Source organism: Carcharhinus amblyrhynchos, unplaced genomic scaffold, assembly GCF_965287045.1.
Source record: "Carcharhinus amblyrhynchos unplaced genomic scaffold, sCarAmb.v2.hapA scaffold_454, whole genome shotgun sequence".
In the NCBI taxonomy this organism is placed as follows: Eukaryota; Metazoa; Chordata; class Chondrichthyes; order Carcharhiniformes; family Carcharhinidae; genus Carcharhinus; species Carcharhinus amblyrhynchos.
In genome coordinates this window covers 1-140,165 of record NW_027650194.1, presented here as the reverse complement: position 1 = coordinate 140,165, position 140,165 = coordinate 1, and the positions used below count along the sequence as shown (strand labels likewise).

The 140,165-nt window shown below is 50.1% G+C and overlaps 2 protein-coding genes and 1 non-coding gene across 3 annotated transcripts; 2 read left to right on the top strand and 1 right to left on the bottom strand.

Annotated features, from left to right (window-relative positions):
• The first annotated feature begins 25,139 nt into the window (after nucleotides 1-25,139).
• lclat1 (lysocardiolipin acyltransferase 1) lies at nucleotides 25,140-80,289 on the top strand. Its single transcript, XM_080183873.1, has 6 exons — nucleotides 25,140-25,265; nucleotides 35,913-36,078; nucleotides 36,209-36,407; nucleotides 52,618-52,764; nucleotides 63,586-63,702; nucleotides 78,854-80,289. The coding sequence occupies exons 2-6, from the start codon at nucleotides 35,914-35,916 to the stop codon at nucleotides 79,591-79,593; spliced, it is 1,368 nt and encodes a 455-aa protein (XP_080039999.1). The 5' UTR covers nucleotides 25,140-25,265; nucleotide 35,913; the 3' UTR covers nucleotides 79,594-80,289.
• trnac-gca (transfer RNA cysteine (anticodon GCA)) lies at nucleotides 65,016-65,087 on the bottom strand. Its single transcript has one exon. It is a non-coding gene; the product is annotated as a tRNA-Cys (tRNA).
• Nucleotides 80,290-127,018: 46,729 nt separating the features above from the next.
• On the top strand, nucleotides 127,019-138,635 carry LOC145339417 (DNA polymerase eta-like; the record flags this gene model as incomplete). The annotated part of the gene is given in 5 exon segments (XM_080183874.1): nucleotides 127,019-127,093; nucleotides 127,095-127,159; nucleotides 128,410-128,544; nucleotides 138,146-138,372; nucleotides 138,463-138,635. Coding segments are annotated over 5 exon segments (675 nt in total), but the record flags the coding sequence as incomplete, so codon positions are not given.
• Nucleotides 138,636-140,165: the final 1,530 nt, after the last annotated feature.

Genomic DNA, 140,165 nt, shown 5'->3' with positions numbered 1-140,165 from the left:
ACCAACATTTCGAGCACCAATTAAATTATTTGGAAAAAATGTATAAAATCTTACCTTCACTTTCACCGTCTCACAGTGGCCTTTTTATTGGTTAAAGGAGGAGGGAGAGAGGGAAACACTCATGTCGTGTTTCCTTGGTACCAGATCTTCTGCTTCCCACTTCTTGGTAAATGTTACTGGTCTGACTTCCCCCAGAGGCACCAGTGAAATCCCTCAACTGTTTCCACCAGATCGAATCACATTAATGATGTGGATGAGGGAACAAAATGTAACATCTCAAGCTGGGTGGGAGGGTGAACTGTGACCAGAGATCCTTCAGAATGATCTGGACAGTTGGGTGAGTGGGTAAATCAATGGCAGATTGCAGTATAATTTGGATAGAACATAGAACACTACAGCACAAACAGGCCCTTCGGCCCACGAGTTGTGCCGATCACATCAACACCTATCTATAACCCCCAATCCCATAAAACCCCATATACTCATCCAGAAGTCTTTTAAAAGACCCCAGCGAGTTCGCCTCCACCACCACTGACGGCAGCCGATTCCATTCACTCACCACCCTCTGAGTGAAAAACTTACCCCTAACATCACTTCTGTACTTTCCTCCCCGCACCTTAAATCTGTGTCCTCTCGTAGCGACCATTTCAACCTGGGGAAATAGCCTCTGAGAATCCACCCTATCCATTCCTCTCAACATTTTATAAACCTCTATCAGGTCGCCTCTCAACCTTCGTCTCTCCAGGGAAAAGAGTCCCAGCTCCCTCAACCTAACTTCATAAGGCATGCCTCCCAGTCCAGGCAACATCCTTGTAAATCTCCTCTGTACCCTTTCAATAGCTTCTACGTCTTTCCTATAGTGAGGCGACCAGAACTGCGCACAGTACTCCAAATGAGGCCTGACAAGGGTCTTATAAAGTTGCAGCATTACCTCCCGACTCCTAAACTCAATCCCTCAATTAATGAAGGCCAGTACACCATACGCCTTCTTGACCACCTCTTCCACCTGCAAGGCCGATTTAAGAGTCCTGTGGACCCGGACCCCAAGATCCTTCTGCTCCTCAACAATACCAAGACTCCTGCCCTTGATAGTGTACTCGTTCATCCCGTTGGTTCTGCCAAAATGGACGACTACGCATTTATCCGCGTTGAAGTCCATCTGCCACTTCTGTGATGGTTCTGTGATGCCACTAATGTGAGGTTATTCACTTTGGGAGCAGGCAGCAGATTACTACCTGAATGGGTGTAAATTGGGAGAGGGGAGTGTGCAGAGGGATCTGGGTGTCCTTGTGCACCAGTCACTGAAGGTAAGCAGGCAGGTACAGCAGGCGGTAAAGAAGGTAAATGGTATGTTGGCTTTCATCGTGAGAGGTTTTGAGTACAGGAGCAGGGATGTGTTGTTGCAATTATACAGGGGCCTTGGTGAGGCCACACCTAGAGTATTGTGTACAGTTTCAGTCTCCTTTTCTGAGGCAGGATGTTCTTGCTTTCAGAGGGAGTGCAGCGAAAGTTTACCAGGCGGATTCCAGGGATGGTGGGACTGATATATGAGGAGGGATTGTTGAGGTTAAGAAAGTTTTCGCTGGAGTTCAAATGAATGAGGGGGGAATCTCATAGAGATTTATAAAATTCTAACAGGACTAGACAGGGTAGATGCAGGAAGGATGTCCCGATGGTGGGGGGAGTCCAGAACCAGGGGGTCACAGTCTGAGGATTGGGGTAGACCATTTAGGACGGAGATGAGGAGACATTTCTTCACCCGGTGAGCCTGTGGAATTCATTCCCACAGGAAGCAGTTGATGCCAAAACATTGAATGTATTCAAGAGGTGGCTGGATATAGAACTTGGGGCAAATGGGATCAAAGGTATGGGGAGAAAGCAGGATTAGGCTAATGAGTTGAATGATCAGCCATGATGTTGATGAATGGGGTAGCAGGCTAGAAGGGCCAAGTGGCCTCCTCCTGCTCCTATCCTGTATGTTTCAATAAGAAGATATTAAATCTAAAACTGAAAGCTCAGATTGGTTTTACAGAGAGTCTTAAGGAAGAAAGTGAGGTTGGGAGAGTTTGGCGTGGAGAGAATTCCAGAACCAGGGGTCCAGCTCACAGGTGGAGCAGTGATGTGGATGGATGTTACTGCTGGTTTGGTGGGGGAGTTTGTCTGGGTTGGGCTCAGGGGGTGAGTTTGTGTGGGTGAGGGGGGGAGTTTGTGTGGGTTGGGTTGGGGTGGGGGGGTGTTTGTGTGGGTTGGGGTGAGGGGGTTTGTGTGGGTTGGGGTGAGGGGGGAGTTTGTGTGGGTTGGGGTGGGGGGGGGGTTTGTGTGGGTGAGGGGGGGAGTTTGTGTGGGTTGGGGTGGGGGGGGGGTTTGTGTGGGTTGGGGTGAGGGGGTTTGTGTGGGTTGGGGTGAGGGGGGAGTTTGTGTGGGTTGGGGTGGGGGGGGGTTTGTGTGGGTGAGGGGGGGAGTTTGTGTGGGTTGGGGTGGGGGGGGTTTGTGTGGGTTGGGGTGGGGGGGGGGTTTGTGTGGGTTGGGGTGAGGGGGGGGTTTGTGTGGGTTGGGGTGGGGGGTTTGTGTGGGTTGGGGTGGGGGGAGTTTGTGTGGGTTGGGGTGGGGGGGGTTTGTGTGGGTTGAGGTGGGGGGGGGTTTGTGTGGGTTGGGGTGGGGGGGGGTTGTTTGGGTTGGGGTGAGGGGGGGGTTTGTGTGGGTTGGGGTGGGGGGGTTGTTTGGGTTGGGTGAGGGGGGGGTTTGTGTGGGTTGGGGTGGGGGGGGGGGGTTTGTGTGGGTTGGGGTGGGGGGGGTTGTTTGGGTTGGGGTGAGGGGGGGGTTGTGTGGGTTGGGGTGGGGGGGGGGTTTGTGTGGGTTGGGGTGGGGGGGTTGTTTGGGTTGGGGGGAGGGGGGGGTTTGTGTGGGTTGGGGTGGGGGGGGTTGTTTGGGTTGGGGTGAGGGGGGGGTTTGTGTGGGTTGGGGTGGGGGGGTTGTTTGGGTTGGGGTGAGGTGGGGGTTTGTGTGGGTTGGGGTGGGGGGGGGTTTGTGTGGGTTGGGGTGGGGGGGGGTTTGTGTGGGTTGGGGTGGGGGGGGGTTTGTGTGGGTTGGGGTGGGGGGGGGTTTGTGTGGGTTGGGGTGGGGGGGGTTTGTGTGGGTTGGGGTGAGGGGGGGTTTGTTTGGGTTGGGGTGGGGGGGGTTTGTTTGGGTTGGGGTGGGGGGGGTTGTTTGGGTTGGGGTGAGGGGGGGGTTTGTGTGGGTTGGGGTGGGGGGGGGTTGTTTGGGTTGGGGTGGGGGGGTTTGTGTGGGTTGGGGTGGGGGGGGTTTGTGTGGGTTGGGGTGGGGGGGGTTTTGTGTGGGTTGGGGGGGGGGGGTTTGTGTGGGTTGGGTGGGGGGGTTTGTGTGGGTTGGGGTGGGGGGGGAGTTTGTGGTTTGGGGTGAGGGGGGGAGTTTGTGTGGGTTGGGGTGGGGGGGGGTTTGTGTGGGTTGGGGTGAGGGGGGGGGTTTGTGTGGGTTGGGTTGGGGGGGGTTGTTTGGGTTGGGGTGGGGGGGGGTTTGTGTGGGTTGGGGGTGGGGGGGGTATTTGGGTTGGGGTGGGGGGGTATTTGGGTTGGGGTGGGGGGGGTTTGTGTGGGTTGGGGTGGGGGGGGGTTTGTGTGGGTGGGGTGGGGGGTTTGTTGGGTTGGGGTGGGGGGGGTTTGTGTGGTTTGGGGTGGGGGGGTTTGTTTGGGTTGGGGTGGGGGGGGTTTGTGTGGTTTGGGGTGGGGGTGGGTTTGTTTGGGTTGGGGTGGGGGGGTTTGTGTGGGTTGGGGTGGGGGGGTTTGTGTGGGTTGGGGTGGGGGGGGGGTTTGTGTGGGTTGGGGTGGGGGGGGTATTTGGGTTGGGGTGGGGGGGGGTTTGTGTGGGTTGGGGTGGGGGGGGGGGTTGTGTGGGTTGGGGTGGGGGGGGGTTTGTGTGGGTTGGGGTGGGGGGGTATTTGGGTTGGGGTGGGGGGGGGGTTTGTGTGGGTTGGGGTGGGGGGGTTTGTGTGGGTTGGGGTGGGGGGGGGTTGTTTGGGGCCCCGGATTCTGCACTAACAGGAAGCTGCCACAAACACTGCTCGATTCTCAGAGACTCGGAGAGAGATTGCAGAGCCGAGAGAGAGCACAGTCACCAAAGCCCATCCTTCACCACCCCCCCCCAACCAGGAACCCCCTGCAGGATCCACCCCCACCCCCGCTCAGGAACACCCCCACCCCCAGGACCCATCACTGACTCTCCCTCCCCATCACTGACTCTCCCCCCCATCACTGACTCTCCACCCCCATCACTGACTCTCCACCCCCATCACTGACTCTCCCCCATCACTGACTCTCCCCCCCATCACTGACTCTCCCCCCCCATCACTGACTCTCCCCAGCCCCCATCACTGACTCTCCACCCCCATCACTGACTCTCCCCCCATCACTGACTCTCCCCCCCATCACTGACTCTCCCCCCCATCACTGACTCTCCCAGCCCCCCATCACTGACTCTCCACCCCATCACTGACTCTCCCCCCCATCACTGACTCTCCCCCCCCATCACTGACTCTCCCAGCCCCCATCACTGACTCTCCACCCCCATCACTGACTCTCCCTCCCCATCACTGACTCTCCCCCCCATCACTGACTCTCCCCCCCATCACTGACTCTCCACCCCATCACTGACTCTCCCAGCCCCCCATCACTGACTCTCCCCCCCATCACTGACTCTCCACCCCCATCACTGACTCTCCCCCCCCATCACTGACTCTCCCTCCCCATCACTGACTCTCCCCCCCATCACTGACTCTCCACCCCCATCACTGACTCTCCCCCCCCCATCACTGACTCTCCCCCCGATCACTGACTCTCCCCCCCCCATCACTGACTCTCCCCCCGATCACTGACTCTCCCCCCGATCACTGACTCTCCCCCCATCACTGACTCTCCCCCCCATCACTGACTCTCCCCCCCATCACTGACTCTCCCAGCCCCCCATCACTGACTCTCCCCCCCATCACTGACTCTCCCTCCCCATCACTGACTCTCCCCCCCATCACTGACTCTCCCCCCCATCACTGACTCTCCACCCCCATCACTGACTCTCCCCCCCATCACTGACTCTCCCCCCCATCACTGACTCTCCCAGCCCCCCATCACTGACTCTCCACCCCCATCACTGACTCTCCCCCCGATCACTGACTCTCCCCCCCCATCACTGACTCTCCCCCCGATCACTGACTCTTCCCACACCCCCCATCACTGACTCTCCAACCCACAACCGCGGCCCCCTCCATCGCTGACTCCCCAAACAGCCCTCCATCATTACTGAATCTCCAAACTCACTGACTCAACAAGGGTTCACAGAACAAAGATTACAAACTGATATTTACCATCTGGAACAGGCAAGGTGCAGACAGTGAGAGGCTCAGAGCTGGAAACATACCCAAAAGTGTCTAATCCACACTCTATACACTGAGAGAATGCAGTACCAATGTCCCCATTCAAACACTCCCAGGACAGGTTCAGCATGGGGTTAGATACAGAGTAAAACTCCCTCTACACTGTCTCCCCATCAAACACTCCCAGGTCAGGGACAGCACGGGGTTAGATACAGAGTAAAGCTCCCTCTACACTGTCTCCCCATCAAACACTCCCAGGTCAGGGACAGCACGGGGTTAGATACAGAGTAAAGCTCCCTCTACACTGTCCCCCCCATCAAACACTCCCAGGACAGGTACAGCACGGGGTTAGATACAGAGTAAAGCTCCCTCTACACTGTCTCCATCAAACACTCCCAGGTCAGGGACAGCACGGGGTTAGATACAGAGTAAAGCTCCCTCTACACTGTCCCCCCCATCAAACACTCCCAGGACAGGTACAGCACGGGGTTAGATACAGAGTAAAGCTCCCTCTACACTGTCCCCCCCATCAAACACTCCCAGGACAGGGACAGCACGGGGTTAGATACAGAGTAAAGCTCCCTCTACACTGTCCCCCAGCAAACACTTCCAGGACAGGTACAGCACGGGGTTAGATACAGAGTAAAGCTCCCTCTACACTGTCCCCACCAAACACTCCCAGGACAGGTACAGCACGGGGTTAGATACAGAGTAAAGCTCCCTCCACACTGTCCCCCCATCAAACACTCCCAGGACAGGTACAGCACGGGGTTAGATACAGAGTAAAGCTCCCTCTACACTGTCCCCACCAAACACTCCCAGGACAGGTACAGCACAGGGTTAGATACAGAGTAAAGCTCCCTCTACACTGTCCCCCATCAAACACTCCCAGGACAGGTACAGCACGGGGTTTGATACAGAGAACATAAGAACATAAGAAATAGGAGCAGGAGTAGGCCATCTAGCCCTTCGAGCCTGCCCCGCCATTCAATAAGATCATGGCTGATCTGTCGTGGCTCAGTTCCACATTCCCGCCCTCTCCCCATAACCCTTAATCCCCTCTCTTATCAAAAACCCATCAACCCGCTTCTTAAAAATATTTAGCGAGGCAGCCTCCACCACTTCAACGGGCAGAGAATTCCAGAGATTCACCACCCTTTGAGTGAAGAAGTTCCTCCTCAACTCCATTCTAAACCACCCCCCCCTTTATCTTGAGGCTGTGCCCCCTAGTCCTACTGTCCTTTCTGAGCGGGAAGAGTCTCTCCACCTCTATCCTATCCATCCCATTCATCATCTTATATGTCTCAATGAGATCTCCCCTCATTCTTCTAAACTCTAACGAGTACAAGCCTAGTTTATTCAGCCTCTCCTCATAGCTCAACCCCCTCAACTCCGGTATCAGCCTAGTGAACCTCCTCTGCACTCCCTCCAAGGCCAAAATATCCTTGCGTAAGTACGGCACCCAAAACTGCACACAGTACTCCAGCTGCGGCCTCACCAGTTCCCTATACAGCTGCAGCAAGACCTCCCTACTTTTATAATTCAATCCCCCTCGCTATGAAGGCCAGCATCCCATTCGCCTTCCTGACCACCTGCTGCACCTGCAAGCTGGGTTTTTGCGACTCATGCACAAGGACCCCGAGGTCCCTCTGCACCGTCGCCTGCTGCAGTTTTTCGCCACGTAAGTAATAGTCCTTCCTACCATTATTCCTACCAAAGTGGACCACCTCACACTTGCCAACATTAAATTCCATTTGCCATTTCCTGGCCCATTCGCCCAGCCTATCTAGATCCTTCTGCAGACTCTCCACACCCTCCGCATAATTTGCTGTTCCACCAATCTTGGTGTCATCAGCAAATTTCGACACCATACACTTGGTTCCCTCCTCCAGATCATCTATATAAATGGTAAATAGCTGAGGCCCCAGCACCGACTCCTGGGGCACTCCACTAGTCACCATCCGCCAATCCGAATAGCACCCATTGACCCCCACTCTCTGCCTCCTATTTGACAACCAATCCTCTATCCACGCTAACACCCTACCCCCTACTCCATGTCCCGTGACCTTCTGCAATAACCTCTTGTGAGGTACCTTGTCAAACGCCTTCTGAAAATCAAGAAAGACCACATCCACCGGCTCTCCTCTATCCACCGCCCTAGACACATCCTCATAGAACTCCAGTACATTTGTCAGACACGACTTCCCTTTAACGAAACTGTGCTGCGTCTGCTCTATCAAGCAATTCCCCTCAAGATGCCTCGCTATTTCCTCCTTGATGACGGATTCTAACATTTTACCTACAATAGATGTTAAACTAACCGGCCTATAATTCCCTGCCTTTTGCCTGGCACCCTTCTTAAACAACGGCGTAACATTAGCCTCTCTAGTAACAGTAATGTCATTGAGACCCTCCAGTCCTACCACCTTTCCATCTCTAACACCCGGCAAATTATTCACGTCCTCCTCCGTGAAGACCGAAACAAAAAAGTTATTCAAGACCTCAGCCATATCCCCATTCCCTACCACTAAGTCCCCCTTCTCATCCTCTAAGGGTCCAACGTTCACCCTAGCCAGCCTCTTCCTTTTTATATATTTATAAAAACTCTTGCTATCCCTTTTTATATTAAGCGCTAGCCCAGCTTCATAGTTTCTCCTACCCTTCTTTATCAACTTCTTTGTCATTCTTTGTTCACATTTAAACCTCTCCCAATCCTCTTCTCGCCCACTACTTTTAGCTACTCTAAACGCCTCCGCTTTTAATTTAACACTTTCCTTCACCTCCTTCGTTATCCACGGCTTATAAAGCTCCCTCTACACTGTCCCCCCATCAAACACTCCCAGGACAGGTACAGCACAGGGTTAGATACAGAGTAAAGCTCCTTCTACACTGTCCCCCCATCAAACACTCCCAGGACAGGTACAGCACAGGGTTGGATACAGAGTAAAGCTCTCTCTACACTGTCCCCCCCATCAAACACTCCCAGGACAGGTACAGCACAGGGTTAGATACAGAGTAAAGCTCTCTCTACACTGTCCCCCATCAAACACTCCCAGGACAGGGACAGCACGGGGTTAGATACAGAGTAAAGCTCCCTCTACACTGTCCCCCCATCAAACACTCCCAGGACAGGTACAGCACAGGGTTAGATACAGAGTAAAGCTCTCTCTACACTGTCCCCCCCCATCAAACACTCCCAGGACAGGTACAGCACAGGGTTAGATACAGAGTAAAGCTCTCTCTACACTACCATTCCTTAAATGTGAAGATTAAAACTGCACACAATAATCTAGCTTTGGTCTCTCTAAAATTCCACAGATCCTGCACTGCAGCTGAATAGGAGGGCTAAGAAGTTATATGGGATACTTGTGTTCGCCAGTTGTGGTATCGCTCAGGGAGGTAATGTTTCAGCTGTACAGAAGCCACAGCTGGAGTTCTGCACGCAGTTCTGGTCACCTCACTACAGGAAGGATGTGATAGTCTGAGAGGGGGTACAGAGGAGGTTCACCAGGATGCTGCCTGGGATGGAGCACTTGAGCTGTAAGGAAAGAATAGGCTTGGATTGTTTTGTCTGGAGCAGACAAGCCTGAGGGGGGATATGATTGAGATGTATAAGTTTAGGAGGGACACTGGCAGAGTGAGTAGGGAGCTTAGTTGAAGGGTCAGTAACCTGGGAGAATTATTTCAGGGTGAGGGGCAGGAAGTTTAGAGGGGACTTGAAGAGGATTTTTTCATTCACAGGGCGGTGACAGTCTGGAATGCGATGCCTGGGAGGGTGGTAGAAGCAGGAAGCTTCACAACCTTTAAAAAATATTTGGCTGAGCACTCGAAATGTCATATCATTGAAGGCCATGTGGGTTATGTAGATTTAGTTGTGTTTTGTTGGTGCAGACTCAATGGGCCAAAGGTTTGTGAATGGTGCTGAACATTGTACGGTCAAAAGTGAACATCCTCACTGCTGAACTTCTGATGGAGGGAAGGTCATTGATAAGCAGCTGAAGATTGTTGGGCCTGGGACACTATCCCGAGGGATTCCTGCAGAGGCATCCTGGAGCTGAGATGACTGACCTCCAATCACCACAACCATTTTCCTTTGTACCAGTATAACTCCCGAGCTTTTCCCGATTTCCATTGACTCCAGTTTCACTCGGGCTCCTTGATGCCACACTTGATCGAGTGCAGCCTTGAGGTCAAGGGCTGTCACTCTCACCTCACCTCTGGAGTTTAGCCTGTTTGCCCCATGGAGGCTGAGCTGCAGACACTGTGACATATCAGAGAAGGTCAGAGTCCTCTGGATGCTTTGTAACAGGAGGCAGTCACAGTGCTTAGGATAGGGTCTTCTGGTTTGGGAAGTGGTCAGGGTGTAATTGCAGCTGAGATAGGTAAGGGGAGCCAGAAGGCACGACACTCTGCCTCTGTGATTATCCAACAGGTTTGAGTTTCTTTCAGTTTGTCTGGGAATGGGGGCTGCAGGATGGAGGAGCCAACTGACTGTGGCACAGGGAGCTGGAGCGGGACAAGGAGCACAATGAAATGTTTTGGGAATAGGGGACAGTATAGTGAAGGGGAGAGGCACTGTTCATATAATAACTCCAGGGGTCAGCTGTGAAAGAACTGTGCTTTTATTGCACAAAATGGAAATAAACAATGACCACAAACACAAAAGGTCTCAACCAGGGCTAAGAGGATCATGGACTCACTCTGGGTCTTGCTTTATACTTGGCTTGGTATACGAGCTGCACCTAGTTGGCTAATTACCAATCGCCAGGGAGCTCGTATTCAACAAACCCAACTGGGAGCTCAGTCAGTGATTGGCCACGCAGCTCATGGGGGTTATTGCACTCCTCGCACCTGGGCTGTTTTCACCTTTTGGCCTGCGGCCTTTTTCCTATTTGCTACTCTGCCTGGTTAGGCGGGGTATAGCGTGTTGGCCAGTGTCTCTTTCTTGATGATTGAAGAAGTATTATTGGAGGGCTTCTGGCTGGGATGTTGCTGTTTCAGCCTCCATTTTACCTGGTATTTTGGGGTGCTCTGTTGGTGGTGTTTTTTTCCTTCCTCTGTATACTTCGCTGGCATATTTACTGAGTTGGCTGCTTCTGTTGACAGCTCCTGATGTTTTACGTGACCCACATGTTTTCTTTGTACTGAGTCTCTAACATTTACCAGACAGAACATTAGTCCTGTTTCGAAGAGAATTGTTCCTGGTATCCAGCAGGATGTTACTCCCCTAAACTTTCACACTAAAACCATGTCTCCCTTCAAAAAAGACTCTATCTGCTTCTTTTTATCATGGCCACATTTTTTTGGTTTTTTGCTTTTCTTCCACTCTTCTGTTTAGGTTTGGGAATACAAGGCCTAGCCTGGTCAGGAGGTGCCTGCCCATTAGTGTAACCCTCAGCTGGGGTTATACCTGTCCTCACATGTGGCATCATTCTATAACGGAACAGGAAGCATGCCAGTTTAGTGTCTATAGATCCCCTGGTCTGTTTTTAATAAGAACATAAGAACAAGGAGCAGGAGCAGGCCATTCAGCCCCTCGAGCCTGTTCCGTCATTCAATAAGATCATGGCTGATTGTGGATTCAGCTCCACTTACCCACCCGATCACCATAACCCTTAATTCCTTTACTGTTCAAAAATCTATCCATCCTTGCCTTAAAAACATTCAATGAGGGAGCCTCAACTGGACAGGGAATTCCACAGATTCACAACCCTTTGTGTGAAGAAGTTCCTCCTCAACTCAGTCCTAAATCTGCTCCCCCTTATTTTGAGGCCATGCCCCCTAGTTCTAGTTTCACCCGCCAGTGGAAACAACTTCCCTGCTTCTATCTTATCGATTCCCTTCATAATCTTATATGTTTCTATAAGATCACCCCTCATTCTTCTGAATTCCAATGAGTATAACCCCAGTCTACTCAGTCTATCCTCATAAGCCGACCCTCTCAACTCTGGAATCAACCTATTGAATCTCCTCTGCACCCCCTCCAGTGCCAGTATATCCTTTCTCAAGTAAGGAGACCAAAACTGTACACAGTAACTCCAGATGTGGTCTCACCAGCACCTTATACAGCTGCAACATAACCTCACTGTTTTTAAACTCCATCCCTCCAGCAATGAAGGACAAAATTCCATTTGCCTTCTTCATTACCTGCTGCACCTACAAACCAACTCCTTGTGATTCCTACACAAGGACACCCAGGTCCCTCTGCACAGCAGCATGCCGCAATATTTTACCATTTAGATAATAGTCCATTTTGCTGTTATTCCTACCAAAATGGATGACTTCACATTTCCCAACATTGTACTCCATCTGCCAGACCCTCACCCACTCACTTAGACTATCTATATCCCTTTGCAGATTTCCAGTGTCCTCTGCACACTTTGCTCTGCCACCCATCTTAGTGTCATCTGTGAATTTTGACACACTACACTTGATCCCCAACTCCAAATCATCTATGTAAATTGTAAACAATTGCAGTCCCAACACTGATCCCTGAGGCACATCACTAGTCACTGATCGCCAACCAGAAAAACCCATTTAACCCCATTCTTTGCTTTCTGTTAGTTACCCAATCCTCTATCCATGCTAATTAATACATTACCCGTAACACTGTGCACCTTTTTCTTATGCAGCAGTCTTTGGTGTGGCACCTTGTCAAATGCCTTCTGGAAATCCAGATACACCACATCCACAGGTTCCCCATTGTCCACTGTACATGGAATGTTCTCAAAGAATTCCACCAAATTAATCAAACATGACCTGCCCTTCATGAACCCATGCTGTGTCTTACCAATGGGGCAAGTTATATCCAGATGTCTCGCTATTTCTTCCTTGATGATAGATTCAAACGTTTTCCCTACTACAGAAGTTAAGCTAACTGGCCTATAGTTACCTGCCTTTTGTCTACCTCCTTTTTTAAACAGTGGCATCACATTTGCTGTTTTACAATACAAAGAACAAAGAACAATACAGCACAGGAACAGGCCCTTCAGCCCTCCAAGCCTGCACTGCTCATGCGCCCATCTAGACCATTTGTTTGTATCCCTCCATTCTCAGTCTGTTCATGTGGCTATCTGGATAAGTCTTAAACGATCCCAGCGTGTCCGCCTCCACCACCCTGCTTGGCAGTGCATCCCAGGCCCCCACCATTCTCTGTGTAAAATACATCCCTCTGACATCTGTGTTGAACCTTGCCCCCTCACCTTGAACTTGTGACTCCTTGCGTTCATCACCTCCAACCTGGGAAAAAGCTTCCCACTGTTCACCTTATCCATACCCCTCATAATTTTGTACACCTCTATTAGGTCTCCCCTCATTCTCCGTCTTTCCAGGGAGAACAACCCCAGTTTACCCAATCTCTCCTCATAGCTAAGACCCTCCATACCAGGCAACATCCTGGTAAACCTTCTCTGCACTCTCTCTAAAGCCTCCACGTCCTTCTGGTAGTGTGGCAACCAGAACTGGACGCAGTATTCCAAATGTGGCCTAACCAGCATTCTACACAGCTGTAACATCAGACTCCAGCTTTTATACTCTATACCCCTTCCTATAAAGGCAAGCATACCATATGCCTTCTTCACCACCCTCTCCACGTGTGCTGCCACCTTTAAGGATCTGTGGCAATCTGCGGGAACCACCCCAGAATCTAGTAAATTACCACTGCTGCATTTGCTATTTCTCCCGCCATCTCTTTTAATACCCTGGGATACATTCCATCAGGACCAGGAGACTTAAACATAAGAACATAAGAAATAGGAGCAGGAGTAGGCCATCTAGCCCCTCGAGCCTGCCCCGCCATTCAATAAGATCATGGCTGATCTGTTGTGGCTCAGTTCCACATTCCCGCCCTCTCCCCATAACTCTTAATCCCCTCTCTTATCAAAAACCCATCAACCCGCGTCTTAAAAATCTTTAGCGAGGCAGCCTCCACCACTTCAACGGGCAGAGAATTCCAGAGATTCACCACCCTTTGAGTGAAGAAGTTCCTCCTCAACTCTGTTCTAAACCGCCCCCCCTTTATCTTGAGGCTGTGCCCCCTAGTCCTACTTTTAGTCCCATTAACTTGCCCAACACTACCTCTTGTGATAATGATAGTTTCTCAGTCCTCACCTGCCATAGACCTTCCTGTCATCAATTTTTGGAATGTTATTTGTGTTTTCCACTGACATGAAATATCTGTTCAATGCCTCAGCCATTTCCTCATTTCCAGTTATTACATCCCCCTTCTCATCCTCTAACGGACCAATGTTTACTTTAGCTACTCTTGAATTTTCATTCCCTTTTGAAAGTTTGGACAGCTCGTTCTGCTGGTCCGTTTGATGATGGACGGTAAGGAACTGTGCCAACATGTCATATTCCATTTGTTTTAATAAACATCTTAAATTCCCAGTTGGTAAATGGGTTCTATTGTCATAAGAACATAAGAAATAGGATCAGGAGTAGGCCATCTGGCCCTTCGAGCCTGCCCCGCCATTCAATAAGATCATGGCTGATCTGTCGTGGCTCAGTTCCACTTTCCCGCCCTCTCCCCATAACCCTTAATCCCCTCTCTTATCAAAAACCCATCAACCCGCTTCTTAAAAATATTTAGCGAGGCAGCCTCCACCACTTCAACGGGCAGAGAATTCCAGAGATTCACCACCCTTTGAGTGAAGAAGTTCCTCCTCAACTCCGTTCTGAACCGCCCCCCCTTTATCTTGAGGCTGTGCCCCCTAGTCCTACTGTCTTTTTTGAGCGGGAAGAGTCTTTCCACCTCTATCCTATCCATCCCATTCATCATCTTATACGTCTCAATGAGATCTCCCCTCATTCTTCTAAACTCTAACGAGTACAAGCCTAGTTTATTCAGCCTCTCCTCATAGCTCAACCCCCTCAACTCCGGTATCAGCCTAGTAAACCTCCTCTGCACTCCCTCCAGGGCCAAAATATCCTTGCGCAGGTGCGGCGCCCAAAACTGCACACAGTACTCCAGCTGCGGCCTCACCAATGCCCTATACAGCTGCAGCAAGACCTCCCTACTTTTATATTCAATCCCCCTCGCTATGAAGGCCAGCATCCCATTCGCCTTCCTGACCACCTGCTGCACTTGCAGGCTGGGTTTTTGCGACTCATGCACAAGGACCCCGAGGTCCCTCTGCACCGTCGCCTGCTGCAGTTTTTCGCCACGTAAGTAATAGTCCTTCCTACCATTCTTCCTACCAAAGTGGACCACCTCACACTTGCCAACATTAAATTCCATTTGCCATTTCCTGGCCCATTCGCCCAGCCTATCTAGATCCTTCTGCAGACTCTCCACACCCTCCGCACAATTTGCCTTTCCCCCAATCTTAGTGTCATCAGCAAATTTCGACACCCTACACTCGGTTCCCTCCTCCAGATCATCTATATAAATGTCCATCACTAAAACTGCTGGGATTCCATGGGTATGAAGGGATTGCTGTCGTTTCTCTGTCAGGTTTTGCGATGTGGTGGATATTGTTTGATGTGCCTCCAACCAGTTAGAATGAGCGTCAATTAACAATGAAAACACAATTTCACGAATGGTCCTGCAAAGTCCACATGTATCCTAACCCATGGCTTTCTTGGTCATTCCCAGGGAGTAGGCAAGAAACCGGGAGTGCCTTCTGGCTTCCCTGGCACATTCTACATGTTTTTACCATTTCCTCTATGTCCCCAAGTGAAGGGGTGACTTGATTGAAATATATAAAATCCTGAACAGTATTGACCAGGTAGGTGGGTGTGGAAAAGATGGTTCACCTTGTGGGTGAGTCTAGAACTTTGTAAAATTAGGAATCACCCTCTTAGGACAGAGATGTGGAGAATGTATTTCTCTCGGTGGGTTCAGAGAGTTTGGAACACTTGGTGCCTCAGAAGGCAGTGGTGACAGAGTCACTGAATATTATTAAGGTGACATAGACACATTCCTGTAAGGCAGAGGGGGTCAGAGGTTATCGTGGGAGATGGGAATGTGGAATTAGAAGCATAAACAGATCTTATTGGAGGGAGAAGAACAGGCTCAAGGGGCTGAATTAGAAATAGGAGAGGAGAGGTCACCCTGTTGGGAGTCTTTTATAGACCTCCTAAAAGTTCTAGAGAGGTTGAGGAAAGGATTGCGGAGACGATCCTGGTTAGGAGTGAAAGTAATAGGGTAATTGTTATGGGGGATTTTAACTTTACTAATATTGATTGGAATTGTTATAGCTCTAGCTCGTTAGAGGGGTCAGTTTTTGTGCAAAGTGTGCAGGAAGGTTTTTTGACTCAGTATGTAGATAGGCCAACTAGAGGTGAGGCTATATTGGATTTGGTGCTGGGAAATGAGCCAGACCAGGTGTTAGACTTGGAAGTTGGTGTGCATTTTGGTGATAGTGACCACAATTCGGTTACGTTCACCTTAGTGATGGAAAGGGATAGGCATGAACCTCGGGCCAGTGGTTTTAGCTGGGGGAAGGGTAATTATGAGGCCATTAGGAGAGAATTAGGAAACATAGGGTGGACTAGGAGATTACAGGGATTGGGAACGTCCGAAATGTGGAGTTTTTTCAAGGAGCAGCTACTGCGAGTCTGTGATAGGTATGTCCCTGTCAGGCAAGGAGGAATTGGTAAGGCTAGGGAACCGTGGTGCACCAAAAAAGTTGATTCGTTGGTTAAAAAGAAAAAGGAGGCTTATGTTCGGATGAGACGTGAGCACTCGGATAGTGCACTAGAGAGCTTTAGATTGGTTAGGAGGGAGTTGAAGAGCGAGCTAAGAAGGGCTAAAAGAGGACATGAGAAGACTTTGGCTGATAGGGTTAAGGAGAATCCTAAGGCGTTCTATAGGTATGTCAAGAACAGAAGGTTGGTTAGGGCAAGGTTAGGGCCAGTTATAGACGGAAGAGGGAAGTTATGTGTGGAACCGGAGGAGATTGGTGAAGCATTGAACCAACATTTCTCTTCGGTGTTCACACAGGGGGACATGGATATAGCTGAGGAGGACACTGGGTTGCAGGGGAGTAGAATTGACAGTGTTACAGTTGATAAGGAGGATGTGCTGGATATTCTGGAGGGTCTGAAAATAGATAAGTCCCCTGGTCCGGATGGGATTTACCCCAGGATTCTCTGGGAGGCAAGAGAAGTGATTGCAGAGCCTCTGGCTCTGATCTTCAGGTCGTCGTTGGCCTCTGGTATAGTACCAGATGATTGGAGGTTAGCGAATGTTGTCCCATTGTTTAAGAAGGGGAACAGAGACTTCCCCGGGAATTATAGACCGGTGAGTCTCACTTCTGTTGTGGGCAAGGTTTTGGAAAAAATTATTAGGGATAGGATTTATAGTTATTTGGAGAGTAATGAGTTGATTGGAGATAGTCAGCATGGTTTTGTGGCGGGTAGGTCGTGCCTTACTAACCTTATTGAGTTTTTTGAGAAAGTGACCAAAGAGGTGGATGGGGGTAAGGCAGTGGACGTGGTGTATATGGATTTTAGTAAGGCGTTTGATAAGGTTCACCATGGTAGGCTTCTGCACAAAATGCAGATGTATGGGATTGGGGGTGATCTAAGGAACTGGATTAGGAATTGGCTAGCGGATAGGAGACAGAGGGTAGTGGTTGACGGTAAATATTCATCATGGAGTTCGGTTACAAGTGGTGTGCCTCAGGGATCTGTGTTGGGGCCACTGCTATTTGTGATTTTTATTAATGATCTGGATGAGGGTATAGTTGGGTGGATCAGTAAATTTGCTGATGACACCAAAGTCGGAGGTGTGGTAGATTGTGAGGAAGGGTGTCATAGTTTGCAGGAAGACTTAGACAGGTTGCAGAGCTGGGCCGCGAGGTGGCGGATGGAGTTTAATGCAGAGAAATGTGAGGTAATTCACTTTGGTAGGAATAACAGATGTGTTGAGTATAGGGCTAACGGGAAGACTTTGAATAGTGTGGAGGAGCAGAGGGATCTAGGTGTATGTGTACATAGATCCCTGAAAGTTGGGAATCAAGTAGATAAGGTTGTTAAGAAGGCATACAGTGTCTTGGCGTTTATTGGTAGGGGGATTGAATTTAGGAGTCGTAGCGTTATGTTGCAACTGTACACAACTCTGGTGCGGCCGCACTTGGAGTATTGTGTGCAGTTCTGGTCCCCACATTACAGGAAGGATGTGGAGGCTTTGGAGAGGGTGCAGAGGAGGTTTACCAGGATGTTGCCTGGTATGGAGGGGAGATCCTATGAGGAGAGGCTGAGGGATTTGGGGTTGTTTTCGCTGGAAAGAAGGCGGCTAAGAGGGGATCTTATTGAAACATATAAGATGATTAGAGGTTTAGATAGGGTGGATAGTGATAGCCTTTTTCCTCTGATGGAAAAATCTAGCACGAGGGGGCATGGCTTTAAACTAAGGGGGGGTAGTTATAGGACAGATGTCAGGGGTAGGTTCTTTACCCAGAGGGTGGTGAGGGATTGGAATGCCCTGCCTGCTGCAGTTGTAAATGCGCCTAGTTTGGGGGCGTTTAAGAGGTCTGTGGACAGGTTTATGGACGAAAAGGGATTGGTTTAGGTTAGTGGGTCATTGTTGTTGTTTTTCTTTTAACTGGTCGGCGCAACATCGTGGGCTGAAGGGCCTGTTCTGCGCTGTAATGTTCTATGTTCTATGTTCTATGAATGGCCTGTTTTTGCTCCTATTTCATATGATTGTAATTTTCCAAAATTCCCTGGATACTGGGAAGATGCCATCAGATTGGAAAATAATGAATGTGACTTCTCTATTCAAGAAAGAATGGAGAAGAAAGCAGGAAGTTACAGGTCAGTTAGCTTCATATGTGTCACTGGGATATTGCTGGAATCTATTATTAAAGAGGTTTTAGCAGAGCACTTAGAAAATCTCAATGCAACCAGGCAGAGTCAACATGGTTTTGTGAAAGGAAAATTGTGTTTTACTAATTTTCAGTTCTTTGAGAAAGTAACAAAGTAGACAAAGGGGAACCTGTAGATGTGGTGTACTTAGATTTGCAGAAGGCATTTGTCAAGGTACCACATCAAAGGTTGCTATCCAAAATAAGTGCTCATGATGTAGGAGTAACATATTAGCATGAGTAGAGAATTGGTGAACTAACAGGAAGCAGAGAGGACAGAGAAATGGGTCTTTTTTTTTGGATTAACAACGTGCAGCAAGTGGAAGGCCACAGGGATCATCATATTTCAATGACTTGGATGAAGGGACCAAATATATAGTTGCAAAGTTTGGAAAAGAACAAACATACATTGGAAAGTGACTTTTTTTATTCATTTGTGGGACATGGGCGTCACCAGCTTCCCAGTATTTATTGCCCATCCCTAGTTGCCCTTGAGAAGGTGGTGGTGAGCTGCCTTCTTGAATCGCTGCAGTCCACATTCTTAGGTTGACCCACAATGCCGTTAGGGAGGGAATTCCAGGATTTTGACCCAGCCATGATACATTTCCAAGTCAGGATGGTGAGTGGCTTGGAGAGGAACTTGCAGGTGGTGGTATTCTCTGGTACCTGCTGCCCTTGTCCTTCTAGATGGAAGTGATCGTGGATTTGGAAGGTGCTGTCTAAGGATCTTTGGTGAATTACTGCCCCATCCTGTAGATAGCACACACTGCCGCTACTGAGCGTCGGTGGTGGAGGGATTGAATGTTTATAGATGTGGTACCAATCAAGCAGGGCTGCTTTGTCCTGGATGGTGTCAAGGTTTTTGAGTGTTGTTGGAGCTGCACCCATCCAGGCAAGTGGGGAGTATTCCATCACACTCCTGACTTGTGCCTTTTAGATGGTGGAGTCACTGGGGAGTCAGGAGGTGAGTTACTCACCACCGCATTCATAGAATCATAGGATCCTACAATGCAGAAGGAGGGCATTAGGCCCATCGAGTCTGCAGTGACCACAATCCCATCCAGGCCCTCTCCCCATAACCCCATACGTTTACCCTAGATAGTCCCCTGACACTAAGGGGCAATTTAGTGTGGCCAATCCACCTAACACGCACATCTTTGGACTGTGGGACGAAACTCATGCAGACACAGGGAGAACATGCAAACTCCACACAGTGATCTGAGTCCAAAGATGTGCAGGCCAGGTTGATTGGCCGTGCTAAAAATTGCCCCTTAGAGCTGTGAGATGCGTGGGTTATAGGGATTAGCAGTTAAATATGTAGGGATATGGGAATAGGGCCTGGGTGGGTTTATGGTCGGTGCAGACTCGATGGGTCGAATGGCCTCCTTCTGCACTGTAGGGTTTCTATGATTTCTACCTATGCTGGGAATTGAACCTGGGTCCCTGGCACTTTGAGACAGCAATGCAACCACTGTGCCATCAGCCTCTGACCTGTTCTTGGAACCACTGTGTGTACGTGGCAAGTCCAGCTGAGTTTTCTGGTCAATGGTAACCCCAGGATGTTGACAGTGGGGGATTCAGTGATGGTTACACTACTGAATGTCAAGGGGTGGTTAGAGTGTCTCTTATTGGTGATGGTCATTGCCGCTTGTCAGCCCAAACCCGGATACTGTCCAGATCTTGTTGTATTTGAACAGGGACTGCTTCAGTCTCTGAGGAGTGGGGAATGGTGCTGAACATTGTGCATTCATCAGCGAACATCCCCACTCTGACCTTACGATGGAGGGAAGGTCATTGATGAAGCAGCTGAAGATTGTTGGGCCTTGGATACTATCCTGAGGGACTCCTGCAGAGATGTCCTGGAGCTGGGATGACTGACCCTCCAGAACCACAACCATCTTCCTATGTACCAGGTATGACTCCACCCAGCGGAGAGGTTTCCCCCGATACCCAATGATTCCAGTTTCGCTCGGGCTCCTTGATGTCACAGTCGGTTGAGTGTGGCCCTAATGGAAAAGGCTCATTGTCTCACCTCATTGTGAAGAGGACACAAGGAGTCAGCAAATGGACACAGATAAGTGAATGGGCAGAAATGTGGGACATGGAGCATTATGTGGGAAAATGTGAACCTGCCAGTCTGGCAGGATGAGTAACAACGCAAATTATTTAAATAGAGCCTGCAGAACCCTGAGCTACTGAGGGATCTGGGCATACTGTTAGATAAATCAGGAAAAGTTAGTCCACAGGTACACGAAGTGATTAGGAAGATAAATGGAATGTTGTTCATTTTAAGGAGAACTGCTACCTGGGATGGGGGAGGTTATCTTTTGAGACAAGGTTGCACAGCCTGGGCCTGTCTCCATCAGAGTTTAGAAGATTGAGATGAATGTGATCCAAGGATTCAATAGGGTGGTTGCTGAAAGAATGTTTCCCCTGATGGGAGAGACGAGAACCAGGAAACACTGATTAAAATTAGGGGTTCCCCATCGAAGATGGAGATGAGAAGATTGTTTTCTCTCAGAGAGTTGTGAATCTTTGGAACTCTCTTCCTCAGGGAGTGGTGGAGGCAGGGTCAATTAATATTTGTGAGGAAAATGTAGGCAGCTCTTTAACAAACAAGGATGGAGGGATTAAGTAGAATGTGGAGTCGAGGCCACAGTCAAATCACCAATCAGCTTATCGAATGTAGAGCAAGCTCAAGGGGTTGAAAGGCTGACTCCTGATTCAAATATTTGGATTATTGGTTGGTACAAAATAACTCATAAAATCCATCTGGTTCACTAATGTCCTTTAGGGAAGGTTGTCCTTACCTGGTCTGGCCTACATGTAACTCCTGAGCCACTGCAATGTGGTTGATCCTCAATTGCTCTCTGAAATATCCGAGTGAGACACTCAGTTCAAGGACAATTAGAGATGGACTTCAAATACCATCCTTGCCAGCAACGCCTGCATCTCACCAAAGAATTAAAAAATAGGAAACAAGGCATCACCTGACAGGAAGTCACTCAGGTCCCTCTGAGCATCAATATTTAAACATTCCATTCCTTGTTAAAAGAAAATGAATAATCTTGTATTTCCCCACACCTATGTCTCTTTGTTGCTCTCTGAATGTAACCTGTCTATATCTCTTTGCAGCCTCTGTGTCCTCCTCACAGCTTACCTTCCCACCTAGCTTGGTATCATCAGCAAACTTGGATACATTACTCTCTGCCTCTTCTTCTAAATCATTCATATAAATTGTAAATAGTTGAGGTTCCAACACAGATCTTTGCAAGTCACAGCTTGCCAATTCAAAAACAACCAATTTATCTATACTTCCATTAACCAATCCTTATCCATGTTTTAAAGTTTATTTATGAGTCACAAGTAGGCTTACATTAACACTGCAATGAAGTTGTGAAATTCCCCTAGTTGCCACACCCTGGTGCCTGTTCGGGTACACTGAGGGAGAATTCTGCATGGCTAATGCATTTAACCAGCACATCTTTCCAACCATGGGAGGAAACCAGAGCACCCGGAGGAAACCCACGTAAACTCTGGGAGAACGTGTAAACTCTGCACAGACAGTGACCCAAGCCGGGAATTGAACCCAGGTCCCTGGCACTGTGCCACCATCACCATATCCTCAATCCCCTCCCCACCCCCAATGAGCTCTTAATTTGTGTATTAACCTTTGATGTGGCACCTAAACAAATTCAGTTATACTACATCTATTGGTCCCACTTTATCTGCTTTCATCACTGAATCACACAGTACAGAAGAGGCCCTTTGGCCCATTAAGCCTGCACTGAATGTTATGATGTGCCAAGTTCTCATCCAGGTACTTTTTAAAAGATGTGAGGCATCTTTCCCAGGCAGCACATTCCACACCATCACCTCCAGGTAAAAATGTTTTTCCTCACATTCTCCCTAAACCTCCTGCCCCTCACCTTGAGCTATCTCCTTTTGTGACCTTTCAACTGCTCCTTGTCCATTCTGTCCATGACTCTCATAATCTTGTACACCTGAATCTGAGGCCCCTCAGTCTTCTCTGCTCAGTGGCGGCACGGTGGCACAGTGGTTAGCACTGCTGCTTCACAGTTCCTGGGACCCGGGTTCAATTCCAGCCTTGGTTCACTGTCTGTGTGGAGTTTGCAATGTTCTCCCCGTGTCTGAATGGATTTTCTCTCACTGCTCCAGCTTCTTCCCACAGTCCAAAGGTGTGTGGGTTAGGGTGGATTGGCCATGCTAAATTGCCCCTTAATTCCCCAAGATGCCTAGATTAGATGGATTATTCATGCTAAATGTGTGGGGTTATGGGTAGAGTTTGGTGGGGGAGGCCTATACAAGATATTCTGTCAGAGTCAGTGTAGAATTGATGGGCTGAATGGCTTCTTCTGCACTATCAGTCTTCTCTGCTCCAATGAAAACAATACAAACCTATCCAACATCTCTTCGTAATTTAAATGTTCCATCTCAGGCAGCATCCTGGTGAATCTCCTCTGCACCCTCTCCAGTGCAATCACATCCTTCTGATAATGTGGCGACCAAAACTACACATAGTACTCCAGCTGTGGCCTCACCAAAGTTCTAGACAATTCCAACATAACTTCCAACATGAGGAAAGGCTGAGGGACTTGAGGTTGTTTTCACTGGAGAGAAGGTTAAGAGAACATAAGAACATAAGAACATAAGAAATAGGAGCAGGAGTAGGCCATCTAGCCCTTCGAGCCTGCCCCGCCATTCAATAAGATCATGGCTGATCTGTCGTGGCTCAGTTCCACTTTCCCGCCCTCTCCCCATAACCCTTAATCCCCTCTCTTATCAAGAACCCATCAACCCGCTTCTTAAAAATATTTAGCGAGGCAGCCTCCACCACTTCAACGGGCAGAGAATTCCAGAGATTTACGTGGCGAAAAACTGCAGCATGCGACGGTGCAGAGGGACCTCGGGGTCCTTGTGCATGAGTCGCAAAAACCCAGCCTGCAGGTGCAGCAGGTGGTCAGGAAGGCGAATGGGATGCTGGCCTTCATAGCGAGGGGGATTGAATATAAAAGTAGGGAGGTCTTGCTGCAGCTGTATAGGGCATTGGTGAGGCCGCAGCTGGAGCACTGTGTGCAGTTTTGGGCGCCGCACCTGCGCAAGGATATTTTGGCCTTGGAAGGAGTGCAGAGGAGGTTTACTAGGCTGATACTGGAGTTGAGGGGATTGAGCTATGAGGAGAGGCTGAATAAACTAGGCTTGTACTCGTTAGAGTTTAGAAGAATGAGGGGAGATCTCATTGAGACGTATAAGATGATGAATGGGATGGATAGGATAGAGGTGGAGAGACTCTTCCCGCTCAAAAAAGACAGTAGGACTAGGGGGCACAGCCTCAAGATAAAGGGGAGGCGGTTTAGAACGGAGTTGACCTATTTGAGGCATACAAGATGTTCAGAGGGTTAGATAGGGTGGACAGTGGGAGCCTTTTTCCTCAGATGGTGACGGCTAACATGAGGGGACATAGCTTTAAATTGAGAGATGGTAATTATAGGATGGATGTCAGAGGTAGGTTCTTTACTCAGAGGGTAGTAAGGGCGTGGAATGCCCTGCCTGCGGCAGTTGTGGACTCGCCAACTTTAAGGGCGTTCAAATGGTCAGTGGATAGGCATATGGATAACATTGGAATAGTTTAGGTTAGAGGGTCATTAGATTGGTTCCACTGGTCGGCGCAACATCGAGGGCCGAAGGGCCTGTACTGCACTGGAATGTTCTATGTTCCCTGCTTTTGTAACCTATACCCCGATTGATAAAGGCCCATCCACCTTTTTCAGCACCCTATTAACCTGCCCTTCTGCCTTCAGAGATCTGTGGACAAACACACCAAGGTCCCTTTGTTTCACAGAACTTTCTATGTCCTACCATTCACTGAGTACTTTCTTATCAAATTACTTCTTCCAAAGTGTCATCCATCTAACCCTAACCCTAACCTCACACTTTTCAGGGTTAAATTCCATCTACCAGTTATCTGCCCATTTGATCATTCTGTCTATATCTTCTTGCAACCCAAGACACTCGCCTCACTGTTAACCACTTGGCCAATCTTTGTGTCATCCGCAAAGTTACTAATCCCAACCCCCACATAGTCACCAATGTGATTTATATAAATGATGAATAACAGGGGGCCCAGATCCCTGTGGTACACCACTGGATTCCAGTCACTAAAGCAGCATTCTGTCACCACCCTCTGTCTCCCATTATGAACCCTCTTCCCCCAATGACCCTGTATCCCATTGGGAATTTACCCCCTTTCCCAGTCTCCCATCTGGGACCTTGTGAAAGGCTTTGCTGAAATCTATATAAACTACATGGTCTGCACCCCCCTCATCCACACAGCTGGTCACCTCTTCAAAACACTCACTCAGATCTGGGGGGCGGGGGTCAGGGGTCCAGTGGTTTCCCTGGGGACGGGGTCAGGGGTCCTGGGTTGGGTCACAGAGGTGAAAGTTCAGGCTCCCTCACCCGGTCACCATGGTGACGGCTCCTGGTTTCCAGCCGGAACCTTTTTCCGGGCGGACCCGCAGCGGCGGCGGAGCCGGAACACCGGAACACCGGGACAGGAAGAGCCCGGGACAGCGGGACGGGAACACCGGGATACCGGGACAGGGGAACACGGAGCCCGGGACAGGGACACCGGCACCGGGAGTGTGGGGCAGACGGGGCCCGGCCTGAGCCAGAGAGCAGCGGCCGCGGGAGAACGCCCCCCCCCCCACCCCGGGAGTGAGACACCCCCCCCCCCCCCCCGGGAGTGAGACACCCCCCCCCCCCCCCCCCCGCGAGTGAGACCCCCCCCCCCCCCGCGAGTGAGACCCCCCCCCCCCCCCCGGGAGTGAGACACCCCCCGCCCCCCCCCCCCGGGAGTGAGTGCCCCCCCCCCCGGGAGTGAGAGCCCCCCCCCCCCCCCGCGAGTGAGACCCCCCCCCCCTCCCCCCCCGGTAACAGGGGTCGGTGAAGAGAGAGCTCCTTTGCTGTGAGAGGAGAGTGAGGATCACACAGTGGACACGGCTCAGTTACCGGACTGTCCAAAGCCGGTGGGATCAGCCAGGCAGCAGGTGAGCATCTGTCTCAACCCTTCACTCCAACACCTTCAGAACAAAGATAAAACCAACCCACCCTGAAAATCATAGCTCCAGGTTGCTCAAGTCTTTACTTCTTCAGTACAGATATTGTATATTGAGAGTGTTGCCCAATCACTGATGATTGTTGAGGATCCAGTCATTGAGGTCCAATGCATATGAGGGTGATCCATGTTGGGATCCAGTGCATATGAGAGTGATCCAGTGATTTGCATCCAATATTAGTGAGTGCTGAAACAGGTGGGTAGTGGAGCAAAGGTGAAGGAGTGAGGGCTTTACATTCCTGTGCCATTGGGAGTGGGATCAGTTCCAGGGGAGATGAGATCTCTCCAAGTCCAGGTGGGTTGCTGCAGTTGTTTCAGAGGCTTAAACTAGCTTGGTATGTCCTTTGAGGTCATTGGATCCAGAGTACAGGGTTTGCTTCCTTTTGACTGTCACTGCTCTGGTCCATCATTAAGATGCTGTGATACAGCTAGATGTACATGCTGGTGCTGTCTTCAACAGTTGGTATCAAGTTCCTCCCAGTCATTAATGTTACGCTATGGCACAGTAGCACAGTGGTTAGCACTGCTGCTTCACAGCTCCAGAGTCCTGGGTTCGATTCCCGGCTCGGGTCACTGTCTGTGTGGAGTTTGCACATTCTCCTCGTGTCTGCATGGGTTTCCTCCCACAGTCCAAAGATGTGCGGGTTAGGTTGATTGGCCATGCTAAGAAACTGCCCCTTAGTGTCCAGGGATGCGTAGGTTAGAGGGGATTAGTGGGTATGATATGTCGGGATATAGGGATAGGGCCTGGGTGGGATTGTGTTCGGTGCAGACTCGGTGGGCCGAAGGGCCTATTTCTGTACGCTAGGGTTCTATGATTCTATGAACGCTGTTTCTCCTCACAGAGCATCAGAGTATCTAGAGTAATTTTGAAGCTACAAGATGTGAGACAGAAGTAGACCGTTTGGCCCATCAAGTCTTCTCTGCCATTTAATGAGATTATGACTGATCTGGTTGATAATCCTCAACTCCACTTTCCTGCCTTATCCCCATAACCCTTGATTTCCTTACTAATTAAAAATCTATCTCAGCCTTGTACATACTTAATCACCCAGCCTCTACAGCCCTCTGTGATAAAGAATTCCTCTGAAAGAAGAAATTCCTCCTCATCTCTGTCTTCAATGCCTTACCCTGAGATTATGCCCTCTGGTCTGAGTTTCTTCTGGTGGGAGACCCAACATCTCAGCATCTACCCTGTCAAGACTCCTGAGAGCCCTATATGTCTCTGTAAAATCGCATCACTTTCTACTAAACTCTGATGAATACAGACCCAATCTACACAACTTCTCATCGTAAGAAAATCCCTCCATACCCAAGATCAACCCAGTGAATTTTCTCTGGACTGCCCTCAATGTCTGTATATCTTTCCTTAGATAAGAGGTTTTTGATTTGACTTATTGTCATGTGTTGAGATATAGTGGAAAGTATTGTTTCTTCTGCTATACAGGTAAAATATACCGTTCATAGAGTACATGGGGAGAAGGAAAGGAGAGGGTGCAGAATATAGGGCCCTATTTTACCATTTTGATTCTAAGTGCTGGGTGGATTTGAAACTGGGAGTGTTTCAGATCCGACTTTTAGACCCACTTTCAGATGCCAACACGCGCACTCTTTCTGCAAAAATAGCAGCGATGCCGAATCGCACTGCACAGACCTGTGGACGGGGCTTAATGAGCCCAAAATCCTGCAGCTCCACTCGGTGCCTCCAACTGTGCATGTGCAGACAAAAACAATGATAGAATGAGGCTCCCCTGCCACATCGCTCCCGAGCTGGATAATGCCTCCTCCTGGCCTCGACAGACATTGGCCCACCCAGCACATCATTACTGACTTCCTTATCCCCCCACCACCTCTGCCACTCAGACCCTTTTCTCTCCCCTCTTCCCCCTCACTGATCTCAGACAGAGTGGCAGCGGACCCCCCCTTCCCCCTCACTGATCTCAGACAGAGTGGCAGCGGACTCCCCTTTCCCCCTCACTGGGTCTCAGACAGAGTGGCAGCGGACCCCCCCTTCCCCCTCACTGGGTCTCAGACAGAGTGGCAGCGGACCCCCCCTTCCCCCTCACTGGGTCTCAGACAGAGTGGCAGCGGACCCCCCCTTCCCCCTCACTGGGTCTCAGACAGAGTGGCAGCGGACCCCCCCTTCCCCCTCACTGGGTCTCAGACAGAGTGGCAGCGGACCCCCCCTTCCCCCTCACTGGGTCTCAGACAGAGTGGCAGCGGACCCCCCCTTCCCCCTCACTGGGTCTCAGACAGAGTGGCAGCGGACCCCCCCTTCCCCCTCACTGGGTCTCAGACAGAGTGGCAGCGGACCCCCCCTTCCCCCTCACTGGGTCTCAGACAGAGTGGCAGCGGACCCCCCCTTCCCCCTCACTGGGTCTCAGACAGAGTGGCAGCGGACCCCCCCTTCCCCCTCACTGGGTCTCAGACAGAGTGGCAGCGGACCCCCCCTTCCCCCTCACTGGGTCTCAGACAGAGTGGCAGCGGACCCCCCCTTCCCCCTCACTGGGTCTCAGACAGAGTGGCAGCGGACCCCCCCTTCCCCCTCACTGGGTCTCAGACAGAGTGGCAGCGGACCCCCCCTTCCCCCTCACTGGGTCTCAGACAGAGTGGCAGCGGACCCCCCCTTCCCCCTCACTGGGTCTCAGACAGAGTGGCAGCGGACCCCCCCTTCCCCCTCACTGGGTCTCAGACAGAGTGGCAGCGGACCCCCCCTTCCCCCTCACTGGGTCTCAGACAGAGTGGCAGCGGACCCCCCCTTCCCCCTCACTGGGTCTCAGACAGAGTGGCAGCGGACCCCCCCTTCCCCCTCACTGATCTCAGACAGAGTGGCAGCGGACCCCCCCCTTCCCCCTCACTGGGTCTCAGACAGAGTGGCAGCGGACCCCCCCTTCCCCCTCACTGGGTCTCAGACAGAGTGGCAGCGGACTCCCCTTTCCCCCTCACTGGGTCTCAGACAGAGTGCCAGCAGCCCCACCGATCTCAAGCAGAGAGCCGCTGGACCCACCTCACTAACTGGAGCGCCTGATTTGGACTTCTTACTTTGTTCATCTCACAAAGCCAGGAAACAAAACTTACAATGACGACAAAGATCCTTGAAAAGTATTACTCTTGTAACTACATGTCTAACCGCAACAACATTAGGCAATATCTGGAGAGACTAGATGAGGGGAGGCTGTTCCTGGGTAAATCAACAGTGACGTGTGGGAGTCTTTCAAATATCAGTTGATTGGAATTCAGGACCGGCATGTACCTGTGGGGATGAAGGATAAGTGTGGCAAGTTTCGGGGACCCTGGATAACGAGGGATATTGTGAGCCTTGTCAAAAAGGGAAAGGAAGCATTTCTCTGTCTAAAAAGCTTAGGACAGAGGAAGCGCTTGAAGAATATAAAGAACATAGGAAGGAACTTAAGGAAGGAGTTACGAGAGCTAAAAGTGGTTGTGAAAAATCTTAGGCAAATAAGATTAAGGAAAATCCTAAGGCATTTTATATGTATGTAAAGAGCAAGAGGGCAGCCAGAGAAAGAGTTGGTCCACTCAAAGATAGTGGAGGTCATCTATGCTTGGAGCCAGAGGAAATGGGCGAGATACTAAATGAATACCTGCCCCAGTATTCACTAAAGAGAGGGACTTGGTGGATGAGGAGCCGAGAGCAGGGTGTGTAGATATTCTGGGTCATGTCAATATCAAAAAGGAGAGTGTTGGGCATCTTAAAAATCATTAAAGTAGACAAGTCCCCGGAACTTGATGGGATTTACCCCAGAATACTGAGAGAGGCAACAGCGGAAATTGCTGGGGCCTTGAGAGAGATCTTTGTATCCTCACTGGCTATGGGTGATGTTTGAGGACTGGAGGATAGCCAGTGTTGTTCCTTTGTTTAAAAAGGGCAGCAAGAATAATCCAGGAAAATATAGGCCAGTGAGCCTTACATCAGTGGCAGGGAAATTATTGGAAAAGATTCTTAGGGGCAGGATTTACTCACTTTGGGAAACAAATGGACTTATTAGTGATAAACAGCATGGTTTTTGAAGGGGAGGTTGTGTCTCTCTAACTTGATCGAGTTTTTCAAGGAAGTGATGAAGATGATTGATGAGGGTAGGGCAGTGGATGTTGTCTACATGGACTTCAGTAAAGCGTTTGACAAGGTCCCTCATGATACGAAAGGTGAAGTCACACGAGATCAGAAGAGAGTTGGCAAGGTGGATACAGAACTGGCCACAGAAGACAGAGGGTAGCAGTAGAAGGATGCTTTTCTGAATGGAGGCTGTGACTAGCAAACTTTGTTGTTCATTGTGTATATATAAATGATTTGGATGAAAATGTAGCTGGTCTGATTAGTAAGTTTGCAGACGACACAAATTGGTGAAGTAGTGGATAGTGAAGAGGATTATCAGAGGACACAGCAAGATATAGATCGTTTAGAGACTTGGACAGGGAAGTGGCAGATGGAGTTTAATCTGGACGTGTGTGAGGTTATGTATGTTGGAAGGTCCGATGTATGTAAGAATTGTACAGTAAATAGTAGAACCCTTAGGAGTATTGACAGGCAGAAGGATTTGGGTATACATGTCCACTGATCGCTGAAAATGGCAATGGTGATGGAGAAGGTAGTCAAGAAGGCATACAGCATGCTTGCCTTCATCGGTCAAAGCATTAAGTTTAAAAATTGGCAGGCCATGCTGCAGCTGTGCAGAACCTTGGGTGGCACAGTAGCACAGTGGTTAGCACTGCTGCTCCACAGCTCCAGGGACCTGGGTTTGATTCCCGGCTTTGGTCACTCTGTGTGGAGTTTGCACATTCTCCTCGTGTCTGTGTGGGTTTCCTCCGGGTGCTCTGGTTTCCTCCCGCAGTCCAAAGATGTTCAGGTTAGGTTGATTGGCCGTGCTAAAAATTGCCCCTAGTGTAATGAGAAGTGAAGGTTAGAGGGATTTGTGGGTAAATATGTAGGGATGTGGGGTATGGCCTGGGTGGGATTGTGGTCAGTGCAAACTCGATGGACTGAATGGCCTCTTTCTGTACTGTAGAATTTCTATGAACCTTAGCTAGGCCACATTTGGAATATTGTGTACGGTTCTGGTCTCCACACTACCAGAAGGATGTGGAGGCTTTGCAGAGGGTGCAGAAGATGTTTATCAAAATGTTGCCTGGTATGGAGGGCATTAGCTCTGAGGAGAGGTTGGATTAACTCGGTTTGTTCTCACTGGAGCGACGGAGGTTGAGGGGAGACCTGATAGAGGTTTACAAGATTGAGTGGCATGGACAGAGTGGATAGACAGAAGCTCTTTCCTAGAGTAAAAATGTCAAGTACTAGGAGACATCGGTTTAAGGTGCATGGGGAAAAGTTTAGAAGAGATGTGCGAGGCAAGTTTTTACACAGAGGATGGTGAGTGTCTGGAGCACACTTCTCGGGGAGGCAACTGGGCACAGGTACGTTAGCAGCATTTAAGGGACAATTAGACAGATACATGAATATGATGGGAGTGGAAGGATACGGTCTCCATAAGTGCGTACGGTTTTAGTTTAGGCAGGCACCGTGACCTGTGCAGGTTTGGAGGGCCAAAGGGCCTGTTCCTGTGCTGCGCTGTCCTTTGTAATCTCCAAAGCCACTGATCATCACGGAACGCTTCAGGTTCCACTGGAGGAATCAATTGGAAGGAGAAAGCATTGCTCAGTTTGTGGCAACCTTAAAAAGGCTGGTATGACATTGTGAGTCTGGTGAGTCATTTAAATTGGCGAGACCAGCTTTCCTTGAGAAGAATATTCAGAGGAATCTGGGTAACTTCAAGAAGAACAAGTTGCATTCTATACAAAGGGTTTACAAAACGGAGGAAAAGAATTATGACTGTGAAGAGGAGACAGTCCAGAGAGATGAAGATCTCCAACTGGATACTTATCCACACAGGGTGAATCACACAGGTTCTGAGTGATTCCAAAGTGGACATCCTATTAGATTGGAGGTTGATACAGATGCTGCTGTACCTAAAACCCTGAGACTACACACCAGCAAAAGCTCAAACATCTTCCTTTCAAACCAGCTGATGTGATTTTAAGACATGCACAAAATAAATAAATCCGTTTAAAAGGCTGGATTATAGTTAATGTAGGGTTGAGTGAACAAACAGTGGAGTTGCCCCTCCATGTGTCCACGGTAAATTTCCAACTCCATTTGGGAGATCCGGGTCCAAGAAAATAAAGCTGAACTGGAGTGCTGTCGACAGATTGGTTGGTTTGATTTATTATTGTCACATGTTAGTATACAGTGAAAAGTGTTGTTTCTTGCAGGCTATACAGACAAAGCATACTGTTCATAAAGAAGGAAAGGAGAGAGTGCAGAATGTAGTGTTACAGTCATAGCTAGGGTGTAGAGAAAGATCAACTTAATGCGAGGTAGGTCCATTCAAAAGTCTGACCACAACACGGAAGAAACTGTTCTTGTGAATGTCAAAACAGACCTCCTGCACCTTCTGGATAAATACAAGAGTATGTTTGGACAGGTACTTGGCTCACCTGAAGGAAGTTAGTGATACTGACGATAAAACTTAATAGTCAACAAAGTCTCAAAGCAAGTGCATTTCCATATGTAATTCATCTCAAGATCAAAGAAGAATTAGTACGATTGGTGTGTTAAAATTTATTTTATTGTTGCAAATTATTAACACTGCTGTGAAGTTACTGTGAATATCCTCTAGTCACCACACTCTGGTGCCTGTTCGGGTACACTGAGGGAGAATTTTGCATGGCCAATGCATCTAACCAGCATGTCTTTCAGACTATGGGAGGAAACCCACAGACACTGGGAGAATGTACAAACAGAAGTAACCCAAGGCCAGGAATCAAACCTGGGTTCCTGGCACTGAGAGACAGCAGTGCTAACCCCTGTGATGCCCAGAGCTGGTTACAATGAGTGACTATCGGACCTGTCATGGTTCAGTTGGTCACTGATCTAATCCACACACTTACAATATAAAATATCATCAGAGTGCCACGCTGATGCATTATCACACTTACCTTTATAAATTGAGCAGATGCCACCAACTAGTTTTGCTTTTATTTTTGAGTAGATCATTTGACCCTGATATTTTCTCAAGTTCAGAGACATACCAGAACTGATCCCATGATGGGGAAGGTGATGGGTATGGTATTCGAAGGAACACATCAGCTTTTAATGCTGCAACATGTCACACGCATCCTAACTGAAACCACATGTCTCAAGCTCAATTTTTAAAATTCATTTGTGGGACTTCAATCCCTAGTTGCCTGAGGGTAATTGAGAGTCAACCACATTGCTCTGGCTCTATAGGTCAGTAAAAAGTCTGACAACACCAGGTTTTAGTCCAACCGATTTATTTGATAATACTCACAAGCTTTCGAGGGGACTGCCTCTTCGTCAGGTGAATGGAGAGTTCTGGCCAGAACTCTCCATTCACCTGACGAAGAGGCAGTCCCCTCGAAAGCTTGTGAGTATTATCAAATAAATCGGTTGGACTAAAACCTGGTGTTGTCAGACTTTTTACTGTGTTTACGCCAGTCCAACGCCGGCATTCCCACATCATGACTTCTATAGGTCAGACCAGGTAAAGATGGCAGATTTTGAAGATGTGACTAAACACATTGATGAAGGAAGAGTGGTGGATGTGGTTTATATGGACTTCAGCAAGGTATTTGATAAGGTCCCCCATGCAAGGCTTATTGAGAAAGTGAGGGGGCATGGGATCCAAGGGGATGTTGCTTTGTGGATCCAGAACTGGCTTGCCCACAGAAGGCAGTCAGTGGTTGTGGATGGGTCTTTTTCTGCATGGAGGTTGGTCACCGGTGGAATGCCCCAGGGATCTGTTCTGGGACCCTGACTCCTTATGATTTTTATAAATGACCTGGATGAGGAAGTGGAGGGATGAGTTGGTAAGTTTGCTGATGACACAAAGGTTGGAGGTGTTGTGGATAGTTTCGAGGGATGTCAGAAGTTGCAGCGAGACATAGGATGCAAGATTGGGCGGAGAAGTGGCAGATGGACTTCAACCCGGATAAGTGTGAAGTGGTTCATTTTGGCAGGTCAAATAGTGTGGTAGAATATAATGTTAATGGTAGGATTCTTGGCAGTGTGAAAGATCAGAAGGATGTTGGGGTCCGAGTTCATAGGACGCTCAAGGCAGCTGCACAGGTGGAGGATGTGGTCAAGAAGGTGTATGGTGTACTGGCCTTCATTAATCGAGGGATTGAGTTTAGGAGTCAGGAGGTAATGCTGCAACTTTATAAGACCCTTGTCAGACCCCACTTGGAGTACTGTGCACAGTTCTGGTTGCCTCACTACAGGAAGGATGTGGAAGCCATAGAAAGGGTGCAGAGGAGATTTACAAGGATGTTACCTGGATTGGGTGGCATGCCTTAGGTTGAGGGAGCTAGGTCTTTTCTCCTTGGAGAGACGAAGGGTGAGGGGTGACCTGATAGAGGTGTATAAGATGTTGAGAGGTATTGATCGGGTGGATTCTCAGAGGCCTTTTTCCCAGGGCTGAAATGGTCACTACGAGAGGACACAGGTTTAAGGTGCTGGGGAGAAGGTACAGAGGAGATGTCAGGGGTAAGTTTTTCACTCAGAGGGTGGTGAGTGAATGGAATCGGCTGCTGGCAATGGTAGTGGAGGCGGATTTGATACAGTCTTTTAAGAGACTTTTAGATGGAAACTTAGTGGGTTATAGGTAAGCCTAGTAACCTCTAAGGTAGGGACATGTTCGGCACAGAAAAACTACAGCACAAACAGGCCCTTCGGCCCGCAAGTTGCACCGATCATATCCCTACCTACTAGGCCTATCTATAACCCTCAATCTTATTAAGTCCCATGTACTCATCCAGAAGTCTCTTAAAAGACCCTAACGAATTTGCCTCCACCACCACCGACAGCAGCCGATTCCATTAACCCACCACCCTCTGAGTGAAAAACTTACCCCTGACATCTCCTCTGTACTTGCTCCCCAGCACCTTAAACCTGTGTCCTCTCGTAGCGACCATTTCAGCCCTGGGAAATAGCCTCTGAGAATCCACCCTATCTATTCCTCTCAACACTTTATAAACCTCTATCAGGTCGCCTCTCAACCTTCGTCTCTCCAGGGAGAAGAGACCTAGCTCCCTCAACCTATCTTCATAAGGCATGCCTCCCAATCCAGGCAACATCCTTGTAAATCTCCTCTGTACCCTCTCAATAGCTTCCACATCCTTCCTGTAGTGAGGCGACCAGAACTGCGCACAGTACTCCAAGTGGGGTCCGACAAGGGTCTTATAAAGTTGCAGCATTACCTCCTGACTCCTAAACTCAGTCCCTCGATTAATGAAGGCTAGCACACCATACGCCTTCTTGACCACATCCTCCACCTGCGAGGCCGATTTAAAAGTCCATTTAAGAGACATTAGTAAACCAGATGGGCTTTTCTAACAAGCGACAGTGGTTTCATGGTCATCAATAGATTCTTAATTCCAGATTTTTTTTATTGAATTCAAATCTGCTGTGGTGGGATTCGAACCCGGGTCCCTAGAACATTAGCTGAGTTCTTGCATTAATAATCTAGCAATAAAACCACTAGGCCAATGCATCCTCTAAAGTAAGCTTGAGTTGACTGTTCGATGTGGGTGTCTATTGTGGGGATTTCCGAGTGATCATTTCCCTTAGTCTGTGTGAAAGAGTTCTTGAACAGCTACATAAAGATCATCCTGGTATAGTCCAGATGAAGGAATTAGCACACAGTTATTTTTCATGGCTGTATCTGGATGCTCCAACTGAAGAAAAATTGGGACAGTATCAATCCTGTGCATGAGTAAGAAATACACCACTGTTATCTCCTTTATACCCTTAGGCATGGTCTAAAACTCAATGATTGCTGTAGAGTTTGCTAGTCCATTTGAGGGTTTCGTTTTCCTAGTCATTTATGTGCACTCAAAGTGGCCAGAAGTTGGTATCATGAGATCTACTGCAACTGAACAAACCGTTCAAAAGGTTGACAAAACTTCTGCAGGATTTGGTAAATTGGAACAGAATGCTGGCGATAATGGTTCAGTTTATTTCATGAGTTTGAGGATGATCTCAAAGTAAATGTTATTCAGCAAATAAAATCCACACCTTATCATCCATCAACCAGTGGATTAGCTGAAAGATTCGTACAATCCTTAAAACATTCTTTACAAGCTTTAAGAGAACAAGGTTCATTATCACTTCTTTTGTGGTTGCATGATTGCTTTGATAGTGATCTTATTGAGGTGTTTCACTGGGTTCTAAGGGGATTAAGGGTTATGGGGAGAGGGCGGGAATGTGGAACTGAGCCACGACAGATCAGCCATGATTTTATTGAATGGCGGGGCAGGCTCGAGGGGCTAGATGGCCTACTCCTGCTCCTATTTCTTATGTTCTGTTTTAGTTACATTTTCTACTCAGTAACAGCTTCTGTAATAAATTGCTGCTTGTTATTTTGAACTTGTGTGTGCAAACCACATCATTTTCTGTTTGTTTAAGACTCACAAGCCCTAACGTAGTTAGGACATTACAGTTTCTTGCCCTGATGTGCTTGCTGTTGACTCTCTTGCTCTTGTTTTTCAGAATGTTGTCAGTGAAGGGGACCTTTGTGCTGCTCTTGCTGTTCTTTAGCAGTTTTTTTGGCAGTATCTTCATGCTGGCTCCCTTCCTTCCTATCATGCTGCTGTCACCAGTCTGCTATCGCTGGATCACTGACCGCATTGTCGCTGTCTGGCTGACCCTCCCTGTGGTAAGTGAGTGTCCCTGGGTGAGCTACAATCAACCTGGCTCCTGTTTCCAAATGGTTAACCCCTGATTACAGCTGAGAATGATTCTCAACATTCCTAACCCTGTTGTGTTTCTCTTGGTGTCTCTGTCAGGCCCTGTTGGAGATGGTTCTCGGTGTGAGAGTGGTCATCACTGGTGATGGTTTTGTTCCTGGTGAGCGCAGTGTAATTATCATGAACCATCGAACTCGCCTGGATTGGATGTATCTGTGGAATTGCCTGCTCAGATACAGCTACCTCCGAATGGAAAAGATCTGCCTCAAGTCATCCCTCAAATCCATTCCAGGCTTTGGTTAGTGCACCTGACCCATAAAAGACTCATTCCTCATTTCAAGTTTTTATGATTTTTTTAAAAGTTTATTATTGTCACAAGTAAGCTTACATTAACACTGCAGTGAAGTTACTGTGAAAATCCCTTGCCGCATTCTGGATCTTGTTTGGGTACACTGAGGGAGAATAGTTACAAGTGCAGAGAACAGAGCTGGATAGGTGGACAATGCCATTTGGGTCTGCCTGGTTTGTGTGAATGAATATAGGGTTGGAGTATTTGAGGAGACAGTGTAGAAGGAAGTTTGCTCATTGTTCCTGTGGAGCAGCACCGAGAGGCAGTGATTTTTGGGCGTGTGTGGAGGTCGCGAGTAAGGTACATTTTCTTGTTTATATTTTTTAACTTTTATTTCTAGTTAAAGTCGCGAGTAGCGGTGGTTTTTCTTTTCTTTTTTAAAATTAGTTCAAAACCGGAAGTCGTCACTAGGACGCTTACCGGTATTTGTAGTTTTTTTTTCTGGTCTCTGACCCTATAAATTGGCACAGAGAGGATACCCGATCCTCTACGCTGGTAGAGAATCCCACCCTCCCACCTCCTCTAACCTAATTATAAGTGTGTGGGAAGTTTTTTTTTCTTTTCTGCTGGAAATTGTTTCAGGGATGGCAGTTCAGGCAGTAAGCTGCATCTCCTGTGGGATGTATGTGGTGAGGGACACCAGTAGTGTTTCTGCTGATTTACCTGTAGGAAGTGTGTACGATTGCAGCTTCTGGAGGAGCGTGTTAAGGAGCTGGAGTTGGAATTGGAGGAACTCCGGATAATTCGGGAGGCTGAGGCGGACATCGATAGGAGTTACAAGGAGATAGTCACTCCTAGAAATGAGTCTTGGGTAACTGCTAGGAAGAGGGGAAAGAAGCAATTGGGGGGACAATCCCCTGGGGCTGTTCCTCTCCAAAATAGGTTTTCGGTCCTGGAGGCTACAGTTGAGGAGGAATCAACTGGAGATTGCCAAAGGGAGCAGGTCTCTGGAGGTGAGCCTGTCGTGAAGGCTCAGGTGGTTAGGGGATGTAAAAGATTGGGCCTAGTGATTGGGGACCCCACAGTTAGGGGGACGGATAGGAGAGTCAGAGGTAATGGTAGGGACTCAGGGCTGGTGTGTTGCCTCCCAGGGGCTGGGGTCCGGGATGTTTCAGAGAGGGTGTTCAGGACTCTTAAGGGAGAGGGAGATCAACCCCAAGTCATAGTTCATGTGGGGACGCATGACATAGGGAGGTTAAGGGAAGGGGATATTAAGCAGAACTTTATGGAGTTGGGGTGGAAGCTTAAGGCCAAGTCGGACAGGGTGGTTATCTCGGGACTCTTGCCTGTGCCACGGGATAGTTTAGAGCGGAACAGAGAGAGGGAAAGTTTGGACTCGTGGCGAGGGGATGGTGCAGGAGGGAGGGGTTCAGGTTCTTGAGCAATTGGGGCTCATTCTGGGGAAGGTGGGACCTCTATAAGAGTGATGGTCTACACCTGAATCAGAGGGGAACCAATATCTTGGGGGGAAAATTTGCAAAGGCTATGCAGGGGGGTTTAAACTGATTCAGAGGGGGGGTGGGATCCTGAGTAGCGGGGATGAAAGTGAGGGGGGCATAGATGGGGACTGCAATGCACGGCATCGTGGGGGTGGAGCGGAGCAGGGTTTGAAATGCGTATACTTTAATGCGAGGAGTATTCGCAATAAAGTGGATGATCTTGCAGCGTGGATCAGTACCTGGGACTTTGATGTTGTGGCCATTTCAGAGACATGGATAGAGCAGGGTCAGGAATGGTTGTTGCAGGTTCCGGGGTTCAAATGCTTTAGTCGGAGTAGAGAAGGAGGTAGAAGGGGGGGAGGGGTAGCATTATTAGTCAAGGATTGTATCACAGTGTCAGAGAGGAAGTTTGATGAGGACTTGTCTGTTGAGGTAGTATGGGCTGAGATTAGAAATAGGAGAGGAGAGGTCACCCTGTTGGGAGTCTTTTATAGACCTCCTAAAAGTTCTAGAGAGGTTGAGGAAAGGATTGCAGAGACGATCCTGGATAGGAGTGAAAGTAATAGGGTAATTGTTATGGGGGACTTTAACTTTACTAATATTGATTGGAATAGCTATAGCTCTAGCTCATTAGAGGGGTCAGTTTTTGTACAAAGCGTGCAGGAAGGTTCTTTGACTCAGTATGTTGATAGGCCAACTAGAGGTGAGGCTATATTGGATTTGGTGCTGGGAAATGAGCCAGACCAGGCGTTAGACTTGGAAGTTGGTGTGCATTTTGGTGATAGTGACCACAATTCGGTTACGTTCACCTTAGTGATGGAAAGGGATAGGCATGAACCTCGGGTCAGTAGTTTTAGCTGGGGGAAGGGTAATTATGAGGCTCTTAGGAGAGAATTAGGAAGCATAGGTTGGACTAGGAGACTACAGGGTCTGGGAACGTCCGAAATGTGGAGTTTTTTCAAGGAGCAGCTACTGCGAGTCCTTGATATGTATGTCCCTGTCAGGCAAGGAGGAATTGGTCGAGCAAGGGAACCGTGGTGCACTAGAAAAGTTGTTTCGCTGGTTAAAAAGAAAAAGGAGGCTTATGTCCGGATGAGACTTGAGGGCTCAGATAGTGCACTAGAAAGCTTTAGATTGGCTAGGAGGGAGTTAAAGAGTGAGTTAAGAAGGACTAAAAGAGGACATGAGAAGACTTTGGCTGATAGGATTAAGGAGAATCCTAAGGCGTTCTATAGATATGTTAAGAACAGAAGGTTGGTTAGGGCAAGATTAGGGCCAGTTAGAGACAGCAGTGGGAATTTATGTGTGGAACTGGAAGAGATTGGAGAGGCATTGAACCAATATTTCTCTTCGGTGTTCACGCAGGGGGACATAAATGTCGCTGTGGAGAACACTGGGTTACAGGGTTGTAAACTGGACAGTATTGCAGTTGATAAGGAGGATGTGCTAGATATCCTTGAGGGTTTGAAAATAGATAAGTCCCCTGGGCCAGACAGGATTTACCCTAGGATTCTCTGGGAGGCAAGAGAGGCGATTGCAGAGCCTCTGGCTCTGATCTTCAGGTCGTCGTTGGTCACAGGTATAGTGCCAGAAGATTGGAGGATAGCGAATGTTGTCCCATTGTTTAAGAAGGGGAACAGAGACATCCCCAGGAATTATAGACCAGTGAGTCTTACTTCTGTTGTGGGCAAGGTTTTAGAAAAAATTATTAGGGATAGGATTTATAGTTATTTGGAGAGTAATGAATTGATTGGAGATAGTCAGCATGGTTTTGTGGAGGGTAGGTCGTGCCTTAGTAACCTTATTGAGTTTTTTGAGAAAGTGACCAAAGAGGTGGATGGGGGTAAGGCAGTTGACGTGGTGTATATGGACTTTAGTAAGGCGTTTGATAAGGTTCACCATGGAAGGCTTCTGCAGAAAATGCAGATGTATGGGATTGAGGGTGATTTAGGTAATTGGATCAGGAATTGGCTAGCAGATAGGAGACAGAGGGTGGTGGTTGATGGTAAGTATTCGTCATGGAGTTCAGTTACGAGTGGTGTGCCTCAGGGATCTGTTTTGGGGCCACTGCTGTTTGTAATTTTTATAAATGATCTGGATGAGGGTATAGTTGGGTGGATTAGTAAATTTGCTGATGACACCAAAGTCGGAGGTGTGGTAGATAGTGAGGAAGGGTGTCTTAGGTTACAGGGAGACTTGGACAAGTTGCAGAGCTGGGCCGAGAGGTGGCGGATGGAGTTTAATGCGGAGAAGTGTGAGGTAATTCACTTTGGCAGGAATAACGGATGTGTAGAGTATAGGGCTAACAGTAGGACTCTGAATAGTGTGGATGAACAGAGGGATCTAGGTGTATGTGTACATAGATCCCTGAAAGTTGGGAATCAAGTAGATAGGGTTGTTAGGAAGGCATACGGTGTCTTGGCGTTTATTGGTAGGGGGATTGAATTTAGGAGTCGCAGCGTCATGTTGCAACTGTACAAAACTCTGGTGCGGCCGCACTTGGAGTATCGTGTGCAGTTCTGGTCCCCACATTATAGGAAGGATGTGGAGGCTTTGGAGAGGGTGCAGAGGAGGTTTACCAGGATGTTGCCTGGTATGGAGGGGAGGTCCTATGAGGAGAGACTGAGGGATTTGAGGTTGTTTCATTAGAAAGAAGGTGGCTAAGAGGGGATCTTATTGAAACGTATAAGATGATTAGAGGTTTAGATAGGGTGGATAGTGATAGCCTTTTTCCTCGGATGGAGAAAGCTAGCACGAGGGGGCATAGCTTTAAATTGAGGGGTGGTAGTTATAGGACGGATGTCAGGGGTTGGTTCTTTACCCAGAGGGTGGTGAGGGATTGGAATGCCCTGCCTGCTGCAGTTGTAAATGCGCCTAGTTTGGGGGCGTTTAAGAGATCCGTGGATAGGTTTATGGATGGAAAGGATTTGGTTTCGGTGAGAGGGTCATTGCTTTTTAACTGGTCGGCGCAACATCGTGGGCCGAAGGGCCTGTTCTGCGCTGTAATGTTCTATGCTCTGTGAATCCACCAACTAATACTGACTTGCCGCTTAAACCCAGCCACCTACAGGAAGCATCTAGCTCAGCTCGCACACAGCGTGCCGAGTGATAGCAGACGGATGGTAGTGTGAGGAAGTGTGAGGTTATTAACTTCAGTTGTAAAAACGGAAAAGCAGAATATTTTAGAAGGTGTGAAGTCAGTAAATGTTGACTTGAAAGGGATGTGGTTTGTAACAAAGAGTTAGCACTGGACGCAGCAAACACTGAGGAATGCAAATGGTACGATGGCATTTTATGTAAGTGGGTTGGAGTACAGGGAGAAAGCAGTCTCACTACAATCTGTGCAGGACTTGTGTGAAACCAGTCCTGGAGAGTTGGATGTAGTTTTGGTCTCTATATCTAAGCAAGGATAATCTTTGCTTTGGAATCTGGACAATTTTGATACTCACTGGAAAAATACTAAAGCCAATTGGGATACTGGAACAGTTTAAACGTACTGCAATCAGAATTTTTAAAAAATGCTTAAATTTATTGTGATTTATTTCAAATGGATATATGTTTGGTGTCATGATGGCACAGTGGTTAGCAGTGCTGCCTCACAGCGCCAAGGGCCCAGGTTCGATTCCTGGTTTAGGTCACTGTGTGGAGTCTGCAAGTTCTCCCTGTGTCTGCATAGGTTTCCTCCTGCAGTCCGAAAGACGTGCTGGTTAGGTGGATTGACCATGGTAAATTGCCCCTCAGTTTGGGTGTGTGTTGTGCGTCTGTGCTAAGTATGTCCCTTTGGACTGGCATCCCATCCTGGGCGTATTCTTCCTGGTATCCTGTGTCTGTCGAGATAGGCACCCTTCCTGAGTTGGAATGAGCAGTTAAGAGAAAGTGAAGTGAAGATAACACAAAAAATGATACTCTGTGTCTAACCCCGTGCTGTACCTGTCCTGGGAGTGTTTGATGGGGGGACAGTGTAGAGGGAGCTTTACTCTGTATCTAACCCCGTGCTGTACCTGTCCTGGGAGTGTTTGATGGGGACAGTGTAGAGGGAGCTTTACTCTGTATCTAACCCCATGCTGTACCTGTCCTGGGAGTGTTTGATGGGGGGACAGTGTAGAGGGAGCTTTACTCTGTATCTAACCCCGTGCTGTACCTGTCCTGGGAGTGTTTGATGGAGGACAGTGTAGAGGGAGCTTTACTCTATCTAACCCCGTGCTATACCTGTCCTGGGAGTGTTTGATGGGGGACAGTGTGGAGGGAGCTTTATTCTGTATCTAACCCCGTGCTGTACCTGTCCTGGGAGTGTTTGATGGGGGGACAGTGTACAGAGATCTGTCAAGCCCTTTAAGCATTTTGTATATTTGAATGAGGTCACCACTCACTCTCCTAAACTGCAGGGAATAAATTTTTGATTTGATTTATTGTCACATGTATTAGTATACAGTGAAAAGTATTGTTTCTTGTGTGTAATACAGACAAAGCATACTGTCCATAGAGAAGGAAAGGAGAGAGTGCAGAATGTAGTGTTACAGTCATAGCTAGGGTATAGCGAAAGATCAACTTAATACAAGGTCCAGTCTATTGAATATTTCATAGAAACACAGGAGGAGGCCATTTGGCCCTTCCAGCCTACTCTGGCATTCATTTTGACCATGGCTGATCATCAAATTCAATATCCTGATTCCCTCCCTCCCCCCGCCCCCTTTAGCCCCAAGAGCAATATCTAATTTCTTCCTGAAATCAGACAACATTTTGGTCTCAACTACTTTCTGTGGGAGTGAATTCCACACATTCCCCACCCTCTGGGTGACAAAATCTCTCCTCACTTCAGTTTTAAAAGGTTTACCCCTTATCCTCAAACGCTGACCCCTAGTTCTGGACTCTCCCCACCATCGGGGACATTCTTTCTGAATCTACCCTATCTAACCCTGTTAGAATTTTATAAGTTCCTCTGACGCCCGCTCTTACTGTTCTAAACTCCAGTGAATATAATCTGAACCCACTCAGTCTCTCCTTATATGACAGACCTGCCATCCCAGGAATCAGCCTGGTAAACCTTCACTGTACTCCCTCTATAGCAAGGGCACCAAAACTGTACACAATGGTCCAGGTGTACGTTCAGCAACTGATACAAGAGGACTCCAAGGTCTCGCTGTGTATCCACTGCTCTCAATCTACACCCATTCAAATAATAATGTCTTCCTATTATTGTTACCAAAGTGGATAACCTCACATTTCCTCATAGGACCATTCCTCCATCCAGGTATTAATTTGATGAACCTTCATTGCACTCCCTGTCCGCAAGTACATCTTTCCTTTGATCCACAGCAATGTGGTTGACCCGGAATGGCCTAGTAAGCCACTCAGTTGTATTCAGTTGCTACAAATGGAACAAAAAGGAATGAAGTCAGGTAGGCCACCCAGCATCAATCTAGAAACAACAACCCAAAACCCAGCCCTGTCAATTTGGAAAGTCTGCCTTCCTAACCTCTGGGAACTTGTGTGGAAACTGGGAGAGCTGTCTCATAGACTAGTCAAGCAACAGCCTGACGAGTATAGTCATTCTCACAGAAACAAACCTTCCAGATAATGTGCCAGACACCACGGTCACTATTCCTGGTATGTCCTGTCTGACCGGCAGGACAGACCCAGTACACGGTATATAGTTGAGAAGGAGTTGCCCTGGAAGTCCTCCACATTGACTCAGACCAAATGAAATCTCATGGCACCAGATCAAACATGGACAAGGAAACCTCCTGCTGGTTACCACTTACTGTCCCCCCTGCCCCAGCTGATGAACCGGTACTCCATCATATTGATCACCACATGGAAGAAAGACTGAGGGTGGCGAGGGTGCAGAATGTGCTCTGGGTGAGGTTTCAGTGTCCATCACAAGAGTGGCTCATGGCACTGGGCTGTGGCAGGTGGAAACTAACAATAGGGAGAAACATCCTTGAGTTCTCCTCAGCACCTGCCTGCCGCAGATTCATCTGTCCGTGATTTCAAACAGGTATTAGCAGCACTACAAGCTGAAGATGTGTAGAATTGCCAGCACCAATGAGCTCAACGTGTTCTATGCCTGCCTTGAGTAAGAGTTCAGCAGGAGGACATCTTCTACCCGGAAGGCACAGTTGAACCAGTATCCGAGATCACCATTGCAGGCATCAGATCAGTCTTCTCGAAAGTCCACTCACAGAAAGCAACTGGCCCGCGTGGGGTACCTGGACCTGCACTGAATAGATGGCAGGGATATTCACAGACACCTTCAACCTCTCTTTACAACAACCTCTCTATCTGCTTCAAGAAGACAATCGTCATCCCAGTACCAAAGAAAAACCAAGCAGTGTGCCTTAATGGTGGTGCCTCTGACATCCATCATTTTGAAGTGCTTCGAAAGCTTAGTCTTGGCACGAATAAATTCTAGCCTCCCAGATTACCTGGATCCACTATAGTTTGCCTACTGCCGCATCAGATCCACAGCAGACGCCATCTCCCTGGCCCTATACTCAACCCTGGAACACCTAGATTCCCCTCCAGTTCAATTTTCAAGTTTGCTGATGACACCACTGTTTGAGATCCGACCCACTACAATGTCGAGACAGAGCACAGGAATGAGATCGAGAATCTGGTGAACTGGTGCGGTGACAATAATCTCTCCCTCAATGTCAACAAAACAAAGGAGATTGTCATCGACTTCAGGAAGAATAAGGGAGAACATGTCCCTGTCTACATCAACAGGAACGAAGCAGAAAGGATCGAGAGCTTCAAGTTTTTAGGTGTCCAGATCACCAACAACCTGTCCTGGTCCCCCCCCCCATGCCGACACTATAGTTAAGAAAGCCCACCAACACCTCCACTTTCTCAGAAGACTAAGGAAATTTGGCATGTCAGCTACGACTCTCACCAACTTTTACAGATGCCCCATAGAAAGCATTCTTTCTGGTTGTATCACAGCTTGGCCTGGGCTCCTGCTCTGCCCAAGACCACAAGGAACTACAAAAGGTTGTGAATGTAGCCCAGTCCATCACACAAACCAGCCTCCCATCCATTGACTCTGTCTACACTTCCCACTGCCTCAGCAAAGTAGCCAGTATAATTAAGGACCCCACACACCCCGGACATTCTCTCTTCCACCTTCTTCCATCGGGAAAATGATACAAAAGTCTGAGGTCACGTACCGACCGACTCAAGAACAGCTTCCCTGCTGCCTCAGACTTTTGAATGGATTTACCTCGCATTAAGTTGATCTTTCTCTACACCCTAGCTATGATTGTAATACTACATTCTGCACTCTCTCATTTCCTTCTCTATGAACGGTATGTTTTGTCTATATAACGTGTAAGAAACAATACTTTTCACTGTAAATACATGTGACAATAAATCAATCAATCACATCAACCTTTCTCTACACCCTAGCTCTGACTGTAGTACTACATTCTGCACATTCTCCTTCCTTTCTCCTCTGTACTCTATGAATGGTATATCTTGTCTGTATAGCATGCAAGAAACAATACTTGTCACTGTATACATGTGACAATAAATCAACTCCAGACTGGGCATCCATGAGGTGTGTGGGCCATCAACAGCAGCAGAACTCTACTCCAGCACAATCTGTAACCCCATAGCTCAGCATATCCCCCACTCAAACATTACCAACAAGCCAGAGGATCAACCCTGGGTCAATGGAGAGGGCAGGAGGGCATGTCAGGAGCAGCACCAGGCACACCGAAAAATAAGAAGTTACCATGGTGAAGCTACAACACAGGAATACTTGCCAAGTATTCAGTGGCAGGGTGATACTGCTGCCTCACAGTGCCAGGGACCTGAGTTCAATTCCCCGCTGGGGTCACTGTCTGTGCAAAGTCTGCACATTTTCCCCATGTCTGCGTGGGTTTCTTCCGAGTGCTCCAGTTTCCTCCCACAGTCCAAAAGACGTGCTGGTTAGGGTGCTTTGGCCGTGCTAACTTCTCCCTCAGTGTACCCGAACAGGCACTGGAATGTTGCGACAGGGGGATTTTCACAGTAACTTCATTGCAGTAATAATGTAAGCCTACTTGTAACAAATAAATAAATAACTAAACAGCCTAAGCTGCAAGCAATAAACAGAGCTAAACAATCCCACAATCAAAGGATCAGATCCAAGCTCTGCCACATCGAGCTGTGAAAGGTGATGGACAATTAAACAACTCACTGCAGGAGGAAACTCCACAAATATCCCCATCCTCAATGACAGAGGAGCCCAGCACGTCAGTGTAAAAGATAAGGCTGAAGTATTCACAGCAATCTTCAGCCAGAAGTACCGAGCGGATAATCCATCTCCGCATCCTCCAGTGGTCCTCAACATCTCAGATACCAGTCTCCAGGCAATTCCATTCGCTCCCCGTGATATCAAGAAACAGTTGGAGGCACTGGATGCTGCAAAGGGAATGGGTCCTGATAACATTCCAGCAATAGCACTGAAGACTTGTGTTTCAGAACCTGCTGCTCCCCTAGCCAAGCTCTTCCAGCACAGTTACAACACTGGCATCTATCCAACAATGTGGAAGATTGCCCAGGTATGTCCTGTACACATAAAACAGGACAAATCCAACCCAGCCAATTACTGCCCAATCAGTCTACTCTCAATCATCAGTAAAGTGATGGAAGGGGTCATCGACAGCGCGATCCAGCAGCACCTGCTCAGCAATAACCCGCTCAGTGACGCCCAGTTTGGGTTTCTCCAGGGTCACTCAGCTCCTGACCTCATCACAGCCTTGATCCAAACTAGGGCAGAACAGTTGAACTCCAGAGATGAGGACAGCCCTTGACACCAAGGCAGCATTTGACCAAGTGTGGCATCAAGGAGCCCTGGTAAAACTCGAGTCAATGGGAATTCCCACCCTAAGAGCACTGTGGGTGTACCTACACCACAGAGACTGCAGCAGTTCAAGATGGCAGCTCCACATAAAATGGAATGGGATTGTGGGTTTGCGCTGTGGCTAATGAATGTACAAGCAGTAAACTGAGGATGAACTTGGAGAAAGTGTTGGCTCGTCCTGGGTGGGAGTGATCTGAAGCTGCAGGATAATGGGGCCACGGAAAGGGGACAGTGTAGATTATCGTCCGGGACTGAGAGCTGATTCAAGAATAGAGGGTAATTTGACAGGGTAATGAGTGGTACTGGCATATTTGTAACAGCGGGTTTAGGCAGTTACTCAGCATTGTAGGGCAAAGGGAGAGATGTATAGGGCAATTGCAACATAATATTAAACCAGAGACTGTATCTGGAATTGAAGAAGCTTTTGAGAAGAAAGATTATTAATGTTAGCATGTTTGAATATTCTATTCTGTGCAGCAGAGTAAGAAGGCAACATTTTCTGAAGGGTGACCAGTCAGAGGCAATAAATGCTGATGTAGCCTGTTCCCATCAAAGAGATAAAAATAAGATCAAAACTGTACATGCTACTCCAGGCTCAGTCTCGCCAAGGCTCTATATAACTACAATAAGACATCTGTACTCCTGCACTCAAATCTTCTTGTAATAAAAGCTAACACATGTCTTAATTGCTTGCTGTACCTGCATGTTAGCTTTCAGTGCTTTGTGAATAAGGACACCCTAATCCCTTTTGAAGTTCAGCTCTTCTCAGTCTCTGCCGTTTTAGAAGTACTCTGTATTTCTGTACTCCGACCAAAGTGGAGAACCTCACATTTCTCCACATTGAATTTAAATTGTTGCTCACCCAATCATAATCCCCTGAACGTGTCTTTGCATCCTCCTCATAACTCGTGCTTCCATGTAGTTTGATATCACCTGCAAACTTGGAAATTTTACATTTAATTCCCACACCCAAATGATTGTTTTAGATTGCGAATAACTTGGATTCTCCACCTGTCACACAGTACTAACCTGAAAATGACCCATTTATTCCTACTCTTGTTTTTCTGTTCGGTAACTAGTTCACAATCCATACCAGTATATTATTCCCAATTACAAGGGCTCCAATTTTCTTCACCTAACCTCTGGTGTGGCACCTTATCAGAAGCTTCCTGAAAATCTAACTATACTCTGGTTCCCCCTGACCTATCTGCATGTTACAAACAGTCCAAAACATCATCTCAGTGAGTTGTAGTGATCTGACTTGTTGCCTGGGAAGATTCAACAAGTAATTGAAAAAAGCTGTAAGACTTGAAATGGGAATGTGCAGGTCCTTGGGGAAAGAGCCATTAACTTTCTAAACAGCTGGTACGCTCAGTCCCATATCTACACTTAAAAAACCTTCAAAACCAAACTTCTAAACTGGGCTGGAAGCAAACTGAGCATTTCCTGTTACAAGAACTGCAACTTTAGTGATGTGACTAAGTTGCTAAATGAGTTACTCTGTATCTAACCCCGTGTTGTACCTGTCCTGGGAGTGTTTGATGGGGGGGACAGTGTAGAGGGAGCTTTACTCTGTATCTAACCCCATGTTGTACCTGTCCTGGGAGTGTTTGATGGGGGACAGTGTAGAGGGAGCTTTACTCTGTATCTAACCCTGTGCTGTACCTGTCCTGGGAGTGTTTGACGGGGGGACAGTGTAGAGGGAGCTTTACTCTGTATCTAACCCCATGCTGTACCTGTCCTGGGAGTGTTTGATGGGTGGACAGTGTAGAGGGAGCTTTACTCTGTATCTAACCCCGTGCTGTACCTGTCCTGGGAGTGTTTGATGGGGACAGTGTGGAGGGAGCTTTACTCTGTATCTAACCCTGTGCTGTACCTGTCCTGGGAGTGTTTGATGGGGACAGTGTGGAGGGAGCTTTACTCTGTATCTAACCCCGTGCTGTACCTATCCTGGGAGTGTTTGATGGGGGGACAGTGTAGAGGGTGCTTTACTCTGTATCTAACCCCATGCTGTACCTGTCCTGGGAGTGTTTGATGGGGACAGTGTAGAGGGAGCTTTACTCTGTATCTAACCCCATGCTGTACCTGTCCTGGGAGTGTTTGATGGGGACAGTGTGGAGGGAGCTTTACTCTGTATCTAACCCCGTGCTGTACCTCTGCTGGGAGTGTTTGACGGGGGAACAGTGTAAATTTGATGTGATTTATTATTGTCACATGTATCAGCATACAGTGAAAAGTATTGTTTTTTGCATGCTATACAAAGCATACCATTCATAGAGAAGGAAAAAGTTTAAAGTTTGTTTTTATTAGTCACAGGCAAGGCTCACATTAACACTGAAATGAAGTCACTGTGAAATTCTCCTGCTCGCCACAATCTGATGCCTCTTAGGATCAACACACCTAAGGAGCATTGTAGTGTAGTTTACTGTGTATTTAACCCTGTGCTGTCCCTGGGAGTGTTTGAATAGCCAGTATACTGTGATGCTGAGGATTGAGTATTGCTGTAGCAATGCAGTGACATGCCTCCTGCTGTGTCTCACTGTCGTATGGTGGATTGGGTGAATCGTTCTGGGTCTAGTGGGTGTGGTCAGTAAACAGTCAGCTAAACTAGAATGCACAGGCTGGCACAGCATGGGGTTCCACCCTGCTCTGCACCAACCAGTTTCCCCTGCCCCCCCCGGCCGGGGCCAGCTGTCCTGGGCTGTCACCATCTAGAGATGCCGGTGTTGGTCTGGGATAAGCGCAGTAAGAAGTCTCACAACACCAGGTTAGAGTCCAACAGGTTTAACGTAGAACACTACAGCACAAACAGGCCCTTCAGCCCACAAGTTGCGCTGATCATATCCATACCTACCAGGCCTATCTATAACCCTCAATCCCGTTAAATCCCATATACTTGTCCAGAAGTCTCTTAAAAGACCCCAGTGAGTTCACCTCTACCACAACCGACGGCAGCCGATTCCACTCGCTCACCACCCTCTGAGTGAAAAACTTACCCCTAACATCACTTCTGTACTTGCTCCCCAGCACCTTAAACCTGTGTCCTCTCGTAGCGACCATTTCAGCCCTGGGAAATAGCCTCCCAGAATCCACCCTACCTATACCTCTCAACATTTTATAAACTTCTATCAGGTTGTCTCTCAATCTTCGTCTCTCCAGGAAGAAGAGACCTAGCTCCCTCAACCTATCTTCATAAGGCATGCCTCCCAATCCGGGCAACATCCTTGTAAATCTCTGCACCCTCTCAATAGCTTCCACATCCTTCCTGTAGTGAGGTGACCAGAACTGCGCACAGTACTCCAAGTGGGGTCTGACAAGGGTCTTATAAAGTTGCAGCAGGTTTATTTGGTAGCAAACACCACTAGTTTTCAGAGCACTGCTCCTTCATCAGATAAGTGGGAATTCTGTTCACAAACAGGGCATATAAAGACACAAACTCAATTTACAAAATACTGATTAGAATGTGAGTCTTTACAGCTAATCAAGTCTTAAAGGTGCAGACAATGTGAGTGGAGATAGCATTAAGCATAGTTAAAGAGATGTGTATTGTCTCCAGACAGCACAGTTAATGAGATTTTGCAAACCCAGGCAAGTCATGGGGGTTACAGATAGAGTGACAGGAACCCAAGATCCCGGTTGAGGCCGTCCTCGTGGGTGCGGAACTTGGATATCAGTCTCTGCTCAGCGACTCTGCGCTGTCGTGTGTTGTGAAGGACGCCTCGGAGAATGCTTACCCGAAGATCAGAGGCCAAATGCCCGTGACCGCTGAAGTGTTCGCCAACAGGAAGAGAACTGTCTTGCCTGGTGATTGTTGAGTGATGTTCATTCATCTGTTGCCATCATGTCAGCATGATCTCCCCAATGTACTATGCCTCAGGACCTCCTTTCCTGCAGCGTATCAGGTAGACAACATTGGCCAAGTTGCAAGAGTTTGTACCATGTACCTGGTGGATGGTGTTCTCACGTGAGATGATGGCAGCCGTGTCAATGATCCGGCATGTCTTGCAGAGGTTGCTGTGGCAGGGTCGTGGTCACTGTTCTCCTGAAGGCTGGATAGTTTGATGTGGACAGTGGTCTGTTTGAGGTTGTGCAGTTGTTTGAAGGCAAGATGTGAGGGTGCACCAACTACAATCCCACCCAGTCTCTATCCCCATAGCCCCATTTACCCTGCTAGTCCCCCTGATACTAAGTGACAGTTTAGTATGGCCAGTCAACCTGACACGCACATCTCTGGATTGTGGGAGGAAACTGGAGCACACAGGGACACAGGCGGCACAGTGGTTAGCACCTCATGTGAGGTGATGCATTTTGGCCGGAATAATGTAGGGGTAAGTTATATGATAAAGGGTAAGCCCATAAGGAGTATAGAATCACAGCAAGACCTGGGGGTGCAAGTGCACAAGTCTTTGAAGGTGGCAGTGCAAGTGGAGAGTATGGTGAAGAAAGCCAGTGGTATGTTAGCCTTTATAGGAAGGGGTATAAGAGCTGGAGTCTAATGTTGCAGTTGTACAGAACGTTGGTTAGGCTGCATTTAGAGTACTGCGTCCAGTTCTGATCGCCTTACTACCGGAAGGACGTGGAGACTCTGGAGAGAGTGCAGAGGAGGTTTACCAGGATGTTGCCTGGTATGGAAGGACTGGGGTTTGAGGAAAGATTGAATAAATTGGGGCTCTTTTCCCTTGAAAGACGCCGACTGAGGGGGGGTCTAATAGAGGTATATAAGATTATGAAGGGTATAGATAGAGTAAACAGACGTAAGCTATTTCCTATGATAGAGACACGTAGGACAAGGGGCCATGGGCTTAAGGTGAGGGGGGAGAGGTATAACACAGATATTAGAGGGAGGTTTTTCACACAGAGGGTAGTGGGGGTATGGAATGCTCTGCCAAGTAAGGTGGTGGAGGCAAACACGCTAGAGTCATTTAAGAGTAACTTAGACAGGCACATGAGTGGGTTGGAGATGGGTGGATATAGGAGATTGTTTTAAATAAGGTTCATTAGCATTGGGGCGTCCCTGGTAAGGTAAATGGATATGGTACAACAATAATGTTTTTTTTTCCTCTTTTCATTCACAGGTTTTAAGTCGGTCCGCCTTGTTGTCCAATGAGGGGCATACATGCGATGGGTCGTACTGGGGCTGCTCTTGGTTGTTTGAGATTGGCCTAGTGCTTCATGTCGTTAGTGTGTGCCTAAACTGGACCAGATACTGGGCAAGACGACAGCTCAGTGACTATCACTGATTGCTGTGCAGACACATGGATTTGGGCCAGTGTCTGTGGGAGTTTGCACATTCTCCCTGTGCTTGCGTGGGTTTTCTCCGGGTGCTCCGGTTTCCTCCCACACCCCAAAGATGTGCTATTAGGCTGATTGGCAGTAATAAATTGTCCCTAAATTAGTTTCCCTCAATGCGGATGGCCATAAAACATTAGATAAGGGTCATGGGTGGAGGGGGAGACTGGTGATGTTAAGATGGCGGCATGGGCTCGTTGGGCTGAAGGGCCTGTTTCCCGGGCTGTTTTTGTTGTTTGTTCTTTGTATAGCACCATGGACCCAGGTTCGATTCCTGGCTTGGGTCACTGTCTTTGCAGTGTTTGCGCATTCTCCCCATGTCTGCGTGGGTTTCCTCCCACAGTCCAAAGACATGCTGGTTAGGTGTATTGGCCATGCTAAGTTCTCCCTCAGTGTACCCGAACAGGTGCCAGAGTATGGCGACTTGGGGATTTTCACAGTAACTGCATTGCAGTGTTAATGTGACAATAATCAATAAACTTCAAACTCTCTGTTTCTCTGTGTGTCTCTCTGCCTCTCCCCAGTCACTCTCCCTTTGCCCAGCTCCTCTGTTTCTCCGTTCACTCTGCTGTGTTTCCCTTTTCAGGCTGGGCCATGCAAGTAGCTGCATTCATCTTTGTTCAGAGGAATTGGGAGGCAGACCAGGAGTACCTCAGTCTCATGTTGAATTACCTGTGTGACATCAAGCATCCTCTGCAGCTCCTTATGTTTCCTGAGGGTACAGATCTCACAGGTATGTCTCCAGCCTGTCCTTCTCCAAGCCCCTCAAACCTACTTTCCAGTGCCTGGATATCTCCCAGCCACTCCAGCCTGTGAGACACAGCTTCCTTAATTCCTGATTTCCACTCGGGGCAAAGTTTACCAATCTGCCTTGGGAAACAATGTCTGATCTTCCGAGAATGTGGTGTCCTGAATGGACACAATTCTCCAGTTGAGACTGAGCCAGTGTTTTATACTGGTTTAAAATAACCTCCTTACTCTGTACTTTATGGGTCTATTGATAAAGCCCAGGATACTGTATACTATATTAATCACGCTCGCAGTGATTTATGCACATATACACCCACATCCCTCAGTTCTTGCACCCTTTTAGCTTTTTTATGTTCTGTCTCCATGTTATTCTTACCAAAATACTTTACAGTTCTCTGCATTCAGCTTTGCTTGCCACTGTCTGCCCATTTCGTTAAACTATCCGTATTCCCTTGAAGTTTATCATTATGAGCGGCACAGCAGCACAGTGGTTAGAACTGCTGCCTCACAGTGTCAGGGTCCTGGGTTCAGTTCCTGGCTTGGCTCACTGTCTGTGTGGAGTTTGCATGTTCTCCGTGTCTGTGCAGATTTCCCCCAGGTGCTCTGGTTTCCTTCCACACTCCAAAAATGTACAGGTTTGGTTGATTGGCCATTCTAAATTGACCCTAGTGTAATGGGGATTAGCAAGGTAAATGTGTGGGGTTATGAGAGTAGGGCCTGAGTGGGATTTTGGTCGGTACAGAATTGATGGGCTGAATGGCCTCCTTCTGTACTGTAGGTATTCTGTGTTTCTAAGGTCACATTGAGTATCCACCTCCCTCAATTTATACCCACTCCAGTAATAATCTGACTTCCTGTTATTGCTCCCAAAGTGGATAACCTCACATTTATCCACATTATACTGCATCTGCCATGCAGATACCCACACACTCAGCCTGTCCAAATCACACTGAAATATCTCTGCATCCTCCTCACAGCTCACCCTCCCACCCAACTTTGTATCATCTTCAAATCTGAAGATAATACATTCAGTTCCCTCTTCCAAATCATTCATATATAATGTCAACAGTTGGGGTCCGAGCACAGATCCCTGCGGAACCCCACTAGTCACTGACTGCCAATCAGAAAAAGGCCCAACTCTTTGCTTCCTGCCTGCTAACCAGCTTTCTATCTGAGTATTGAAGGAGGAATACATTTTCTTCCCTTTTCCCTGAGCATCAGTCTGTTTTCAATATTGCCGTGACGTCATTCCCATGTGGCTACCTCAGCTGCAGATCACCAATCTGATTTTGCATGCTTTGTGTTTACTGACAGACATTGTGAACCCTTATTATATTCCCTCTTACTCCATCTCAATCTAATATCTTACTCTCATGCCATCTGATCCTCCCAATTATTTTCTGCACCTTGTTCCCCTTACTAGTGCTACACTCTGGCTTTCCCCCCACTGTCAACCATCACCGGCAAGCCCTTCCGTGTCAACATTGATCGCAGCCTGCTGAGAAACAACCCGTTCCCCCCCCCCACTGAACTGGTCACATGAGACCAATTCCCCCTGCCTACAACAGCCCCCATTCCCCCCACCCCCACCAAACTCAAACCCCTCTGACCTTCCCCCCCCCCCCGTATCCCTCACACTCTGACCTCCCCCCCCCCCCCGTATCCCTCACACTCTGACCTCCCCCCCCCATCCCTCACACTCTGACCTCCCCCCCTCCCCTGTATCCCTCACACTCTGACCTCCCCCCCCCCCCATCCCTCACACTCTGACCTCCCCCCCTCCCCTGTATCCCTCACACTCTGACCTCCCCCCCCGTATCCCTCACACTCTGACCTCCCCCCCCCCCCGTATCCCTCACACTCTGACCTCCCCCCCCCCGTATCCCTCACACTCTGACCTCCCCCCCCCCGTATCCCTCACACTCTGACCTCCCCCCCCCCCGTATCCCTCACACTCTGACCTCCCCCCCCCCGTATCCCTCACACTCTGACCTCCCCCCCCCCGTATCCCTCACACTCTGACCTCCCCCCCCGTATCCCTCACACTCTGACCTCCCCCCCCCGTATCCCTCACACTCTGACCTCCCCCCCCCCGTATCCCTCACACTCTGACCTCCCCCCCCCGTATCCCTCACACTCTGACCTCCCCCCCCCCGTATCCCTCACACTCTGACCTCCCCCCCCCGTATCCCTCACACTCTGACCTCCCCCCCCCCGTATCCCTCACACTCTGACCTCCCCCCCCCGTATCCCTCACACTCTGACCTCCCCCCCCCCCGTATCCCTCACACTCTGACCTCCCCCCCCCGTATCCCTCACACTCTGACCTCCCCCCCCCGTATCCCTCACACTCTGACCTCCCCCCCCCGTATCCCTCACACTCTGACCTCCCCCCCCCCGTATCCCTCACACTCTGACCTCCCCCCCCCGTATCCCTCACACTCTGACCTCCCCCCCCCATCCCTCACACTCTGACCTTCTCCCTCCCTGTAGCCCTCGCACTGAGTTCTCTCCCCCCCCACCCCCCCTTTCCCCCACCTACATGGTTATAAGTTGGGATTTGCATTAATATGCGGTGTGTCAGATGCACCATTGTGTTTAGTTTTGAAAGTTGCTGGCAGCGCTGACAGCTTCCAGTCGTTTACTTTTGGGGATGTTTTGAAGCTCGGGGAGGTATGTTAGTTATTTGTGATTTGTTCTGGAGTTGGCTTTGTGTTGGGCTGTGGACTCCAGCTCGGAGAGAGATGGGGTAAACAGTCTCAGGCTTGTAAATGGGCTGAATAATTGGTCAAACATTGCCTTGTTATTCTACCTTGACACTCTGTACTGAGTTCACACGGTATATTATCATCAGTTTTATTGTCCTGTCCCTGTCACTCATCTCTCCCACCTCACTTCCCTCACCTCCTGAAGGATAGATGCACAAACTCTTTCCAATAGTTGAGGATCTAATAAGGAGCCAGAGATAGAAGATTAAAGGCAAGAGATTTAGCCCTGGCAGTAGAATCTTTAGACAGAGCAGCGAGGCTGTGGGAATCAGGTCCAGGATTAGTGAATGCAGCAACATTCGAAAATGAGATTGGACAGGGATTAGGGACATGGGAATTGTGAATGGAAGTGTTTGCTGCTGGAGTTGGTAAAAGTTAGACCAATGACCAGGATCACTCCTCATCGACCCAACCTCCTCCTATCCACTCTGTCCACAATCCTAATGCTTCCACCCCATCGCATTGACTCATTGAGGGACATGGACAGAGTGGATAGGGAGCAGCTGTTCCCCTTCATTGAAGGGTCAGTCACAGGGAGACATAGGCTTAAGGTGAGGTGGGGGAGGGGGTTTGTGAGGAAAAGCTTTTTTACCCAGAGGGGGGTGATGGTCTGGAATGCGCTGCCTGCGAGGTTGGTGGGGGTGAGTTGCCTCACATCCTTTAAAAAGTATCGGGCTGAGTACTTGGCACATCAGAACATTCAGGGCTATGGGCCAAATGCTGGCAAGTGGGATGAGGTGGGAGGTCAGGTGTTTCTAATGTATCGGTGTGAACTCGATGGGCCAAAGGGCCTCTTCTGTGCTGTATAATTCTATGAATCCCAATGGATAAAACCCATCTCATTAACTCATTCTACACAAGCCCAATGGATCAAACCCCTTCCCATTCACTCCCATTGTGCACAATCCCAGTGGATCAAACCCCTTCCCATTCACTCCCATTGTACACAATCCCAATGGATCAAACCCCTTCCCATTCACTCCCATTGTACACAATCCCAGTGGATCAAACCCCTTCCCATTCACTCCCATTGTGCACAATCCCAGTGGATCAAACCCCTTCCCATTCACTCCCATTGTGCACAATCCCAGTGGATCAAACCCCTTCCCATTCACTCCCATTGTACACAATCCCAATGGATCAAACCCCTTCCCGTTCACTCCCATTGTACACAATCCCAATGGATCAAACCCCTTCCCGTTCACTCCCATTGTACACAATCCCAATGGATCAAACCCCTTCCCATTCACTCCCATTGTACACAATCCCAATGGATCAAACCCCTTCCCGTTCACTCCCATTGTACACAATCCCAGTGGATCAAACCCCTTCCCATTCACTCCCATTGTGCACAATCCCAATGGATCAAACCCCTTCCCATTCACTCCCATTGTGCACAATCCCAATGGATCAAACCCCTTCCCATTCACTCCCATTGTACACAATCCCAATGGATCAAACCCCTTCCCATTCACTCCCATTGTACACAATCCCAATGGATCAAACCCGTTCCCATTCACTCCCATTGTACACAATCCCAATGGATCAAACCCGTTCCCATTCACTCCCATTGTACACAATCCCAATGGATCAAACCCCTTCCCATTCACTCCCATTGTACACAATCCCAATGGATCAAACCCCTTCCCGTTCACTCCCATTGTGCACAATCCCAGTGGATCAAACCCCTTCCCATTCACTCCCATTGTGCACAATCCCAGTGGATCAAACCCCTTCCCATTCACTCCCATTGTACACAATCCCAATGGATCAAACCCCTTCCCATTCACTCCCATTGTACACAATCCCAGTGGATCAAACCCCTTCCCATTCACTCCCATTGTGCACAATCCCAGTGGATCAAACCCCTTCCCATTCACTCCCATTGTGCACAATCCCAGTGGATCAAACCCCTTCCCATTCACTCCCATTGTACACAATCCCAATGGATCAAACCCCTTCCCGTTCACTCCCATTGTACACAATCCCAATGGATCAAACCCCTTCCCGTTCACTCCCATTGTACACAATCCCAATGGATCAAACCCCTTCCCATTCACTCCCATTGTACACAATCCCAATGGATCAAACCCCTTCCCGTTCACTCCCATTGTACACAATCCCAATGGATCAAACCCCTTCCCATTCACTCCCACTGTACACAATCCCAGTGGATCAAACCCCTTCCCATTCACTCCCATTGTGCACAATCCCAGTGGATCAAACCCCTTCCCATTCACTCCCATTGTGCACAATCCCAGTGGATCAAACCCGTTCCCATTCACTCCCATTGTACACAATCCCAGTGGATCAAACCCGTTCCCATTCACTCCCATTGTACACAATCCCAATGGATCAAACCCCTTCCCATTCACTCCCATTGTACACAATCCCAATGGATCAAACCCCTTCCCGTTCACTCCCATTGTGCACAATCCCAATGGATCAAACCCCTTCCCATTCACTCCCATTGTGCACAATCCCAGTGGATCAAACCCCTTCCCATTCACTCCCATTGTACACAATCCCAGTGGATCAAACCCCTTCCCATTCACTCCCATTGTACACAATCCCAATGATCAAACCCGTTCCCATTCACTCCCATTGTACACAATCCCAATGGATCAAACCCCTTCCCATTCACTCCCATTGTACACAATCCCAATGGATCAAACCCCTTCCCATTCACTCCCATTGTGCACAATCCCAATGGACTAAAACTCCTTCCCATTCACTCCCATTGTACACAATCCCAGTGGATCAAACCCCTTCCCATTCACTCCCATTGTACACAATCCCAATGATCAAACCCGTTCCCATTCACTCCCATTGTGCACAATTCTAATTGTCCCAAACCCCTTCCCGTTCACTCCCACTGTATGTACTCCTCATGGAACAAACCCAGTTGTATTCCTTAGTGACAGTTTCTCAGTTAGTGGGTGTTGGTAGCTATTGCTACCTGTTACCCAGTCACTGCTGAGGAATATAGAGGGTGTAAAGTTTGAATCATTCTGTAGAAATCAGACATTGGGTTCCTGTTTTCTGCTGATATTACTGAAATGTTGTTCTGTGAATGAATACATGGGCTCAGGGAGCAGGATTAAGAACCCAAGTTATTTTTAACAATTGTTTACACGATTCCCAGCCAAGGATAAAATTCCTTGGCAAATGAGTTCAGGATTTGTCAGAATTTAGATTCTGGCGACATTTCCTTGCATGCGGAGGAGGCTGTGTGAGAGATTATGTTTAACTGTGTAATCTCTCATCTCTGTGTCACCAATGAAAAAATAGTATCAAAGAATCCCGACGGTGCAGAAAGAGGCCATTCGGCCTGTCAAGTCTACACTAACTCTCCAAAAAAGCATCCCACCCAGACCCTCCACTCTGCCCATATCCCTCATGCCAACCTACCAGCCTTCTCCCTGCACTCCTAACTCCTCAGGCATGGTGGATTTGGTAGATCTAGGGAACCGTGGTGCACTAAAAGAGTTGAGTCGATGGTTAAAAAGAAAAAGGAGGCTTATGTTCGGATGAGATTGGAGGGCTCAGATAGTGCACTAGAAAGCTTTAGATTGGCTAGGAGGGAGTTGAAGAGTGAGTTGAGAAGGGCTAAAAGAGGACATGAGAAGACTTTGGCTGATAGGATTAAGGAGAATCCTAAGGCGTTCTATAAGTATGTCAAGAACAGAAGGTTGGTCAGGGCAAGATTAGGGCCAGTTACAGACAGCAGGGGGAAGTTGTGTGTGGAACCGGAGGAGATTGGAGAAGTATTGAACCAATATTTCTCTTCGGTGTTCACGCAGGGGGACATGAATATAGCTGAGGAGGACATTGGGTTGCAGGGGTGTAAAATAGACAGTATTACGGTTGATAAAGAGGATGTGCTGGAAATTCTTGAGGGGCTGAAAATAGATAAGTCCCCTGGTCCGGATGGGATCTACCCTAGGATTCTCTGGGAGGCTAGAGAGGTGATTGCAGAGCCTCTGGCTCAGATCTTCAGGTCGTCATTGGTCTCTGGTGTAGTCCCGGAGGATTGGAGGATAGCGAATGTTGTCCCATTGTTTAAGAAGGGGAACAGAGACTTTGCCGGGAATTATAGACCGGTGAGTCTTACTTCTGTTGTGGGCAAGGTTTTAGAAAAAATTATTAGGGATAGGATTTATAGTTATTTGGAGTGTAATGAATTGATTAGAAATAGTCAGCATGGTTTTGTAGCAGGTAGGTCGTGCCTTACTAACCTTATTGAGTTTTTTGAGAAGGTGACCAAAGAGGTGGATGGGGGTAAGGCAGTTGACGTGGTATACATGGATTTTAGTAAGGCGTTCGATAAGGTTCACCATGGTAGGCTTCTGCAGAAAATGCAGATGTATGGGATTGTGGGTAATCTAGGAAGTTGGATCAGGAATTGGCTATCAGATAGGAGACAGAGGGTGGTGGTGGATGGTAAATATTCATCATGGAGTGCAGTTACGAGTGGTGTCCCTCAGGGATCTGTTTTGGGGCCACTGTTGTTTGTAATTTTTATTAATGATCTGGATGAGGGTATAGTTGGGTGGATTAGTAAATTTGCTGATGACACCAAAGTTGGAGGTGTGGTAGATTGTGAGGAAGGGTGTCATAGTCTGCAGGGAGACTTAGATAGGTTGCAGAGCTGGGCCGAGAGGTGGCGGATGGAATTTAATGCGGAGAAGTGTGAGGTAATTCACTTTGGTAGGAGCAACAGATGTGTCGAGTATAGGGCTAACGGGAGGACTTTGAATAGTGTGGATGAACAGAGGGATCTAGGTGTGTGTGTACATAGATCCCTGAAAGTTGGGAATCAAGTAGATAAGGTTGTCAAGAAGGCGTACGGTGTCTTGGCGTTTATTGGTAGGGGGATTGAATTTAGGAGTCGCAGTGTAATGTTGCAACTGTACACTACTCTAGTGCGGCCGCACTTGGAGTACTGTGTGCAGTTCTGGTCCCCGCATTACAAGAAGGATGTGGAGGCGTTGGAGAGGGTGCAGAGGAGGTTTACTAGGATGTTGCCTGGTATGGTGGGGAGGTCCTATGAGGAGAGACTGAGGGATCTAGGGTTGTTTTCGTTGGAAAGAAGGCGGCTAAGAGGGGATCTTATTGAAACATATAAGATGATTAGAGGTTTAGATAGGGTGGATAGTGATAGCCTTTTTCCTCGGATGGAGAAAGCTAGCACGAGGGGGCATGGCTTTAAATTAAGGGGGGGTAGCTACAGGACGGATGTCAGGGGTAGGTTCTTTACCCAGCGGGTGGTGAGGGATTGGAATGCCCTGCCTGCTGCAGTTGTAAATGCGTCTAGTTTGGGGGCGTTTAAGAGATCTCTGGATAGGTTTATGGACGAAAAGGGATTGGTATAGGCTAGTGGGTCATTGTTTTTGTAACTGGTCGGCGCAACATCGTGGGCCGAAGGGCCTGTTCTGCGCTGTAATGTTCTATGTTCTATGTTCTATGTTCTTAAGCCCCATCTTTTTATTCATGGAGTGTGAGCATTGCTGGCAGGGTCAGTATTTATTGACCACCCCTAAATGCCCTTGGTGGTGAGCGTGAGTTACCTTCTTGAAATGCTGCAGTTTCTGTGGTGTAGGTACACTCACAGTTGGAGAGGGAATTCTAGGGTTTTGACCCACTGTGAAGGAACAGTGACATACTTCCAAGTCAGGATGGTGAGTGACTTGGAGGGAACTTCAGGTGGTGGTGTTCCCATGCCCTTATCCCCTGAAGAGGTAGAGGTGGTTCATTTGGAAGGTGCTGCCTGAGGAGCCTTGCTGAGTTCCTGCAGTGCATCTGGCAATTGTGTGGCGTGAATGTTTCTTGCCACTTGTCAGACCGAGCTTGAATATCCCTCAACAACATGCAGTCAGCAACTGTCTATCCCCCAACCCCACCAATTCATCATTTCCACATATAGCCCTACCATAACTACCCACTCTCTGTCCATCTTCACCCACTGCCCTGACCCAGTATCTCTCTAAATCCCCCAACCACAACTACTCACCAGCCTGGCAGTCCTGCCACACCCAGGCGTGAATCATGGTGGACAGTCAAACAACTCACTGGAGGAGAAGGCTCCACAAATATCCCCCTTCTCAGAAACACACAATGCTGGAAAATCTCAGCAGGTTGTCCAGCATTGAAACGTTGGCTCTGTTCTGTCTCCGCAGCGGTTTTCAGACCTGCTGCATTTTCGCTTTCTGTTTCAGATTCCAGCATCTGCAGTAATTTGCTTTTATCTCTGTCGGGCCGAAGGGCCTGTTTGCTGTTCTTCCTCCATCCTTGATGATGGAGGAGCCCAGCACATCAGTGCAAAGATAAGGCTGAAGCATTCACTACCCTTTCCAGCCAGAAGTGCTGAGTGGATGATCCATCTCGGCCTCCTCCAGTGGTCCCCAACATTAGATTCTTCAGCCAATTTGATTCACTCCATGTGACACCAAGAAATAGCTGAAGGCGTTGGATAGAACAGAGGAAAATACAGCTCAGGAACAGGCCCTTCGGCCCTCCAACATCCTGCCGATCATGATGCCCTTAATCAACCAAAAAACCTTTCTGCCCATAGCCTGTCCTCCTCTATTCCCTCCCATTCCTGAACCCATCCAGCTGCCTCTTAAATGTTACTAATGTTCCTGCTTCCACCACCTCCTCTGGCAGTGCATTCCAGCACCAACCACGCTCTGCATGAAAAACTCCCCCCGCACATCATCCTTAAACTTCCCCCCCCTCACCTTGAACCTGTGTCCTCTCGCAATTGACCCTTCCACCCTGGGGAAAAGCCTCTGACTATCCACCCTATCTGTGCCTCTCATCATTGTGTAGACCTCTATCAGGTTTCCCCTCAGCCTCCATCTTTCCAGTAAAACCAATCCCAGTTTCTCTAACCTCTCCTCATAGTCAACACCCTCGAGACCAGGCAACATCCTGGTGAACCTTCTTTACACTCTCTCCAGAGCTTCCGCATCCTTCTGGTAGTGTGGTGACCAGAACTGCACACAATACTCCAAATGCAGCCTAACCAAGGTTTTATAAAGCTGCAACATGATTTCCCAACTCCTGTTCTCAGTGCCCCGGCTGATGAAGACAAGCATGTCGTATATCTTCTTAATCACGTTGGCCACCCGTGTTGCCACTTTTAGGGAACTGTGGACCTGTACGCCCAGATCCCTCTGTATGTTAACGTTTTGAAGGGTTCTGCCATTTACAGTATAATTCACACCTAAATTTGATCTTCCAAAATGCACCACCTCGCTTTTGTCTGGATTAAACTCCATCTGCCATTTCTGGGACCAAGTCTCCAATCTATTTATCCTGTTGTATAGTGAGAATCCCTGGCACTATCAGCAACTCCACCAATCTTCATCTCATCTGTTTACTTGCACTTTACTTTGGTAGTGCCATGGGAGGCAGTGGCATGGTGGTATTGTCAATAGCCTAGTAATCCAGAGGCCCAGTGCAACGCTCTGGGGATCCAAGTTCGAATCCCGTAAAGGTCAAATGAAATTAATTGTCGATTGTTGTAGAAAACCCATCTGGTTCACTAATGTCCTTTAGGGAAGGAAATCTGCTGTCCTTACCCAGTCTGTCCCACGTGAGTCCAGAGTCATGGCAACTGCCCACTGAAATGGCCGACAAGACACTCAGGAGTGACGAGGGATGAGTTATAAATGCTGGGCCAGCCAGGGACACCCACATCCAATAGATCATTTAAATAAACACAGTTCCTGACATCGTTAGATCTTTAAACAAAACAGGAACAAAAGAAGTGAGAGTGGCAGTTCTTGACATCAAAGCAGACAAGGTTGAAGAAACTTGGTTTGTTCTCACTGTCTAAAGACATTAGTGAAACAAATGGGTTTTCTATAATCATCGACAGTTGTTTTCATTCACCTCTTCCCTGTGTCCCCTAAGCCCACCTTCTCAGCTCACTCGACTCTGGGTTCTCTCAGTCTGAGAGACAGACGGTGCTGATGAGGATTAACTACCTCACTCTTCTGGGATTTATTCATAATGCTGCTCTTTTTCAGCTTCCACCAAAGCACGGAGTGACGCATTTGCTACGTCTCGTGGGCTGCCGCTATACGAGTACGTTCTCCACCCCCGGACTAATGGCTTCTCCTTCATTGTTGAGCAGCTAAGGAAAGGTGGGTATAACTCCTGACTTTATCTACTCTTTAATCTCCAGTATCATTCTCCACTATTTGGTGTTGGCACTCTGTATATCTGTTGTTTAAAGACTGTCACTCTGCTCTCTTCCAAGGTTGTACTAGCCTCCTCACTTCCTCTTCCCCTTTACCTCCCCCATATAATACTTACCATGTCCAAACCTCCACTTTTCAGGGAGGCAGTGGCATAGTGGTTATTGTCACTGGACTAGGAACCCAGAGACCCAGGGCAATTGCTCAGGGGGACCTAGGCTCAAATCCCACCACAGCAGATGGTGAAATTTGAATTCATTGGAAAAAAAAGTCTAATGATGACCATGAAAATAGTTGTCAATTGCTGTAAAAACCCATCTGGTGGCACAATGGTTAACACTGCTGCTTCAGAGCACCAGGTTTGGATCACTGTCTGTGCGGAGTCTGCATGTTATCCCTGTATCTTTCTCCGGATGCTCTGGTTTCCTCTCTCAGACGGAAGACAGGCTGTTTAGCAGCATAAATTCTTCCTCAGTGTGTCCAAACAGGTGCTGGAATGTGGCAAATAGGGGATTTTCACAGTAACAAGTCAGAGGGAGCACAGCTGTATTAAGTTTCAGAGGAGTTAAGGCCAGGCTGGATGGCCTTTACTTCAACACCGGGAATGTTGCAGATGAGTTGAGGGTGGTGATTGACACATGGAAGTGTGATATAGCAGCTATCAGAGAGATATGGTTAAAGGAAAGATTGGCAACTCAACATTCTGGCATATAGAATCTTCAGATGAGATGGGGGGGGATGTAAGAAAGAAGGAGGCATTGCATTGTTAATTAAAGAGTTAGTTACTGCAGTAAGGAGAGATGATATCTCTGAGGAAGCATCGAATGAAGCTTTGAGGGTAGATGTTAGGAATAAAAAAGGGACAGCCACATTATAGACCCCCAGATAGTCAGAGGAATGTTGAGGAGCAAGTATCATAGAAGCATAGTATCCCTACAGTGCAGAAGGAGGCCATTCGGTCCATCAAGTCTGCACCGACTACAATTCCATCCAGTCCTTATCCCCATAGTCCCACAGATTTACCCTACTAATCCCCCTGACACCAACGGGCAATTTAGCGCGGCCAAGTCACCTAACTTGTACATCTTTGGACTGTGGGAGGAAACCGGAGCACCTGGAGGAAACCCACACAGACACAAAGAGAACGTACAAACTCCACACAGGCAGTGACCCAAGCTGGGAATCGAACTCAGGTCCCTGGCGTTGAGAGGCAGCAGGGCTAACCACTGTGCCCGCCCAACAATCTAATTAAGTACTGAAGGATGTACCCGGATTTGAACCGAGGACCTCTTGATCTGCAGCCAAATACTCAACCACTGAGCCATACCCCCTAAATAACAGTAGAAATTGCAGCATTTTACTTATGTACTCAGTTTGTGGAGGTGTGTAAAAACAATAATGAGGGTTACTATATTAGGTGATTTCAACTTTCTCAACATTAACAGTGTTAAGAGTTTGGATGGAGTAGATTTCTTGAAATGTGTACAGGAGAACTTTGAAATCAATACGTGGAGGGTTCAGCAAGGGAGGGAGCTGTGCTGGACCTGATTCTGGGGAATGAAGCTGGGCAGGAGGTTGCAGTAATGCTGGGGGAGCATTTTAGTGATAGCGATCACAACATAGTACAATTTCAGCTTAATATGGACAAGGAAATAGACAAGTTACAAAAAAAAGTTTTGGATTGGGGAAGAGCAGATTTTAGTAAAATAAGACAGAATCTGTCTTAAGACAATGCTAGAATCCGTCATCAAAGAAGAAATAGCGAGGCACCTGGAAAAGAATGGTCTGATCGAGCAGACACAGCACGGATTCGTTAAGGGGAAGTTGTGTTTGACAAATTTATGGGATTTCTAATGAGGATGTGACTAGTGCGGTAGACAGAGGGGAACCGGTGGATATGGATTTCCAAAAGGCGTTTGATAAGGTGCCTCATAAAAGGTTGCTACAGAAGGTTAGGGTGTACGGGGTTGGGGGTAAGGTGTTAGCGTGGATAGAGGATTGGTTGTCTAATAGGAGGCAGAGAGTGGGGGTCAATGGGTGCTATTTGGATTGGCGGTTGGTGACTAGTGGAGTGCCCCGGGGTCGGTGCTGGGGCCTCAGCTATTTACCATTTATATAGATGATCTGGAGGAGGGGGCTGAGTGTAGGGTGACGAAATTTGCTGATGACACAAAGATGAGTGGAAAAGCAAATTGTGCGGAGGGTGTAGAAAGTCTGCAGAGGGATCTGGATAGGCTGAGCGAGTGGGCGAGGACCTGGCAGATGGAGTATAATGTTAGCAAGTGTGAGGTTATCCACTTTGGCAGAAATAATAGCAGGAGGGATTATTATTTAAAGGGTGAAAAGCTGCAGCATAAGAACATAAGAACATAAGAAATAGGAGCAGGAGTAGGCCATCTGGCCCTTCGAGCCTGCCCCGCCATTCAATAAGATCATGGCTGATCTGTCGTGGCTCAGTTCCACTTTCCCGCCCTCTCCCCATAACCCTTAATCCCCTCTCCTATCAAAAACCCATCAACCCGCTTCTTAAAAATATTTAGCAAGGCAGCCTCCACCACTTCAACGGGCAGAGAATTCCAGAGATTCACCACCCTTTGAGTGAAGAAGTTCCTCCTCAACTCCGTTCTGAACCGCCCCCCCTTTATCTTGAGGCTGTGCCCCCTAGTCCTACTGTCTTTTTTGAGCGGGAAGAGTCTTTCCACCTCTATCCTATCCATCCCATTCATCATCTTATACGTCTCAATGAGATCTCCCCTCATTCTTCTAAACTCTAACGAGTACAAGCCTAGTTTATTCAGCCTCTCCTCATAGCTCAACCCCCTCAACTCCGGTATCAGCCTAGTAAACCTCCTCTGCACTCCCTCCAAGGCCAAAATATCCTTGCGCAGGTGCGGCGCCCAAAACTGCACACAGTACTCCAGCTGCGGCCTCACCAATGCCCTATACAGCTGCAGCAAGACCTCCCTACTTTTATATTCAATCCCCCTCGCTATGAAGGCCAGCATCCCATTCGCCTTCCTGACCACCTGCTGCACCTGCAGGCTGGGTTTTTGCGACTCATGCACAAGGACCCCGAGGTCCCTCTGCACCGTCGCCTGCTGCAGTTTTTCGCATGCTACGGTGCAGAGGGACCTGGGGGTCCTTGTGCACGAGTCGCAAAAACCCAGTCTGCAGGTGCAGCAGGTGATCAAGAAGGTGAATGGAATGCTGGCCTTCATAGCGAGGGGGATAGAATATAAAAGCAGAGAGGTCTTGCTGCAACTGTACAGGGCACTGGTGAGGCTGCAGCTGGAGTACTGTGTGCAGTTTTGGTTGGCGCACTTGTGGAAGGATATTTTGGCCTTGGAGGGAGTGCAGAGGAGGTTTACTAGGCTGATACCAGAGATGAGGGGGTTGGGCTATGAAAAGAGACTAAATAGACTGGGTCTGTACTCGTTGGAGTTTAGAAGGATGAGGGGGGATCTTATAGAGTCATATAAGAAAATGAAAGGGATGGATAGGATAGAGGTAGAGAGATTCTTCCTGCTTAGAAAGGACAGCAGGACTAGAGGGCACAACCTCAAGATAAGGGGGGGGGCACAGTTTAGAACGGAGTTGAGGAGGAACTTCTTCACTCAAAGGGTGGTGAATCTCTGGAATTCTCTGCCCGTTGAAGTGGTGGAGGCTACCTCACTGAATATATTTAAGTCACGGGTAAATGGGTTTCTGATAGACAAGGGAATTAAGGGTTATGGGGAGAAAGCGGGAAAGTGGAACTGATCCACTTCAGATCAGCCATGATCTTATTGAATGGTGGGGCAGGCGCGAAGGGCTGGATGGCCTACTCCTGCTCCTATTTCTTATGTTTATCCGGCCAAGATAGACTAGGAACAGCTACTAATGAGAAAATCTACAGAAGAGTAGTGGGGGTGCATTCAAAAAAGAAATGGGGAGGGTGCAAACCCAGCAAACCCAACTACCTAGTTCCCTCTAGGGTGCTAGGTAGGTGTAACAAGCCCAGACAACCATGGATATCCAGAGATATTCAGGATACAACTAGAAGGAAAGAGAGACTTTTAGAAAGTACAAGGGGACCAAATCATTAGAGGCATTAGTGAGGTTTAAAAAGTGCAGGGTGGAGTTTGACAAAGCACTGAGGAATGCAAAGAGGGGATCTGAGAAAGCTCTGGCTGGTAAAAATGGGGAAAATCCAAAGATATTCTATAAGTATGTCACTGGGAAGAGGATAACCAGGGAAAGAGTGGGGCCCATGAAGAACCAAGGGGACAGTCTGTGGATGGAGGCAGAGTGTTGAATGAATACTCCACATCTATCTTCACCCAAGAGGATGAGGATATGGAATCCAGGGAGAGACTGCGAGGTTTTTGAGCAAATTGACACAGGGAGGGATAAGGTATTGGTGGTCTTGGCAGCCTTAAAGTGGATAAATCTTCAGGTCCAGGTCACTGTGGGAGACAAGGGAGGAGATTGCAAGGGCACTGACCCAAATTATCAGTTCCTCTCTGGGCACAATGGGGGTGCCAGACGACTGGAGAACAGCTAATGTGGTTCCGATATTCAACAAGGGTTATAGAGATAGACCAGGGAATTACACACCAGTGAGTCTCACATCAGCAGTAGAGAAACTACTGGAGAAACTTCTGACGGAGAGCATCTATCTCCACTCAGAGAGGCAAAGCTTGATCAGGGAGAGTCAGCATGGCTTCATCAGAGGGAGGTCACACCTAACAAATTAAATTGAACTTTTTGAGGGGGTGACCAGGTGTGTAGATGAGGGTGGTGCAGTCAATGTAGTTTATATGGATTTCAGCAAAGCTTTTGATAAGATCCCACATGGGAGACTTGTAAAGAGGGTAAATTCCCATGGGATACAGGGTCATTTGATAAAGTGGATTCATAATTGGCTCAGTTGTAGGAGACTGAGGGTGACGCTGCTTTAATGACTGGAAGCCGGTTTTGAACGATTGATTTATTATTGTCACCTGTATTAACATACTGTGAAAAGAATAGTTTCTTGCGCACTATACAGACAAAGCATACCGTTCATAGAGAAGGAAAGGAGAGAGTGCAGAATGTAGTGTTACAGTCATAGCTAGGGTGTAGAGAAAGATCAACTTAATGCAAGATGGGTCCATTCAGAAGTCTGACAGCAGCAGGGAAGAAGCTGCTCTTGAGTCAGTCGGTACGTAGCCTCAGACTTTTATGTCTTTTACCCGACGCAAGGTGGTGGAAGAGAGAATGTCTGGAGTGCGTTGGGTCCTTAATTATGCTGGCTGCCAGGAAGTGTAGACCTTTCTCTAACACTACACTCTGCACTCTCTCCTTTCCTTCTCTATGAACGGTATGCTTTGCCTGTATAGTGCACAAGAAACTATTCTTTTCACATTATGTTAATACAGGTGACAATAATAAATCAATCGTTCAAAACCGGCTTCCAGTCATTAAAGCAGCGTCACCCTCAGTCTCCTACAACTGAGCCAATTATGAATCCACTTTATCAAATGACCCTATATCCCATATGAATGGATGGGAGGCTGGTTTGTGTGATGGATTGGGCTACATTCATGACCTTTTGTAGTTCCTTGCGGTCTTGGGCAGAGCAGGAGCCCAGACCGAGCTGTGATACAACCAGAAAGAATGCTTTCTATGGGGCATCTGTAAAAGTTAGTGAGAGTCGTAGCTGACATGCCAAATTTCCTTAGTCTTCTGAGAAAGTAGAGGCGTTGGTGGGGCTTTCTTAACTATAGTGTCAGCATGGGGGGATCAGGACAGGCTGTTGGTGATCGGGACACCTAAAAACTTGAAGCTCTCGACCTTTCTACTTTTGTCCCGTTGATGTAGACAGGGGCATGTTCTCCTTTACGCATCCTGAAGTCGATGACAATCTCCTTTGTTTTGTTGACATTGAGGGAGAGATTATTGCTGCCGCACCAGTTCACTAGATTCTCTATCTCATTCCTGTACTCTGTTTGAGATCCAACCCACTACAGTGGTGTCATCAGCAAACTTGAAAATCAAATTGGAGGGGAATTTGCCGCACAGTCACAGGTGTATAAGGAGTATAGTAGGGGGCTGAGAACACAGCCTTGTGGGGCACCGGTGTTGATTGTGGAGGAGGTGGTGTTGCCGATCCTTACTGATTGTGGTCTGTGAGTTAGGAAGTTCAGGATCCAGTCACAGAGGGAGGAGCCGAGGCCCAGGCCACGGAGTTTGGAGATGAGTTTTGTGGGAATACTGGTGTTGAAGGCTGAGCTGTAGTCAATAAATAGGAGTCTGACACACATGCCCTTGTTATCTAGGTGTTAAAGAACAACCCAGCACGGGAAACAGGCCCTTCGGCCCAACGAGCCCGCGCCGCCGCATCGCCCTACACCTATTCCACCCTGCATGTCTACGAATGGGACCCTACTCAGTCAGATTCAGGGAAGAAATAGTGTCAATTTGGTGGAAACCAATTAGCCTAAGAGCACATCTTTGGGGTGTGGGAGGAAACCGGAGCGCCCGGAGGAAACCCACGCAACCACAGGGAGAATGCGCAAACTCCCACAGACACAGGCCCAAATCCATGTATCTGCACAGCTAGCAGTGCTAGTCACTGAGCTGTTGCGGTGCCCGTCTATCGGTCCAGGATCAAGCACACACACCGACATGAAGTACTAGGCCACTCCTGGACTTCCAAGAGCAGCCCACGCACAACCTGCCGTGTGCATGCCCCTCGCTTGACACGAGGTGGACCTCCACCTGTGGAATAAAGACAAAACATATTAGTTATACAGCCTGCCCTTCCGGTGTCTCCCGAGGTTTACCCTATTTAATAGCCCCTACCATATCCCTCCATTCCCGTTTCACTCATATGCCTATCTAACTGCATCTTAAACGAGTCCAACGTGCCTGCCTCCACCACCCTACTCGGTAGCGCATTCCAGACCCCCACAACTCTCTGTGTAAAGAACCTTCCTCTTACCTCCAAATTATACCTCCCCCCCCTCACCCTTAATTGATGACCTCTTGTGTTCGTACCCAGTCTAGGGAGCAGTCTCTCACTATTAACTCTGTTCCAGGGTTGAGTGCAGGGCCAGGGAGATGGTGTCTGCTGTGGACCTGTTGCTGTGGTAGACAAACTGTAGTGGATCCAGGTAGTCCAGGAGGCTGGAATTGATTTGTGCCAGAGCTAGCCTTTCGAAGTACTTCATAATGATGGATTTCCTGTCTCTCTAACCCAGGGAACACTGGATAGTGATCAGGAGCAGGGACCCTGCCTGATTTCCCCTCTCTCTCTAACCCAGGGATCACTGGACAGTGATCAGGAGCAGGGACCCTGCCTGATTTCCCCTCTCTCTCTCCCTAACCCAGGGATCACTGGACAGTGATCAGGAGCAGGGACCCTGCCTGATTTCCTCTCTCTCTCTCTAACCCAGGGATCACTGGATGGAAACCAGCGAGTGTCCTGATTAAAGTCCACAGATTGGGACTCCGTGCTGGAATCTATCCAAAGCTGCCTCTGTTTTTGGGCGCTGTTGGCAAGGTTGGTAATTATTGCCACCTTGTCATATGAAAGTAAGGGTGGGCTGCTTTCCTAGTTGTCACGGTTAACTGAGTATCTTGCTGGACCCTCACGGCAACAGTTAAAGTATCAACACATTGGTTTGTAGCTGGAGTCACATAGAAGCCAAACTGGGTAAGGACAGCACACTTCCTTTCTGAAAGGATATTAGTGAATCCACTCGGGCTTGTATGACTGTCTGATGTGGTTACTGATCCCAGCTTTTTAGTTCTCTTTATAACTGAATTTAAATCCTTTAAGCTGGCTTTTAAACTTAGAAAATCTAAAGTCTGAGTGTGGGGAGAATGTCAGGTCCTGACTCCCTGTGTGGCAGGGGGAGTAAAAGCACTCCGCTGGTTCCGTTTCCTCAATCAGCTGGTATTAAATCTGCATCCTGTTTACCAGAAACTCTGGTGTGACAGCTGTGAGTCAGCAACGCTGCTCAGTATGCAGGATATCCTCTCAATATCACAGTGAGAAGATGGTGGAGAGAGTGAGAGGGCTGGGGGAGTCAGAGACACACAGACAGTGAGTGGACTCGCACAGAAGAAGAAAGGGAGGTGTACACTAAATATCCGGGTCCATATGTAGTTTGGGCTGATGGTCACAGACAGAATCATAGAAAATTTACTGCACAGAGAAAGGCCACTCTGCCCATTGTGTCTGTGCTAGCTGAATAATCAGCCTCCCAGCCTAATCCCAGTGTTTGATTGGTGATGCTGGAGGTGGATAACCAGACACCATTTCAACCAGGTGACGGTATCTGCCACTATTATCCTTTCAGGTGGAGAGTTCTTCATCATCGATTTCTCCCCACCAACATTCATAAGAACTAGGAGCAGGAGTAGGCCATTCGACCCCTCAGTCCTGCTCCACCATTCAATAAGATCATGGCTGATCTTTTCGTGGACTCAGCTCCACTTACCCGCCCGCTCACCTTAATTCCTTTACTGTTCAAAAATCTATCTATCCTTGCCTTAAAAACATTCAATGAGGGAGCCTCAACTGGGCAGGAAATTCCACACATTCACAACCCTTTGTGTGAAGAAGTTCCTCCTCAACTCAGTCCTAAATCTGCTCCCCCTTATTTTGAGGCCATGCCCCCTAGTTCTCTCTGGGGAGAGTACAGAATTTGAATGTTGTTGCAAAGAAAGACATGTTTTTCCTAATCCATTATAAGCTTGGCCTTATCAGCAATCTTGGAAATAGGATCCCTACTTTACTCACCTTGCAATCCTAACACAGGCCGCATGCCTTATGAAGTTAGGTTGAGGGAGCTGGGACTCTTCTCCCTGGAGAGACGAAGGTTGAGAGGCGACCTGATAGAAGTTTATAAAATGTTGAGAGGAATAGATAGGGTGGATTCTCAGAGGCTATTTCCCCGGGTTGAAATGGTCGCTACGAGAGGACACAGGTTTAAGGTGCAGGGAGGAAAGTACAGAAGTGATGTTAGGGGTAAGTTTTTCACTCAGAGGGTGGCGAGTGAGTGGAATCGGCTGCCGTCAGTGGTGGTAGAGGCGAACTCACTGGGGGCTTTTAAGAGACTTCTGGATGAGTATATGGGATTTAATGGGATTGGGGGTTATAGATAGGTCTATGGCTTAGTAGGTATAGAAGTGATCGGCGCAACTTGTGGGCCGAAGGGCCTGTTCGTACTGTAGTGTTCTATGTTCTAAACTACAGAAGATCGTGAATGTAGCCCAATCCATCACACGAACCAGCCTCCCATCCATTGACTCTGTCTACACTTCCCACTGCCTCGTCAAAGCAGCCAGCATAATTAAGGACCCCACACACGCCGGACATTCTCTCTTCCACCTTCTTCCTTCAGGAAAATGATACAAAAGTCTGAGGTCACGTACCAATCGACTCAAGAGCAGCTTCTTCCCTGCTGCCATCAGACTTTTGAATGGACTACCTTGCATTAAGTAGGTCTTTCTGTATACCCTAGCTATGACTGTAACACTACATTCTGCACTCTCTCCTTTCCTTCTCTATGAATGGTATGTTTTATCTGAGTACTGTGCGAGAAACAATATTTTTCACTATGTTAATACATGTGACAATAATAAAATCAAATCGTTAATGCCATCCTGCGGGACTCTATTTTCATCAGTTCCCTGTGTATTCTGCCCAAAAGCTGCCACTTGCATCTTCTCCCCATGCCTGCGTGGGTTTCCTCTGGGTGCTCTGGTTTTCTCCCACAGTCTGAAAGACGTGCTGGTTAGGTGCATTGGCCATGCAAAATTCTCCCTCTGTACCCAAACAGGTGCTGGTGTGACAACTAGAGGGTTTTCACAGTAACTTCACAGCAGTGTTAATAATTTGCAACAATAAAATAAATTTTAACACACCAATCGTACTAATTCTTCTTTGATCTTGAGATGAATTACATATGGAAATGCACTTGCTTTGAGACTTTGTTGACTATTAAGCTTCATCGTCAGTATCACTAACTTCCTTCAGGTGAGCCAAGTACCTGTCCAAACATACTCTTGTGTTTATCCAGAAGGTGCAGGAGGTCTGTTTTGACTCAAGGACAGCTTCTTTCCTCAGACATTTGAGTGGACTGACCTCACATGGGTTGGCGCGGTTGCACAGTGGTTAGCCCTGCTGCCTCACAGCACCAGGGACTCGTGTTCGATTCCCAGCTTGGGTCACTGTCTGTGTGGTGTTTACACATTCTCCTCATGTCTGTGTGGGTTTCCTCTGGGTCCTACGGTTTCCTGTGTCCAAGATGTGTGGATTAGGTTAATTGGCCATGCTAAATTGGCCCTACAGAGGATTAGCAGGGTAAATGTTACGGGAAAAGAGCCTGGATTGGATTATGGTCAATGCAGACTTGATGGGCCAAATGGCCTCCTTTTGCACTATAGGGGTTTGATGATTAATTTGATATTTCTCTACATCCTAGCTATGACTGTAACACTACATTCTGCACTCTTTTTTCCTTCCCTATGAATGGTATGCTTTGTCTGTATAGTGCACAAGAAACAATACTTTTCACTGTTAACGTGACAATAAATCAAATCATTAAATCTATTTTGCAGGACTGAGACTATTCTCATCCCTGTGTATTGTGCAAATGCCCAAAGGCTGCCATTTGCTGATCTGAAAAGTGCCAGCCTATCTCAGCTTATCTGGAAAGGCAAAATGAATCAGCAGTGGGTTAAACAAGCTGTTTCACACCGGCATTATAGACTAACGACACAAATGGTATTTTCCACCAATAGCATGCAGCCGCCCAAAATCATCTTCAGCTGACTACACAGTTGCGCAGTGTTGTGTGTGTGGATTTCAGTGTGGGTGTGATGCCAGTCTTTACAGTTGTGCAGTGTTGTGTGTGTGGATTTCAGTGTGGGTGTGATGCCAGTCTGTACAGTTGCGCAGTGTTGTGTGTGTGGATTTCAGTGTGGGTGTGATGCCAGTCTGTACAGTTGCGCAGTGTTGTGTGTGTGGATTTCAGTGTGGGTGTGATGCCAGTCTGTACAGTTGCGTGGTGTTGTGTGTGTGGATTTCAGTGTGGGTGTGATGCCAGTCTGTACAGTTGCGCAGTGTTGTGTGTATGGATTTCAGTGTGGGTGTGATGCCAGTCTGTACAGTTGCGCAGTGTTGTGTGTGTGGATTTCAGTGTGGGTGTGATGCCAGTCTGTACAGTTGCGCGGTGTTGTGTGTGTGGATTTCAGTGTGGGTGTGATGCCAGTCTGTACAGTTGCGCGGTGTTGTGTGTGTGGATTTCAGTGTGGGTGTGATGCCAGTCTGTACAGTTGCGTGGTGTTGTGTGTGTGGATTTCAGTGTGGGTGTGATGCCAGTCTGTACAGTTGCGCGGTGTTGTGTGTGTGGATTTCAGTGTGGGTGTGATGCCAGTCTGTACAGTTGCGCGGTGTTGTGTGTGTGGATTTCAGTGTGGGTGTGATGCCAGTCTGTACAGTTGCGCGGTGTTGTGTGTGTGGATTTCAATGTGGGTGCGATGCCAGTCTACAGTTGCGCAGCGTTGTGTGGGTGCGATGCCAGTCTGTACAGTTGCGCAGTGTTGTGTGTATGGATTTCAGTGTGGGTGCGATGCCAGTCTGTACATTTCAACAATTGCCTAGATAAATCAAACACGTCCTTTGGTTATTTGGGATAGGACAAATACAGACTGTACTCAACCAAGCTGCACTAAACCCTAGAGCAACGTGTCTGCTGTTAGATATGATTCACCAATTCAGCAACACTTACGAAGCAACCCTGAGTGTGCCGTTAGCTAGCTACACTAACAACCAATTCTTTAAAAACCTGGCCAATAACATGGTAAAGCTCACTTATACATACTAGAAATCACATACATTTACATACAAGGACCCTTCTCCACAAACAAAAGGAATATGTCCAAGGCTTGTGCCTTTTTTACATTTGGAGATTCAGTAGTTCCCCATCGGTTTCTCCATAGCAAAGCCTCAGCCAATTAGAGTTGAGTTGCCAAGTGATCATCAGCCCTTTTTCTTGCAGGATAAATTGTTGTGTTTGAAATTTGATATTTGTGTGTTTGTCCTGATGAATACAAGATGAAAAGCTTCAACAGCCTGTCTCTCAGCAAGATCGTGGAGGTTACTTTTGACCACAAGCTACATAAGAACATAAGAAATAGGAGCAGGAGTAGGCCATCTAGCCCTTCGAGCCTGCCCCGCCATTCAATAAGATTATGGCTGATCTGAAGTGGATCAGTTCCACTTTCCCACTTTCTCCCCATAACCCTTAATTCCCCTGTCTACCAAAAACCTATCAACCCGTGACTTAAAAATGTTTAGCAAGGCAGCCTCCACCACTTCAGTGGGCAGAGAATTCCAGAGATTCACCACCCTTTGAAGAAGTTCCTCCTCAACTCCATTCTAAACTGTTCCCCGCCCCCCCCCCCATCTTGAGGCTGTGCCCTTGAGTCCTGCTGACCTTTTTGAGGACAACTGATTCTGATTTGATTTATTATTGTCACATGTTGGGATACAGTGAAAAGTATTGTTTCTTGTGCATTATATAGACAAAACATACTGTTCATAGAGTACATAGGGGAGAAGGAAAGGAGAGGGTGCAGAAAATAGTGTCACAGTCATAACCAGGATGTAGAGAAAGATCAACTTAATGTAAGGTAGGTCCATTCAAAACTCTGGTAGCAGGGACCAACCACATAAACCCTGTGACTACAAGAAGCAGCCAGGAACTGGGAATCCTGCACATGTAACTCACCTCTAAAGTTGTGCAGGTTTGGTGGATTGGTCATGGTAAATGTGATAGGATGGGGTAAGGGTCTGGTTAAGGTACTTTCTCAGAGAGTCAGTGCAGGCTTGATGGGCTGAATGGCCACCACCTGCATTGCAGGGATTCAGTCATTCCAGTTTTACCAGGGCTCCTGTGTTGTAGCTTCACCAGGTGGACACCTCATTTTTCAGTATGCCTGGTGCTGCTCCTGACATGCCCTGCTGCCCTCTCCATTGATCCAGGGTTGATCCCCTGGCTTGTTGGTAATGTTTGAGTGGGGGATATGCTGGGCCATGGGGTTATAGATTGTGCTGGAATACAGCCCCGTGGCTGATGATGGCTCACAGCACCTTATAGACACCCAGTCTGGAGTTGTTAGATTGATTCAGTATCTGTCCCATATCAGTTAAGTCTCTGTTGTGTGAATGGTGATAGTGCCACACAACACAGTGGAGGTAATTCTCAGTGTGATGATGGGACTTTTCTCCACAAGCACTGTGCAGTGGTCATTCTTACGATACTGCCATGGGCAGATGCATCTGCAGCCGGCAGATTGGTTACGAAGAGGCTAATTATGTTTTTCCCTCCTGTTGGTTCTATCACCCCTGCCGCAATCCCAGTCTAGCAGCTATGTTCTTTTTTATTTGTTTGTGGGACATGGGCATCTCCGGCTGGCCAGCATTTATTGCCCATCCCTAGTTGCCCTTGAGAAGGTGGTGGTGAGCTGCCTTCTTGAATCGCTGCAGTCCACGTGCTCTGGGTTGACCCACAATGCCGTTAGGGAGGGAATTGCAGGATTTTGACCCAGTGACTGCGATGGAATGGCGATATATTTCCAAGTCAGGATGGTGAGTGGCTTGGAGGGGAACTTGCAGGTGGTGGTGTTCCCATTTATCTGCTGCCCTTGTCCTCCCAGGTGGAAGTGGTTGTGGGGATTGGGAAGGTGCTGTCTAAGGATCTTTGGTGAATTGTTGCCTTTTCAGTTTATTATTGTCACAAGTAGGTTTGCATTAACACTGCAATGAAGTTACTGTGAAAATCCCCTAGTTGCCACACTCCAGCAGCTGTTTGCGTACACTGAGGGAGAATTTAGCATGGCCAATGCACCTAACCAGCATGTCTATGGACTGTGGGAGAAACTGGGGCGCGCAGAGGAAACCCACGCAGACATGGGGAGAGCATGCAAACTTCACTCCGACTCAAGCAGGGAATCAAACCCAGGTCTCTGGCGCTGTCGGGTAGCAGTGCTAATCACTGTGCCATCATGCTGCAGTGCATCTTGTAGATAGTACACACTGTTGCTACTGAGCATTGGTGGCAGAGGGAGTCAATGTTTGTAAATATGGTGTTTACAGAAGGGTACTGACCCTCTGACAGTGCGGCACTCCCTCAGCACTGCCCCTCTGACAGTGCGGCACTCCCTCAGCACTGACCCTCTGACAGTGCGGCACTCCCTCAGCACTGACCCTCTGACAGTGCGGCGTTCCCTCAGCACTGACCCTCTGACAGTGCGGCGCTCCCTCAGCACTGACCCTCTGACAGTGCGGCGCTCCCTCAGCACTGACCCTCTGACAGTGCGGCGCTCCCTCAGCACTGACCCTCTGACAGTGCGGCGCTCCCTCAGCACTGACCCTCTGACAGTGCGGCGCTCCCTCAGCACTGACCCTCTGACAGTGCGGCGCTCCCTCAGCACTGACCCTCTGACAGTGCGGCGCTCCCTCAGCACTGACCCTCTGACAGTGCGGCGCTCCCTCAGCACTGACCCTCTGACAGTGCGGCGCTCCCTCAGCACTGACCCTCTGACAGTGCGGCGCTCCCTCAGCACTGACCCTCTGACAGTGCGGCGCTCCCTCAGCACTGACCCTCTGACAGTGCGGCGCTCCCTCAGCACTGACCCTCTGACAGTGCGGCGCTCCCTCAGCACTGACCCTCTGACAGTGCGGCGCTCCCTCAGCACTGACCCTCTGACAGTGCGGCGCTCCCTCAGCACTGACCCTCTGACAGTGCGGCGCTCCCTCAGCACTGACCCTCTGACAGTGCGGCGCTCCCTCAGCACTGACCCTCTGACAGTGCGGCGCTCCCTCAGCACTGACCCTCTGACAGTGCGGCGCTCCCTCAGCACTGACCCTCTGACAGTGCGGCGCTCCCTCAGCACTGACCCTCTGACAGTGCGGCGCTCCCTCAGCACTGACCCTCTGACAGTGCGGCGCTCCCTCAGCACTGACCCTCTGACAGTGCGGCGCTCCCTTCCGTTGCTGTGTGAGACCTCACTGCCCGTCTCCCGAACAAGGCAGTAACTGTTTGTGTTTCTGTCCTAGGTTGCAACCTGGATGCGATCCATGATGTGACAGTGGCTTACCCCTACAACATCCCACAGAACGAAAGGGACCTTTTCACTGGTAACTTTCCCAGGGAGATTCACTTCCATATCCGTCGTTACCCAGCAGCTCACCTGCCAACTTCAGTGGAGGGTCTGAAGGAGTGGTGTTGCCTGCGTTGGCAGGACAAGGAGAAGCTGCTACGCAATTATTACCAGGGCAGCCACTCATTCAGTGATCAGACTAAGATTCAGAGTCAGACTCAGATTCTGATTCAGAGCCAGGATCACAGCCTGGCTCAGAGCCACACTCAGGTCCAGCGCCACCTTCCCTTCTGGAGAAAAGGCTGGAGACAGGCTCAGGAGCTGATTCGGGCTCTGGGCTCGAGTCGCCCCTGGGGTCAGGGCTCAAGTCGCACCTGGAGTCAGGGCTCAAGTCGCCCCTGGGGTCAGGGCTCGAGTCGCACCTGGGGTCAGAGTGTCGATCAAATTCAGGTGCCTCTGCCTCCCTGCAAGTCCTGCAGCCGAATCTTCCTCATCAAATTCTTCTCCATCCTTTACTGGACGGTCTTTGTGAGCACAATGTTTGTGCTGATCTGGTCCTATACCCTGGTCAGATGGTACTTTACCAGCGTGGCAATCTTCTTCATCGTACAGGAGAAGATATTTGGTGGCTGTGAGGTGATTGAAATGACAATGTACAACAGGAAGTCTTCCCGCCAATGGCAAAAGAGGCAGTGACTGTTTCAATCCGCCCAATTCAAGGGATTCTCCCATTGATCCGGCCAATCACAGGACTCTTCCCATTGATCTGGCAAAGGTTAAGGCTTCTTCCATGGATCCAGTTAATCCTGGTGCATCTCGAGACAGTCCCCACCTTGACCAGAGGCTTAGTGAAGGACTGCACTCAACTCCCAGAACGATATCAACCTCACTATCTCTTTCCTTCAGGAATTAGCAGTGGGGAGAGCAGAGAGAGGAAGGAGAGGGCAAAGGTGAGAGTGAGAAGAGAAGAAGGTGGGAGAACAAGGAAAGGAGAGCAGAAAGATGAGGACAGGGCTGAGCATTAGTTATATCGCTGCCCACTTCGTCAGTCTCAGGATCCAGTTCTGAATTTTTCCACCATTTTTACGTGCTTTCACCCACCAGCGAGAGGAAGCTGATTACTGCTGCAGGATTCCAGCAACTGACACTACTATTGTTTCAAATCACATCAGCAAAGGCATAGCTAGTGGAGAGAGTACCTTACCTACCAGTAATCATGCACTCTGAGTCATTTTACCCCAGTCAGAGTGTGGGACCCGTACCCCAGTGAGAGTCAGTGTGTGTGGGACCCGTACCCCAGTGAGAGTCAGTGTGTGTGGGACCCGTACCCCAGTGAGAGTCAGTGTGTGTGGGACCCGTACCCCAGTGAGAGTCAGTGTGTGTGGGACCCATACCCCAGTGAGAGTCAGTGTGTGTGGGACCCGTACCCCAGTGAGAGTCAGTGTGTGTGGGACCCGTACCCCAGTGAGAGTCAGTGTGTGTGGGACCCGTACCCCAGTAAGAGTCAGTGTGTGTGGGACCCGTACCCCAGTAAGAGTCAGTGTGTGTGGGACCCGTACCCCAGTGAGGGTCAGTGTGTGTGGGACCCGTACCCCAGTGAGAGTCAGTGTGTGTGGGACCCGTACCCCAGTGAGAGTCAGTGTGTGTGGGACCCGTACCCCAGTGAGAGTCAGTGTGTGTGGGACCCGTACCCCAGTGAGAGTCAGTGTGTGTGGGACCCGTACCCCAGTGAGAGTCAGTGTGTGTGGGACCCGTACCCCAGTGAGAGTCAGTGTGTGTGGGACCCGTACCCCAGTGAGAGTCAGTGTGTGTGTGGGACCCGTACCCCAGTGAGAGTCAGTGTGTGTGGGACCCGTACCCCAGTGAGAGTCAGTGTGTGTGTGGGACCCGTACCCCAGTGAGAGTCAGTGTGTGTGGGACCCGTATCCCAGTGAGAGTCAGTGTGTGTGGGACCCGCACCCCAGTGAGAGTCAGTGTGTGTGGGACCCGTACCCCAGTGAGAGTCAGTGTGTGTGTGGGACCCGTACCCCGGTGAGAGTCAGTGTGTGTGTGGGACCCGTACCCCAGTGAGGGTCAGTGTGTGTGGGACCCGTACCCCAGTGAGAGTCAATGTGTGTGGGACCCGTGCCCCAGTGAGAGTCAGTGTGTGTGTGGGACCCGTACCCCAGTGAGAGTCAGTGTGTGTGGGGGACCCGTACCCCAGTGAGAGTCAGTGTGTGTGGGACCCGTACCCCAGTGAGAGTCCGTGTGTGGGGGACCCGTACCCCAGTGAGAGTCCGTGTGTGGGGGACCCGTACCCCAGTGAGAGTCAGTGTGTGTGTGGGACCCGTACCCCAGTGAGAGTCAGTGTGTGTGTGGGACCCGTACCCCAGTGAGGGTCAGTGTGTGTGGGACCCGTACCCCAGTGAGAGTCAGTGTGTGTGTGGGACCCGTACCCCAGTGAGAGTCAGTGTGTGTGGGACCCGTACCCCAGTGAGAGTCAGTGTGTGTGTGGGACCCGTACCCCAGTGAGGGTCAGTGTGTGTGGGACCCGTACCCCAGTGAGAGTCAATGTGTGTGGGACCCGTGCCCCAGTGAGAGTCAGTGTGTGTGTGGGACCCGTACCCCAGTGAGAGTCAGTGTGTGTGGGGGACCCGTACCCCAGTGAGAGTCCGTGTGTGGGGGACCCGTACCCCAGTGAGAGTCCGTGTGTGGGGGACCCGTACCCCAGTGAGAGTCCGTGTGTGGGGGACCCGTACCCCAGTGAGAGTCTGTGTGTGGGGGACCCGTACCCCAGTGAGAGTCCGTGTGTGGGGGACCCAGTAAAGTACTGGAGGTGGCCTTTCAGCCCTTATTGCCCATGCTCAGTCTTTATGAACTATCCATTTTGTCCCAATCTTCTGCTGTTTTCCCAGGGAGCTGTAAGTTTTTTACTGAATGCTAACTGACTCTGTACTGGCTGAGAAGGCCATGGAGATACTGTCTTTCATCTCAGCCTTTATTTGTCGATGGATGTCAAAGAGTAAAGATTATACCTAATGCAAGCATGAAAATTGTGCAGTTCCTTTTTTATTTTGTCAGAATTACTTGATTTGATTCTAATATCGAAATGTCCAAAGTGTTTCCCAATGTTTAAAAAATGTATTTTCCTGGGAGTAGGTCTCTCTGTTCTCTGGAATCACAGCTCTGTATGTACACGTGAGTGTGCATGTTCACATTCATTCCTGGGAGTAGTTCTCTCCGCTCTGCGGAATCACAGTTGCATGTGCGCACGTTCATATTAGTTCATTCCTGGGAGTAGCTCTCTGTGGTCCGGAATGACAGCTCTGTGTGTGTGTTCCTGGGCGTAGCTCTCTCTGCTCTCTGGAAATGTTCAAAGGAGAAGTGAAAAAACAAGGGAGAGTATGGGACGAGACTGGCAGCTAACAAAGTCTTCTATGCGTATTTAAGTATTAGCAGTGGTTAAAGGAGGAGGAGCAGGAGGGGACCAAATGTGGATTGACACATGGAGACAGGGGCACCTGTCCTAATCAAGGAAGAAGATGCTAGTACTGTGTGCAGTTTTGGGTGCCGCACTTACGCATGGATATTTTGGCCTTGGAGGGAGTGCAGAGGAGGTTCACTAGGCTGATGCCGGAGTTGAGGGGGTTGAGCTATGAGGAGAGGCTGAATAAACTAGGCTTGTACTCGTTAGAGTTTAGAAGAATGAGGGGAGATCTCATTGAGACGTATAAGATGATGAATGGGATGGATAGGATAGAGGTGGAGAGACTCTTCCCGCTCAGAAAGGACAGTAGGACTAGGGGGCACAGCCTCAAGATAAAGGGGAGGCGGTTTAGAACGGAGTTGAGGAGGAACTTCTTCACTCAAAGGGTGGTGAATCTCTGGAATTCTCTGCCCGTTGAAGTGGTGGAGGCTACCTCGCTAAATATTTTTAAGACACGGGTTGATGGGTTTTCGATAAGAGAGGGGATTAAGGGTTATGGGGAGAGGGCGGGAATGTGGAACTGAGCCACGACAGATCAGCCATGATCTTATTGAATGGTGGGGCAGGCTCGAAGGGCTAGATGGCCTACTCCTGCTCCTATTTCTTATGTTCTTAAACAGGCTCTTTCAGACACTGGAAGCATTTGACATTGATGAGGAGGAATTATTTGAGAGGCTGCCTGTACGTAAAGTTGATAAGGCACCAGGAACAGATGAGGTGCATTCTAGGATACTGAAGTGAGTGAGGTTGTACTGGCTGGAGTTGGTAGCGCCTGTATCGTTCACGGTGCAGTATCTTACCAACAGATATTGGAGCTAGAGGATGAGCCATGTTCCACTCGAGCTGTTGCGTGGTGATTGGCTGTTCTGGCCAATGAGGAGCTTCTACTGTCTGCAAAGAAAACTGACAAGCCAATCATCAAAGAAGGAGACAGTCCGTATAGTAAATCCCAGAGCTTGTGTTGACATCTTCTCCTGTTTCAAGAATGTTCAGGGCACCTCTGCTCAGAAGAGAAAAGGATTGGTTATGGATGATGTACGTGACACCTCCTTGTCTGAGAGAAGGTCAGGGGGCATGGAGTTGGGGGTAGGGTGTTAGCGTGGATAGAGGATTGGCTGTCAAATAGGAGGCAGAGAGTGGGGGTCAATGGGTGCTATTCGGATTGGCGGTTGGTAACGAGTGGAGTGCCCCGGGGTCGGTGCTGGGGCCTCAGCTATTTACCATTTATACAGATGATCTGGAGGAGGGGGCTGAGCGTAGGGTAACGAAATTTGCTGATGACACAAAGATAAGTGGAAAAGCAAATTGTGCGGAGGGTGTGGAAAGTCTGCAGAGGGATCTGGATAGGCTGAGTGAGTGGGAGAGGACCTGGCAGATGGAGTATAATGTTAGCAAGTGTGAGGTTATCCACTTTGGCAGGAATAACAGTAGGAGGGATTACTATTTAAAGGGCGAAAACTGCAGCATGCTACGGTGCAGAGGGACCTGGGGGTCCTTGTGCACGAGTCACAAAAACCCAGTCTGCAGGTGCAGCAGGTGGTCAGGAAGACGAATGGGATGCTGGCCTTCATAGCGAGGGGGATAGAATATAAAAGTAGGGAGGTCTTGCTGCAGCTGTATAGGGCACTGGTGAGGCCGCAGCTGGAGTACTGTGTGCAGTTTTGGTCGCCGCACTTGCGGAAGGATATTTTGACCTTGGAGGGAGTGCAGAGGAGGTTCACTAGGCTGATACCGGAGATGAGGGAGTGGGACTATGAAGAAAGACTAAATAGACTGGGTCTGTACTCGTTAGAGTTTAGAAGAATGAGGGGAGATCTCATTGAGACGTATAAGATGATGAATGGGATGGATAGGGTAGAGGTGGAGAGGTTCTTCCCGCTCAGAAAGGATAGCAGGACTAGAGGGCACAGCCTCAAGATAAAGGGGGGGCGGTTTAGAACGGAGTTGAGGAGGAACTTCTTCACTCAAAGGGTGGTGAATCTCTGGAATTCTCTGCCCGTTGAAGTGATGGAGGCTACCTCGCTAAATATATTTAAGTCGCGGGTAGATAGGTTTTTGATAGGCAAGGGGATTAAGGGTTATGGGGAGAGGGCGGGAATGTGGAACTGAGCCACGACAGATCAGCCATGATCTTATTGAATGGCGGGGCAGGCTCAAAGGGCTAGATGGCCTACTCCTGCTCCTATTTCTTATGTTCTTATGTTCTTAACTGTAACACTGATACCCGTGTCCAATTTATAATTTGATAGAGTGGACGTGGAGAGAATGTTTCCACTGGTGGGAAAAACTAGAACCAGAGGGCACAACCTCAGGCTAAAGGGACGATCCTTTAAAACAGATGAGGAGGAATTCAGCCAGAGAGTGGGGAATGTGTGGAATTCTTTGCCACAGAAGGCTGTGGAGGCCAGGTCATTGAGTGTCTTTAAGACAGAGATAGATAGGTTCTTGATTAATAAGGGGTTCTGGGGAACAGGCAGGAGAATGGGGATGAGAAAAATATCAGCCATGATTGAATGGCGGAGCAGACTCAATGGGCCAAATGGCCTCATTCTGCTCCTATGTCTTAGGTCTTTTTCCAGAAAGACAATCTCAGATGTTTGACCTCACCTGATGAACCTGATAGTATTTCTGTTTGAAAGCTCAATCTTGTGAATTTTCTTTGGATCATCTTTGCAGTTGTTTTGGTTTTTGCACAGCGTCCTCTGCGATTGTAATAACATACTGCACAGAAACCCAGAAACTGGTCACTCCTGTGGGTTCACACTGCTCCACACTGTATAAACTCCCTTGCTTGTTCCAGACACTCACCAACCTCTTTGTGAAAAAATTGTCCCTCTATTTCTCCCCTCTCACCTTAAACCTCTGCCCCCTAGTTTTAGACTCCCTACCTTTGGGAAAAGATATTGACTATCTATCTGAACTGTGCCCCTCATTATTTTATAGACCTCTATAAGATCACCCCCCAGCCTCCTACGCTCCAGAGAAAAAAAGTCCCAGACTATCCAGCCTCTCCTTATAACTCAAACCATAAAGTCCTGGTAGCATCCTAGTAAATCTTTTCTGCACTCTTTCTAGTTTAATAATATCCTTTCTATAATAGAGTGACCAGAACTGTACACAGTATTCCAAGTGTGGCCTTACCAATGTCTTGTACAACTTCACCAAGACGTCCCAACTCCTGTATTCAATGTTCTGACCAATGAAACCAAGCATGCTGAATGCCTTCTTCACCACTCTGTCCACCTGTGACTCCACTTTCAAGGAGCTATGAACATGTACCCCTCGATCTCTTTGTAACTTAAAAGCAGGTGTGTCAGCATCTCTGCCTGCTGTAGCAGGAAGCTTAACGAGAACACTGAGTTGTGTAGTATGTTGTGTAAATAAAGGAACACTGGTGATGTGGACTTATTACAGTGGCAACAAGGAAAAAAGAAAGGAGTGACCTGAAGGAACTTGCTTAACCCCTGCCCATATTGAGGGTAAGCTATTGTTGGACAAACATGTTGTTGTTTGGGAAGTTGGACTCTTGACCCTGCAGTGGAAGGCTGGGCCCAATATGTGGAAGGGGTGAAGTATTTCTTCAGGGCAAATGACATAGCCTCAGATGAGAAGCAAAGGGTTATCCTGCTGACTGTGTGCGGACCAGCAGCTTTTACAATTATGTGCCATTTTCCCGGACACACCGGAGACAAAGTTCTTCCAGGAGTTTACGGACTTAGTAAAAAAAATTATGATCCTAATTCACATCTGACCTACAAAAGTCCAGGCTTCACTCCTCATTCCGGGAGGCAGGAGAGTCAATCAACCGTTTCCTGACGAGGCTAAGACATTTGGCAAAAGCTTGCAAATTCGGGGTGACATTAAATGAGATGCTTCAAGAATGGTTGGTGTGTGGAATCAACAATATGACTGTACAGAAATGCCTGTTGGCGGAGACCCAGCTGGATTGTAAACAGGCATTACAGCTAGCACTGTCTTTAGAAAAAGTGGCAAGCAGAGCGCTTGAGCTACAGGGTATCCTGATGGAGGTAGAAGTAGTTAAGAAGGCATACGGCATGCTTGCCTTCATCAACTGGGGCAGTGAGTTTAAAAATTGGCAAGTCATTGTTGCAGCTTTATACAACCTTAGTGAGGCCACACTTGGAATATAGTGTCCAATTCTGGTCGCCACACTACCAGAAGGATGTGGAGGCTTTGGAGAGGATACAGAAAAGATTTACCAGGATGTTGCCTGGTATGGAGGACATTAGCTCTGAGGAGAGGTTGGAGAAACTTGGTTTGTTCTCACTGGAGCGACGGAGGTTGAGGGGAGACCTGATGGAAGTCTACAAGATTATGAGGGCCATGGACAGAGTGGATAGTCAGAAGCTTTTTCCCAGGGTGGAAGAGTCAATTACTCAGGGGCACAGGTTTAAGGTGTGAGGGGCAAGGTTTAAAGGAGATGTACGAGGCAGATTTTTTACACAGAGGGTGGTGGGTGCCTGGGACTCACTGCCGGGGGAGGGAGTGGAAGCGGATACGGTAGCGACTTTTAAGGGGCATCTTGACAAGTACATGAATAGGATGGGAATAGAGGGATATGGTCCTCAGAGGGGTAGTGGGTTTTCGTTAAGTTGGGCAGCATGGTCGGTGCAGGCTTGGAGGGGCCGAAGGGCCTGTTCCTGTGCTGGAATTTTCTTTGTTCTTTGTTCATCCAGTGGAAACCCAAGCAGACACGGGGAGAACGTGCAAACTCCACACAGACAGTGACCCAAACTGGGAATCGAACCCAGGTTCCTGGAGCTGCGAGGCGGCAGTGCTAACCACTGTGCTGTTCAGTACCAGATCCAGTACACCCCTTCCCTAGTTGGACTATCTGCATACTGTTTCAAGAGGCCCTCCTGGATGTTCCTTACAAACTCTCCTCGGATCTCAGTTGTTTCCAATCTATAGAAATGACTTAGACGCTGAGATGGTAGATAGCAAAACCAGATTTACAGATTACACTAAAATGGATAGGATAGGAAGTTGTGATAAAGAAATAAGCAGCTTCCAATTGATTTGAGTTGATTTATTATTGTCAGATAGATTAGCATACAGTGAAAAGTATTGTTTCTCATGCTTTACAGACAAAACTATGTCCTGGAGATCCTGGAGAGAGTGCAGAGGAGATTTACCAGGATGCTGCCTGGTATGGAAGGGCTGTCTTACGAGGAAAGATTGAACGAACTTGGGCTGTTTTCCCTTGAGAGACGTCGGCTGAGGGGGGATCTAATAGAGGTTTATAAGATTATGAAGGGGATAGATAGAGTAAATGGTGGTAAGCTTTTTCCACTATTAGAAATGGATAGAACGAGGGGTCACGGGCTTAGGGTGAGGGGGGCTAGGTATAAGACAAATATTAGAGGGCAGTTTTTCACGCAAAGGGTAGTGGGGGTGTGGAATGCACTGCCGAGTAAGGTGGTGGAAGCAGGCACGCTAGGGTTGTTTAAGAGTCACTTAGACAGCCACATGAGCGGTCTACATATAGGGGGATATAGCAGGCCTTACTAAACATTGTAGGCTTGGGATTCCGTTTTTGCCTCAGGGATGTTAGTCTTTGCCTGTTTAATAATGAATTTTTTGTCTCCACAGGCATTTAAGTCCACCTTGTTGACCAGCAAGGGGCATGCATGTGGCAGGTTGTAGTGGGCTGCTCTTGGACGTTGCTTCGGGAGTTGCCTATTGCTTCATGTCGTTAGTGTGCTTAAACTGGACCATCTCGAGGGCAACATGACAGCTCAGAGACTATCTCTGTTGCTGTGCGGACACATGGATTTGGGCCTGTGTCTGTGGGAGTTTGCGCGTTCTCCCCGTGGTTGCGTGGGTTTCCTCCGGGTGCTCCGGTTTCCTCCCACATCCCAAAGATGCGCTTTTAGGCTGATTGATTGGGTAACAAATTGTCCCTATATTGGACCTCCCTGATCCTCGCACATTAGGCGTAGACTAAAATCATGAATAGGTCACTGAGACAATGGGACGGCGGCGCGGGCTCGTTGGGCCGAAGGGCCTGTTTCCCGTGCTGTGTTGTTCTTTGTTCTTTGTTCTTTGTTCTAAAACATACTGTTCATAGAGAAGGAAAGGAGAAAGTGCAGAATGTAGTGATACAGTCATAGCTAGGGTGTAGAGAAAGATCAACTTAATGCGAGGTAGGTCCATTCAAAAGTCTGACAGCAGCAGGGAAGAAACTGTGGATATGGCAAGTGAGGAGAATGAGGCAAAATTTGACAGAGTTTATTGTGGATAAATGGGAGGTTATCCATTTTGGTTGGAAAAATTGAAAGGCAAGTTATTATTTAGATGGAGAGAAACTTCAGAGTGCTTTGGTGCAGAGGGATCTGGGTGTCCTTGTGCATGAATCGCAGAAAACTGGTGTGCAGCTGCAGAGGGCAATAAGGGAGGCAAATGGAATTTTGGCATTTACAGCTAAAAGAATAGAGAACATTGTTGAGGCCACATCTGGAGTATTGCGTACAGTTCTGGTCCCCTTATATAAGGAAGGATGTAAAGAGGCAGTTCAGAGGAAGTTAGCTAGATTGATTCCAGTTATCTGAGAAAGAGAGATTGAGCAGTTTAGACTTATTCTCGCTGGAGTTTAGAAGAATGAAGGGAGATCTAGTTGAGGGATATAAGATGCTGAAGGAGATTGATAGAGGATGTTTCCTCTTGTTGGACATTCTAGAATGAAAGGCCAGAGCTTTCGGATAAGGGGCAGCAGATTTAAAACATGATGTGGAGATGCTGGTGTTGGACTGGGGTGGGGACACTAAGTCTCACAACACCAGGTTAAAGTCCAACAGGTTTATTTGGAATCACGAGCTTTCAGAGCACTGCCCCTTCATCAGCTCCAGGTGATTCCAGATAAACCTGTCAGACATTAACCTGGAGTTGTGAAATTTAAAATATGATGTGGAGAAATTGCTTCATTCAGAGTGGTGAGTCTGTGGAATTCACTACAGTGCAGTGATTGCTGGGACATTGAGTAAATTTGAGGAGGAGATAGACAGATTTTTAGTGAGTAATCAGGTGGAGAGATATGCAGAATGAGCAGGAGAGTGGAGCTGAATCAGAGATGAAATCAGCCATGGTCATATTGGATGGTGGAGCAGGATCGAGGGACTGAATGGCTAATTCCACATCCTATTTTCTATGTTCTTGGGAGTTCTGTACCCAGGTCCTTAAACTCCACTATAAATCTTCCTCCTGTCCATAAAACTGCCACTCCCCATTCTGCTAACCCAGGGACTCTGACCCCACACACAGACACTGACTGCTTCACCCAGCACTCTCCACTCACACCCGACTTCACCAAGCAATGCTGAAACCTGCTGGTGAAATAAGAAATAACTTCTGCCTGATCATTTAAAGGAAATCCAGCCCAGGACTGGCTCACTCACTGCCCTCTTCCATTCCACGGATGTGGGGCTCACTGACAGTGTCAGTGACATTTGCATAATTTTCACAACCATTCCTCGGATACCAGAGCAGTTTGGGACAATAAACAGCCAGAGCTGGGCTGATAAGAGGCAGTAAGACACACATGGATCTGACAACCTCCATCTCCAAATGTATTCTTTCCCAGAATGTCAGTGTCACTGGCAAATTCTGTCACTGCCCTTGATGAGTTGGTGATTGAAATGCTACAGTCCACGTTGTGTAGGTACAACATCTCAAAGAGCACGAGTGTAGAGTGGTGAAAGTTGAAAGGGCAGGATATAAAAACAACAGGGCAACTTTAACTTCCCCGACATAGACTGCGATTCCTTTAGTGCTGGGGCTTGGACGGGGCAGAGTTTGTTCAGTGTGTCCAAGAGTGCTTCCTGAGGCAATATGTAGATAGTCCAACCCAGGAAGGAGCTTTCTTAGACCTGGAGGGAAGAAATTGCTGAGGCCTTGGCCACAATCGTTGTATCCATTTTAGTCATGGGCAGAGGATTGGAGAGTAGCTAACATTGTTCCTCTGTTTAAAAAGGGCAGAAGAGACAAACCGGGAAATTACAGGCCTGTGAGTCTTACATCAGTGATGGGGAAATTATTGGAGAAAATTCTTAGGGACAGGATGTACTCACATCTGGAAGAGAATAGGCTTATTAGTGATAGGCAGCATGGTTTTCTGTAACTCACTCCGGGGTATCTGTTATTCTATATATAAACCACCCCGAACCCCTCGATTAGATTCCAGTCTGTAACTCACTCCGGGGTATCTGTTATTCTGTATATAAACCACCCCGAACCCCTCGATTAGATTCCAGTCTGTAACTCACTCCGGGGTATCTGTTATTCTATATATAAACCACCCCGAACCCCTCGATTAGATTCCAGTCTGTAACTCACACCCGGGTATCTGTTATTCTATATATAAACCACCCCGAACCCCTCGATTAGATTCCAGTCTGTAACTCACTCCCGGGTATCTGTTATTCTATATATAAACCACCCTGAACCCCTCGATTAGATTGCAGTCTGTAACTCACTCTCGGGTATCTGTTATTCTATATATAAACCACCCCGAACCCCTCGATTAGATTCCAGTCTGTAACTCACTCCGGGGTATCTGTTATTCTATATATAAACCACCCCGAACCCCTCGATTAGATTCCAGTCTGTAACTCACTCCGGGGTATCTGTTATTCTATATATAAACCACCCCGAACCCCTCGATTAGATTCCAGTCTGTAACTCACTCCGGGGTATCTGTTATTCTATATATAAACCACCCTGAACCCCTCGATTAGATTGCAGTCTGTAACTCACTCTCGGGTATCTGTTATTCTATATATAAACCACCCCGAACCCCTCGATTAGATTCCAGTCTGTAACTCACTCCCGGGTATCTGTTATTCTGTATATAAACCACCCCGAACCCCTCGATTAGATTCCAGTCTGTAACTCACTCCCGGGTATCTGTTATTCTATATATAAACCACCCCAAACCCCTCGATTAGATTCCAGTCTGTAACTCACTCCCGGGTATCTGTTATTCTATATATAAACCATCCCGAACCCCTCGATTAGATTCCAGTCTGTAACTCACTCCCGGGTATCTGTTATTCTATATATAAACCACCCCGAACCCCTCGATTAGATTCCAGTCTGTAACTCACTCCCGGGTATCTGTTATTCTATATATAAACCACCCCGAACCCCTCGATTAGATTCCAGTCTGTAACTCACTCCCGGGTATCTGTTATTCTATATATAAACCACCCCGAACCCCTCGATTAGATTCCAGTCTGTAACTCACTCCCGGGTATCTGTTATTCTATATATAAACCACCCTGAACCCCTCGATTAGATTCCAGTCTGTAACTCACTCCCGGGTATCTGTTATTCTATATATAAACCACCCCGAACCCCTCGATTAGATTCCAGTCTGTAACTCACTCCCGGGTATCTGTTATTCTGTATATAAACCACCCCGAACCCCTCGATTAGATTCCAGTCTGTAACTCACTCCGAGGTATCTGTTATTCTATATATAAACCCCCCCGAACCCCTCGATTAGATTCCAGTCTGTAACTCACTCCGGGGTATCTGTTATTCTGTATATAAACCACCCCGAACCCCTCGATTAGATTCCAGTCTGTAACTCACTCCCGGGTATCTGTTATTCTATATATAAACCACCCCGAACCCCTCGATTAGATTCCAGTCTGTAACTCACTCCCGGGTATCTGTTATTCTGTATATAAACCACCCCGAACCCCTCGATTAGATTCCAGTCTGTAACTCACTCCCGGGTATCTGTTATTCTATATATAAACCACCCCGAACCCCTCGATTAGATTCCAGTCTGTAACTCACTCCCGGGTATCTGTTATTCTGTATATAAACCACCCCGAACCCCTCGATTAGATTCCAGTCTGTAACTCACTCCGAGGTATCTGTTATTCTATATATAAACCCCCCCGAACCCCTCGATTAGATTCCAGTCTGTAACTCACTCCGGGGTATCTGTTATTCTGTATATAAACCACCCCGAACCCCTCGATTAGATTCCAGTCTGTAACTCACTCCCGGGTATCTGTTATTCTGTATATAAACCACCCCGAACCCCTCGATTAGATTCCAGTCTGTAACTCACTCCGGGGTATCTGTTATTCTGTATATAAACCACCCCGAACCCCTCGATTAGATTCCAGTCTGTAACTCACTCCCGGGTATCTGTTATTCTATATATAAACCACCCCGAACCCCTCGATTAGATTCCAGTCTGTAACTCACTCCCGGGTATCTGTTATTCTCTATATAAACCACCCCGAACCCCTCGATTAGATTCCAGTCTGTAACTCACTCCCGGGTATCTGTTATTCTGTATATAAACCACCCCGAACCCCTCGATTAGATTCCAGTCTGTAACTCACTCCCGGGTATCTGTTATTCTATATATAAACCACCCTGAACCCCTCGATTAGATTCCAGTCTGTAACTCACTCCCAGGTATCTGTTATTCTGTATATAAACCACCCCGAACCCCTCGATTAGATTCCAGTCTGTAACTCACTCCCGGGTATCTGTTATTCTCTATATAAACCACCCTGAACCCCTCGATTAGATTCCAGTCTGTAACTCACTCCGGGGTATCTGTTATTCTCTATATAAACCACCCTGAACCCCTCGATTAGATTCCAGTCTGTAACTCACTCCGGGGTATCTGTTATTCTCTATATAAACCACCCTGAACCCCTCGATTAGATTCCAGTCTGTAACTCACTCCCGGGTATCTGTTATTCTATATATAAACCGCCCCGAACCCCTTGATTAGATTCCAGTCTGTAACTCACTCCCGGGTATCTGTTATTCTGTATATAAACCCCCCCGAACCCCTCGATTAGATTCCAGTCTGTAACTCACTCCCGGGTATCTGTTATTCTATATATAAACCATCCCGAACCCCTCGATTAGATTCCAGTCTGTAACTCACTCCCGGGTATCTGTTATTCTATATATAAACCACCCCGAACCCCTCGATTAGATTCCAGTCTGTAACTCACTCCCGGGTATCTGTTATTCTATATATAAACCGCCCCGAACCCCTCGATTAGATTCCAGTCTGTAACTCACTCCCGGGTATCTGTTATTCTGTATATAAACCCCCCCGAACCCCTCGATTAGATTCCAGTCTGTAACTCACTCCCGGGTATCTGTTATTCTATATATAAACCATCCCGAACCCCTCGATTAGATTCCAGTCTGTAACTCACTCCCGGGTATCTGTTATTCTATATATAAACCACCCCGAACCCCTCGATTAGATTCCAGTCTGTAACTCACACCCGGGTATCTGTTATTCTATATATAAACCACCCTGAACCCCTCGATTAGATTCCAGTCTGTAACTCACTCCCGGGTATCTGTTATTCTCTATATAAACCACCCCGAACCCCTCGATTAGATTCCAGTCTGTAACTCACACCCGGGTATCTGTTATTCTATATATAAACCACCCCGAACCCCTCGATTAGATTCCAGTCTGTAACTCACACCCGGGTATCTGTTATTCTATATATAAACCACCCTGAACCCCTCGATTAGATTCCAGTCTGTAACTCACTCCCGGGTATCTGTTATTCTATATATAAACCACCCCGAACCCCTCGATTAGATTCCAGTCTGTAACTCACTCCTGGGTATGTGTTATCACTCGATTAGTTGTTATGATGTGAGCTGCTGTGTTGGGTGGTCCTGTTCACTGAAAGATTAAAGGCTGTTGATGGGTTCATGGCCTGTGTGTTTACCTCTTGTCAATAGGTGACAGGGTCATATCAATGGCCTGCAGTGGCAGCGTTGGGGAGTTCCATTTGATTGGACCTTGCTTGTAGGTTGTGCTGATGTCAGATGTGGCAATGTGCTGGTTCAGCTGTGTTTGGCCTTGCTGAAGCTTCCAGTGAGACTGCAGTATCCATCGCTCTGTTACCTCTTTCGGATGTTCCATGACTCACAAATGTGCGGCCTGAATTGGTAAGGAAACTTTCTCCAGCCTGAAGCTGGTTTTGATGCGTTTCTCAAATGCTTTAAGAAATTGCAGCTTTGTGTCCGTGTGTGAGTGAGTTTCCCCAGTACAGGTCCTTGTCTGCTGAAGTGGGGAGGTGGGAGACGGTCAGTAAGAGATGAGAGGTTAACATAGAGAAGGAAGAGTGGGGAGAGGATAAGCGAGAGGGGAATCAGGCTCAGGGTGGGCTGCTCAGGTACAGGAGGAGGAACAGAAGGGGTATGAAGAATGTGGAGGCGAGGGGCAGAGGGATAAGCAAAAAGAGGGGATGGAGGGGAGAGGAGGGTGGAGAGGCGAGGGGCTAGAAAGAGGAGGGAAGGGGGAAAGTGGGCATGGGGCTGGGGGTTGAGAGAGGAGGGTGAGGGGATGTGAGGGAGAGGAGGGTGAGGGGATGTGAGGGAGAAGGGGGAAGAGGAGAGTGAGGGGAGGGTGGTGGAGGGTGAGGGGATGTAGGGGAGAGGAGAGTGAGGGGAGAGTGGTGGAGAGGGTAGGGTGAGGGGATGTAGGGGAGAGGAGAGTGAGGGGAGGGTGGTGGAAAGAGGAAGAGGAGGAGGGGATGGAGGGGAGAGGAGAGAAGGGGACAGGGAGCGGAGGGGATGGAGGGGGAGAGGATGGAGAGGGAGGAGAAGGGAGGGGGGAGGGATTACGAGGTGAGTTGGTATTTAACTGGAACTGGCTGCTGGTTCGGGGACACTCGAATTGGATGGCAGTTTGAGGGAATGAAACTTGCAGAGGGACGGGGACTGATTGAGGCTGGATTGCATGACAGAGGGCTAGCATAGACTCAATGGTCCGAATGGCCGTATATTGTGTCATAAAAACAAAAGAACTCGATGTAAAAATGAGAGCGACGCAGTTTAACAGAAAGTGAAGTTGTGGCTCCAAAATTGAACAGAAATTCCTGCTTCAATTCTCAAATGCTGACTCGCTGGGGACTGACTTGTGTGGGCCAGGCTGGGATGGTTATTCACTGCTCACCTGGAATCAGGATTCCAGAGTTCAAATCTCACCACGGCAAAACTCACCAGAATTTAAATTCCATTCAATCTGAGGGTGGCGAATATCTAGAGTGCGCTGCCCTGGGGGAGGCGATAGGAGTGGGTACAATCGCAGTATTTAAGGGGCATCTAGACAAATACACAAACAGGATGGGAACAGAAGGATACGGACTCTGTGAATACACACGGGTTTAGTTAGTTTGTGCATCATGATTGGCACAGACTTGATGGGCCGAAGAGCCTCTTTCTCTGCTATACTGTTCTTTATTCCAAACAAATCAACGTGGGATAAAAGTTCATCTTAGTAACAATGACCATGAAACCATCGGAAAACCCAATGTCGGAAAAACCCATCTGGTTCATTAATGTCCTTTAGGGAGGGAAATCTGCCGTCCTTACCTGGCCTGGCCTACATGTGACTCCAGACTCACAGCAATGGGGTTGGTTTTTAATTACCCTCTGGAACGGCCCAGCAAACCACTCTGTTATACCAAAATGCTCCAAACTGGACAGGACACCTGGCATCGTCTAGACCCCGGAAACAACAAAGTCTCTGTTGAGTCTGCATCCTTCTCCTCAGTAACATCTTGTGTGGAAATTGGGAGAGGTACAGTCCGACACAGTCATTCTCACACAATCAAACCTTCCAGATAATGTCCCAGACACCAGGGTCACTATTCCTGGGTATTTCCTGTCTCACCGACAGCTGAGGTAGCAGCAGCACAGCGATATACAGTCAGGAGGGAGTTACCCTGGGAATCCTCAACATTGACTCTGGACCCCATGAACTCTCATCGCACCAGATCAGACATGGACAAGGAAACCTCCTGCTGGTTATCACGTACCGTCCCCCCCTCAGCTGAGGAATCGGCACTCCACCATATTGAACACCACTTGGAGGAAGCACTGAGGGTGGAGAGGGTGCAGAACGTGCTCTGGGTGGGGTTTCACTGTCCATCTCCAAGAGTGTCTCAGAAACAGCACTACTGATCAGGCTCGTTCCGTCACCACAACAAGAGGAACATATGTTTTTTCTCTTTTTCATTCACAGGTTTTAAGTCGGTCCGCCTTGTGTCCAACGAGGGGCATACACGCGATGGGTCGTACTGGGGCTGCTCTTGGTTGTTCGAGATTGGCCTAGTGCTTCATGTCGTTAGTGTGTGCTTAAACTGGACAAGATACTGGGCAAGATGACAGCTCAGTGACTATCACTGATTGCTGTGCAGACACATGGATTTGGGCCGGTGTCTGTGGGAGTTTGCACATTCTCCCCATGCTTGCGTGGGTTTTCTCCGGGTGCTCCGGTTTCCTCCCACACCCCGGGGATGTGCTGTTAGGCTGATTGGCAGGAATAAATTGTCCCTAAATTAGTTTCCCTCAATGCGGATGGCCATAAAACATTAGATAAGGGTCATGGGTGGAGAACAAACAAAGAACAAAGAACAACCCAGAACGGGAAACAGGCCCTTCGGCCCAACGAGCCCACGTCGCCGCATCACCCTACACCTACCCCGCCCTGTGTGTATGTGGGGGGAGGGGGGGACTGGTGGTGTTGAGATGGCGGCGTGGGCTCGTTGGGCCGAAGGGCCTGTTTCCCGGGCTGGGTTGTTCTTTGTTCTTTGTTCAAACATACTCGCAATAGGCCTGAGGATTGGGAGCAGTTTAAAATTCAACAAAGGGGGACCAAGGGATTAATTAACAGGAAAACAGACTATGAAAGTAAGCAAGCGGGGAACATAATAACTGGCTTAACAGTTTCTATATGTAAAAAAATATATAAATGTAGGCCCCTTACAGTCACAAACGGGAGAATTCATAATGGGGAATAAATAAATGCTGAATTAAATTTGTACTTTGCTTCAGTCTTCACAAAGGAAGACATGAATAATGTACCAGGAGTGCTGAGAGAAACCTGTTTTAGTGAGGAGCTGAAGGAAATCAGCATTAATAGAGAAATGGTTTTGGGGAAATTGATGGGATTAAAGGTGGATAAATCTCCAGGTCCTAATAATCTTCATCCCAGAGTACTTCAGGAAGTGGCCCTGGAAATACTAGATCCATTGGTGGTTATTTTCCACAATTCTTTGAACTCTGGAATAATTCCTACACATTGGAGGGTAGCTAATATCAGCCCACTATTCAAAAAGGGAGGTAGAGAGAAAACAGGGAACTATAGACCAGTGAGCCTAACGTCAGCACTGGGGAAGTTGCTCCATTATCAAGGATTTCATAACTCAACATTTGGAAGGCAGTGGGATAATCAGACAAAGTCAGCATGGATTTACAAAAGGGAAATCATGCTTGAGGGATCTATTGGAATTCTTTGAGGATGTAACGAATAGAGTTGATCAAGGAGAACCAGTGGATGTGGTTTGTTTAAACTTTCAGAAGGCTTTCAAACAAGGTCTCACATAACAGACTATTGTGTAAAGTTAAAGCACATGGGACTGCAGGTAATGTCTTGAGATGGATAGAAAGCTGGTTAGCAGGCAGGAAGCAAAGAGTCGGCATAAATGGGTCTTTTTCTGATTGGCAGTCAGTGACTAGTGGGGTTCCGCAGGGATCTGTGCTCGGATCCCAACTGTTGACATTATAGCCGAATGATTTGGAAGAGGGAATGGAATGTTTCATCTCCAAATTTACAGATGATACAAAGTTGGGTGGGAGGGTGAGCTGTGAGGAGGATACAGAGATATTTCAGTGTGATTTGGACAGAAGATAAGAACTAGGAGCAGGAGTAGGCCATTCAGCCCCTTGAGCCTACTCCACCATTCAATAAGATCATGGCTGATCTTTTTGTGGACTCAGCTCCACTTACCCACCCGCTCACCATAACCCTTAATTCCTTTACTGTTCAAAATCTATCTATCCTTGCCTTAAAAACATTCAATGAGGGAGCCTCAACTGGACAGGGAATTCCACACATTCACAACCCTTTGTGTGAAGAAGTTCCTCCTCAACTCAGTCCTAAATCTGCTCCCCTTATTTTCTCTCCCTACTTTGTTGGCAGGACCAATGGGATGAAGGAATACAATATCAAGGGTAGGAGTCTTAACAGTGTTGAAGAGCAGAAGGATCTTGGGGTCCGGGTCCACAGGACTCTTAAATCGGCCTTGCAGGTGGAGGATGTGGTCAAGAAGGTGTATGGTGTACTGGCCTTCATTAATCGAGGGATTGAGTTTAGGAGTCGGGAGGTAATGCTGGAACTTTATAAGACCCTTGTCAGGCCTCATTTGGAGTACTGTGCGCAGTTCTGGTCGCCTCACTATAGGAAGGATGTGGAAGCTATTGAGAGGGTACAGAGGAGATTTACAAGGATGTTGCCTGGATTGGGAGGCATGCCTTATGAAGTTAGGTTGAGGGAGCTGGGACTCTTTTCCCTGGAGAGACGAAGGTTGAGAGGCGACCTGATAGAGGTTTATAAAATGTTGAGAGGAATAGATAGGGTGGATTCTCAGAGGCTATTTCCCCGGGTTGAAATGGTCGCTACGAGAGGACACAGGTTTAAGGTGCGGGGAGGAAAGTACAGAAGTGATGTTAGGGGTAAGTTTTTCACTCAGAGGGTGGTGAGTGAATGGAATCGGCTGCCGTCAGTGGTGGTGGAGGCGAACTTGCTGGGGTCTTTTAAAAGACTTCTGGATGAGTATATGGGGTTTAATGGGATTGGGAGTTATAGGTAAGCCTAGTGTGTAGGGATATCATCAGTGCAACTCGTGGGCCGAAGGGCCTGTTTGTGCTGTAGTTTTTCTGTATTCTATGTTCTAGGGGTCCCAGAATCAAAGGATCAGATCCAAGCTCTGCCACATCGAGCTGTGAAAGGTGATGGACAATTAAACAACTCACTGCAGGAGGAAACTCCACAAATATCCCCATCCTCAATGACAGAGGAGCCCAGCACGTCAGTGTAAAAGATAAGGCTGAAGTATTCACAGCAATCTTCAGCCAGAAGTACCGAGCGGATAATCCATCTCCGCATCCTCCAGTGGTCCCCAACATCTCAGCCAATCACCCATCAGTTTGCTCTTGATCATCGGCGAAGTGGCGACGAACAGTCACAGTGGACCCCCCCCCCGGACCACTCCCCCGGACCGCCCCCCCCGGACCGCCCCCCCGGACCACCCCCCCGGACCGCCCCCCCCGGACCGCCCCCTGGACCGCCCCCCGGACCGCCCCCCCGGACCGCCCCCGGACCGCCCCCCCGGACCGCCCCCGGACCACCCCCCGGACCACCCCCCCGGACCGCCCCCCCGGACCGCCCCCGGACCACCCCCCCGGACCGCCCCCCCGGACCACCCCCCGGACCGCCCCCCCGGACCGCCCCCCCCGGACCGCCCCCGGACCGCCCCCCCGGACTGCCCCCCCGGACCGCCCCCGGACCACCCCCCCGGACCACCCCCCGGACCACCCCCCCGGACCGCCCCCCCGGACCGCCCCCCCTGGACCGCCCCCGGACCGCCCCCCCCGGACTGCCCCCCCGGACCGCCCCCGGACCACCCCCCCGGACCGCCCCCGGACCACCCCCCGGACCGCCCCCCCGGACCGCCCCCCCGGACCGCCCCCGGACCGCCCCCCCGGACTGCCCCCCGGACCGCCCCCGGACCACCCCCCCGGACCGCCCCCGGACCGCCCCCGGACCGCCCCCCCGGACCGCCCCCCCGGACCGCCCCCCCGGACCGCCCCCGGACCACCCCCCGGACCGCCCCCCCGGACCACCCCCCCGGACCGCCCCCCCGGACCGCCCCCGGACCACCCCCCCGGACCGCCCCACACCCACCCCACACCCGCCCCCGGACCGCCCCCCCGGGCCGCCCCCCGGACCACCCCCCCCGGACCGCCCCCCCGGACCGCCCCCGGACCACCCCCCCGGACTGCCCCCTGGACCGCGCCCACACCTCCCCCGGACCACCCCCTCCTGGTCCACCCCCCCAACTCCTGGACCGCTCCCCCCTCAGCCCAACCCCCCCCCCCACTTCCGAACCATACCCCACTCCCCCGGACCACCCCTGCCCCGCCCCAGACTGCCCCCCTCCCAGACCACCCCCCAACCCCCACACCAACCCCCTCCCAGACCATCCCTCCAACCCCTGGACCCCCCCCCCGACCGCCCCTCCACTCCCAGACCATCCCCCCAGACCACCCCACCCTGGACTGTCACCCCCAGACTGACGCCTCCGGACCATCCCACCCCCCCGGACTGTCATCTCCCTGGGCCATTGCCCCCCCCCAGACCATTCTCACCCCCCTCCCCCCGGACCATCACCACCAACAACCCCCTCTCCCCCTCGGACCATCCACCCCCTAGACTCGCCCCCTGCCTTCCCACACCCACACACCTCCTCAGACCCGCCCCCCTCCTCCCGGACCTGTTCCCCTCCTCCCGGACCTGTTCCCTCCTCCCGGACCTGACCCCCCCTCCCGGACCCACCCCCCTCTCCCCTGGAAAATCCCCCCCGTGGACCATCCCCTCCACCAGACCATCCATTTTTTGAAAATAGATAAGTCCCCTGGGCCGGATGGGATTTACCCTAGGATTCTCTGGGAGGCAAGAGAGGCGATTGCAGAGCCTCTGGCTCTGATCTTCAGGTCGTCGTTGGTCACAGGTATAGTACCACAGGACTGGAGGATAGCGAATGTTGTCCCATTGTTTAAGAAGGGGAACAGAGACTTCCCCAGGAATTATAGACCGGTGAGTCTTACTTCTGTTGTGGGCAAGGTTTTAGAAAAATTATTAGGGATAGGATTTATAGTTATTTAGAGAGTAATGAATTGATTGGAGATAGTCAGCATGGTTTTGTGGAGGGTAGGTCGTGCCTTACTAACCTTATTGAGTTTTTTGAGAAAGTGACCAAAGAGGTGGATGGGGGTAAGGCAGTTGACGTGGTATATATGGACTTTAGTAAGGCGTTTGATAAGGTTCACCATGGAAGGCTTCTGCAGAAAATGCAGATGTATGGGATTGAGGGTGATTTAGGTAATTGGATCAGGAATTGGCTGGTGGATAGGAGACAGAGGGTGGTGGTTGATGGTAAATATTCGTCATGGAGTTTAGTTACAAGTGGTGTGCCTCAGGGATCTGTTTTGGGGCCACTGCTCTTTGTAATTTTTATTAATGATCTGGATGAGGGTATAGTTGGGTGGATTAGTAAATTTGCTGATGACACCAAAGTCGGAGGTGTGGTAGATAGTGAGGAAGGGTGTCAGTTTACAGGGAGACTTGGACAAGTTGCAGAGCTGGGCCGAGAGGTGGCAGATGGAGTTTAATGCGGAAAAGTGAGAGGTGATTCACTTTGGTAGGAATAACAGATGTGTAGAGTATAGGGCTAACGGGAGGACTTTGAATAGTGTGGATGAACAGAGGGATCTAGGTGTATGTGTACATAGATCCCTGAAAGTTGGGAATCAAGTAGATAAGGTTGTTAGGAAGGCATACGGTGTCTTGGCGTTTATTGGTAGGGGGATTGAATTTAGGAGCAGCGTCATGTTGCAACTGTACAAAACTCTGGTGCGGCCGCACTTGGAGTACTGTGTGCAGTTCTGGTCCCCACATTATAGGAAGGATGTGGAGGCTTTGGAGAGGGTGCAGAGGAGGTTTACCAGGATGTTGCCTGGTATGGAGGGGAGGTCCTATGAGGAGAGACTGAGGGATTTGGGGTTGTTTTCGCTAGAAAGAAGGCGGCTAAGAGGGGATCTTATTGAAACATATAAGATGATTAGAGGTTTGGATAGGGTGGACAGTGATAGCCTTTTTCCTCGGATGGAGAAATCTAGCACGAGGGGGCATGGCTTTAAATTAAGGGGTGGTAGTTGTAGGACGGATGTCAGGGGTAGGTTCTTTACCCAGAGGGTGGTGAGGGATTGGAATGCCCTGCCTGCTGCAGTTGTAAATGTGCCTAGTTTGGGGGCGTTTAAGAGATCCGTGGATAGGTTTATGGATGGAAAGGGATTGGTTTAGGTTAGAGGGTCATTGTTTTTTAACTGGTCGGTGCAACATCGTGGGCCGAAGGGCCTGTTCTGCGCTGTAATGTTCTATGTTCTATGTTCTATCCACCCCAGACCATCCATCCCGGAAATCCCCTCCCCCCAGCCCCCCCACCCACCCATACCATCTCCACTGGACCAGAGGGAAAGAACCTGTCTCCCCGTCAGTGGTGTTACTATCGCTGGACACAACACCCTGATCAGACACTGAACTGGACTCACCACATAAACACAGTGTCTACCAGAGTGAATCAGAGGCTAGGAATATTGTGGAGAGTAACTCACCTCCTGATTCCCCAGAGCCCACCAGGCACACGTCAGGAGTGTGCTGGAACACTCCCCACTTGCCTGGATGGAGCAGCTCCAACATCCGAGAAGCTCCAACACCATCCAGGACAAAGCAGCCCCACTTGATTGGCCCCCCTTCCACTGACACCCACTCCCCCCACCCCCGACTCTGGGTATCAGCCTGTGTGTACCATCTACAAGATCCACTGCAACAACTCACCGAGGTTCCTTGGGCAACACACAACCTGAAGGAGGCCCTGGGCACCACATCTTCACTGCATTCCAGAGGGCAGCTCAACACCACCTCCTCTGGCCAGGGACACCCAAATAACAAGGGAGATGATGGAGGAGGTGAGGGAGAGGAGGGGGCTGTCTGACCCTCCATACTAAACCCAGCAACAACCAGCACAGAGAAGGCCACCCCAGCAGAAGTCACCAGTTAATCACTGGTTTGTTATTCCAGGCAGCTGGGAAAATGGCCTTTTATTTAGTTTGTTTTCAGCATCTGGAATGTTCTGTTTGACTAGAGAGAGAGAGAGACAGAGAGACAGAGGGAGAGACAGAGAGACAGAGGGGAGAGACAGAGAGAAAGAGGGGAGAGACAGAGAGAAAGAGGGGAGAGAAGAGAGAGAGACAGAGAGAGAGAGACAGAGAGAAAGAGGGGAGAGAAGAGAGAGAGACAGAGAGAGAGAGACAGAGAGAAAGAGGGGAGAGACAGAGGGGGGAGAGAGAAGGGAGAGAGACAGAGAGAGAGAGACAGAGAGACAGAGGGGAGAGACAGAGGGGGGAGAGAGAAGGGAGAGAGACAGAGAGAGAGAGACAGAGAGACAGAGGGGAGAGACAGAGGGGGGAGAGAGAAGAGAGAGAGACAGAGAGAAAGAGAGGGGAGACAGAGAGAGGGACAGAGAGAAGGGAGAGAGACAGAGAGAAAGAGGGGGGAGAAAGAGGGACAGAGAGAGGGACAGAGGGAGAGACAGAGAGAAAACAGAGGGGGGTGGGGGAGAGAGAGAGAGAGGTACAGAGGAGGTAGAGAGACAGAGAGAGAGACAGAGAGAGAGACAGAGAGAGAGACAGAGAGAGAGACAGAGACACAGACAGAGAGAGAGACAGAGAGAGAGACAGAGAGAGAGACAGAGAGAGAGACAGAGACACAGACAGAGAGAGAGACAGAGAGAGAGACAGAGACACAGAGACAGAGAGAGACAGAGAGAGAGACAGAGGATTTGCTCTAAGACTGGAATGGGAAGAGGGAGGAAATGAGTTGTGTGAGGGGTAAGGGGAGGACATTGGAGAGAAGGGGAGTGGGAGAGGATGAGGGACATTGAGGATGAAGAGCTGTAGGTCAGGGTTGGGGTGAGAGGGAGGAGAAAGGAGGAGAGGGGTCGGGGGGGACAAAGGGCCTGGTGGATAGAGGTCTCTGGGAGAAACTGAGGGAGCAGTGAGGAGGGAAGTTGAGGATAAATTATGAAGAGGAGGGAGTGAGGGAGTGAAAGGATAAAGGAAAAGATAGGGAGGGGAGGATAGAGGGAGTGAGGGAGGGGAGTGACGGAGTGATTGAGAGAGAGGAAGATAGAGGGAGTGAGGGAGGGAAGATAGAGGGAGTGAGGGAGGGAAGATAGAGGGAGTGAGGGAGGGAAGATAGAGGGAGTGAGGGAGGGAAGATAGGGGGAGTGAGGGAGGGAAGATAGAGGGAGTGAGGGAGGGAAGATAGAGGGAGTGAGGGAGGGAAGATAGAGGGAGTGAGGGAGGGAAGATAGGGGAGTGAGGGAGGGAAGATAGAGGGAGTGAGGGAGGGAAGATAGAGGGAGTGAGGGAGGGAAGATAGAGGGAGTGAGGGAGGAAGATAGAGGGAGTGAGGGAGGGAAGATAGAGGGAGTGAGGGAGGGAAGATAGGGGGAGTGAGGGAGGGAAGATAGAGGGAGTGAGGGAGGGAAGATAGAGGGAGTGAGGGAGGGAAGATAGAGGGAGTGAGGGAGGGAAGATAGGGGGAGTGAGGGAGGGAAGATAGAGGGAGTGAGGGAGGGAAGATAGAGGGAATGAGGGAGGGAAGATAGAGGGAGTGAGGGAGGGAAGATAGGGGGAGTGAGGGAGGGAAGATAGAGGGAGTGAGGGAGGGAAGATAGGGGGAGTGAGGGAGGGAAGATAGAGGGAGTGAGGGAGGGAAGATAGAGGGAGTGAGGGAGGGAAGATAGGGGGAGTGAGGGAGGGAAGATAGAGGGGAGTGAGGGAGGGAAGATAGGGGGAGTGAGGGAGGGAAGATAGAGGGAGTGAGGGAGGGAAGATAGAGGGAGTGAGGGAGGGAAGATAGGGGGAGTGAGGGAGGGAAGATAGAGGGAGTGAGGGAGGGAAGATAGAGGGAGTGAGGGAGGGAAGATAGGGGGAGTGAGGGAGGGAAGATAGAGGGAGTGAGGGAGGGAAGATAGGGGGAGTGAGGGAGGGAAGATAGAGGGAGTGAGGGAGGGAAGATAGGGGAGTGAGGGAGGGAAGATAGAGGAGTGAGGGAGGGAAGATAGAGGGAGTGAGGGAGGGAAGATAGGGGAGTGAGGGAGGGAAGATAGAGGGAGTGAGGGAGGGAAGATAGGGGGAGTGAGGGAGGGAAGATAGAGGGAGTGAGGGAGGGAAGATAGAGGGAGTGAGGGAGGGAAGATAGGGGGAGTGAGGGAGGGAAGATAGAGGGAGTGAGGGAGGGAAGATAGAGGGAGTGAGGGAGGGAAGATAGGGGGAATGAGGGGAGGGAAAATAGAGGGAGTGAGGGAGGGAAGATAGGGGGAGTGAGGGAGGGAAGATAGAGGGAGTGAGGGAGGAAGATAGAGGGAATGAGGGGAGGGAAATAGAGGGAGTGAGGGAGGGAAGATAGAGGGAGTGAGGGAGGGAAGATAGAGGGAGTGAGGGAGGGAAAGATAGGGGGAGTGAGGGAGGGAAGATAGGGGGAGTGAGGGAGGGAAGATAGAGGGAGTGAGGGAGGGAAGATAGGGGAGTGAGGGAGGGAGATAGAGGGAGTGAGGGAGGGAAGATAGAGGGAGTGAGGGAGGGAAGATAGGGGAGTGAGGGAGGGAAGATAGGGGGAGTGAGGGAGGAAGATAGAGGGAGTGAGGGAGGGAAGATAGGGGGAGTGAGGGAGGGAAGATGAGGGAGTGAGGGTGGGGAGATAGGGGGTGAGGGAGGGAAGATAGGGGAGTGAGGGAGGGAAGATAGAGGGAGTTGAGGGAGGAAGCTAGGGGGAGTGAGGGAGGGAAGTAGAGGGATGAGGAGGGAAGATAGAGGGAGTGAGGGAGGAGATAGAGGGAGTGAGGGAGGGAAGATAGGGGGAGTGAGGGAGGAAGATAGAGGGAGTGAGGAGGGAGATAGGAGGAGTGAGGGAGGGAAGATAGAGGGAATGAGGGAGGGAAGATAGAGGAGTGAGGGAGGAAGATAGAGGAGTGAGGGGGGAAGGGGAGTGAGGGAGGGAAGATAGGGGGAGTGAGGGAGGAAAGATAGGGGGTGAGGAGGGAAGATAGGGGGAGTGAGGGGAGGGAAGATAGAGGGAGTGAGGGAGGGAAGATAGGGAGTGAGGGAGGGAAGATAGGGGGAGTGAGGGAGGGAAGATAGGGGAGGGAGAGGAGGGGAGAGGGGAAGATAGAGGGAGTGGGGAGGAGATAGAGGGAGTGAGGGAGGGAAGATAGAGGGAGTGAGGGAGGGAAGATAGGGGGAGTGAGGGAGGGAAGATAGGGGAGTGGAGGGAGGGAAGATAGGGGGAGTGAGGGGGAAGAGGGGGAGTGAGGGAGGAAGATAGAGGAATGAGGGAGGGAAGATAGAGGGAGTGAGGGAGGGAAGATAGAGGGAGTGAGGGAGGGAAGATAGGGGAGTGAGGGAGGGAAGATAGGGAGTGAGGGAGGGAGATAGGGGAGTGAGGGAGGGAAGATAGAGGGAGTGAGGTAGGGAAGATAGAGGGAGTGAGGGAGGGAAGATTGAGGAGTGAGGGAGGAAGATAGAGGGAGTGAGGGAGGGAAGATAGAGGAGTGAGAGGGCAGGGGTGAGGGCGGAAGGAATGGAGAATTGAGGGAGGGGAGGAGTGAGGAGAAGATGAGGAATAGCAATGCTATCACTCGGTGATGTTGCATAAGAACATAAACAGAAGCAGAGGTGGCCATTCAGCCCCTTGAACCTGGTCTAGTCCTCAGTATGTCATGGCTGACAAAGAACAAAGAACAACACAGGAAACAGGCCCCTTGGGCCCTACAAGCCCACGCCGCCCATTTTAACACTCAGTGAGTGCCTCATTCCATCCTCCTCCTACCTACCACTTTTGTCTACGCCTCTTGGACTCCGCAATAAAGGGATGCAAATTTAGGGAATTATATGTGCGCCAGATTAAGGGAGATCCAAATTTAGGGACAATTCATTAACACCATCAGCCTATGAGCACGTTTTTGGGGTGTGGGAGGAAACCGGAGCACCCGGAGAAAACCCACGCAAACACGGGGAGAATGTGCAAACTCCCACAGACACCGACCCAAGTCGGAGATCCGACCCGGGTCCCTGTAACTGCACAGCAAACAGTGATAGTCACTGAGCTGTCGTGTTGCCCGTCAGTTGGTCCAGTTTAAGCGTACACTAACGACGTGAAGCACTAGGCAACTCTCGAAGCAACATCCAAGAGCAGCCCTCGCACGACCCACCGTGTGTATGCCCCTTGTTGGACAACAAGGCGGACCGAATCACCTGTGGGTGTAAAAAAAGAGACATCAATAAACATACACGGCTGAAACAGACATTAACGGAAGATCCCCAGTAGATCCAACGTAAGAGACAGGTGAGCCACAAAATATGTTGGACATCCCATAGGAATCTGTTGATTCCCAGGAACGTCCTGAGGCTCTTGATCCTTAACTAGAACATTCTTTTGTATCCCTCCATCTGTAGTCCGCTCATGTGCCTATCTAGGTAAGCCTTAAACAACTCTAGCATGCCTGCCTCCACCACCCTACATGGCAGTGCATTCCAGGCCCCCACAACCCTCTGCGTGAAAAACCTCCCTCTAACATCTGAATTATACCTCACCCGTCTAACCCTAAGCCGTGGCCCCTCGTGATTTTCATATCCTTCTACCTCAACTCTACTTTGCTCTCCTATCCCTCGATCCTGTCCTGGATGTGAATCTATTCCATGACGGAGCTCCCATCGCCCTCTGGGATGGAGAATTCCAAAGTTTCACAATCCTCTGAGTGAGGAGACGTCTCCCCATCTCAATCCCCTAACGATTGGCCCCTTATCCTGAGACTGTGTCCCCGTGTTTTAGATTCCCAGCGGAAACAATCTCTCAGCATCGACCCCATCAAACCCGCTCAGGATCCTGGAGCTTTCACTCAGATCATCGCTCATTCTTCTCAAGCCCAGAGAATCGAGATCCAATTTACTCATCGTAGACAACCCTCCTCACCCCAGGGAACAGTCTCGTCAACATTTGTCACATGGTGTCCAGAACTATGCACAGTGCTCTGGGTGTGGTCTCACCAACACCCTGGGAAGGCAATGGCCTATCGCTAGACAGTTAATCCAGAAAATGTTCTGGGGACTCAGGGTTCGAATCCCGCCAGGGCAGATGGTGGAATTTGAATTCAATAAAAAAAATCTGGAATTCAGAATCCACTGACCATGAAACCATTGTCATTGTCGGAAAAACCCATCAGGCTCACTAATGTCCTTTAGGGAAGGAAATCTGCCTTCCTTACCTGGTCTGGCCCACATGTAACTCCAGAGCCCCAGACTGTGAAATGGCTGAGTGGAGCTCTCCGTTCCAGAACCAGTTGGAATGTCAACCTTGCCAGCGACACTCACGTTCTGTGTAAGATGTTTGAACGTCACACACACAAACGTATCTGCCATTTCCATGTTCTCCTTCGCTATTTCTGAAGAATACCGATGTGATTTTATCTTACACATTGAAAATCTGACAAATACAATCTTATATTTTCTTAAGACTTTCTTCTGATATTCGCAGTTCTCTGTGGTAGAATGAGTTTGCTGCCAGTTTCCACTCCAACTGAGGTCTCTGCTGAATTCAGTGTGCAGTAGCAAAGGAGTAAGCACTAAGATCTGTGTGAGCCACTGCCCATATCACCGAACCTCACCGTCTAATCTCACTGCATTTCATTAACTCTATCACTGCCATATCACCAAACCTCACCGTCTAATCTCACTGCATTTCATTAACTCTATCACTGCCCATATCACCGAACCTCACCGTCTAATCTCACTGCATTTCATTAACTCTATCACTGCCCATATCACCGAACCTCACCGTCTAATCTCACTGCATTTCGTTAACTCTATCACTGCCCATATCACCAAACCTCACCGTCTAATCTCACTGCATTTCATTAACTCTATCACTGCCCACATCACCGAACCTCACCGTCTAATCTCACTGCATTTCATTAACTCTATCACTGCCCATATCACCGAACCTCACCGTCTAATCTCACTGCATTTCGTTAACTCTATCACTGCCCATATCACCAAACCTCACCGTCTAATCTCACTGCATTTCATTAACTCTATCACTGCCCACATCACCGAACCTCACCGTCTAATCTCACTGCATTTCGTTAACTGTATCACTGCCCACATCACCGAACCTCACCGTCTAATCTCACTGCATTTCATTAACTCTATCACTGCCCATATCACCGAACCTCACCGTCTAATCTCACTGCATTTCATTAACTGTATCACTGCCCACATCACCGAACCTCACCGTCTAATCTCACTGCATTTCATTAACTCTATCACTGCCCATATCACCGAACCTCACCGTCTAATCTCGCTGCATTTCATTTCCTCAACAGGTTCCCAAGAGGCACATTTCTCAGAAGCTGGCTGACAAAAGTCGAGACCACGACTTCTCCTCTTGTTAGTGAGCCTAAAGAGTCCAAAAGTCAACTTACTGAGGAGAAAAAGAATGAAGAGAACCAAAGTTGCCAAAGCCACTTAAACGGTTACTATAGATATTGGTCAAGAAAACAATGGCAAAACACTGACCCTCACTGGGTACGGGTCCCACACACACTGACCCTCACTGGGGTACGGGTCCCACACACACTGACTCTCACTGGGGTACGGGTCCCACACACACTGACTCTCACTGGGGTACGGGTCCCACACACACTGACCCTCACTGGGGTACGGGTCCCACACACACACTGACTCTCACTGGGGTACGGGTCCCACACACACTGACTCTCACTGGGGTACGGGTCCCACACACACTGACTCTCACTGGGGTACGGGTCCCACACACACTGACTCTCACTGGGGTACGGGTCCCACACACACTGACTCTCACTGGGGTACGGGTCCCACACACACTGACCCTCACTGGGGTACGGGTCCCACACACACACTGACTCTCACTGGGGTACGGGTCCCACACACACACTGACTCTCACTGGGGTACGGGTCCCCCACCCACTGACTCTCACTGGGGTACGGGTCCCACACACACTGACTCTCACTGGGGTACGGGTCCCACACACACTGACTCTCACTGGGGTACGGGTCCCACACACACTGACTCTCACTGGGGTACGGGTCCCACACACACTGACCCTCACTGGGGTACGGGTCCCACACACACACTGACTCTCACTGGGGTACGGGTCCCATACACACTGACTCTCACTGGGGTACGGGTCCCACACACTGACTCTCACTGGGATACGGGTCCCACACACACTGACCCTCACTGGGGTACGGGTCCCACACACACTGACTCTCACGGGGTACGGGTCCCACACACACTGACCCTCACTGGGGTACGGGTCCCACACACACACTGACTCTCACTGGGGTACGGGTCCCACACACACTGACCCTCACTGGGGTACGGGTCCCACACACACACTGACTCTCACTGGGGTACGGGTCCCATACACACTGACTCTCACTGGGGTACGGGTCCCACACACTGACTCTCACTGGGATACGGGTCCCATACACACTGACTCTCACTGGGGTACGGGTCCCATACACACTGACTCTCACTGGGGTACGGATCCCATACACACTGACTCTCACTGGGTTACGGGTCCCACACACACTGACTCTCACTGGGGTACGGGTCCCATACACACTGACCCTCACTGGGGTACGGGTCCCACACACACTGACTCTCACTGGGGTACGGGTCCCATACACACTGACCCTCACTGGGGTACGGGTCCCACACACACTGACCCTCACTGGGGTACGGGTCCAACACACACTGAATCTCACTGGGGTATGGGACCCACACACACACTGAATCTCACTGGGGTACGGGTCCCATACACACTGACTCTCACTGGGGTACGGGTCCCACACACTGACTCTCACTGGGATACGGGTCCCACACACACTGACCCTCACTGGGGTACGGGTCCCACACACACTGACTCTCACTGGGGTACGGGTCCCACACACACTGACCCTCACTGGGGTACGGGTCCCACACACACACTGACTCTCACTGGGGTACGGGTCCCACACACACTGACCCTCACTGGGGTACGGGTCCCACACACACACTGACTCTCACTGGGGTACGGGTCCCACACACACTGACTCTCACTGGGGTACGGGTCCCACACACACTGACTCTCACTGGGGTACGGGTCCCACACACACACTGACTCCCACTGGGTTACGGGTCCCACACACACACTCACTCTCACTGGGGTACGGGTCCCACACACACACTCACTCTCACTGGGGTACGGCTCCCACACACACTGACTCTCACTGGGGTACGGGTCCCACACACACACTGACCCTCACTGGGGTACGGGTCCAACACACACTGAATCTCACTGGGGTATGGGTCCCACACACACACTGAATCTCACTGGGGTATGGGTCCCACACACACACTGAATCTCACTGGGGTATGGGTCCCACACACACACTGACTCTCACTGGGGTACGGGTCCCACACACTGACTCTCACTGGGGTACGGGTCCCACACACACTGACTCTCACTGGGGTACGGGTCCCACACACACTGACTCTCACTGGGGTATGGGACCCACACACACACTGAATCTCACTGGGGTATGGGTCCCACACACACTGACTCTCACTGGGGTACGGTCCCACACACACTGACCCTCACTGGGGTACGGGTCCCACACACACTGACTCTCACTGGGGTACGGGTCCCACACACACTGACTCTCACTGGGGTACGGGTCCCACACACACTGACCCTCACTGGGGTACGGGTCCCACACACACACTGAATCTCACTGGGGTACGGGTCCCACACACACACTGAATCTCACTGGGGTACGGGTCCAACACACACTGAATCTCACTGGGGTATGGGACCCACACACACACTGAATCTCACTGGGGTATGGGTCCCACACACACTGACTCTCACTGGGGTACGGGTCCCACACACACTGACTCTCACTGGGGTACGGGTCCCACACACACTGAACCTCACTGGGGTACGGGTCCCATACACACTGACTCTCACTGGGGTACGGGTCCCACACACACTGACTCTCACTGGGGTACGGGTCTCACACACACTGACCCTCACTGGGGTACGGGTCCCCCACACACTGACTCTCACTGGGGTACGGGTCCCACACACACTGACTCTCACTGGGGTACCGGTCCCACACACACTCACTCTCACTGGGGTACGGGTCCCACACACACTGACTCCCACTGGGGTACGGGTCCCACACACACTGACTCTCACTGGGGTACGGGTCCCACACACACTGACCCTCACTGGGGTACGGGTCCCACACACACACTGACTCCCACTGGGTTACGGGTCCCACACACACACTCACTCTCACTGGGGTACGGGTCCCACACACACACTCACTCTCACTGGGGTACGGCTCCCACACACACTGACTCTCACTGGGGTACGGGTCCCACACACACACTGACCCTCACTGGGGTACGGGTCCAACACACACTGAATCTCACTGGGGTATGGGTCCCACACACACACTGAATCTCACTGGGGTATGGGTCCCACACACACACTGAATCTCACTGGGGTATGGGTCCCACACACACACTGACTCTCACTGGGGTACGGGTCCCACACACTGACTCTCACTGGGGTACGGGTCCCACACACACTGACCCTCACTGGGGTATGGGTCCCACACACACACTGAATCTCACTGGGGTATGGGTCCCACACACACTGACTCTCACTGGGGTACGGGTCCCACACACACTGACTCTCACTGGGGTATGGGACCCACACACACACTGAATCTCACTGGGGTATGGGTCCCACACACACTGACTCTCACTGGGGTACGGTCCCACACACACTGACCCTCACTGGGGTACGGGTCCCACACACACTGACTCTCACTGGGGTACGGGTCCCACACACACTGACTCTCACTGGGGTACGGGTCCCACACACACTGACCCTCACTGGGGTACGGGTCCCACACACACACTGAATCTCACTGGGGTACGGGTCCCACACACACACTGACCCTCACTGGGGTACGGGTCCAACACACACTGAATCTCACTGGGGTATGGGACCCACACACACACTGAATCTCACTGGGGTACGGGTCCCATACACACTGACTCTCACTGGGGTACGGGTCCCACACACTGACTCTCACTGGGATACGGGTCCCACACACACTGACCCTCACTGGGGTACGGGTCCCACACACACTGACTCTCACTGGGGTACGGGTCCCACACACACTGACCCTCACTGGGGTACGGGTCCCACACACACACTGACTCTCACTGGGGTACGGGTCCCACACACACTGACCCTCACTGGGGTACGGGTCCCACACACACACTGACTCTCACTGGGGTACGGGTCCCATACACACTGACTCTCACTGGGGTACGGGTCCCACACACTGACTCTCACTGGGATACGGGTCCCATACACACTGACTCTCACTGGGGTACGGGTCCCATACACACTGACTCTCACTGGGGTACGGATCCCATACACACTGACTCTCACTGGGTTACGGGTCCCACACACACTGACTCTCACTGGGGTACGGGTCCCATACACACTGACCCTCACTGGGGTACGGGTCCCACACACACTGACTCTCACTGGGGTACGGGTCCCATACACACTGACCCTCACTGGGGTACGGGTCCCACACACACTGACTCTCACTGGGGTACGGGTCCCACACACACACTGACTCTCACTGGGGTACGGGTCCCACACACACACTGACTCTCACTGGGGTACGGGTCCCACACACACTGACTCTCACTGGGGTACGGGTCCCACACACACTGACTCTCACTGGGGTACGGGTCCCACACACACACTGACTCCCACTGGGTTACGGGTCCCACACACACACTCACTCTCACTGGGGTACGGGTCCCACACACACACTCACTCTCACTGGGGTACGGCTCCCACACACACTGACTCTCACTGGGGTACGGGTCCCACACACACACTGACCCTCACTGGGGTACGGGTCCAACACACACTGAATCTCACTGGGGTATGGGTCCCACACACACACTGAATCTCACTGGGGTATGGGTCCCACACACACACTGAATCTCACTGGGGTATGGGTCCCACACACACACTGACTCTCACTGGGGTACGGGTCCCACACACTGACTCTCACTGGGGTACGGGTCCCACACACACTGACTCTCACTGGGGTACGGGTCCCACACACACTGACTCTCACTGGGGTATGGGACCCACACACACACTGAATCTCACTGGGGTATGGGTCCCACACACACTGACTCTCACTGGGGTACGGTCCCACACACACTGACCCTCACTGGGGTACGGGTCCCACACACACTGACTCTCACTGGGGTACGGGTCCCACACACACTGACTCTCACTGGGGTACGGGTCCCACACACACTGACCCTCACTGGGGTACGGGTCCCACACACACACTGAATCTCACTGGGGTACGGGTCCCACACACACACTGAATCTCACTGGGGTACGGGTCCAACACACACTGAATCTCACTGGGGTATGGGACCCACACACACACTGAATCTCACTGGGGTATGGGTCCCACACACACTGACTCTCACTGGGGTACGGGTCCCACACACACTGACTCTCACTGGGGTACGGGTCCCACACACACTGAACCTCACTGGGGTACGGGTCCCATACACACTGACTCTCACTGGGGTACGGGTCCCACACACACTGACTCTCACTGGGGTACGGGTCTCACACACACTGACCCTCACTGGGGTACGGGTCCCCCACACACTGACTCTCACTGGGGTACGGGTCCCACACACACTGACTCTCACTGGGGTACCGGTCCCACACACACTCACTCTCACTGGGGTACGGGTCCCACACACACTGACTCCCACTGGGGTACGGGTCCCACACACACTGACTCTCACTGGGGTACGGGTCCCACACACACTGACCCTCACTGGGGTACGGGTCCCACACACACACTGACTCCCACTGGGTTACGGGTCCCACACACACACTCACTCTCACTGGGGTACGGGTCCCACACACACACTCACTCTCACTGGGGTACGGCTCCCACACACACTGACTCTCACTGGGGTACGGGTCCCACACACACACTGACCCTCACTGGGGTACGGGTCCAACACACACTGAATCTCACTGGGGTATGGGTCCCACACACACACTGAATCTCACTGGGGTATGGGTCCCACACACACACTGAATCTCACTGGGGTATGGGTCCCACACACACACTGACTCTCACTGGGGTACGGGTCCCACACACTGACTCTCACTGGGGTACGGGTCCCACACACACTGACTCTCACTGGGGTACGGGTCCCACACACACTGACTCTCACTGGGGTATGGGACCCACACACACACTGAATCTCACTGGGGTATGGGTCCCACACACACTGACTCTCACTGGGGTACGGTCCCACACACACTGACCCTCACTGGGGTACGGGTCCCACACACACTGACTCTCACTGGGGTACGGGTCCCACACACACTGACTCTCACTGGGGTACGGGTCCCACACACACTGACCCTCACTGGGGTACGGGTCCCACACACACACTGAATCTCACTGGGGTACGGGTCCCACACACACACTGACCCTCACTGGGGTACGGGTCCAACACACACTGAATCTCACTGGGGTATGGGACCCACACACACACTGAATCTCACTGGGGTATGGGTCCCACACACACTGACTCTCACTGGGGTACGGGTCCCACACACACTGACTCTCACTGGGGTACGGGTCCCACACACACTGAACCTCACTGGGGTACGGGTCCCATACACACTGACTCTCACTGGGGTACGGGTCCCACACACACTGACTCTCACTGGGGTACGGGTCTCACACACACTGACCCTCACTGGGGTACGGGTCCCCCACACACTGACTCTCACTGGGGTACGGGTCCCACACACACTGACTCTCACTGGGGTACCGGTCCCACACACACTCACTCTCACTGGGGTACGGGTCCCATACACACACTGACTCTCACTGGGGTACGGGTCCCACACACACTGACTCCCACTGGGGTACGGGTCCCACACACACTGACTCTCACTGGGGTACGGGTCCCACACACACTGACTCTCACTGGGGTACGGGTCCCACACACACACTGACTCTCACTGGGGTACGGGTCCCACACACACTGACTCTCACTGGGGTACGGGTCCCACACACACTGACTCTCACTGGGGTACGGGTCCCCCACACACACTGACTCTCACTGGGGTATGGGTCCCACACACACTGACTCTCACTGGGGTACGGGTCCCACACACACACTGACTCTCACTGGGGTACGGGTCCCACACACACTGACTCTCACTGGGGTACGGGTCCCACACACACTGACTCTCACTGGGGTACGGGTCTGACTGTTTTATTATAGTTCAGAACAAATATGTATTCGTTGTTTTGTCCTGGATCCAGGAACCATTCCCATCTGGGGAGACGCCCGTTCTGATGGGGCTTGAGTGAGCATTAGCTGCACTGCCATACTTGTATCAGTTTCCTCTGGAAGGAACCTGCAGTGTAAACGTTATCAGCTTGGATGTGTTTGGAACCTGGTCTCTCGATGGGCTTTGCTTTCTGTGGGATTAGGATTCTCCCACGCTGTTTAACTCTCGCAGCACCCTGATCATGTTTTCCTTCCTTGCTAGGCTGATTCTCTGTGAGAGGGTGGGCACGGAGGAGCAGATTGGAGCTGTCTGCCTGGCCCTTGGAGAAGGTATCAGCTTCCATAGTCCAATTGGCCGGATTTCTGTTGTGCATCAGTCTGGCTCCATTCGCAGCAGTTTTTCAAGTTATTCTGTGATGTCTCAGCCTGTGCGGAATTTGCCCCCTGTCTGCGTCTTTTCAGCCCAGTTTACCCCCTGGCTTTGTGTGTTGTGTGTTAGTTGAGCCTGTCACTGATGTGTTGGGGTGGGTCTATATCTTCAATCCCCTCCCTGCTCCCACTCAGTGACAGTTCTTACAGATTCACAGTGGGAGTTTACACCGTCTTAAACTGAGGCAAGTGCATTTGCACACTCATGTACAGATTTCCATGTTCACATTGATAGGTTTGCGCACACTCACAAGCACAAGTGGGTGTGTAAATTTACAGTTATGTTTGGAAGTGAGTGTCCAAACTCACATTTCCAGAGGAGTTTGTATCCATGTGTAAGTTTCAGCTTCCACACTCAGTGTACCACTCACTATTTCCTGACTCCGAGGGGGAGTGGTTGATCTCTACATCTACATTGAGGAGCTTGGAGTGTCACCCATCTCTCTGAACTCTCTGTTCTCCTTTACACAGGCCACGTACAGACACTCTCACACTCACTCTCTCTCTCTGTCACTCTCACATTCTCACTCTCTCTCTCTCTGTCACTGTCTCTCTCACTCTCTCTTTCACATTCTCTCTCTCACACTCACACACATGCAACCATTGCTGAGGTTTCAGTTGAAAGATTGGCTTGTTGGGAATGACAGCCCGAGGGTTTTGGGGAGACAGTGTGAGTAACACAGGAGAAGGAAGAGAGTACTGCGGAAGAGGATCCTGTCCCAGTAAGGAGAGATCTTAAACCTGTCTGTGACTCAATTGCCAAGAATAAAATTATTGAATGCAAACAGCTGCCTCCTTGTGTCACTCCCAAATTTCCATCTCACGTACTTTCTTGTAGGAACCTAATATCATTAATAATTGACAAGATGAATTTGAAGCACTTGGAAAAAACCAACATTTAAGCTTTTCATGATTTGACAATAACATTATAGTAGAAGATTTGTTGGGAAATATTGATCATAATACAACTGAATTCCATTTTAATGATGGGATTTTCCAGCTATTCCTGTATTTTCCGTTCCAGCCGACAGCATGCCATCAGTGTGGGTACCTCAGTGGCAGAGACTAGAGCAACAGGAAACTCTGTTGGCAGCAGTGGGATAGGAAGATCCCACTATAAGCCATTGGCAGGCTGCCTCTAGCTCCACAAGACACGGTGGGGTGGGGTGGGGTGGGGTGGGGGTGCGGGGGGGTGCAGGTGGGGAGGGGGAGGCGGGGGTGGGGGTGGTGGGGGGACATGGAAAACATTGCCCAAAGTTTGAAAATGACATACTCCAATCACAAAAAAGAACCTTAAACTGAAACAAAGTCAATGACTATTGGTCCAGGAAGAATGATTAAAGTTGATGAAATAAAACAGGTGGAGGTAAATAAAGAAACAACTGAAAGAAGCAATCAGTAAAGATAGGAAACAACACCTCCTCCACGATCAACACCACTGCCCCTCAGGGCTGTGTTCTCAGCTCATAGAACCCTACAGTGCAGAAAGAGGCCCTTCGGCCCATCGAGTCTGCACCGAACACAATCCCACCCAGGCCCTACCCCCATATCCCTACATATTATACCCACTAATCCCTCTAACCTACACATCTCAGGACACTAAGGGGCAATTTTAATACAGCCAATCAACCTAACCTGCTCATCTTTGGACTGTGGGAGGAAACCGGAGCACCCGGAGGAAACCCACGCAGACACGAGGGTAATGTACAAACTCCACACAGACAGTGAAGCGAGCCGGGAATTGAACCCAGGTCCCTGGAGCTGTGAAGCAGCAGTGCTAACCACTGTGCTACCCATGCCACCCCTAACTATACTCCTTATATACCTATGACTGTGCGGCCAAATTCCCCTCCAGTTCAATTTTCAAGTTTGCTGATGACACCACCGTAGTGGGTCGGATCTCAAACAATGAGACAGAGTACAGGAATGGGATAGAGAATCTGGTGAACTGGTGCGGCAACAATAATCTCTCCCTCAATGTTAACAAAACAAAGGAGATTGTCATCGACTTTAGGAAGCGTAAAGGAGAACAAGTCCCTGTCTACATCAATGGGGATGAAGTAGAAAGGGTCGAGAGCTTCAAGTTTTTAGGTGTCCAGATCACCAACAACCTGTCCTGATCCCCCCATGCCGACACTATAGTTAAGAAAGCCCCACCAACGCCTCTACTTTCTCAGAAGACTAAGGAAATTTGGCATGTCAGCTACGACTCTCACCAACTTTTACAGATGCCCCATAGAAAGCATTCTTTCGGGTTGTATCACAGCTTGGTCTGGGCTCCTGCTCTGCCCAAGGCCGCAAGGAACTACAAAAGACCGTGAATGTAGCCCAATCCATCACACAAACCAGCCTCCCATCCATTGACTCTGTCTACACTTCCCGCTGCCTCGGGGAAAAGCAGCCAGTATAATTAAGGACCCCACGCACCCCGGACATTCTCTCTTCCACCTTCTTCCTTCAGGAAAAAGATACAAAAGTCTGAGGTCCCGTACCGACCGACTCAAGAACAGCTTCTTCCCTGCTGCTGTCAGACTTTTGAATGGACCTACCTCACATTAAGTTGATGTTTCTCTAAACCCTCGCTATGACTGTAACACTACATTCTGCACCCTCTCCTTTCCTTCTCTATGAACGGTACCTTTGTCTGTATAGTGCATAAGAAACAATACTGTTCACTGTATACTAATACATATGACAATAAATTAAAAATCAAATGAAATTAAAACTCAAAATGTACAACAAAATTACATTCCATTAAAAGACAAAATTCAGCCGGAACGATCCATCTGTGACTTAGTAAAGAAGTTATTGATTCAGAGGACATAGAACAGTACAGCACAGTACAGGCCCTTTGGCCCTCAATGTTGTGCTGAGCTATGTCCAATCCCAAGATCAAGCTATCCCACTCCCTATCATTCTGGAGTGCTCCATGTGCCTATCCAATAACTGCTTGAAAGTTCCTAAAGTGTCCGACTCCACTATCACAGCAGGCAGTGCATTCCACACCCCAACCACTCTCTGAGTAAAGAATCTACCTCGGACATCCCTCCTATATCTCCCACCATGAATCTTATAGTTATGCCCCCTAGTAACAGCTACATCCACCCGAGGGAATAGTCTCTGAACATCCACTCTATCTGTCCCCCTCATCATCTTATAAACCTCTATTAAGTCGTCTCTCATCCTCCTCCGCTCTAAAGAGAAAAGCCCCAGCTCCCTCAACCTTTCCCCATAAGACCTACCCTCCAAACCAGGCAGCATCCTAGTAAATCTCTAAGGGTCAATAAGTCCCCTGGGCCAGATGGGATACATCCTAGGATGCTTTGGGAGGCAAAGGATGAGACTGCGGAGCCTTTAACTTTGATCTTTGGGGCCTCACTGTCCATGGGGATTGTGCCAGAGGACTGGAGAGTGGCAAATGTTGTTCCAATTTTCAAAAAAGGAAACAGGAATGACCCTGGTAATTATAGACCAGTTAGTCTTACTTCAGTGGTCGGTAGGTTAATGGAAAGGGTCCTGAGAGATAGGATTTATGACCATTTGGAAAGATTCAGTTTAATCCGGGATAATCAGCATGGTTTTGTGAGGGGTAAGTCCTGCCTCACAAATTTGATTGAATTCTTTGAGGAGGTAACTAAGTGTGTAGATGAAGGTAGAGCAGTTGATGTCGTATACATGGATTTTAGTAAGGCGTTTGATAAGGTTCCCCATGGTAGGCTCATGAAGAAGATAAGGCTGTGTGGGATAGAAGGAAATTTGGCCGATTGGATAAGTAACTGGCTGTATCATAGAATTTCCTTCCTGTTGGCGAACACTTCAGTGGTCACGGGCATTCAGCCTCTGACCTTCGGGTAAGCATTCTCCAAGGCAGCCTTCATGACACACGACAGCGCAGAGTCGCTGAACAGAGACTGATAGCCAAGTTCCACACACATGAGGACGGTCTCAACAAGGATCTTGGGTTCATGTCGCACTATCTGTAACCCCCGTGACTTGCCTGGGTTTGCAAACCCTCACTTACTGTGCTGTCTGGAGACAATACCCATCTCTTTAACCTGTGATCAGTGCTCCTTCCACTCACATTGTCGGCCACTTTAGGACTTGAACAGCAGGTTAGGTGTAAGGATTCACATTCTAATCAGTAATCTCTAAACTGTCTGTGCTTCATACGCTCTGTCCGAGGCCAGAACTCTCCATTCACCTGACGAAGGGACAAACCCCGAAAGCTTGTGAGTTTACTATCAAATAAATCGGTTGGACTTTAACCTGGTGTTGTCAGACTTCTTACTGTGCTTACCCCAGTCCAACACCAGCATCTCTACATCATGTCTCACAGAAGACACAGGGTGGTGGTGGAAGGAAAATTTTCAGACTGGAGGCCAGTGACCAGCGGTGTACCACAGGGATCAGTGCTGGGTCCTCTGCTATTTGTGATTTTTATCAATGACTTGGAAGAGGGGGCTGAAGGGTGGGTCAGCAAATTTGCTGATGACACCAAGATTGGTGGAGTAGTGGATGAGGTGGGGGGCTCTTGTAGGCTGTGAAGAGACATTGATAGGATGCAGAGCTGGGCTTAAAAACAGCAGATGGAGTTTAACCCTGATAAGCGTGAGGTGATTCATTTTTGGTCAGACAAACTTGAATGTGGATTACAGGGTCAACGGCAGGGTTCTGAGGAATGTGGAGGAACAGAGAGATCTTGGGGTTCATATCCACAGATCTCTGAAGGTTGCCACTCAAGTGGATAGAGCCGTGAAGAAGGTTTATAGTGTGTTAGTGTTTATTAACAGGGGGTTTGAGTTTAAGAGCCGTGGGGTTATGCTGCAACTATACCGGACCTTGGTGAGACCACATCTGGAATATTGTGCTCAGTTCTGGTCACCTCACTATAAGAAGGGATGTGGAAGCATTGGAGAGAGTGCAGAGGAGATTTACCAGGATGCTGCCTGGTTTGGAGGGTAGGTCTTATAGAACCATAGAAAATTCCAGCTCAGAAACAGGCCTTTTGGCCCTTCTTGTCTGTGCCGAATCATTTTTCTGCCTAGTCCCACTGACCTGCACCTGAACCATATCCCTCCACACCCCTCTCATCCATGTACCTGTCCAAGTTTTTCTTAAATGTTAAAAGTGACCCCACATTTACCACTTTATCCGGCAGCTCATTCCACACTCCCACCATTCTCTGCGTGAAGAAGCCCCCCCTAATATTCCCTTTAAACTTTTCTCCCTTTCACCCTTAACCCATGCCCTCTGGTTTTTTTTCTCCCCGAGCCTCAGTGGAAAAAGCCTGCTTGGATTCACTCTATCTATACCCATCAAAATCTTATACACCTCTATCAAATCTCCCCTCATTCTTCTACGCTCCAGGGAATAAAGTCCTAACCTATTCAATCTCTCTCTGTAACTCAGCTTTTCAATCCCGGCAACATCCTCATGAACCTTCTCTGCACTCTTTCAAACCTTATTTACATTTTCCTCTAACTAGGTGACCAAAACTGTACACAATACTCTAAATTCGGTTTCACCAATGCCTTATATAACCTTACCATAACACTCCAACTTTTATACTCGATGCTCCGATTTATAAAGGCCAATGTACCAAAAGCACTCTTTACGACCCTATCCACCTGTGACGTCACTTTTAGGTTCTACCACACCCTTCAGTGTCTTACCATTTACTCTGTACGTTCTACTTTGGATTGTCCTTCCAAAGTGCAATACCTCACACTTGTCTGCATTAAACTCCATCTGCCATTTTTCAGCCCATTTTTCTAGCTGGTCCAAATCCGTCTGCAGGCTTTGAAAACCTTCCTAACTGTCCACTACACCTCCAATCTTTGTATCATCAGCAAATTTACTGATCCAATTTAAGAACATAAGAACATAAGAAATAGGAGCAGGAGTAGGCCATCTAGCCCTTCGAGCCTGCCCCGCCATTCAATAAGATCATGGCTGATCCGTCGTGGCTCAGTTCCACTTTCCCGCCCTCTCCCCATAACCCTTAATCCCCTCTCTTATCAAGAACCCATCAACCCGCTTCTTAAAAATATTTAGCGAGGCAGCCTCCACCACTTCAACGGGCAGAGAATTCCAGAGATTCACCACCCTTTGAGTGAAGAAGTTCCTCCTCAACTCCGTTCTAAACCGCCCCCCCTTTATCTTGAGGCTGTGCCCCCTAGTCCTACTGTCCTTTCTGAGCGGGAAGAGTCTCTCCACCTCTATCCTATCCATCCCATTCATCATCTTATACGTCTCAATGAGATCTCCCCTCATTCTTCTAAACTCTAACGAGTACAAGCCCAGTTTATTCAGCCTCTCCTCATAGCTCAACCCCCTCAACTCCGGTATCAGCCTAGTAAACCTCCTCTGCACTCCCTCCAGGGCCAAAATATCCTTGCGCAGGTGCGGCGCCCAAAACTGCACACAGTACTCCAGCTGCGGCCTCACCAATGCCCTATACAGCTGCAGCAAGACCTCCCTACTTTTATATTCAATCCCCCTCGCTATGATGACAAACAATAATGGACCCAGCACTGATCCCTGCCGCACTCCACTAGTCACAGGCCTCCACTCAGAGAAACGATCCTCCACAACCACTCTCTGGCTTCTTCCATCCACATCATTCTTCCATTGAGCCAATGTTTAATCCAATTTACTACCTCTCCATCTATACCTAATGAGGAAAGCTTGAGGGATGAAGAGACTAATATCTCTGAGAAATAAATTTCTCCTTAGCTCTAAATGCAGAATCAGGATTTTAAACTGTGCCCAAATTTGCAAATTCCTTGCAAGGGTCTTCTCAGCAGCCACCTGATCAAGTCTCCTCAGGATCACTCCTCATTCCCCTAAACTCTCAGTTTAGCCTGTCCAAACTTTACTCATTAAACAACTCCTTTATCCAAAGAATCAGTCAATATGACTCCTCCCAGACACTGGGGGCGCTGCAGAGAGGGAGAGAGAGAGATTGCAGGTGTTCCTCCCAGCCACATGGGGGTGCCGCAGGAGAGGTTGGAGTTACTCCTCCCAGACACGGGCAGGCGCTGCAGAAACAGATTGCAGTTACCCCTCCCGTATGCTGGGGGCACTGCAGGGCGAAATTGATGTTACGCCTCCCAGACACTGGGGCCGCTGCAGGGAGACATTGCAATTAGATCTCCCAGTCACTGGGGGCACTGCAAGAAGAGATTGCAGTTATTCATCCCAAACACTGGGAGTGTTGCAGAGAGAGAGAGATTGCAGTTACTCCTCCCAGACAGTGGGAGCGGGGCAGGGGGAGGAGCCTCACTCCGCGGTCATTGAGTGAAGGGCGAATCTTGTAACGTCATGGCGTCAGACGGAAAGGTGTCAGAGTGAAAAATGGCGGCGCCAAAAATCAACCCCAGGACAACAGTGAGAGAGGGGGAGGGGGAGGGGGGAATGGGGAGTGGGGTGGGGGAGGGGTGGGGAATGGGAATGGGGAGGGGCGGGGGGCGGGGTGGGGGAGGTGGTTAGGAGGGAGAGGGAGAGGGGGTGGGGGTGGGGGGAAAGGGTGGGAGCGGGGGAATGGGGGGGAAGGGTGGGGGGATGGGGGGGAGAGGGGGGAGGGTGGGGGGAAGGGGGGGGAGAGGGGATGGGGGGAAGGGGGGGAGAGGGGATGGGGGGAAGGGGGGGGGAGAGGGGAGAGGGGGAGGGGGGAAGGGGGGGGAGAGGGGATGGGGGAAGGGGGGGGAGAGGGGGAGGGGGGAAGGGGGGGAGAGGGGGAGGGGGGAAGGGGGGGGAGAGGGGGAGGGGGGAAGGGGGGGGAGAGGGGGAGGGGGGAAGGGGGGGGAGAGGGGGAGGGGGGAAGGGTGGGGGGAAGGGGAAGGGTGGGGGGAGGGGGGAAGGGGGAAGGGTGGGGGAGGGGGGAAGGGGGAAGGGTGGGGGGAGGGGGAAGGGTGGGGGGAGGGGGGAGGGGGAAGGGTGGGGGGAGGGGGAAGGGTGGGGGGAGGGGGAGGGGTGGGGGGAGGGGGGAGGGGTGGGGGGAGGGGGATGGGGGGAAGGGGGGAGGGGTGGGGGGAGAGGGGGAGGGTGGGAAGGGTGAGGGGGGAAGGGGTGGGGGAGAGGGGGAGGGGGGAAGGGTGAGGGGGGAGAGGGGGAGGGGGGGAAGGGTGAGGGGGAAGGGTGGGGGGGAGAGGGGGGAGGGGGGAAGGGTGGGGGATGGGGGGGAAGGGGGAGGGGAGGGTGGGGGGATGGGGGGGAGGGGAGGGTGGGGGGAAGGGGGGAGGGGAGGGTGGAGGGGGGGAGGGGGAGGGTGGAGGGGGGGAAGGGTGGGGGGAAGGGGGGGCAAGGGTGGGGGGGGAAGGGGGGGCAAGGGTGGGGGGGGAGGGGGGATGTGGGGGAAGGGTGGGGGATGTGGGGAAGGGTGGGGGGGGAGGGGGGATGTGGGGGAAGGGTGGGGGGGGAGGGTGGATGTGGGGGAAGGGTGGGGGGAAGGGGTGGGGGGGGAGGGGGGATGTGGGGGGGGAGGGGGGATGTGGGGAAGGGTGGGGGGGGATGTGGGGGAAGGGTGGGGGATGTGGGGGAAGGGTGGGGGGGAGGGGGGATGTGGGGGAAGGGTGGGGGGGGAGGGGGGATGTGGGGGAAGGGTGGGGGGGGAGGGGGGATGTGGGGGAAGGGTGGGGGGAGGGGGGATGTGGGGGAAGGGTGGGGGGGAGGGGGGATGTGGGGGAAGGGTGGGGGGGAGGGGGGATGTGGGGGGGAGGGGGGATGTGGGGGAAGGGTGGAGGGGGGATGTGGGGGAAGGGTGGGGGGGGAGGGGGGATGTGGGGGAAGGGTGGGGGGGGAGGGGGATGTGGGGGAAGGGTGGGGGGGAGGGGGGATGTGGGGGAAGGGTGGGGGGGGAGGGGGATGTGGGGGAAGGGTGGGGGGGAGGGGGGATGTGGGGGACGGGTGGGGGGGAGGGGGGATGTGGGGGAAGGGTGGGGGGGGGAGGGGGGGTGGGGGGGGAGGGGGATGTGGGGGAAGGGTGGGGGGGGAGGGGGGATGTGGGGGAAGGGTGGGGGGGGAGGGGGGATGTGGGGGGAAGGGTGGGGGGGGAGGGGGGATGTGGGGGAAGGGTGGGGGGGGAGGGGGGATGTGGGGGAAGGGTGGGGGGGGAGGGGGGATGTGGGGGAAGGGTGGGGGGGGATGTGGGGAAGGGTGGGGGGGAGGGGGGAGGGGGGGAAGGGTGGGGGGAGGAGGGGGTAGGGAGGGGAAGGGGGTGGGGGGGAGGGAGGGAGGGGGAAGGGGGTCGGGGGAGGGGAAGGGGGTCGGGGGGAGGGGAAGGGGGTGGGGGTAGGGAAGGGAGGGGGGTAGGGAGGGGAGTGGGGTGTGGGAGGGGAGGGGATAGGGAAGAGGGAGGGAGGGGGGGAAGGGGGAGTGTGGGGAGGGGAAGGGGAGGTTGGAAGGGTTGGGGGGGCGAGGGGGAGGTCGGAAGGGGGAAGGGGGCGGTGGGGAGGGAGGGGGCAGTGGGGAGGGGAGGGGGCAGTGGGGAGGGGAGTGGGGGTGGAAGGATAGGGAAGGGGTGGGGAGGGGGAGGGAAGGGGGGGAGGGGGAGTGTAGGGAAGTGGTGGGGGGAGGGTGGGGAGGGGGAGGGTAGGGAAGTGGTGGGGGGAGGGTGGGGAGGGGGGAGGGTGGGAAGGGGAGGTGGAGGGGGAGGGGAGGAGTGTGGGAGGGGGTAGGGGGAGTGGGATGGGGGCGGGAGGGAGGGAAGGGGGAGTGGAGGTGGTGAGGAGTGGGGAGGGGAAGGGGGAGTGGAGGTGGTGAGGAGTGGGGGAGGGGAAGGGGGGAGTGGAGGTGGTGAGGAGTGGGGGAGGGAAGGGGGGAGTGGAGGGTGGGAGGAGTGGGGGGGGGGGAGGGGTGAGGTGGTGAGGAGTGGGGGAGAGGAGGGGTGGGGGGAGTGAGGGAGTGTGGTTAAGGGAGGGAGGCTGAGGAATGGGGGGGTGAGGGGTGGGAGTTGGAGGGGGAGGGAGAGTGTCACGGTGCTGATATGTGTGTGTTGTGTTTGCCAGGCCAGTGTGATGGAGATGGAGCGCGGTACAGAGCGTGTGGTGGCGCTGATAGATATGGACTGTTTCTATGTACAGGTGGAACAGAAAAGCCCATCCTCATCTCCGGGACAAACCGTGTGCTGTGGTCCAGTATAACAGCTGGCAGGGAGGCGGGATGTGACGTACTAATGGTCATCTTTCCTGTGTAGGGTTTAGCCGAACCAACCACTCCACTGGCTGCTGTCCTATTCCTGTGGTTCCTGCTCCTGGGTCAGTAACATAAGCAGCTGTCCAAATCCACAGTTTAACCTCTGTCCTAACACAGAGGAATGAAATCTGATGTGACCCTATTTCTCAGTAATGCAGTGAACCTGACAGTGACTGGCAGTTAGATTGAATATTGGCAAATAGACCTCCCATTTGGGTTTAATTTAATTGGTGGGTAAATCTGGCACATTGATCTCTCCAGGTTATCAGATGGAGGGTCTGTGTTTTAAAATGTTGAAAGAATTTGAATGGATTGACACTGAGAAACTCTTTTTCTCTGGTGTAGTTTGTCTGATGGATAGGGCCGGGTGTTTTGAGTTTTGGTCCAGAGCTTGAGGATTTAAATTGGAGGCAGACCCTCCAGAGGTTCTGTACACACAGGGTAGTGGCAGCCTGAACACTCTCCCTCAAAAAGCTGTGGATTCTGGGGTCAGTTAGAGCTTACAAGACCAAGACTGAGATTGATAGATTTTGAGGGATCTGGGATAGAGGAGACAAAATAGTACATTAACTGTGTAGCAGACTCAAAGGGCTGAATGGCCTTCCATTCATGCATTCAATTGGAATGGACATTACATTAACACAGCAGTGTATCAAATCCATTCCATCAAAACCTTCCAGTCATCTAAAGAGATGCAGGCTGAAGGATCTGGAATGTTCTGTCTGAGGGTGGGGAGGAGGTGGCAGGGGGATAGAACATTCCAGATCCTTCACCCTGTTTCCCCCAGACAGAACTTGGTTTGTTCCCACTGGAGTGACGGAGGTTGAGGGGAGACCTGATAGAAGGTCTACAAGATTATGAGGGGCATGGACAGAGTGGATAGTCAGAAGCTTTTTCCCAGGGTGGAAGAGTCAATTACTCAGGGGCACAGGTTTAAGGTGTGAGGGGCAAGGTTTAAAGGAGATGTACGAGGCAGATTTTTTACACAGAGGGTGGTGGGTGCCTGGGACTCGCTGCCGGGGGAGGGAGTGGAAGCGGATACGGTAGTGAGTTTTAAGGGGCGTCTTGACAAATCCATGAATAGGATGGGAATAGAGGGATATGGTCCCCAGAAGGGTAGGGGGTTTTAGTTCAGTCGGGGGCAGCACGGTCAGTGCAGACTTGGAGGGGCCGAAGGGCCTGTTTCTGTGCTGTAACTTTCTTCTCCTGGATTTTGCAGTATTATTGCTGTTAGTTATGAAGCTCGCTCCTATGGGTGACCAGAGGAATGAGAGGCCTCGAAGCCACGAAGAAATGTCCCCCAACTGCAGCTGGCTCGAATCCCAGAGGCTCATGGGAAGGCCGACCTCAGCAGGTACGCAGAATGTTAATCACCCCCCCTTGTCCCCGCCCACTGCCCCTTTGCCCTCCATCGCGCCCCACCCTGCCCATCCCCCGACCCCTCAACCCCGACCCCCCTCGCCGCCCTGCCCCCCACCCACTCCCCCCACCACCCACTCCCCCCACCACCCACTCCCCCCACCACCCACTCCCCCCACCACCCACTCCCCCCACCACCCACTCCCCCACCACCCACTCCCCCCCCACCCACTCCCCCACCACCACTCCCCCCACCACCCACTCCCCCACCACCCACTCCCCCCACCACCCACTCCCCCACCACCCCCACCTCCCCCACCACCCACTCCCCCAGCCGCCTGCCCTCGCTCCTGGCCTGCTGGTGTGACCCACCCTGCCCCTGGACCCCTGGCTCAACCCTGCCCCCCCAGCCCATCCCCAAGACCGCTATATCCAGCCGTCTCTTGAATACATTCAATGTTTTGTCATCAACTACTTCCTGTGGTGATGAATTCCACAGGCTCACCACTCTTTGAGTGAAGAAATGTCTCCTCATCTTCATCCTAAATGGTCTACCCTGAATCCTCAGTTCTGGACTCCCCCACCATCAGGAACATCCTCCCTGCATCTCCCCTGTCTAGTCTGTTAGAATTTTATAACTCTCTGAGATCCCCCTTCGTTCAAAAAAAAAGAACAACACAGCACGGGAAACAGGCCCTTCGGCCCAACGAGCCCGCGCCGCCATCCCATTGTCTCAGTGACCTATTCATGATTTTAGTCTACGCCTAATGTGCGAGGATCAGGGAGGTCCAATATAGGGACAATTTGTTACCCAATCAATCAGTCTAAAAGCGCATCTTTGGGATGTGGGAGGAAACCGGAGCACCCGGAGGAAACCCATGCAACCACGGGGAGAACGCGCAAACTCCCACAGACACAGGCCCAAATCCATGTGTCCGCACAGCAACAGAGATAGTCTCTGAGCTGTCATGTTGCCCTCGAGATGGTCCAGTTTAAGCACACTAACGACATGAAGCAATAGGCAACTCCCGAAGCAACGTCCAAGAGCAGCCCACTACACCTGCCGCATGCATGCCCCTTGCTGGTCAACAAGGTGGACTTAAATGCCTGTGGAGACAAAAAAATTCATTATTAAACAGGCAAAGACTGTAACATAGAACATAGAACACTACAGCACAAACAGGCCCTTCGGCCCACAAGTTGCGCCGATCACATCACCTACCAACCTACAGACCTATCTATAACCCTCAATCTCATTAAACCCCATATACTCATCCAGAAGTCTTTTTAAAAGACCCCAGCGAGTTCGCCTCCACCACCACTGACGGCAGCCGATTCCATTCACTCACCACCCTCTGAGTGAAAAACTTACCCCTAACATCACTTCTGAACCTCCCTCCCCGCACCTTAAATCTGTGTCCTCTCGTAGCGACCATTTCAAACCGGGGGAAATAACCTCTGAGAATCCACCCTATCTATTCCTCTCAACATTTGTAAACTTCTATCAGGTCGCCTCTCAACCTTCGTCTCTCCAGGGAAAAGAGTCCCAGCTCCCTCAACCTAACTTCATAAGGCATGCCTCCCAGTCCAGGCAACATCCTTGTAAATCTCCCCTGCACCCTTTCAATAGCTTCTACATCTTTCCTATAGTGAGGCGACCAGAACTGCGCACAATACTCCAAATGAGGCCTTACAAGGGTCTTATAAAGTTCCAGCATTACCTCCCGACTCCTAAACTCAATCCCTCGATTAATGAAGGCCAGTACACCATACGCCTTCTTGACCACCTCCTCCACCTGCGAGGCCGATTTAAGAGTCCCTGTGGACCCGGACCCCAAGATCCTTCTGCTCCTCAACACTACTCAGACTTCTGCCCTTGATAGTGTACTCGTTCATCCCGTTGGTTCTGCCAAAATGGACGACTACACATTTATCCGCGTTGAAGTCCATCTGCCACTTCTCCGCCCAGTCCTGCATCCTATCTATGTCCTGCTGCAACTTTTGCCATCCTTCCAGATCATCCACAACACCACCGACTTCGTGTCATCAGCGAACTTACTTACCCATCCCTCCACTTCCTCATCCAGGTCATTTATGAAAATGACAAACAACAAGGGTCCCAGAACAGATCCTTGAGGCACTCCGCTGGTGACTGACCTCCATTCAGAAAAAGCCCCATCCTCAACCCACTCTCTGCCTTCTGCAGGCAAGCCAGTTCTGGATCCACAAGGCCAAAGGCCCTTGATCCCATGCCCTCTCACCTTCTCAAGAACATCCCTGAGGCAAAAACGGAATCCCAAGCCTACAATGTTTAGTAAGGCCTGCTATATCCCCCTATATGTAGCCCGCTCATGTGGCTGTCTAAGTGACTCTTAAACAACCCTAGCGTGCCTGCTTCCACCACCTTACTCGGCAGTGCATTCCACACCCCCACTACCCTTTGCGTGAAAAACTGCCCTCTGATATTTGTCTTATACCTAGCCCCCCTCAACCCTAAGCCCGTGACCCCTCGTTCTATCCATTTCTAATAGCGGAAAAAGCTTACCACTCTATCTATCCCCTTCATAATCTTATAAACCTCTATTAGATCCCCCCTCAGCCGACGTCTCTGAAGGGAAAACAGCCCAAGTTCGTTCAATCTTTCCTCGTAAGACAGCCCTTCCATACCAGGCAGCATCCCTGGTAAATCTCCTCTGCACTCTCTCCAGGATCTCTACATCCTTCCGGTAGTACGGCGACCAGAACTGGACGCAGTACTCCAAGTGAGGCCTAACCAACGTTCTATACAACTGCAACATCAGACTCCTACTCTTATATTCTATACCCCTTCCTATGAAGGCTAACATACCATACGCTTTCCTCATCACATTCTGCACCTGCACCGACACCTTCAGGGACTTGTGCACTTGCACCCCCAGGTCTCTCTGCGTATCTATACTCCGGATAGTTCTACCTTTTATCGTATAACTCCCCTCCACATTATTCTGGCCAAAGTGCATCACCTCGCATTTCTCCAGATTAAATTCCATTTGCCATCTATCTGCCCAATCTACCAGCCTGTCTATGTCCTGTTGCATTGCCAGGCACTGCTCCTCAGTACCCGCCAATCCAACCATCTTAGTGTCATCAGCAAATTTGCTGATCACACCACCTACCCCCTCTTCCAAGTCATTAATATATACTACAAATAGAAGAGGTCCTAGTACCGAGCCCTGCGGCACACCACTGGTGACAGACCTCCAATTGGAAAAGGAGCCTTCTACTACTACCCGCTGTCTCCTCCTCCCAAGCCAGTTCTCCACCCATCTACATACCTGGCCTTGTATCCCATGAGCCTTCACCTTTTCTATCAGCCTACCATGAGGGACCTTGTCAAACGCCTTACTGAAATCCATATAGACGACATCAACGGCTTGTCCTTCGTCAACCGTTTTTGTCACCTCTTCAAAAAATTCCACTAGATTCGTAAGGCACGACCTCCCTGTAACGAAGCCATGCTGCGTATCCCTGATCAGATTGCAGCACTCCAGATGTTCATACATCCTATCCTTGAGGATCCTCTCCATTAGCTTGCCTACAACTGAAGTCAAGCTCACCGGCCTATAATTCCCTGGGTTATCCCTCTGACCCTTTTTAAACAACGGTACTACATTTGCAATCCGCCAATCCTCTGGGACCTCACCTGTGTCCAAAGAAGAGACAAAGATTTGCGTCAGAGGCCCAGCAATTTCATCCCTCACCTCCCTTAGCAGCCTGGGATAGATGCCATCAGGCCCCGGAGATTTATCCGTCTTTATACTGTCTATACTTTATTTGTCTGTTGAGGTAGTATGGGCAGAAATTAGAAATAGGAGAGGAGAGGTCACCCTGTTGGGAGTCTTTTATAGACCTCCAAAAAGTTCTAGAGAGGTTGAGGAAAGGATTGCAGAGACGATCCTGGTTAGGAGTGAAAGTAATAGGGTAATTGTTATGGGGGATTTTAACTTTACTAACATTGATTGGAATAGCTATAGCTCTAGCTCATTAGAGGGGTCAGTTTTTGTTCAAAGTGTGCAGGAAGGTTTTTTAACTCAATATGTAGATAGGCCAACTAGAGGTGAGGCTATATTGGACTTGGTGCTGGGAAATGAGCCAGACCAGGTGCTAGACTTGGAAGTTGGTGTGCTTTTTGGTGATAGTGACCACAATTCGGTTACGTTCACCTTAGTGATGGAAAGGGATAGTCATGAACCTCGGGTCAGTAGTTTTAGCTGGGGGAAGGGTAATTATGAGGCCATTAGGAGAGAATTAGGAAGCATTGGTTGGACTAGGAGATTACAGGGACTAGGAACGTCTGAAATGTGGAGTTTTTTCAAGGAGCAGCTACTGTGGGTCTGTGATAGGTATGTCCCTGTCAGGCAAGGAGGAATTGGTAGGGCTAGGGAACTGTGGTGCACAAAAAAAGTTGATTTGTTGGTTAGGAAGAAGAAGGAGGCTTATGTTCGGATGAGGCTTGAGGGCTCGGGTAGTGCAGTAGAAAGCTTTAGATTGGCTAGGAGGGAGTTGAAGAGGGAGTTAAGAAGGGCTAGAAGAGGGCATGAGATGACTTTGGCTGATAGGATTAAAGAGAATCCTAAGGCGTTCTATAGGTATGTCAAGAATAGAAGGTTGGTCAGGGCAAGATTAGGGCCAGTTACAGACAGTAGGGGGAAGTTGTGTGTGGAACCGGAAGAGATTGGAGAGGCATTGAACCATTATTTCTCTTTGGTGTTCACGCAGGACGATATGAATGTAGCTGAGGAGGTCACTGGGGTGAAGGGGTGTAAAATAGAAAGTATTGTAGTTGATACAGAGGATGTGTTGGATATTCTAGATGGGTTGAAAATAGATAAGTCCCCTGGTCCAGACGGGATTTACCCTAGGATTCTATGGGAGGCAAGAGAGGTGATTGCAGAGCCACTGGCTCTGATCTTCAGGTCGTCGTTGGTCTCTGGTATAGTACTGGAAGATTGGAGGACAGCGAATGTTGTCCCATTGTTTAAGAAGGGGAGCAGAGACTTCCCTGGGAATTATAGACCAGTGAGTCTTACTTCTGTAGTGGGCAAGGTTTTAGAAAGAATTATTAGGGATAGGATTTATAGTTATTTGGAGAGTAATGAATTGATTAGAGATAGTCAGCATGGTTTTGTAGCAGGAAGGTCGTGCCTTACTAACCTTATTGAGTTCTTTGAGAAGGTGACCAAAGAGGTGGATAGGGGTAAGGCAGTAGATGTGGTATATATGGATTTTAGTAAGGCGTTTGATAAGGTTCACCATGGTATGCTTCTGCAGAAAATGCAGATGTATGGGATTGGTGGTAATTTAGGTACTTGGATCAGGAATTGGTTAGCAGATAGGAGACAGGGTGGTGGTTGATGGTAATTATTCATCATGGAGTTCGGTTACGAGTGGTGTGCCTCAGGGATCTGTTTTGGGGCCACTGCTGTTCGTAATCTTTATTAATGATCTGGATGAGGGTATAGTTGGGTGGATTAGTAAGTTTGCTGATGACACCAAAGTCGGAGGTGTGGTAGATTGTGAGGAAGGGTGTCGAAGTTTGCAGGGTGACTTGGACAGGTTGCAGAGCTGGGCCGCGAGGTGGCGGATGGAGTTTAATGCGGAGAAGTGTGAGGTAATCCATTTCGGTAGGAATAACAGATGTGTTGAGTATAGGGCTAACGGGAGGACTTTGAATAGAGTGGAGGAGCAGAGGGATCTAGGTGTATGTGTACATAGATCCCTGAAAGTTGGGAATCAAGTAGATAAGGTTGTTAAGAAGGCGTACGGTGTCTTGGCGTTTATTGGTAGGGGGATTGAATTTAGGAGTCGCAGCGTCATGTTGCAACTGTACACAACTCTGGTGCGGCCGCACTTGGAGTACTGTGTGCAGTTCTGGTCCCCACATTACAGGAAGGATGTGGAGGCTTTGGAGAGGGTGCAGAGGAGGTTTACCAGGATGTTGCCTGGTATGGAGGGGAGGTCCTATGAGGAGAGACTGAGGGATTTGGGGTTGTTTTCACTGGAAAGAAGGCGGCTAAGAGGGGATCTTATAGAAACATATAAGATGATTAGAGGTTTAGATAGGGTGGATGGTGATAGCCTGTTTCCTCGGATGGAGAAATCTAGCACGAGGGGGCATGGCTTTAAATTAAGGGGTGGTAGTTATAGGACGGATGTCAGGGGCAGGTTCTTTACCCAGAGGGTGGTGAGGGACTGGAATGCCCTGCCTGCTGCAGTTGTGAATGCGCCTAGTTTGGGGGCGTTTAAGAGATTGGTGGATAGGTTTATGGACGAAAAGGGATTGGTTTAGATTAGTGGGTCAATGTTTTTTTTAAAAATAAGACTGGTCGGCGCAACATTGTGGGCCGAAGGGCCTGTTCCGCGCTGTTATGTTCTATGTTCTAAAAGTCCCAACACCTCTTCCCTCGTGATGACTATTTCCCTCAACGGATCCTCAAACTCCTCAAGCACAGCACCAGACATCAGGCCCCTCTCCTGCATGAATACCGACGCAAAGTATTCATTCAAGATCTCCCCCATTCCCCCAGGCTCCAAGCATAGTTCCCCTCCTCTGTCCCTGAGAGGACCAATCTTCCCTCTAACCATCCTTTTGTTTCTAACATAGGAGTAAAATGCCTTAGGATTTTCCTTAATCCTACCCGCCAAAGCCATTTCGTGGCCCCTTTTTGCCTTTCTGATGCCCCTTTTAAGTTCTCTCCTACATTCTCTGTATTCTTCTAACGCTATCTCTGTCCTCAAATGCCTAGATCTAATATACGCCTCCCTCTTCCTCCTGACCAGGTCCTCAATATCCCTAGTTACCCACGGCTCTCTAATCCTACCCTTCCCATCCTTCCTCTTGACCGGCACGTGTCTTTCCTGCAAAGATTTTAGTTTTCCCTTGAGAGACTCCCACATACCCAGCGTCGACCTGCCATCAAACAGCTTACCCCAGTCCGTATCTTTAAGATCCTGCCTATCCGGTTGTATCTAGCCCTCCCCCAGTTTAACACCCTCCCCTTAGGACAGGCTTCATCTTTATCCATTAATATCTTAAACCAGACAGAGTTGTGGTCACTGTTAGCCACATGCTCTCCTACTTCAACGTCAACCACCTGCCCAGGCTCATTCCCCAGAACCAAGTCCAGTATAGCCCCCTCTCTGGTCAGGCTATCCACATACTGCTCCAGGGATCCTTCCATTACACACTGTACAAATTCCTCCCCGTCAGTACCCTCTGATCTCGGCACCTTCCAATCTACCCCGGGGAGATTAAAATCTCCCACTACCACCACCCTATTCTTCCTGCACTTATCTAGAATGTCCCTGCTTATCCCTTCTTCCACAGCCCTCGGGCTGTTGGGCGGTCTGTAGTACACACCCAACATAGTAACATCTCCCTTCCTATTCCTCAACTCCACCCATAGCGACTCGATTCCTATATCCTCTATACCTCCCTCCCTCTGCACTGCTATGATGCAATCCTTAACTAACAACGCCACTCCCCCACCTCTCAGCGACCCACCCCTATCACGCCTGAAGCACTTATACCCGGGAACATTCAACTGCCAGTCCTGCCCTTCCTTTAACCAAGTCTCTGTCACCGCCACCACTTCCAACTTCCTTTCGAACATTAATGCCTTCAGTTCATCTGTTTTGCCAGTCACACTCCTAGCATTGAAACACATGCACCGAAGACCCTCAGAAACAATCCGATCCTTCTTCCTACCCTCCGGGCTTACCCTATCCCCAATCCCAGTTCCGTCCACCTCCCCACCCCCCCTCCATATTAGTTTAAACCCTGCCGAAACACTCCAGCTAACCTTCCAGCTAAGATATGCATGCCCTTCCCAGTTAACTGTACCCCATCCCTCTTGTATATTTGCCCCTCTTTCATAAAGACTTCCCAGTGGTCTACGAATCTAAAACCCTCTGCCCTACACCAATCCTTCAACCACGCATTTAGTTGGAGTATCTCATTATTTCTAGCCCTGCTAGCCCCAGGCACCGGCAGCAGCCCAGAGAACGCCACCCTGGAGGCCCTACATTTCAGCCTAGCCCCCAACTCCCTGAACTGCCTACGTATGTCCCCCCTGCACTTTGTTCCTACATCCTTCTCTCCTATGTGCACTATCACATCAGACTCAGTCCCTCCACCCTTCAAAATTCCCTCTACCCTTTCTGAAACATCCTGTACCCCTGCTCCAGGGAGGCAGACTACCATCCTGGAGTCCCGCTTTTGCCCACAGAACCGCCTGTCAATCCCTTTGACTCTCCCATCCCCCACCACTATCTCACACCCTGCACTCTTCACTTCCTCCGAGGTATTCTGATCTCCCTCCCTTGCCTTCTCTACCCCAGCTGTCACCCCACCCTTGATATTCCGGGGTAATTCCTCTGGGGCGGTCCTAGTGCTATGACTCCTTTTTGCTCTTCCTAACTGTAACCCATCCATCTCTCTTCCTAGGTCCTGGTATCTGCTCAGTGTTACTGTCCCTATCCATTATTTCCTCATTTTCCCTAACTAAAAACATATCCTCCAGCCTCAGTTCCAGCTGCCTCACCCGGGCCCTTAATCTCTGCACCTCTAGACATTTCCCGCATATGTGGGCTTTCGGGAGATGTGCTGTCTCCAGAAATGTCCACATATGACAACGAACACAGTAAACACGTGTAACCCTAGACCCTGCCATTATGTTTGCCCCCTTTTAAGGTGTCCTATTAATTCCTGTTACCGAGCCTGCGCTCGCCCAAGCCCAGTGAGCTTAAGCCCTGTTACCTCTCACTCTGCTTCCCGCCTCACTCCGCTGCCCACTATCTACCCTGGCCTTCTTTTTATACTCCCGCGCTCCCTTCCCAGCAGCCCCCACGCCTATCTCCCGCTACGGAGCGCCAAAATAAACAAAAACCCTCCCGAACTAGAAGTAAGTCAATTCATCTGAACTCCAGTGAAAATAACCCTAACCCAGTCAATCTCTCCTCATACATCAGTCCCACCATCCCCAGAATCAGCCTGGTAAACCTTCACTGCACTCCCTCGAGAGCAAGAACATCCTTCCGCAGAAAAGGAGACTGAAACTGTACACAATACTCTCGGTGTGGCCTCACCAAGGCCTTGTATAATTGCAACAACACATCCCTGCTCCTGTACTCAAAACCTCCATGTCCGTCATCCTGGAATCACACAATCTTGCTCCTCATTATCTACCACACCATCAATTTCTATGTTATCAGCGAACTTACTGATCGTAGCCCCCGCATTCACGTCCAGATCATTAATGTACAGTACAAACAGCGTGGGAGCCAGCACCCATCCCTGTGGAATAGCACTGGACACAAAAACAGCCTTCCATCATCACCCTCTGTCTCCTGCCAATAAGATCTTTAATTAATCCTGTCACATTACATAGTTCCCTCCCTGATCTCCTCCACCTTGCTCTCATTCTGTTGTTCAATGTTATTACATTAAAGGTGCTATACAAATGCAGGTTGTTGCTGTAGAAGGTTTTTTTTGAGTGGCTGCCACTTTCTTGTTCTGCATTAATCCCCATTTCTGGGTCCTCTCCACCCTGGAGCAGGTACCGAGAAGCCAGTGTGCAGGTGATTACGGTGATGTCTCGCTTTGCAGTGATTGAGCGAGCCAGTATTGATGAAGCTTATGTGGATCTGACCGAGGCAGCCCGTGAGAGGGCGAGGCAGATGGAGGGACAGCAGGTGGATGCAGAGATGCTGAAAACCACCTTTGTCAATGGTTTCTCCCAGCACGGGGACACACTGCAGTCAGGAGACCAGGCCACTCTGAGAGGTTCGTACCCAGGGTCTGTGTGCAAAGTGAGCCATTCCCACTGGAAACACTGGCTGTTAACTAGCTATCTGCTTATGTTTCTGCTTACAGAGGAGGAACGCAGGGCTGGAGTCCACGCATGGCTGGAATATCTTCAACATAACTGTGATCAGCATAGCCCAGAGCTCCAGCTCACTGCTGGCGCTCTGATAGTGGAGGAGATGCGGGCAGCTGTAGAGGCTGAAACTGGATACAGATGTTCAGCTGGGATATCACACAACAAGGTAAACCCCCCCCTAGAACAGGATAAACCCCTCCCTACACTAGGGTAAACCCCCCCCAGACTAGGGTAAACTGCACCCCCCCCCAGACTAGGGTAAACTCCCCTCCTAGACTAGGGTAAACTCCCCTCCTAGACTAGGGTAATCCCCCTCCTAGACTAGGGTAATCCCCCTCCTAGACTAGGGTAAACTCCCCTCCTAGACTAGGGTAATCCCCCTCCTAGACTAGGGTAACCCCCCCCCCCCCCCCCCCCCGACTAGGGTAGACCCCCCCCCCAGTCTAGGGTAAACTCTCTTTAAAACAGGAAAAACCCCCTGCACCCTTAGACCTGGATAAATTCCACAACCCCCCCCCCCCCGCCACAAAGAACCTGGATAAATCCCCCCTCCCCCCAAGAACCTGGATAAATCCCCCCCTCCCCCCAAGAACCTGGATAAATCCCCCCTCCCCCCAAGAACCTGGATAAATCCCCCCTCCCCCCAAGAACCTGGATAAATCCCCCCTCCCCCCAAGAACCTGGATAAATCCCCCCTCCCCCCAAACTTGGATAAATCCCCCCCCATCCCCCCAAAACTTGGATAAATCCCCCCCATCCCCCCAAACTTGGATAAATCCGCCCCCCCCCCCCCCCCCTTAGATCCGGATACATCTCCCTGCCCTCCAAGAACCTGGATAAATCCCCCGCCCCCGCAAGAACCTGGATAAATCCCCCTCCCCCCCAAGAACCTGGATAAATCCCCCTCCCCCCCAAGAACCTGGATAAATCCCCCTCCCCCCCAAGAACCTGGATAAATCCCCCTCCCCCCCAAGAACCTGGATAAATCCCCCTCCCCCCCAAGAACCTGGATAAATCCCCCTCCCCCCCAAGAACCTGGATAAATCCCCCTCCCCTCCACTCCAAGAACCTGGATAAATCCCCCTCCACTCCAAGAACCTGGATAAATCCCCCTCCCCCCCCAAGAACCTGGATAAATCCCCCTCCACTCCAAGAACCTGGATAAATCCCCCTCCCCCCCCAAGAACCTGAATAAATCCCCCTCCCCCCCAAGAACCTGGATAAATCCCCCTCCCCCCCAAGAACCTGGATAAATTCCCCCCAGCCCCAGATAACCTCCCCCCCACCCCACAAGACCTGGACCACCCACCCCCCCCACTCCTCCCCCCCCCCACTCCTCCCCCCCCACACTCCTCCCCCCCCACACTCCTCCCCCCCCACACTCCTCCCTCCCCACACTCCTCCCTCCCCCCCCCCCACACTCCCCCCCTCCCCCCCCCACACTCCCCCCCCCCACACTCCTCCCTCCCCCCCCCACACTCCTCCCTCCCCCCGCCACACTCCTCCCTCCCCCCCCCACACTCCTCCCTCCCCCCCCACACTCCTCCCTCCCCCCCCCACACTCCTCCCTCCCCCCCCCACACTCCTCCCCCCTCCCCCCACCCCCACCCCCCGAGACCTGGATAAATCAATCCTTCCCTTAGACCCAGATAAACACCCCCCCGCCTCCCCACCCTTAGGGCAAAAGAGTAACTAG

Excerpts from the sequence above, each read along its gene's own strand:
- lclat1 (XM_080183873.1), top strand. The coding sequence starts at position 35,914 with ATGTTGTCAGTGAAGGGGACCTTTGTGCTGCTCTTGCTGTTCTTTAGC. Across the intron at positions 36,079-36,208 it reads TCTGGCTGACCCTCCCTGTG|GCCCTGTTGGAGATGGTTCT; the intron begins GTAAGTGAGTGT and ends TGTCTCTGTCAG. Across the intron at positions 52,765-63,585 it reads TGAGGGTACAGATCTCACAG|CTTCCACCAAAGCACGGAGT; the intron begins GTATGTCTCCAG and ends GCTCTTTTTCAG.